The sequence below is a fragment of the Artibeus jamaicensis genome, unplaced genomic scaffold (assembly GCF_021234435.1).
Source record: "Artibeus jamaicensis isolate MK-2021 breed Jamaican fruit bat unplaced genomic scaffold, CSHL_Jam_final scaffold_1964, whole genome shotgun sequence".
NCBI lineage: Eukaryota > Metazoa > Chordata > Mammalia > Chiroptera > Phyllostomidae > Artibeus > Artibeus jamaicensis.
The window spans coordinates 6,190,942-6,335,120 of record NW_026522030.1 but is presented as its reverse complement, the minus strand read 5'-3'; the positions used below and the strand labels follow the sequence as shown (position 1 = coordinate 6,335,120).

The following is a 144,179-nucleotide window of genomic DNA, read 5'->3' as shown; positions in this document are numbered from 1 at the left end:
AGAATACAATTTCCAAATTGAAGAACACAGTAGATAGTTTCAAAAGTAGAATAGATGAGGCGGAGGATCGGATTAGCGAATTGTAGGACAAAGTAGAAAGCATCTCACAGAAAGAGCAAGAAAATGAAAAGAGGCTCAGAAAGAATGAAGAGGGATTAAGAGAAATGCAAGACAATATGAAATGTAATAATATCCAAATAATAGGAACACCAGAAGAAGAAGAACAAGGGATAGAAAATGTATTTAAAAGAGTAATGATAGAAAATTTCCCTAATTTGATGAGAGAAAAAGTCACACAAATCCAGGAATCACAGAGAGTCCCAATCAAGAGGAACCCAAGGAGGCCCACTTCAAGACACATCATCCTCAAAGTGGCAAAATTCCAATACAAAGAGAGAATCTTAAAGGCAGCAAGGGAGAAAAAAGAAGTAACATACAAGGGAGCCCCAATAAGGTTAGCTACTGACTTCTCAATGGAAACACTCCAAGCAAGAAGAGAATGGCAAGAAATATTCCAAGTAATGAGAACTAGAGGCCTATAACCAAGGCTACTTTACCCAACAAGGCTCTCAATCAAGATAGAAGGCCAAATAAAGAGCTCCCAAGACAAAAGAAGTCTAAAAGAATACGCCTCCACCAAACCAGCTCTACAAGAAATACTAAAAGGACTGCTTTAAGGAAAGGAAGGAAAAGAGGGAGACAGAGAGGAACACAGGTACAAAAATGGCAATGAATAAGTACCTATCAATAATAACCTTAAATGTAAATGGATTAAATGCTCCAATCAAAAGACACAGAATAGCTGAACGGATAAGAAAGCATGACCCACACATATGCTGCCTACAAGAGACCCACCTCAGGACAAAAGACCATCACAGACTAAAAGTGAAAGGCTGGAAACAAGTTTTCCAAGCAAACGGACAAGAAAAAAAAGCCGGGGTAGCAATTCTCATATCGGACAAAATAAACTTCAAAAAAAGGGCCATAAAGAGAGACCCAGAAGGTCACTTCATTATACTCAAGGGAAGAATCCACCAAGAAGACATTAACATCGTAAATATATATGCACCAAACATAGGAGCACCCAAATATATTAAGAAAATCTTAGAGGACTTCAAGAAAGATATTGACAGCAACACAATTATAGTAGGGAATTTTAACACCCCACTATCAAAAATGGGCAGATCTTCCAAACAAAATATTAACAAAGATATTGTGGCATTAAACAACACCCCAGATGAAATGGACTTAACTGATATATATATAGAGCCCTTCATCACAAAGAAACTAAATACACATTCTTTTCAAATGCACATGGAACATTTTCAAAGATAGACCACATGATAGGACACAAAATGAGCCTCAAAAAATTCAAGAAAATTGAAATCATACCAAGCATCTTCTCTGACCACAACGGACTGAAATTGGAAACCAACCCCAAAGGAAAAAACCCAAAGCACCCAAAATCATGGAGACTGAATGGTATGCTATTAAACAACGAATGGGTCAAGAATGAAATTAGGGAAGAAATCAAAAAGTTTCTGGAAACAAATGGAAATGATCTCACAACAACCCAAAACTTATGGGACACAGCGAAGGCAGTCCTGAGAGGGAAGTTTATAGCAATACAGGCCTACGTAAAGAAGATAGAAACATTTCAAACAAACAGCCTAACCCTACGTCTGCAAGAACCCGAGGAACAACAACAAAGACAGCCCAGAGCAAGCAGAAGGAAGGAAATAACCAAGATTAGAGCAGAATTAAATGACATAGAAACCAAAAGCACAAGTCTAAGGATCAATGAATCCAGGAGTTGGTTCTTTGAGAAGATAAAATAGACAAGCCTTTAAGTAAGTTCATCAAGGAAAGAAGAGAGAGGACACAAACATAATCAGAAATGAAAGAGGAGAGATTACAACGGACACCACAGAAATAGAAGGGATTGTAAGAAATTACTATGAAGAACTGTATGCCAAGAAATTTGAAAACCTAGGGGAAATTGACACATTTCTAGAAAAATACAATCTTCCAAAACTCAATGAAAAAGAAGCAGAAAATCTAAACACACCAATAACAGCAAAAGAAATTGAAACAGTAATCAAAAAACTCCCATCACACAAAAGCCCTGGACCAGATGGTTTCACAGGAGAATTCTACAAAGCATTTAAGGAAGAGGTAACCCCTATTCTCCACCGACTATTCCAAAAAATCCAGAAGGATGGAAAACTCCCAAATTCTTTTTATGAAGCCTGCATCATCCTCATTCCAAAACCAGATAGAGACACAACAAAGAAAGAAAACTTCAGGGCAATATCGCTGATGAACATAGATGGTAAAATCCTCAACAAAATATTGGCAAATCGCATCCAACAATATATCAAAAAGATCATATACCGTGACCAAGTGGGATTCATCCCAGGGATGCAAGGATGGTTCAATATTCTCAAATCAGTAAATGTAATACATCACATAAACAAAAACAAAGACAAAAACCACATGATCATATCAATAGATGCAGAAAAAGCTTTTGATAAGGTACAACACCCACTCAGCAAAGTGGGAATAGAGGGAGCATTCCTCAATATAATAAAGGCCATATATGAGAGACCTGCAGCCAACATCATACTCAATGGGCAAAAACTAAAAGCTTTTCCACTATGATCGGGAACCAGACAAGGATGTCCACTTTCACCACTTCTATTCAATATAGTATTGGAAGTTTTAGCCACAGCGATCAGGCAAGAAAAGGAAATAGAAGGCATCCAAATAGGAAAGGAGGAAGCAAAATTGTCGCTGTTTGCATCAGATGACATGATAGTGTACATGGAAAATCCTATAGACTCTACCCCAAAACTGCTCAAACTAATTAATGAATTTGGAAAACCAGTGGGTTACAAAGTCAGTATCTGGAAATCAAAGGCATTTTGTATATCAACAATGAATCAGCAGAAGCAGAAATCAAGGAAAAAATCTCATTTGATATAGCAAAAAGAAAAATAAAATATCTGGGAATAAACCTAACTAAGGAGGTAAAAGATCTGTATGCAGAAAACTACACAGCCCTGAAGAAAGAAATCAGGGAAGACACAAACAAATGGAAACATATACCTTGTTCATGGATTGGAAGAGTTAACATCATCAAAATGTCCATACTACCCAAAGCAATATACAGATTCAATGCAGTACCTATTAAAGTACCAATGGCGTATTTCACAGACATAGAACAAACACTTCAAAAATTTATATGGAACCATAAACAACCCCGAATAGCAGCTGATATTTTGAAAAAGAAGAACAAAGTAGGAGGGATCACAATACCTGATATCAAACTGTATTACAAGGCCACTGTAATCAAAACATCCTGGTACTGGCATAAAAACAGGCACATAGACCAATGGAACAGAACAGAGAGCCCAGAAATAAACCCAACTCTCTACAGTCAATTAATATTCGACAAAGGGGGCAGTAACATAAAATAGAGTAAAGATAGCCTCTTCAACAAATGGTTTTGGGAGAACTGGACAGCTATGTGCAAAAAAATGAAACTCGAGCACCAACTTACACCATACACCAAAGTAGATTCAAGGTGGATAAAAGACTTAAATATAAGCCGTGACACCATTAAAGTCCTAGAGGAGAACATCGGCAAGAAAATCTCAGATATTTCACGCAGCAACATTTTTACTGATATGTCCCCTAGAGCAAGGAATATAAAGGAAAGAATAAACAAATGGGATCTCATGAAAATAAAAAGCTTCTGCATGGCTAAAGAAAACAGTATTAAATGAAAAAGACAACCAACTGTATGGGAAAACATATTTGCCAATGATACCTCACAAAAAGGTTTAATCTCCAAAATATACAAAGAACTTACATGACTCCACTCTAAGAAGACAAGCAACCCAATTAAAAAATGGGAAAAGAACTTGAACAGACACTTCTCCAAGGAGGACATACAGAAGATCCAGAGACACATGAAGAAATGCTCAATATCGTTAGCTATCAGAGAGATGCAAATTAAAACCACAATGAGATACCACTTTACACCAATTAGGATGGCTATCATAAACAAAGCAACAAACAACAAATGTTGGAGAGGTTGTGGGGAAAAGGGGACCTTAGTTCACTGTTGGTGGGATTGCAGACTGGTACAACCATTATGGAAAACAGTATGGAATTTTCTCAGAAAAATAAAAATCGACCTGCCTTTTGACCCAGCAGTTCCACTGCTAGGATTATACCCCAAGAATCCTAAAACATCAATTTCAAAGAACCTATGCACCACAATGTTCATAGCAGCACAATTTACAATAGCCAAGAGTTGGAAGCAACCTAGGTGCCCATCAGTAAATGAATGGATCAAAAAACTGTGGTACATATACACAATGGAATTCTATGCTGCAGAGAGAAAGAAGGAGCTACTACCCTTTGCAACAACATGGATGGAACTGGAAAGCATTATGCTGAGTGAAATAGGCCAGGCATTGAAGGACAAATACCATATGATCTCACCTTTGACAGGAAGCTAAAGAATAAAACAAACAAGCAAGCAGAATAAAAACAAAGACACTGAAATAGAGAACAAGTGGGCAGCGACCAGAGGGGAGAGGGAAGGGAATTTAAGGGGGAAAAAGGGGGAGGGATTTTGAGGAACAAGTATGAAAGACACAGGGATGAGGACTGGGGGGGGGGAATGGGAGGGAAGGGAAGACCGGGCGGGGGGGGGGTGGGGTGGGATGGGAGAAATAGATAAAAAAAAAATGTACTTGAAAAGTACCTAAATAAAATTTAATTTAAAAAAAATAAAAAAAAAACAAAGAACCTGTGTACCACAATGTTCATAGCAGCACAATTTACAATAGCCAAGAGTTGGAAGCAACCTAGGTGCCCATCAGTAAATGAATGCATCAAAAAATTGTGGTACATATACACAATGGAATTCTATGCAACAGAGAGAAAGAAGGAGCTACTACCCTTTGCAACAACATGGATGGAACTGGAAAGCATTATGCTGAGTGAAATAGGTCAGGTGTTGAAAGACAAATACCATATGATCTCAACTTTAACAGGAAGCTAAACAACAAAACAAACAAGCAAGCAGAATAAAAACAAAGACACTGAAATAGAGAACAAGTGGACAGTGACCAGAGGGGAGAGGGAAGGGAATTTAAGGGGAAAAAAGGGGAGGGATTTGGAAGAACAAATAGGAAGGGCACAAGGACGAGAACTAAGGCAGGTGGAAATGGGAGGGAGGTGGGGAGTACGGGGCAGGGGGGGCTGGGATGGGAGAAATAGACAAAAAACTGTACTTGAAAAATAACTAAAATAAATAAATAAATAAATAAACAAACAAATAAATAAATAAATAAAATAAAGTCATGTGTTAAATCCCTGCATAAAAGAAAAAGCCTGTAGTATTTTATTCTGAAAAAAAAGAAAGAGTTTAAATGTCTCTTCGATATTAACATGGATTATCAGCCAACACCCAATTTAAATGCTGGGGTTGTTTAGCTCTATGGGATTGTCTAAGGCAGAGTTATAGGCATTTGGGGATCTCCACCTTCTCTTAGAACAATGGGGCCTGGCATAGCACCAGGGGCCGGGCCGGAAGCCCCCAGCCCGGGAGCCTGGTTCCCCCAGGGCTGTGTGGGTGGTAGGTATGCCCATAAAGAGCATTCCTAGGAGGGAATTCCGGAAAGCTTTCGGCAGGTGCCACTACCCCTCATTAACATTTCCTGTGTAGCATGTAAACCACAAATTGGATTTTCCATGGAGGAGTCAGAGGAATGAGGGAGAGCAGCTAGATAAGCACACATCTCCTGTATCAACTATTTACTTACTGTGTGCCCACCATGTTCCAGTAGTGTTGTTTCAAATAATGCCCAGAGAGACACAGTATAGTGTCTATGTGATTGAGCCCATTTACGAGCTCCAAGAGTTTAAATAATTTGGTTCAAGTTACACAGTTCATTAACAGAAGGGCAAGAACTGACAGCCAGCCACATAAACTCCATTGGCCCTTACTCTGTGTGAGTAAGGAGAGACATCTGGGATTTGTAGGTCAGCCACAGCAGTGCTAGGTTTCCTGCTGTACATTCTTTGTATCAAGTGGAAGTGGCAAGAGGGCAGAGGGCAAACAAGGCAAAAAGAAATGAGCAGAGTTTCTGCCTAACTATGTAAAATGCTCGACTATATAAATCATCACAGAAGTGAGTTACTTTTAATATCAGGCACTTCCTAGGGCTAAGTGCTTTCGATTTTTTCCCCTATGCCATTCTCCACACTTTGATTTCAAGAATCAAATCCAAGAATGTCGTAATCCAATGTTAACTGAGTGACACATGCATGAAATTTCATAAAAAGAACTAAATATCCTCGTATCTCTATGTTTTTTTAAAACTATTTTTGGGTGGTGGCTAGGGATGAATTTAGGCAATGACATCTCACTTTGTTTCTTACTTTTGAAATACAAACTGGGGGGAGGGTGTGAAAACAGAGTTTGATAGGGTGAGGAAAAGATTTTTCTCCAGTCCCTCTAATCTGCTCAAAATATGAATCAGGCCACACGTTATTGCTTGCAGACTCACATGCCCACTAGGAAGAAATGCCCTATTTCCTTTATTTTTTATTTTATATTTTTCAGACTTCCGGCACTTTCCCGGATTTCCCATGAACCTTAGCAGCTTACTTGATTCAATGGGGATCATCTGTTCTTTTCTGCATTTGAATCCTGGGGAGAACGGGGCACTCTGAGCATCTGCTTCTTCTCCCTGCTACACGGGGCCCTGTTGCAACTCAGTCCTGTGATTCAGCCCTGTAGAGCCTGGTGATGGTTTTTCCCAAGGACAATAATAATGCTTGCTGGTCCAGGTCCTGGTCCAGGCTGAAAATCATACTCGGTTTCCAGAGTAATTGTTCTCTTCAATTACACCCAGGAGTTTGGATATTTTTGCCCACTTCATTTGGGTGAGGAAAATCAGACACTCCAGTGAATTCTTTCTCTAAAAATGCACCAGATCTTTGATTTCTTTATTCTCTAGGTAAATTCATTACAAGCCTTTTCATAAAGCCAGCAGGTAAGTGATCGAGTAATGTTGACCACCTGTACTTTCACATGTCTTGGCATAGAATTTCTATGCTTCACAATATGGGGTATTTGATAGGCACTTCCTTTTAGGTGGTTTTTTGGGAGGGACTTCTGCACAAACTCCCAGGTAGTAAGAGAAGATGTTGGTAACATGTTTTTATGCTTCATTAAGTCGGGAAGATTTTAGAATTAGGCCGCACTTCCATTCACTAGGTACCCGGCTCTTCCTGCACTGGGCACTCAGACGTGAATGAGGCCAGGCTTTGGGGGTTTCAGAGCTAGTTGGCATTGCCTCCCTAGTCAGTTCTATGCAACTGTTCCCTTCCCCACAAACCAGCTAAGCCTCAGTCACAGGGTGACTCACCAGGATTACACCATGGACTTTCCCACCTCGAGGCCTTTACTGCACAGGTCTCTCGGCTTGTGGTGACCTTCCTCCCTCCAGTGCACGCTGCTCACCCCAAAGCCAAGAAACCTTTGTGGATTTCCATCCTGATCCTTCCTCTGGGCAATTCTAACCCTTCTCCCATGTGTCTGAGGCTGGATCAAGTAGCACATATATCTGTCTCCTCAACTGGACTGGGAGCCCTGTGGGGGCAGAGCCTAAGACTTTTTTATTTCTGTTTTCTCAGATGCCCATCACAGTGATGGGCACTCGGTAGGTGGATTACATCTAAGTTCACCTTTATGTCACAAGCATGCTTGGTCCTCAGAGCACAGAGCTGCCTCCTCTCCTTCTCAAGGGTCTCCTAGTCCCAAAGGCCTGGGTTCTAGAGGGGTCTCAGTGGCCATCCAGATGTGTAGAAGGAGTTCTGGACAGAATATCAGGACACGGATTTTCATCCCTGTCCTCTTGCCTTCCTAGATCGTGATCCACCTCTGGGACCACTTTCCCTTTCTGGGCCTCAGTCTCTGCCTTTTTAATGGGGGCTTGTCCCTCACAGCTCTGAGCAGATAAGGATCTGATGCTATTTGCTCTGCTTTCAGATCAAACCTCCCTTGTGTCTGTCTCAGTCTCTCCTTCCCCTCTGTCCTTCCTCTTAGGTACGTAATAAACCAAGAGTTTACAGTAAAAGCACAGGAAGAGCTGAATGATGTGTTGTCTTTAGGAAAGTACCTGGTCCACCAGGGAGCTAGTGGTGGCCTCAGGAGTTCCGTGCCTCCTGAGCTGTGACTCTTAGGACTTTCATTGTAGACCGAGTAACTCAGCTCTAGCCTCTGATGTGGCTTTGACATGCATGATACACAGTGGTCCTGACTTAGAGCTGTGGGAAGGAACCAAACAGTGGTGCTGGAGGACAGTCAGCAGGTACACTGGGGAAATGGCATAGAACATGAACCTCCATCATCACACCCCACAGATGCCCAGATATTAGGTGAGACTGGTCTCACTTTCTTCTCCACCAAAGCTCTGCTAAAGAGGAAAACAGACAGGCCCTTAGAATCTGTGTGTATCCTGAGAAGCCAGGCAATGTTCTGGAGAAATTCTTGGAGAGAAAATACATAGCTCTCAAATCTTCAGAGCTGTCTGCCCTCTTATAAAGTACTGAGGGATTCCCAATTTGTTCATTCATCTCTCGCTTTTCTTAGTAGAAGTAAAGGTGATTGAGGAACCTGAAAGTATAAAGGTGATTGAGGAACCTGAAAGTACAATCTCAACTAATAGCTTTCATTCATCATTTATTCATGATTTGTGCATTTATGCATTTACTTACTTAGCAAAGATTTGAGGACCTGTGTTATTCAAGGCACTATGCAGGAAATGAAGGATACAATGATTTGGATACATAGATGATAGGTAGATAGATAGATAGATAGATAGATAGATAGATAGATAGATAGATAGATAAGTGGATAGAAATGTGGATATGGATATAGAGATATAGATGTAGCTATAAACATAGGCATAAATATAGTATCTACCGAATCCTTGCAAAACACATAGTCTGGTAATAGATGCAAGGATTATACAAACAGTGGCACAAATAAGTGGGGTAACTGCCCAGAGGGAAAAGCCTGGTGAACCACAAACCTATAAAATGGGGAAGTCTCGATTTTTCCTGGGAGTCAAGAGAGGCTTCCTGCATAGAGTCATTTGAGAGCTAACCTCTAATGAAAGGAGACCACCCTTACTCAAACCCTTACCACAAACACTTATCAAACTAATTGTAATGTGGGTCCAACTGCTTGAGTTTCAATCTGTCTCCCTATGAAGTAAGAGTTTTACGAAGTCATTGAGAACCAGGCTCCTTCCTACTACCCTCCCATCTCCAGCCCTAGAAGACTGCTTTCAGTTTCAGGTCATAGAATTGCTGCTGCTCCTCCAGGCATCCCTACTATGTTTAGGTGCAAAGAAAGGAAGGACAACAGCCAAAAGGGCATGGCCTTTGCCAGGGGTCACCTAGAGCTCCACCCATTGGATTCTGCCTGCATCTCATTGGACGGAACTAGGTTTGAGTCTAGAATCTATTCCCAGTTGAAAGGATGTCTGGGGAAAGGGAGGAGGAGTTTTTAACCTGGGCACTTTGTCTCTTTGAACCAGATCAGAGGAGACTGGGTGGTAAACTAGTTGTGTCTGCTCCAGGTATAGTCGATTTATTTCTTCCTGGTAATTTATATCTTTTCTCTGTGTTTGACAACCCTGAATGAATTTTCTCTCAAAACACACCTCCTGCCATGGGAGATCCTGATGTCCTGCCTCATGAAACCAAAGAATGAAACTTCGGAAATTCGAATCCTGAGCATAAGAGAGAAAGATGGAAAAAGAGTTGGAGTGTACCGATTCCAAGGCATGGACCAAACTACGGTTATTTCCTATTGCCTAGAACTGTGGAACTGCCCAGTTTCTGTTCTTTTCAAACTTGGTTTTCTCATCTTCTCTCGGGTTCAGTGAGTCAAAGCTTCACCTCAGAAGTGCTCTCACCTCCACCCCCCTCCTCCACCCTACCCCACCCCCACCCACAACCCCAACCCCCAGTGCCTGGCTCTTTACTGAACCTCAACCTAGCACTCAGATTGGTGGGCTTTTCTGCTTTAGGTCATTGCTTATATGTCTGTACCTCTCCCCATTCCACCCACTAGGCTGTAAATTTTTTGAGGGTAGGAATGGGTCTAATACATTTTGGGGCCTCTAAGAGCCTAGCATAGTGATTAGCACATGGGGTTTCTTGATATATGTTAGTTTTCTTAAAAAACAAAAACAAAACCAACAAACAAAAAACAGATCCAGCAAGGTACCAGAATATTTACAAAATAGACATTGCAGAAGACAAGAGTCTTGGCCGTGGAGAGATCCCTACCACATCTCCAGAACTTTTGTCCTAATCCTTCTAGCTGGACAGACTTAGTGACTCCTTGTTTATCAATAAGTCCTGGCTCATGGAGCCACCCTCTCCTCTACATGACCATAAATTTTGCTCCCCCTCTTCTTCCTCCTCCTCATCCCTCCGCCTCCTCCCTCTCCCTCCTCCTCTGCCTCCTCCTCTACCTTCAGTGTCATTATCTTCTTATCATCAGTAAAGCATATTGAGCATTTCCTATGTGCCAGGCCTGTTCTGATTGTTATCTATGAGCATAGGCCCTTGCCCAACATAACAGCTAATTCATGGCAGGGGTAGGACTCAAATTCAAGTCAGTTTGGCCCACAATATATGTTCTTGACCCCTCCTTCCCTTCACTAGAGGCGCTGGGGAGATGCCTTTGGCCATACCCCACTTTAAAATCCACCCAATGATTTGCTCTTCTGTTGTTTGTGCAGAGCTGAGCTTCACCCAGACCTGCCTGCATTCCACTTCACATGCCAGAGGTTCTCATGCAACCACCCACATGGCGCACCGAGCATGCGCTGTGCTTTCCTAGCCAGAAGCCTTTGCTATACATACGTCCACCCTACCTGAACTGCCCTGTCCCCACCCACTTGAGGAAATCATATTCTTCATTTAAAACCCATGCCCGATGATAGAGGCACGTGAAACCCTCCTCAATTCAACCCCATTTCAAAGTTTAGCTCTCCTCTAAACCTTCGTATTTTCTTGATGTATAAGGAAGCCCTGGGGTGGGGGGTGGTGAAAGTATGGGGAGACTAAAGCACTGGAAACACACTCAGTCAAATACCCTATTCAGCGCATTACTAGCTTTATGGCAAGCTACTTAGCCATTCTGAGTTTCTTAGTATCTGTAAAAAGGAGGTAATAGTATATACTATGGGAATACAAGACAATTCTCATAAAATGACATATGCCCCTGCCCCCACCCTCACCACCACTTTTGTTACATCTGTAACCCACAGTCTGCAGCGGAGATGCCAGGTAGCCCGCAGGCCTGACTCTATTGTTTATCTTCCAGGGAATAGATCATCTTTAGTGGTTATGGGCATTAAGAAATGACACCATTGGCTGTTATCACTTGTCTTATCTACTAGGGTACTCATTGCCCTCCTGGTAATTTCCTGACCTCCTAAAGTCTCTCCGTCCCCCAGTGCCTGGTGAGCTGTACCCTAGGCATAAATATCTGTCCCTTAAAGAATGGAAATTCTATCTCAGAGTCCTTGTTATTGGCTTATATTGGTAAGTCAGGTAAAGGGCATTACAGACTGTGGGGGTGGGGGGAGGATGTATCCGCATGTGAAAGGAAAGCAACTTGGTTCAAGCTACAGAGCTGCCTCTTATTCATTGTGTGATTCCATCTAGTTTCTGGCCCTCTCTGTCCTCAGTTGCCTGTCCAATGGGATGGTGGGACTCAATCCCCATGCAGCGTTCGTTCCCTTGGATCAACTCTTAGGGTCTGTGAGCCTTGTTTCAGGACGGTCAGCTGGGCTTCAGATGCCCTTTGGTGATGGAGGAGGGAGGGGTGGTGGGTCATCCTGAACTGGAGTGGTCTGAGATGTGTGTGTGTGTGTGGATAGAGGTGGGGGACCAAGAACTCTACGGGGGACTGCTAAGAGGCATGTAACATCTATGTAGGGACAGTCGCTAGGAATTCGGTACCACTAGGAATTTTTTAAAAGATTTTTATTCATTATCTTTGGAGGGGAAAGGAAGGAGAGAGGGAGAGAAATATCAATGTATGGTTGCCTCTCGTGTGTCCCCTGCTGGGAACTGGCCTGCAACCCAGGCATGTGCCCTGATTGGGAATCGAATCGCAATCCTTTGTTTCGCAGGCCCGTGCCCAATCCACTGAGCTACACCAGCCAGGGCACCACTAGGAATTCTGGACGATACTGCAGACATCTCTTAGAGGTAACCTTAAAGGCAAGCAAGCGACATTCACTGAGTGCCTACTGTATACCTATGTGATACTGATAGGAGCTTTACATTTATATTCATATTTTATATGGATATTTGATGTACTCAAATACTTCATCTCAGGGCACAGAATCATTATTGGTCTCAACAGCCTCTCTTGTTTTATTTTAATTTATGAATATTATTTTTCTTTTCTGCACACTCGGTTCCTTTTCCCACCCTCCCCATCATAAGAATATGTGTATATTTTTTAAATGTGTAGCATTCGTGGTGAATGTGTATGCTTTTCATTTACATGTATGATGCTGTGATACATATCTTATTAAGTTTCTTTTTCCTTCACTCAGCATTTTACTTTAAGACTTTATCTGCGTGAGTGGATGTACTTCTGGTTAACGTTTGCAACTGCTACACATCTCAATGTGGAGCCAGCAGGCTGTCATGCTCCATTCTGCTAGGAATGACATGTGTATCGCTTCCAATACCCAGAAACAACGATGCAGGTTTCGTCTGCTGGGGACTCATTGCCTTTCCTCAGTGCTTTTTAAAGGCAGACACTGGCTGCTAATGGGGATGGTTTTAGGTGTGCATAGTGTGACTATTACTAAAATGGAATGATATACTGCTGTATTTGCATCAGGAAGATCCTATCAATTTGGTGCTAGTAAGTCATTTCTAATTCTCTTTGTTCACTGGATTTCCCTTCTTTAGTAGATTTGGAGCAAGCTTCAGGGTGACATATTCACAGGCAGCAACTAGCTAAAATCTAATTGTGCTGGAAATGTAATTAAAATGTAATTTAATCAAATACATGTATTTAATTGGTTCCTTCTATTTTTAATAAGCAACTCTGGTTTTCTACTTAATGAAGTGACATGCATACTTAATAGAACCTAAAATGTTACTGATTATAAAACATTATTATATATTCTAGTAGGACTGAAGTATAATTTTCTAATCAGACCATCATACATCATTGATTGTAAGAAGCTTGTTGCTTTCAAAGATGTTAAAATGTGAACAACTGTTTACCTGCTTTTGTGTCCTTTAACACTAAGGTTATTTGAGTAAAGAAGAGAGTTGTTTAATGAAAAAATAGTAAATAAGTGACAATTTTGGTGTTTAAGTGAACTTGGCAGAAGTGAGGACACTGGAGCAGGAGGAGCTGGAGTTTGGGAAACACAGACTTGCCTCATGTTACCAGCTTTGCAAAGGGCGTGTGCTTATTCCTGTACAGCGGGCAGAGAGAAGTGACCATCCCTAGTCCACAAGGTTACGAGTAAAGTTACACTCAGCAAGTAGGTCAAAAGTCCCCACTTCCAGATGCCAAAAGTCCATAAAACTTGGGATGAGAGTCCAGCCTGGCCTGTCTCCTGCTTATTCTGTCTGAGAGGCTCGAGGAGTGCCCAGTTCCTGTCCTGTTTCCTTCCAATCGTGTGCCTTTTAAAGCATTCATGTCAGCAGCCACCTGCTGACTTGCCTGAGCAGGAATTAATGTTTTCTGCTACCTTTTTCACAATGGCTACATTAGCAAAAATCAAATAATGATGAGTGGCCATTTCTGACATTATGGCACCCACTAAGGGATATAAATTGGGGGCAGAGAATACTCTATTAATAGTTGTAGTAGTAACAGTAATTGCTTTGTTAGTTATAGGCTCTTTCACTTTTATTTTCATTTGACCTTTATCACAATCATATGAGTAGGTATCATCCCCATTTTACAGGTAGAAAACTGACAATGTTATTTTGTCCCAAATCACACAGTTAGGAATTGGTAAGGCTGTAAGTAGATCTATGAATTTGCTTTTTTTAAATGAAACTTTTTTGAGATAATTATAGATTCATTATTATGACAAATGCTCTAGGGAGATGTGAGAGATCTGGCGTGGTCTTCCATCTTGCAAAACATGGAAGCACCAAATCACGACAAGAATGCTGACATCAATACAATCAAGATACGGACCATTTCCGTAGATCTACCCCTGGTGTTGCCTGTTTGCAGTCACACCCCCCTCCATCTCCTGCACCCCACCCCATTCCTGACCCCTGGCTACCTCTAATCTGTTCTCCATTTCTCTAATTTTCTCATTTAAAAGTATTGCATAAGTGGAATTGTATAGTGTTTAACTTTCTGATACTTTTATTTCCTCCCTCCCTCCCTCCCTCCCTCCCTCCCTCCCTCCCTCCCTTCCTTCCTTCCTCCCTGTTAGCTTAATTCTCTGGAGACTCAGGCAAGTTGTTCCATGTATCAGTGGTTATTTCCATTTTATTGCTGAGAAGTGCTCCATGTCATTGAAGGACATCTGTGTTATTCCACATTGGGGCTCTTACAAGTAAAGCTGCTGTGAACAATGAAGTACAAGCTTTTGTGTGAACATAAGTCTTCATTGCTCAGGGTAAATGCCCAAAAGTGTAATTGCTGGGTTCTGTGGTAGCTTCGTGTTTGTTTTTATAAGAGACTGCCAGACTTTTCCAGAGTGACTACTATTTTACAACCCCCACCAGGAGTATATAGGTCACCCAGTTTCTTTGCATCCTCACCAATATTAGATTTTGCCACTAATTTTTACTTCAGCCATTTTGATAGATGTGTAGTTATATATTACTATGGTTTTAATTTGCTTTCCCCTGATGGGTAATGTTACCGAACATCTTTTCATGTATTTGGTTGCCCTCTGTATATTGTCTTCAGTAAAATACTGCTTCATTTTTTTTCTGAATTTCCTTTTGGTTTTCCCCAACATCCTTTCTTTAAGTTGAAATTTGTATTGAGATCATTGTAGTGGACTCACATGAAATTGTAAGCCATAATACAGAGATCAATAATAAAAAGATGAATAGCCCAATTAAAAAGTGTGCAAGCACTTGAATTGACATTTACTTCTCCAAAGAAAACACACAAGTGGCCACTGAGCATATGGAAAGATGTTAGGCCTCAATAGCCATCAGGGAAATGCCAATGAAAACCGCAGTGAGATACCACTGCACTCCCGCTAGAACGGTTATAATTTAAAAAGAGAGATAAGTATTGGAGAGGAAGTGGAGAAATTGGAACCCTCATATACTGCCGGTAGGAATGTGCAATGATGCACCTGCTTTAAAAAACAGCCTGGCATTTCTGCTCTGTTGGTGAGAATGCAGATCGGTGCAGCCACCATGGAAAGCAGTATGGAACTTCTTCAAACAATTAATGATGCAACTGCCTTATGACCTAGCGATTCCACTTTTGGGAATTTATCCAAGAAACCCAAAACAGCAATTTAAAAGAACATATGCACCCTGTGATCACTGCAGCATTATTTGCAATAGCCAAGATTTGGAAGCAGCCCAAGAGTCCATCAGTAGATGAGTGGATAAAGCTGCTATGGTACATTTATGCAATAGAATAGTACTCCGATGTAAAAAAGGAAAAAATACTCTTTGTGACAGCAAGGATGGACCTGGAGAACATTATGCTAGGTGAAATAAACCAGTCAGAGAAAGACAATACCATGTGATTTCACTCATAATGTAGATTCTAATGAATGAACTAAACTAACAAGCAAAAAAGAGACAGACTCATAAATAGCAGGCTGACAGCTCTGGTCGGAGGGCTGTGGGCAGGTGGAGGGATTAAGCAAAATGAAAGAACTCATGGACATGGACAACAGTGTGGTGATTGCGACGGGGAGGGGTGTGGGTGGAGGTGAGAGAGGTGTGTGTGTAAAGGGGATAAATGGTAATGGAAAAAATACAATAAGAACAAACTTAAAAAGCAGCCTTGCAGTTTGGTAACTTAAACATAGCATTACCATATAATTCAGCAAGTTCATTGGTATACATAAACTCAAGAGAATTGAAACCATTTTGCATAATAGCCAAAAAGTGGAGGCAACTCAAATGTCCATCAACTGATGAATAGAGAAATAAAACATGGTGTAAACATAAAATAGAATATTGTTTATCAATGAAAATAAATGAATTAGTGGTACATGCTGGAATAAATGCTAAGTGAAAGAAGTCAGTCATGAAAGACCACCTATTGTATGACTTCATTTATATAAACAACCCAAAACAGGCAAATTTATAGAGACAGAAAGGGGATTAGTGGTAACCTAGGTCTTGGGGTCCTGAGGGAATTTGGGAGTGATTGGTAAAAGATTTGGGGTTTCTTTTATGACATGGGGTTTCTTTAATTGATATGTTCTAAAGTTGTATGATGGATGCGCAGCTCTGTGACTATACTAAAGGCCAATGAATTGCATACTTTACGTGAGTGAATTGTATGGTACGTGAAGCATACCTCAATAAACCTGTTCATAAAAAACAACACAGAGAGATTCTGTTCACCCAGTTTCCCCCAGTGGTAATAATTTGCAAAACTACACTATAATAGAATATCGAGACCAGGATTTTAAGATTGATAGAATGCACTCAAGTTTAGATTTTCCCACACTTACTCATTCTCATTTGCTGTGTATACTTATGTATTTCGCTCTGTATGTTTTATCCCATGTGCAGGTTTGTTTATGCACCACTCTAGTCAAGATACTGAATGGACTATCACTTCTTAAAGCTCTGTTCACCCTGGATTCTGTCTAAGGCAGTGCTCCAGAGACCTTCAGTTTATACTCAGTCAATAACCAAAAGCAAGGTGGCTGCCTACCTTGCCTCCTAAGTTGCCCAGCAGGTAGAGCATCCTGCTCCTTGCTGTCAAGGGCAGAAGTCATACAGGAACATGAATTTTCACCCACACAGGAGGTGCGGAAGGTCAGGATAGTGGGCACCACTCATCTAGATTCTAGAATCACCCACACTTCAGAAAGAGTAGGAAATTATCTTACCAAAAGGAGGAACATGAGTTCTGGAAGGGGGTACGCCTCCGTGTCTCTACTGCCTGCTCTCCCCTCCCACCAGGTTCTGAAGCCCTCTCTCTAACTCCCGGGCCTGGTGGGTGACTCGTCAGCGCTTTCAGAGAGCTAGTATTCATTGGGTTGCCACCAGCAAATGCTCTCAGGAACGGACTGGCAATGATTCATCTGTACTAATCCCTGTGTTTTCATCAACCTTGCCTCTCTGTGCAAGGGGACAGCCCCGCTGGCTCTTCTACAGCATCATCACTTCGGTTTCTCTCTAAATGTTTGTTCAGAAAAAGCCCAGAGTTTGGCCTCAGTTAATTCTGGGCTTCCAGGGGAATTTCCCGTCCTCCTCGGATTCTATGGGTGAAGTCGCGAGAACATTTGTTCCTTACCTGGCTGGGGCAGAAGGAAAATCTGGTTTCATCACAGATTTTTTTTTTTTTAAATCAAAGCCAAACTTACTAGGATCACATCCTTTGGGACAAGAGATATGGGAAGAAGTAGCTGTCATTACTCTGTTTTTCAACTGTCATCCCACTGCCCCCAAATCACTGTTCTTGTCATAACTGACCACAGGCTAGTCCCAGCTTTACCCTCTGCCTGAATCTTACAGCCCAGCCATGGTTAGGCCATCTGAAACCTACCTTGTGCACACCCACCCCATACAACCCCAAATGTGGCCCCTGAACTCTGACTTATTCAAAACGCACCTCTGCAAAACCTCAAACTCCACCACTTACAATCCCAGTTGAACTTTGCATGGTGACTAGTGTGTGGTAGCATCTCTAAAAGTGAATATTATATTGACGGTAATAGTGATACCTTGATTAGTAGAGCTACTTTGTGGGACAAATAGAAGCTCAGAGAAGTGAAAAGACTTGTCCAAGATCACATAGTACAAGCATGATAAACAATTTTTAATAACAAATTTAAATTTATCCCCTTTAGCCATGCTTTTCCTGCAGCCTCCTACCTCCTTCAAGTTCATTATCCCAGAGGAAAGATACTTGACTTCCTAGGTAGGACCATAGCCTTGCAAACTGGGCCATATAGAGAAGAAAAGAATGACCAGCAGGCTTAGACCCGAAGAAGAATTCATGGTGTTGCTCAAGTCTGAAAGGAGTTTGCTGGCAGTTTTCTCTTCTTTAAAGGGAGATCAGTCTTTTCTGTCAGGCCTTCAACTGATTGGATGAGGCCCACCCACATTATGGAGAACAATCTGCTTTACTCAAAGTCTACTGATTTAAATAGTAATCTCATCTAAAAAGCTTTTACAGCAAAATGCAGACATGTATGATCAAATATCTGGGTACCATGCTTAGCCCAATTGGCATACAAATTTAACCATTTCACCAGCCTAGCATTTTATGAAAAGGAGAAGACTGGGAAGGAAGAAAGAGAAGGGACTGAGTCATCCTGTGAAGGCAGTTGACCAAGAAAAGGGAAGTGCTTTAGACAAAAGAAAGAAACATCCAGAACAGAGGGTGGTTACTGCTTTTACTCTTTCTGGTTGGGGAGCTACCCGGCAGGGCTACGTCACAGGATGTCACATTAATGTCAGGGCAGCTATCTCAAAGGAAATGTGGCAGTGTAGCCTCTATGAGGCTGAGGGAGGCTTGGAGGTTTAGCTCTCTCAGGCCGCCCTTGGTTCCTGTGTGCTGTGGATAGCTGGATGCTGGGTGAGGTATTGATTAGAAGGTCCATCATAGCAGGACCAAGGTGGTTCAGTAAAGAAGGCTGCAGAGATTACAAGCCATTTGGGCTGAGGCTGAATGGCTTCACAACAGCCCTCAGAAAGGTTTAGAGGTGGTAGAACTGAGTTAGCCAGAGAGCACTTGGACTTTGCCCAAGCAGAGACAGAGAAAGGGAAAAACTCACTAGACCTCCAGTTTCACCTGTTGCAGACGTCCCTTGAAGGACGGGCAGGTCAGTCTGCAACCAGGTAGATTCGGGTGTTACTTCTGGCATCAACATCTAACTGGTTCTGTGCCTCACACCCTCCAGTGTTTTGCTTCCATTATAAGGTTGCATGAACCACACCCAGGCACCACCTTGGATTGGAGTTGAGGATGGCAAGCAGGAAATCATCTGTTTGGAGGTTGGACCTTTTCTTCTAGAGTGACTGAGACATTCCTAAAGGGTCTATTTAAATTATTGGCTCAAATTAAAGATAAATTACAGAGAATTTAAAGTCCACATTTTATCTACAAATTAGCATGGAGAACTAGATTCGTTAGAGAAAGCAATACGTTTCAGAGCTAATGTGTGATTACATTTGTTCTATTAGGAAGTGGTGAATCCAGGGGGAAAAAAGCAGGCCTCCTTTTCTTCATAGTTTCATACTGACTCCCAGGTAGCGTTGATGTGATTAGCTGGCATGTTTTTTGATTCTCTACCACCACTGGCTAACTCCTACCAGCTTCGACCCCACCCTCTGACCACGAGCTTCGAACATTTGCTCTAAGGTCAACTTAGCCAGTTAACAGAAGGGCATTTTCATCACTCTTTGTGTAACACATTGCTATACTTTTATAATGATAAATTAAAAAACTGAAGAAAGACATTAAGAAGAATATCATATATAATACTACTATCCAAATTAATTTGTCATATTTGTTTCCATTCTTTTTAAATATGAGTGGAATGTTACAGATGAAATTATTGTCCCTTTGCTCATTACCCCTAGGCTTATTTTCTTCCTATCTTCCTCAGAAGCAGCTGGGTTCACAAATTTGATGTGGATTCTTCTAGACCACCTAAAAAAATACTTTTACACACACAAATGCACATCCATGGAAAATACAAATTGTGTGTTTTAAAATCTAATTCAGTGTAACCAACTGTATACATAATTTGATAACTGCAATTTCACTAATGAAACTACATGCTTTAATTTATTTGCTCTCCTTCTGATGGACATTTTATTATTCCTCCTAATTTTTATAGTTATAGCCATCATTTCATTGGTCATCTCTGTGCATGTTTCCATGTGCTTCTAAAAGTGAAGTGTCGGCTTTCTTATATCTGGGTGAGGTTGTTATCATTCTACGGAATCTTTCCACCCAGACACTGAATTCCTTGAGGTCAGGGGCTATGTTTTATTCATTTCCATATTGCCGGTACCTGACACATATCATTGAGATAAGTGAATAGATACATCAATGAATGAAATGCCTTCATTCCTCCCCCTGCTTTCCCAAGCTAGCTTCCTCCCTCGGCCCAGTGTGACGAGAGTCAAGGGAATTTCCTACCACAACTTAAATGCACGTTACCGTCATTATCTTGTTTAATTACCTTGTGGCAAGATTAATTACCACAACTTTCTGAGATATAACATTTTATAAGTGACAGAACGGGGCTTAGAAAGGTGAAGTGAATTCCTGTCATCATACAGTCAGTCAGGAGTAAAAGGGGGGTTTGAGTGCAGGTCTCTGCAAATCCAGAGCCTGTGGCCACTCCACTCTCTCCTGCTACGTCTCAAACAGTAGGATTTGCTAATATACAACAGCCTGGTGTTTTGCCTTCATAAACGTGACATCAGCTTTGATGATCCTCTCCCATTCAATGCCGTCTTCTTTCTCTCAGAGTCTGGGGAAATCACCTTCATTAATTACCCCACAGCTTTGACTGATTAACTGACATCTTTCTCTCTCTTGGGCCTCGAGTCTGTATGTTAGGATCCTGAAGTGTTAGCAGCATGCTTTGTATCAGTGAGTCCAGCCCCATGACTCTAGAGATGGGAAAGCTAGACCAAGGAGCTGAAGAAATGTGCTCAGGGTGTCATAGTGAAGCAGAAGCCAAGCTAATGTCAGTGCCAGGTCAAGGTCACTACCAGGTCTTCTGTGAGCAGGTGTGGTGCCCTCTGATCTGGTTTTGGATTAGCTGATGGGGCTGGTTCTCCTCCAACAAGGAGGAAAGTTGAGTGGTATATGGCTCTGCCATCTCATTGGTGTCAGGGCTAACGAAGAAGGGCAGTGGCAAGACTCATAACAAGAAGGGACATCCCAGAAACCAAGACATGTATGTTCATTGAAGTTCAGCTTGCAAAGCAGCAGAAGGAAGCTCCAAGGGATGCTGATTCTGTTGAACTGATGTCGGAGGAGAAAGCTGCCTTGACTGCAGAGGTACTGTTCTGACCAGGGTTGACTGACTTCTGGAACAGACAACTCCATGTACTTCAGTGGAAAGACGTTAAAAATGAACTGCTTGCTCACATTACCGTCTAGTGCTACCACCGGTGAGTCTGCTCTCTGCTCTCTGGGGTTGTTCAGGGAGTCAGTTTCCTTCTATCTCTGATCTCTTCCTTTCCTAACATGCCTGCAAAGTCAGTATCCAGGCTGGATAGTGAGTCTGTGCTGAGTCAAGGTCAGTCAGGGGCAGAGCTTGGGCTAGAGTAGGCATTCCTGGCTCCACAGCCAGAGGCTGGGATTTCTATGGCACTGTCCTTCCTGCCTCTCGACATCTCTGACCCTGTTTGCTCCTCTCTGAAATGGGAGTCACATGGCCTGCTCTGCTCATCCTCAGCCTCATGACTTCAAGCCCTGGAATATGTTTTATAAGTGGGAATGTGCCCTGTTGACTGCCCACCTTAATCTGGAGTCCTCCCCCTTCAGATCCTGAAGGTAGATGACAAATCTGAGGCATGTTCTTCAGGAATGGAAGGATAGCTGCAATATGACCTCATAGGACATGGTCACTGCTGTTCCGAGGCTCAGGCATAGGAAGCATCTCTCTCCAGATGATGCTGGTGAACCCAGGCTATCGGTGCATTTTGACACCAAGAATTATTTCTTATCCCTGACCCTCCTGAGAGCAACCAGCGAACTCCATCTGCAGGGTCAATTGTTGACCTTGAACTTGAACTTGGGCTGCAGCACCATTGGACCCTGGTAGGGTAGTAGGTTGGCCAGAGCATGAAATTTTGAATCCTGTGACTCTGGATTTGAGTCTTGGTTCTAGTGCTTAGTGGGTTCACTTTCCCCCTCTATAAAATGGGGAGAATGACTTATGTGGTTGTTTTGACAATTAAATGAGCTCATTATGAAAACTGCTTAGCAGATTGAAAATGAGCAGCACTCAGGAAAGCTGCGGTTATTTTCATGCCATATCCAATGTGCTAGAGATGACTTCTGGGCACTTGCATAAGGGTTGAGTCAGAACTTCCCCTGTGGCTTCCCTGGTGGCCCCATTTTGATGAGCAGCCTTTTGCCTCGGTGTCCCTTTTCTGCCCATCCCAATTTCTTCCCTGAATCTTAGCCTGCTTAGCAGAGGCTCAGAGACTTCACATAGCCTCCACATAGTGAGGCCACATCTCCAGCCACCACTGCCTCCCAAACATGAGGGCTGGGTTATCAGCCTACCATCTTGAGCACCTGGGCAGTGAACTCTGAATCTGAAGTTTTCCATGACCTTTCACTGTCCAGCTGGTATTGATACCATGAACTTGATCTTGTGCAGCACTCCTGATTCTCAGTATAGCCACAGTAAGCTTCCTCCACAGCTCATCAGGTCTGAAGCAGAGCCTGAGACAAGGGCTGGGGAGGTGACCCCAGGATGCAGGAGTGAGGGTGTGGGCAGTGGAAGACAGGGAGGAGGAAGGGCCAGTATGTGCTATATGCCAGGTTCCCACTGGGCTCCTGTGGAAAGGCATGGCCAACACACTGCAGGGTTGTCCTGGGGAAGGGGAAGAGCCTGGGACACTCACCAAGGGCTCTTGTCCCTCACTGGTCAAGGGTGCCCAGGGACGTCCCCCTCCCACTTTGAAAATGTCCCTGGGTTAGATCTGAGTGGGCTTCCCAGGTTCAGAAGAAAGCCCCGAGGCAGAGAGGTGGAGAGACTTAGGGTCCTGTGCCAGAAGGAGAATGTGTCCCCTGCAGTGGCACCATCTTCAGGGATGAAGTCTACGGAAGCCAATTTACCCAGGAAGCTGCTTCCCACTTTGGGCTGAGCTGGATTACACGAAAGGTCTAGATCCAAATGCCACCTTCTTAGAGGAGACTTTCCTGATGTCTTATCGGAAGGAGCCTGCCTGTGATTACTCCTGGATGTTTTCTCCCCATGACCCTCCTCTGCAGCTTTGGCTGTGTAGCCTAAGACCTACCAGTCCCTGACTGTGTCTGGATGTCGGGATCTGCTCATATAAGATCCGCACCAGACTTGGGGAGTGGGGTCATTGCAGAACAAGAGGTTCAAATTCCAATACCAATCCAGGGAATGGGTGCCAAAGAAATGCCAAAGCTTTGGGTGGCTACCATGTGTTGGGGTGGAAGGCGGCAGAGTCAGGCACAGCAGGCAAAGTAAGCCACTAGCAGAAGTTAATCAAGCAGCAGGAAGTGGGGGCTTAGGAGGGGACCAGGATGTCCAGTGTGATTGCTGCCGACAAAGTCGGGCTGGCGGGAGGCTCTCTTGGGAGTGGACAAGGTGCACCTCCTGGTCCTGCCTTGGCATTTTCAGGCTCTTCTCTGTATCAGGTTTCTATTTCCTCACTGCAGCCACACTGATGATGTAATTAAAGGTTGGGAGAAGTGAAGATTTTAGTGCATACCTCAATAATGATGCATTTTTACCTGGCTGCCACTCATTCCAAAACTGACAGTGAAGGGATTTTAGGACCTAAAAGGACCTCTCTTTTTTTTGAGTCTTGGCCTAAAGAATAAACAGCCTGCTGTGGATGCTGAGTTCCAGAGATTCTGAAATGAAGACCCACCAGGCAGGACCTTCCATTTCAAACCACAGTTTTTTAAGCCACAGGCGAGAACAGCCACTTCTCCATGAGACCAGCTGAGCAGGACGAGCTTGTCTGAATGCAGTGTGAGTCACCTTCCAGACTGTGGACGGAGCTGGGGCTGCAGGCTTTCCTCTTCACGAGGACCTCACGGTCCCTGTCTCGGGCCCCCATGCATTAGGTGAGGAAGAGCCGGCCCAGGGCTGCGTCCGCCTTGCTGTGAGAGAAAACAGTGTGTGCGCCCCTCCGCCTTATAGGTCTGTTCTCCACGAACCTGGTTACAGCAGTAAATAACCTCTTGGCTTCCGTCGTGTCTACAGTCAGGTTCTGTGGTTCCTGATGGGGAAATTTAACGATGGAAGGAAAATTGGAGTTACTCCTTATCATTAAAATCAGTGTCTGCACGGGGTGGCTGGCTCCGTGGCCAGCATCTGTATTAATTACATGTGTATTAATCACAGCAGTGTATTAATTACATGTACGGCCATCTTCCTGGTTCCCATATGATAGGGCTCTAAATAAAGCATTTCGTTCTCATCCTAATTGCAGTAAATCAAGTGTGTCCTCAACAGTGGGCTTTGGCGTTTCCTGGCCTCCTGTGTAGAGTGGAAACACGCCAATACTTCCGCCATAACGTTCCTGTGAGGGTTCAGTGCGTTTCTACACAGGAAGCCCCAACAGCAGTGCCCGGGATGTGTCTGGAGCTGTTACAGGTGCTTCATGTTGTTATTTTTAGCACCATCACCCCTTTAAAGATGGTGACTCTGAGGGAGGGAAGTCAGTTATTTTCCAAAGTAGGGGAGTCCAAATTGGGAATTGACATGCAATTTCTTGTTTTTAATGTTATGTTATCTTACCTTTCTGTAGAAAGGTTTGCTTTGGTTTATGGATTAAACACGAAAGTAAAATTGAACCAGTGGGATGAAAAAGAGAGCAGAAAATGGTGGGAGGAACTAGAAGGAATGGATTGTGCCACAGACCTGAGCCGTGCTGGCTGGAGAAAGCAGGCCATGAATTTGTCCTCGCGCTCCTTGTGCGGCAGGCAGGGAGAAAACGTATCAGTGACATACATTTTGCTACCTGGTCACAGCATCAAGCACACGTTCATTCGGAGCTATAAGCCCTCCGGGCACAGGAAATGGGGACTGGACGTCATGGGGAGGTGGTGCGGGGTTCCTTGAATCCTCCTTTGAGTACAGTTGTACTGCGTCCACATGTCCAGCTCTACTACTGAAAAGCTGTTGAAGGAGTGACTCCTGTGACTCTGCTAGAAGGTCTGGAGACTTCGCTTTCTGGAGCTGAAATATCAGTAAAGAAATCGTGGTGTGAACCATACAAGACAAATACGAGTGTTGGCTGCCTCTCAGTTGCCAGAGATTGAGTGCAATTTTAGATTCGTTTCCTCCCTCCGTCCCCAGCTCTTCTGTGGAGCGGCTGCTTGAACACAAGCGTTATGAATTCACCTACCTGTGCTTCCCCAAATTAACTGAGAGCATTCATCTTAGTTGTACGTGTCGATCATCCAGGCAAATGTCTACCGGTCATTTACTTTGTGGGAAGCACGGTTTTAGAGAATAGGGAGGGCACATGACTTGGCACCTGCTGTACGCCAAACACCCTCTGGGACACTTTATGTACATTACTGCATTTACTGTAATCATACGCGGTAGCTGTTATTACTTCCAATTTATAGTGGAAACAGCCTGACGCTCAGAGAAGTCCTGTAACTTATTCAAGGCAGCTCCGCGGGTTCTGGAGCAGGGCCAGACCTCAGAACCACCGAGTGGTGGGTTCAATATTTCATGTAGCTTGTTGCTCTCTTCCTTGCCAGGTGCCGCTGATACAGAGTTTGCTAAGAAATGATGCCCCTAACACCCCTAGCGTCTGGTTGGAGAGTCAGTTTCCTGACTCCCTGTCTAGCGGTCTTGTTATAATCAACCTTAGACCTTAGTATTAAAACATGTACTACATGCTGTACATAAAGCCATTTGAATGCCACGTGAATGCTGGGAAATGTTAGATGAAGTGGGAAAACGAATTAAGGGGTGGCTGAGACCGGAGCTGAATGATAACAGTATCTCTCTTTTACACTTGAGATCTTTATAGAGACACTTGCAGCTTCCTGGGGGACGGTTAGAAACTGAAATTTGGTTCCTGTAGCCCAGGAGGCAGTGAGATTCCCTGGCAGTAAGTCACGGTTGGGGCTGCAGATTTCTTTTTCTGTAAGGAGCTCGCTTCGGAGAAACTCATCAAACATACACTTTTCAGGAGGTTTAGGGCTTTGCTAACTTGCCACGCTCCTCCCCAGCGTGCTCCCTGGGGACGGGCTCTGTCTGTGGAGAAGAGCCCTCCACGCATTGATTTCACCTCCGGGTCTCCTCAGGGGCTGACATCCTTCTTAGGAATGACTTCTGTGTTTCGTGGTCTCTTAACTCTTTCATGGTTTGCTTTCGTTGCCTTTGAGTCTCAGGCTGGAGACTGAAGACCTGGAGCAGAAACGTTTGGACACCTCGTTTGAGACAACTAACTGAACCAGAGGTGCCGAGTGAGTCCATCTCAGGGCTGGACGGGGCGTGACAGCGCCGCTGAAACCACCGAGACCCAGGATCCCTCCGCTATCAGGGGCTCACTGCCTCTGCGAGAGCCTGTTCCTGCTTCAGATGATACACGTTCTTTCCTTCCTTGAGTGCAATCTGTCCCCGGGTAGATTTCACCATGGAATCCAAGTTCTTCTTTCTGTCACCTGACAGGATATGCCTTCTCTTTTCCTTCTGTGATAGGCCTTCAGAGATTTTGTTTCTGCTTATCATCCCATTTTATTCTCCCCAGAGAGGTGGTATGTATTTCTGGTCTCACTCTTCTGATTGTCTAAGTGCTCACCCCCTAAGGATAACAAGTATCTTATTGTTATTAAGATATAAAGAAGACATCTGTTATTGAAGACATCTATTAATTGAGTACCCTCCCCCCCTTTTTTACTGTTCTTGGTTGTGACCTTGGCATCTTTCCCAGTAACTTGCAGGCAGTTTTTATAAATTGACTTCTTAACGAAGGAATCCCAACTGGGCAGCTGCTGTGTTTGAGCACTGCGAACCGCGGGGAGACCTGGGGAGGCAGTGTGAATGCAGCAGACTCATCTGTGCCCTTGTGGTATTTGCACCCTGCTCTGGAGCTAACTCTGTGTTGCACTGAATTGCCCTTTGCCACCTAGGAGTTGGGCTTTTGGCTGGAGATAGACGCTTTTCCCAACCCGACTCTGAGGCTCACCTGCAAGAGGTCCAGGCAGAGTGTGGTCCTCAGCCTCCCTTGAGCTGAGTCCGCTGTGTGTCTCCCAACCCGCTTTCATACACATGGGGCCTATTGCACCCTCTCCCCTGCTAACCGCTTAGAGGGCTTTGAGTTCGGGGAAATACAGGGTCCAGCAGGAGTAACTCCCGCCTGTGTGGTTCGCAGGGTAATAATATGGGTGTAATAATTTATAGTTTTAGTTTGAACATTTCACCTACAATGCCATATGGTGTGCTTGAGTATGATATTGTTATGTTTCAGAATGACATGCTTATGATTTTGCAATAAAAGAGTGTGTAATAAAAAAGGGGTGTTACTTGTGCCAGACCCTGACCTACAGAGAGAAGCTGAATCTTCCTCACTGGGGATGCCCCAGCCTCCTTGTTCACTGGGAGGCAGCGGTGCTTTTCAGAGAAGCTCTGGAGCCCACAGCTAGGTGAATCCAATTTAGTGATGTTTCTACCATGCCTGGAAAGGCTCTCTCAGTGTCTCTGTTCCTATCATTTATAGGAACCTTTTTACAATTAGTGCATGTAAATAAAAGGTTTGGCAGGTCGGCTAATCCTGCTCACTTCCCACCAGTCCTTGAGAAATGAGGGTTCTGGGTAGGGTGGGGTAGGGTGGGGTGGCCGGGCCTCTGTCCAGAAGTGGAAGAGACCGTGTGTGTGGAAAGTCCCGGGAGAAGTGATTCTGGCTGGACATATACCATGTTCTGTCTTTCAAATGATTGATGTTTATGGTGTTTTTCCCCTCTGAATGTCCTGCTGGATCTTTTATTTACTTTTAGAAGGAGGGAAGGGGAGGGAGGAAGAGAGGGAGAGAAACATCAATATGTGGTTGCCTCTCACACTCCCCCCACAGGGAACCTGGCCCGCAACCCAGGCCTGTGCCCTGACTGGAAATCAAACCAGCGACCCTTTGGTTTATAGCTCGCTCTCAATCCACTGAGCCACACCAGCTGGGGCCCTTTGCTGTTTCTTTAAATCACACTGTTAGTTTCTGACCTATTGAGATAATGGTGTGGCTGGGCGGGAACTGTTTTTGAATCCATCCTGAGTGCTTGGCAGCTTTGGGAAAATTGTGTCCTCTCCGAGTTTGTTTGTTTCTGCTTACAATGATGATGTGGGAACAGAGCTGACACTGAACACATTACACAGAACATAAAGTGAGGCTAATCAGGACTGCCGGCTTCTTCTCCCAGGTCTGGCCGTGTGGTCAGTGAACATGCCGTGATTGGGAAACCATAGAGCAGGCTCTGTTCTAGGGGCTGGAGACACAGCAGGGACGAAACATGTATAGAGTGCCTGTTGTCATGGGGCGTGATTTCTAGAGAGCATGCCCGTAAGTACGTACACCAGCAGTATATCTGGTGCAAACACATGCGATGGAGGAAAACGAAGACGAGTACTGGGCACAGGGTGTGTGTGTGAGCGTTTGTGCATGTGTGCACGTGTGTGCTTCTGCAGGGTGCTGAGAAGGTGACATTGGGAGGACGCCCGAAGGAAATGAACATGAGCCACGCACGTGTTGGGGGAAAAGCATTCCTGGGGGAGGTCTGCGGTGGGGGAGGGTTTGCCAGGTTTGAAGGACAGCAGACAGGCCAGGGTGCCTAGAGCGTCATGAGACAGGAGTTGAGGTCCCGGAAGTATGAGGTGGCAGATCCCTGAGGGCTTCGAGGCCACTGTAACACCTCGGGCTTGGCTCTAAGCCGGATGGCGAGCTCTGGGGGGTTTCAAGCAGCAGAATGAGATGACTGGACTCAGCATTGCAAGAGGACCACTCTACAACTCTTTGCAAAGATAGACTGACTCTGGGGGGCGAGTGTTGGGACACAGGGCCTTTGACTTTCTTTTCAATGCTTCGCAAGCCCCAGGTGGGTCACCATCTAACCAGGTTTTAGAGGTGAAGAGAAGGTAAAAAACCTAGAGGGCAGTAGGAACTGGCCCCTGTCTCCAGGTACGCCTCACTCTGGGATAGGAAGTTGAGCTGTAGGAAGGGAGAATAGAAGTTTTTTCTCGGAGGGCCCAGGGGCAAGCCAAAAAAAACAGTGTACACAGTAGGAAAGTGTGAGCTTGGCCTCACAACCAACAGCAAGCAAGTTAAAAGCAAATTAGTGGGGAGGTTAATATAATGGGGCCATTGAACATGGCAGAAAAAGGGGGTCGGTGGTCCTTGCCAGGAATCAGAGTGGGGATTGGACACAGGGGCCAGAAACCCTGTCCCTGTCTCCCCCTGGCCCCACATTCCTATCTCCCACCCTAATGCACATTTGTAAGATGTGATAAACCAGAGGGTTTGTGTCTAGAGGAGACAAGAACAGGAGAAGTGGCCTGCCATGCCTTGGACAGAGTCTGAGCCCCTTATGGAGAGAGGGATTTGAGTGGAAGTGAGGGTGTTCCTTGAAAGTGTGAGTCTAGGAGCCCCGTTGACATCGCGTCCACATCAAGGCTTTCTCCAGGAGCTCTGCATTTAGAGCCTCCGTAAAGCCGGGGATGACTGCCATCTGCTGGAAGACTTAGGTATTGCACCCAGACGCTCAGCATTCCAACTTGAGAGAGGCAAACCTGTGTTAGCATTTTTCTTCCGGCCAGGCCCCGTCTATTTTCTCCTTTAAATCATCACACATTCTCTTCAGGGTAGGCCCTCCTCATTCTCATTTTTAGGGGTACTCAGAAAAATTATGCGAGTAGACCAAGATCATTCGGTAATTGTGAAACTTAGGACCCAGGCTCAGCTCTGACTACAAAGAGGATTACTTTGAGAAGTTGTTACCATCGCATCTGCTTGGCAAACTGTAAAGTGCTATGTGGGAGCCGGCACCCGGCAGGTGTTACGTGTGTACCGAGTGAGAGAATGGGTAGAGGGTACATATGCAGATGGTGCTCTTCTGGGCTCTGCGGCTGATGGGCGCAGAAGACCTACGTTTTAGTTCCTGGTCTGGCACGTCAAGGCCAAGCGAACTTGGAAGTCATTTTATTGCTCTGAAACACATTTCTTAACCTGTAACTACAACACACCAGGACAGTGTGGCGGCTAGTTATTTTCATTATGTGTTTGTTTCCTATAATATACTGAAATCTATTTTCCAGTCTTGGGATTGGAGCAATTATCAAGGACAAAACTTTCTCCTGCTTCCTTTCTGAGCTTTCAGTTCATTTTCAGAGCTCACAGGATAGCAAAAAGGACGAGGAGAGTGAGCCCTCTGCTGGCCAGTGAGATATCACACCCTCTCTCATCTGGTTAGGGTGTGCCTTGGAGGATCCCAGCACCCTCTGAGGCCAGGGGACACAGGTGGGGGGAGGTTGCCTTTCTAGTGCGAGAGTGAGCTTTCTGAAGAGCAATGCTATTATGTCTCCCTTGCCTTAAATGTCTTCAGAAATTCTCAGCTGTGCTCCGAGAACACAAAGCCTTCAAGGCAAGGCCCTGCACCCCTTTCAACCTTTGCATCCAGCCACGGCCTCGTCCTCATTCTAACCGTGGTAGCCTCAAGGGAGGCTCCCCTAGTCCTCCCCCCACCTCACCCAAGTCTGAGCAGCGATGCCCTAGTGCTCCAGGACCCTGTGGCCCTCCCCACTCCTGGAGTTAATGGGGCCTTGACTCTAGCTCCCCCAGATCCCTCATTAGTCTGATCTAATTGAAATGGAATCCGTGTCTGGGAAAGATGCGCTGTAGGCATGGAGGGCAGCTCAGGGACAGGGGTGTGGATATGGAGAAGCTCTCTGGGCCCCCCAAGTCCTGTCGTTTTTACCTTCTATCGTCTCTCAGAATCATACACTGCACCTCAGGACACCACGTTTACACAAACCTTTTTCCCTGGGCTCCGGCAGGGGCTTCCATGTAGGCCTCCCCCATCTTGCACCTCCTTGCCCAAATCCGAACTGCCACAAAAACATGGTTAAAAAATAAATAAAAGCAAGATCGTAATACTTCGCTGCTTAAAATTCCTGAGTAGCTTCCTATTACCCTTAGGAAAAGGACCAGAATCCTTATTCTGGACCAAAGGAACTGACCTGCAGGACTGGGTGGCCCTGCTCCTTCTGGACCTCCGGCTCTCCTTCCGTGCAGCTTGGCAGCTTCAGGGCCTGTGGAGGCAGATACTCTGCCCTCTGCCCCTCCTGCCTCCTCCTGCTTAACTCCTCCTTATCGTGCAGATCATGGTTCCAATGCCCTTCCTCGGGGAAGCCTTCTTGGTCCAGTGCCCAATGGATTTTCTCATCATGTCCTGTACTTGCTCCCATAGCACAATCTCAGTTTCCAGTTTGCCATTGGCTTGTCTGATGTGGTGGCTGTTGCCATCCTGTCCCCGGTGTGGAGGCTGCGTAAGGGTGGGGATGTGGTTATTTGTTCACTTAGTGCTGGGCATGTGGGGTGCTCACTGCTGACTTGAAATGGAAAGGAAGTTAAGAACCCTGGGAGGAGAGACCCAATCAGCTCAGCCCACAAGGAGCTCTGGATACTCTGGGTTTGGCAAGGCATGGTGGGAAGGAGAGTGGCTATGGGAGAGGGCAAGCCGAGAAGGGGAGAAGGCAGGATAGATCATAGTCCCAGACAGTGGAGCTGTGTGGTCGATACTGTGAAGGCAGGCAAGCCAGCCTTGTGGACTCCTTGGTTTGCATTCCTCGCTCAAGGCGAAGTAAAAGTCCCTTTGCAGTTATCCAATAGGCAAAGCCTAAATTATGTGCCTACACTCTGGCTTCCCTGGGGAGGAGGAAAGAGTATTTTTCCATTTGTCTTCCATGGTGGGAAGCAGGGTCCTTGCCCAATGGGAGATGCTCCAAAACTAGAAAGGAGTTTGGACACTGGGAAGGCAATAGATGACCAATGTCCGCAGCAGGGAGAGAGGTGTGAATAGACACAGTAAGGCGAGGCGAGCAGGCAGCCTTGTGAGTGTTCTGAGGGTGAGGTACTCACGGGAGTGGGTGCGAGTCGAGGGGCTCTCTTTGCGGCGGTGTGGGCAGGGTGGGGGAGAACCACATGGGCTGGCGTGGTTCCCCAGGTCTAGCAGCAGCTGAGGTACAGAGACCGTCCTGGGCCTGAGGGGCAAGGGCAGAAGTAGTTCTCTGAAACCCGATGGGAGACTTGCGTGGAGATGCTCCATTGACTGGCCTGTATCTCTGTTACGAGGGAAACTGTCAGCCCACCATGATGCCATAGAGATGGAGCTGGAAAATAAGTGCCCTGACTCCTCCCTGCCCCAGGCAGGGAGGTGCATTGATATAATTCACACACGGGGGCCTTGAAGGATGCAATGCAGGGAGAAGGGAGGTGGGCGGATGGGGAGGGGCAAAGAGAAGACCAAACACCCCAGAAATTCATTCTCAATGGAGAGCTACTGCGTGTTTCATGAGGGTTGGGATCAGATGTGGGCTTGGACTTTGAGGGTGGAGTAGAATTTCAGGAGACCTTTCTGGGTGGAGGAGGTCACTTGAATGAAGCCACAGACTCAGTGACTGGACTGGAATGCGTCTGAGATGTGGTGACCTTGCACTTTCGACCAGAACTTCTCAACCAGAGCTTGGGGTGTGTAGGGGGTTTGAAACCAGCTGTAAAGCACAGAATGTCATGGCCTCGGCCTCTTCTGGGGGCACCTACAACCTTCCCAACGCCACAATGAAGGACTCCTGTTTGATGTGACTTCTTAACAAATCAGAATTTGGTTCTTGAGCAGCTTCTGGGGAATACCTTACCAGCTTAGCTGTATCTAACTTTCTGCGGGGAGAGGGACTGGAGTGCAGAGACCTCCAAGGCAGCAGGCAGGAGAGGGTTAAGCTCTCACTGAGGCCTGGGGGTTGCAGGGCACCAGCTTGTTTGGGTTTACGGAGCAAGGGAGTGTTGCTATGGCTGAATTGCAGGCAACAAGCCTTACGATCTGGAACAGCAAATTGTGTATATAACATGACAGTACTTATTAAAGCCTGATAAACTCAGCAGCAAGGGGTCTGGCCAGAGCCATAAATTTCTCTGAGCCTCACTTCTGAGCCATCACATTCCATTTGAATGAGGCCTATCAGCCCAAACCGTTTCATTAACTAAGTCAATTTGCTGAAAGTTCCTAAGGGAATGAACTGGTGATTGCTTTCCCCATCTTCCCAACACCCTTGTTTTAAAAGAGAAACGTATAATGTGTGGTTCTGATTCACAGTCCCTGAGCACAGAGAGATCCGCCGTGCCGGGCAGTGAGCTCCCCCCATTACAGATGTTTCAGGATGGGGCTGGAGGACAACGCTGGCCCTGCCCTTTTCGGGGGCTTCGAGTAGGGGAGAGGGAGACGTTTCTAACAGGTATGCTTTTCAGTTCTAAGACTTGGGGATGGTAGGATCCTGACGAGGGACCAGTTGACCTTCCTCATTCTGCATCCTGTACACTGTCCCCGTGGCCCCCTTTTCCTAGAGAAGGAGAGATTTTTATCAGAGGCCTGGGGGAGAGCAGGGACACTGGGGCCAGAGGACCAGAGTCTAAATCCTAGCTCTAAATCCCAGTACACAGCCACAGACAAGTCACTGTGCTCCTTGGAAACCCGGCCCGTCCTGTATAATGTAATAGTAAGCCCTGGTCGGACAGCTCAGCTGGTTACAGTGTCATCCTGATGTGCCCATGTTGTGGGTTTGATCCCATCAGGGCCCATATAGGAATTGATGAATGAATGAATAAGTGGAACAAAAAAAAATCATGTTTCTCTTCTCTTTCTCCCTTCCCTTCTCTTTTCTAAAATCAACAAATAAAATTTAAAGAGGAATAGTATGATAATGAATGCTTATTAGCACTTAATATATGCCAGGCACTATGCTAAGGGCTTTCTATGGATAATATAATTTATTTTTCACAGAAATACTTTGAAATTAAGAAGTGCGAGCATCCCCACTTTACTGATGAGGAAACTGAGGTACAGGGAGGTTAGGGAATGAGGGGATGGTGGAGCCAGGATTTGAACTCAGGCAGTTCTGCTTCTGGGAATTTTAACTCTTGTATGATAACAATCCTTACCTGGTCTATGTCATAAACTTGTTAGGAGATTACTTTAGAAAATGGGTGTAAAAACATCTTTTAAGCCATAAATGATTAGTCTTGGAAATAGTGAGCAAGAAGCCGAATCCGAAGTTGTAAGCTTTTTCCAAAGTTGTTCAACTTTGCCCAAAAATGTGTTCCCCTCCCTTCCAGCCCATCCTCTCCCCTGTGACCACGCCCCTCCTCACCTTCACGTTCCAGCACGCCCTGTGTTCAAGCGCGCTGGCGTTGGTGGGTTTCAGGCTCAGCAACAAAAGGCAAAACGACAGCTTTGTTTAAAAGTACTTGTGCTTTTATTAAAAAAAATACAATCAGGTACTGTCCACTTGTGTTTTGGAAAGGGAGATGTCTTTAAAAGTCCTTGCTTTCATCATCATTATTATATTAATAACATTAATTACATCCTTAAAATGAAAACGGCATTGCTTTTCTGGGTTCTGCAGTACGAAATGTAGAAAACAGGCATGGCTCCCAATGACACACATCGAATTGTTGCTAACAAAAATAGTGATAATTAATTACACAGCTCTGTGTAAAATACAGCTGGTTCTAAAACAGACTACCACTGCACAGCCCACCCCTCTCCCATTCCCAGAGCCGCCCGCGAGAAGGGAAACCGGAAACTCTTGTGCTGCTGTCCTTGGGACTGATTTGCTGATTCGAACAACAAAACAGAAACCTGCTGGAGCCTGTTGTCTTTGGTGCGAAGGAAGGAATCGCGGAGTGTGGAGGCCAGCGCTCCCACCAGGGGCGCCGATGCTCCATATTCAATGTTAACTCCTGCCAAGTGCCCAGGTGTGGCTTGACGGTTAGATGGGTTGTACTGATACTTTGGTAGAATTCTTGTCTTCCTCTGGGCCCTACACCTCTCTCCCAGTTGTCCCTGAATTTTACGCCCGTTTGCGCCTGCCTTCGAGATTTCGGAAGTTGCTGGGTCTCACCTTCATCTCGGCAAACTGGATTGAATGTTCATGGCCCTTCCAGTGGAACCAGTTAACACCCTGCAAAAAAAGAGAAGACCTCCAGATTGATTTCCGTTAGGCAAGGTGTTCATGGACCATTGCTACTTAGTTGACAGAATGAGTTCTGTTCCAACATGTCTATTGGGTAGTTCACAGCTGTCTCCTGCCTCTGTGTCTATCAATCTGTGCAGTGAAAACTTTCAGAGGGGCTGGCAGGATCTGACTCAGTTATTTTGCTTTAGTCAAAAGTCACTGAGGTGTGGTCTGCCATCTGTAAACCAAGTGGCGGCTGATGAAACGTGCCATCGTTAGGAAAGGTGCTAACGGAATTCAGATCCCGATTGGACCTTAAAGAACTGAGTAGCTACATCCAGGGGAGTTTATAATTCACAAGATTCCTACAAAGTACTTTAACAGGGGTTGGTGTGGAATGGCAGAAAGATCACAGATGTAACACATTTTGAACCCTGGCACATAGTGTTAAATCTTAGTGTTCTTGCTCGAGAGATAAGCAGTCTTGAACAAGTGATCAAACATTTCTGGGCCTCAGTTTCACTATTTTTTTTAAAGGTCTAACAACCTTGAAAGGGTGCTATGAAGATGAAACGAATTTGTGAAGGATCTGTCACAGTGGCTGGAGCAGAGTCAGAGTGAGGACGGGCTCCCGGGCCTCTTTGGTGGCCTTTCGCACGATCTCCTTCTTCTGCCAAAATCGGTTGGGAGGGTGGAACAAGCGGCTTCCTTTTGGCATGTAGCTATTTTATTTTTCAGGGAGACTGTATTACCCTGATGTTGGGGGAAAGGCAGGGAAGGCGATGGGATAATGCACAGAGTGGAAGTGAGGCCAGCAACGTAAGGAGACAGAGGAAACACCTCTGCCTTGCCGGCTTCACCTGGACGGCCTCCCCCGAATCTGCTCTCCTCTGGCACTCAAAGATTTTGCCTGGGAAAAGCTTTCTATTCTGAAATCCACTTGACCCGTGGTTCCCCTCCGGAACTGTGCGAGTTGACTCCTGCTCTTTCTATGACTTCACCCGACCTGCAGTGTCACTGAGGTTCCTCCTCGAGGTGCTGGGAAAAACACAGCATCCACCGGAGGCTCCTGCCTCCCAGTCTCACCCCCAACCAGCTTCCCAAGCCTGGCCCTCGGCCTCACAATCTACTCACCTGACTGTGGTTGTCGTCTCCGTATCTGCCCATTAGGTTGACACGGTGACAGTTCTTATACCAGAAGGCCCCCTTGTAGGACAGAGCACAGTTGGTGATGGCTGAGTCTGTGTCCTTGTCGAAGGTGGAGAAGGACCTGCCGTTGTGGTAGGCCATCGAGTCACCTGGGAGAGAGAAAGCATGCACCTGAGAGATCCCAGCTGGCGTTTCCTGTGGGCTGTGAGGGGCAAAACCGGGGTGGCAACGAAAGGTCCTGGGGTGGGCCGGCCTTGAATAAGGACCCGGATGCAGGATCACATATGGGACTGGATGGGTTATGAGTGTCACCCGCAGATGCGTTTCTGATGGAAGCAGCATCTGATCAGATTCCCGATCAGGAATCTGATTGAATTCCCGATAATCTGGTAGAAAGAGGGCTGTGGGTGGCTTTGGAGGGTCCAGCTTCAAGTCCCATGTCTTCTGTGCCCTAGCTGTGACCTTGCACAAGTCAAGCCTCTTGCTGAACCTCAGTTTTCTCATCTAAAAAATGGAACCTGCATATTGCTTCTATCCACCTCAGGGTTCTGTTGGGACCATATGTGAAGGTGGATGCAGCAAATTAGTTAGGATTGTTGTTATTTTTGTGATTTTTTTGGATTTTTCCATAAAGGAGCTCACTGAGCGATGTAAGAAATCTGCTTTTAAGAATGCTTTCCCCAAATACAAATATTTAGAGCCACACTTAGAACGAAAACCCTTCAGTTATTAAATGTCACCAAATGGCCTGTGTATTACATATTTTTCACAGTGTTTGTGGGACTGGCATTCCCTGATTCTTAGACAAAAAGTCCATTTATAGATAGTGCTTTCTGGGACTCTACTTTGTAATTTAACATACCGAATTTTAGGAACATTTATGTGCCCTTTCTTTCTGTGTACCTCACTCCCCACCCGGTGCATCAAAATATGAAATGCCACGGCTCACAAGCCTGATATTTCGGAGCAAGTTGTCCAGGGGCTCAGATGCCCTTTTAAGCTGCCAAGAGCATGAACAGGGCAGGCAGGAGCTGATGAGATGCTCCCTGTAAGGGCTGCCTTTGTGCAGGGGCACATCACGGCTCATCTGAGGTGGGACCGAGAGACTGGTGAGCAGAGGCTTGCTCATTCCTGCAGCTCTGCCAGTGTCTTTGTCTGCCTTGTAACTAGACCCTTTTTGCCTGAAGCTGTCTCCAGCAAAGAGGTATTTATTGCCAGGTAGTAAACCATCAGAATTCTTTGAGGGATTCCTCAAAGAACAAAAACAGTTTTTGCCCCCAGGTCTTCCTCTTCTCTAAGAGCTCCCTCTCTTCTTTGACTGAGCCTGGCTTTTGGTAAACCCTTATCAGGAGATGTTTTTCCCCATTATGGATGTTTCCTTGGAGGGCCTAGAGAGGTTGGCTATGTCCCGCAGCATCTCTCTCTTCTGTTTTCATGCACAGGACTGAGAGCTGCCCAAAGTGGGCCTGGGGGGCATGGGGTGGGCACACTCTCAGACCTGACCTGCCTTGATACTGGGAACAGCTTCTGCAGCCAGGCTGGTGCCCTGGGCCCACCTGCTATGAGCTGTTTCACCTTGGACAAATTGCCGAGCTTTTCTGAGTCTTGGTTTTCTCCCCTGTGTCTTCCCAGCAGGGTTTTTGTGAGAGGTAAATGGGGGGTAATACATGGGGAATATCTGTGAAAGAGGGTATTACCTACTAGGCCTAAATGCATGTTGTTTCCCTACTTATTTCTCCTCTAAAGTGGAGCCAGAAAACCATGCAAAGGTCATTTCAAGTGAAAGAAATGTTTGAGACCTGAACTAGGTATGGATGAGACAAGGAGCAAAAAGGCTGCTGGAGAGCTAGTGGTCAGGCTGAGTCTGGATGACCACGTGACAGGGATGTCTTAGAAAAGATTCAAGCAGTTGGGTGATGGAGTGGATTGTTGGCACAGACCAGCAACACCACCCACAGTGGGCGGCATCACCAGGGAACCTGGAAGAAATGCCAACTCTCGGTGTGTCAGCACGGCACATTCCCAGGATGCCCTGGGGGGTCATGTGTCACAGTAAACTGAGAAGCACTGGCTCACGTGAGTATTAAGGCCCGAGAGACTGTTTTTTCTATCAGTCTAAAACTTCTATCTAAAAGAGGATAGGAAGACATATTTTTAAGTGGTAGCAGCTACAGATCAGTCCTGGGTATCCTGTGTCCCAACCTCCTCTGTTTCAGTGACCAAAATATCTATCTCCCCAACTGTGTTCAACAGCAGTTCTTCCACATTAGCACCCAGTAGGGATTCACCTATTTGTTGATGCAATCTATGGATGGATTCATGAAGGATGGGATGATGAATGGAGGAATCGGCTGGAAACACGAGCCGGTCCTGTGGTTCCTACCTGCTGTGCCGCTGTATCCCTCCACCTTCAGCTTGTAGCGAGTCTTGGCATCTCCCACGCTGAACCTGTCGTAGACGGCATAGGCTGTCTTCCCCTGGTCCTGCAGGTCCACGCGGAGCTCGTACTGCCCCTGGGACGTTATTTTGTTCAGGTTGTCCAGCCCTGTGGATGACAGGCAGGGGTTGATGCAGAAGCACAAGGACTGAGGCCGCTACTTCTGCTCCACTGTGTCAGAGCGGTGGCTGTGTGCACTAAAGAGACTTGTGTCACACACAGACCCAGGCTGGCTCCTTGCCGGTGTAACATCAGGTGAAACAGATGATGTTTCTGAGCCTCAGGTAAAATCGGGGTGACAAGCTTTGCCCTGCCAACCACCTAGGGTATTGTGAAAATCAAAGGAGGTAAGGTGGAAAAAACTCCTTGTAAACTCTAAAGCTCCTTACAAGTGAAGGACAATGGATGGCAGCAGGATCCACCTTCCCTGCCTAGGCGCAGGTGCACAGGACAGTGCCCTCTGCAGGCAGGTTGTAGGAAAGTGTCAGCTGTGAGGGAGCATGGATGTAATGTTGGCTTGGGAGATTTCAAGTTGCAGCTCAAATGCTTACAGTGTTGGCTTAGATTCATGGGTAAGATGGGGATTTTGTACCTTGAGGGGTGCTTAGAGGTGATGGTTATAAACAGCCCATCTCAGCCCTGGGAGACCAGAACAGAAGCAGTTAATGGTATTGGTAAGGATGAGTCTATAAATGGTTCAGTGAATGACTTAAGGCTAAACTTATTCTTAAGGCCTGGCTGTTGGCTCTCCCTTGGCCAGATTTTTATTTTTAATGATCCAGAGCATTTAAAGTATTTTCCACTGAGGAGCTGGAATTCTGAGTCTACTACCAGAGCTGTCTCCTACTCATCCATTTCTCTCCTATAGGTTGCTGTGGGCTGAGATAGTGACAAGGAGGGGAGACATGGACGTTCGGGTCACAGACATGCAGGGCTGCGTTACCAAGCCAGAATTCTTCTCTGCGGTCCCCAAAGCCAGCAGCATAGGCCTTCCAGTTTCGGTAGAAATCCTCACGCCCGTTTTTGCGTCTCAGGAATACCTGTGAACACAACCAGTGAAGCTGGGTGCATGCGAGCGACTGAAGGAGGGAGAAGGCATCTTTCTGAGAGGAGGAGCACTGGACTGCAGGAAAAGCACCAGTCCTCAGCCCTGTCTGTCACTAGTGTGCCAGGTAACTCTGGGCAGGTCACCTCCCCTCTCTGAGCCTTGGTGTCCTCACTTAAAGAACAGGCACTGAAAACACCACCCAGCTCTGAGTGGTGATGATGTGTCAATGCGGCGGCACAAATGCATCGTCCTGGGGCAGGATGATAGTGGGAGAGACTGCACGTGGGCACCGCATGTGGGTATATGGGCACTCACTGTACCGTGTGCTCAATTCTGTTGCAAACCTAAACTGCTCTAAAAAATAGAGTTTATTTAAGTCTTTGGACAATAGGGTGGGGACTGGCAGAGGGAGTGGGGGGGGAGGGATGGGCAGGACAGGGGAGAGCAACAAGGAAAAAATTGGGGCTGTAATTGAACAACAATTATAAAAAATAAAGCTTACCAATTGCAAAATACTACCCAGATCACATGGTAGAGACTGAAATAATTCACATAAAGCTCTTGGCACACTGCCTGGTAGAGAGCAGGTACTAATTAATACACAGAGTGGGTTTGTGACCACTGTCGTATTTATGCATCACAGAGCTGAGGGTCAGAGGAAGTAGTAAATCACAAGAAAATGATTTTCGTCTGTTTTTTAACCCGTAGCTTCTTTCCCAGTCTTTGGTGTGAGAGCTAACCCCTGAATGTCTCTGTGTGACAGGCACTATCTGACAAAGCCTCATGCACCTGGGGGTCAGAGTGCAGGGAGAGGACCTCTGCCCCTCCCAGCCCACGTGCCCTCTGCCCCCAGGCCCCTTGACTGAGGTTTCAGTGATACTCACGATCCATCCACCCCCATCAGAGGTCATGTCACAGAAGACCTCCAGGGGCTGGGTCTTATCACTGTTCAGATAAATGGTGTAGAGGCCAGAGGTCGTGTCTCCATTCAGCATTGCTTGGGAGCAGTCCCTGGGGAACGGGTACAGGAGTCCAACTGCAGGCGGAGAGGAAAGGTGGCTGTCAGAGTGGGAGGCCTGGGGTGGCGCGGCTATTTGTTGGCTGGATGACTTACCCTCTCTGAGACGTTTTTCCCTTACATGCAAGATGGGGACAGAATCTATTTTGCAAGGGTGCAATGAGGCATAGAGGTTATGGATGTAAGGGACACATCCATCTCAGTCCCTCAGGTGGATGGAAGCCATCAGTGATGGCAGTGGGAGGAAGGCTAAGCCACTGGGATGGGCATGTAGGAGGTCGGCCTTGATCTGCCTGGAGCAACCAGGCAGCACCAGATGAGCACACAGGTACTGGCCAGGATGGCTGGATTCCTAGCACCCTGCGGGTGGCCCACTGTGGATCAGGGCACTCCGTGAGGCTGGATGCATCCCAGTGCCACCAGACACCTCGGAAAACAAAGTCAAGGGTTCCAGTCCTCAACTTGCCCCTTCCTTGCCTTGGGGTGCCAGAGAAGGCATTTAACTATCCTGAGCTTGGGAATCTTAGATGGGGGAACACAAGAATTCCTGGGGAGTCTCCAAGTGCAATAATGTGATGCAAAACATTAAAAACATGATGGATACAGACCATCTTGGGTCTGTGCTTAGCAGGTGACACAGAGAATTGGTGGCCAGAGGAGTTCCTTTTTCTGATCTGACTCCTTACTGGACCACTGTACTTTACCTTCACCTGCAGTTGCAGCATTAGCTATTGTCTCTTTCATAGCCCTAGTCTGAGAGTATCTTTAGGGTACACTCATACTGTTGTGTTCTCACCACCTGGCGTAAGTTCTGTCAGAGGTACATTTGTCCGTGCCCTTCCCTCAGCAGGTGTATGCACAGTGACCAGAGTGAAGTGTGAAGGGCAGGTTCAAGGCTCTCCAAAGACCAACGCCTCCCTTCCCTGGAATGGCTGCTTCCTCTTATTCACCAGTGGAACGCCTTGCATGTCTGCCATCTTCAGAAGACCCCCAGTGGCAGGGTGCAGAGATGGGGCCCTGGTCCTGGAACACCTGAGCCCAAATATGATTCTAACTCATGGTGGAGCCTTGAGCAGGTCACTGAGTGTCTGGGAACCTCTGTTTCCCCACCAAAAACTGGGTATGGTATTCCTGGCTCACCACACCAGCTTGGTGGGAAGACAGGTGTATGATTTTGAATCTGGACAGGCTTTGTAAATGCAGACATCCTAAGAAAAAAGAGAGGGACCCTCAGCTTACAATGAGCCCTGAGAATGGACCACACAATGAGAAAGGATGTCAAATACAATGCAAGGACCCTCACAAAGGTCTTGTGAAGAAGGGATGGTTATTAACCCCATTTTATAGATGGAATAACTGAGGCTTGTAGAATGGCAGCGATTTTCCTGAGCCATGCAGAGCAAATGGTGGAGATTGAGTCCAGATGCTCTCACTACTGACCCTCCCTTCCCTTTTACCATGAGCCCCATTATCCTTTGCACCCACATTCCTTGGGCTTTCAGGTAGTGGCAGGGAATGAATCCTTTTTAGAGGTTGGTAGAAAGGTTTAATGTAGCAGAGAAGGAGAGGAGGGTTGGTTCAGCTCACAAAGTGTGGTCCTGGGGCTGCTTACTTGTGGTGAAGATGGTCTGGACCAGCTTGCTCCTCAGGGGCCCCTGCAGTGCCTGGATCTTTGCTGTGTAGTGAGTGGACGGGCTCAGCTCTGCTAGGCTGTAGGAGGTGGTGTCTGGCCCCAAAATGACTTCCTAAGGGCAGAAGAAAGAATATAATAACTTTTGGCCACATAAATCCTTGGGTACAGATGGTGCATTCATTCATTCAACCATCCATTTATTTATTTTTCTTCCCTTGTACCCCCATGTATTTCTTTATTCAACAGGAATCCACTGGTCCCAATCTGTGCCAGGTTTCATGCTCACTCTTCAGATGTCAGAGATGGGGGAATGCAGCACCAGCTAAGGTCTTGGGCCCCGAAGAGGCAGAGCTAATTAAAATAACGTGAAAAGGCAACAACCTGCCTCGGTCATCCTTGGTTTTTGGGGGGGGTAGTGACAGAAGAGGTAGGATAAGACCAGATGACCAGGGGACTTAAATGCCATGCTATGGAATTTAAAGTTTGTCATTATAAGAAATGGAGATTCCTAAAAGGTTTATGACATGAGCCCAATTTAATCTGGTAGCAAGGTGAATTACACAAAGGACAAAAGGTTTAGACTTTGAGACAGTTATATCAGTGGTCCCTAAATACGGCTCTTTCTCACAGCCCTCTGGAAAGCTTTAAAATAATGCAACGCCTGGGCTCCATCCCAGACTGGATCATAAGGGCTGGAAGTGGGGCCTGACCAGGTGCCTGTTTAAGAAACTCCCCAGATGACCCTGAAGCCCAGTCAGTTTGGGGCTCCCTTCAGTCAGGAGGTGATTACAGTGCTCAGTAGGCAGGGCATGTGAAGACTTGAGCTGACCCAGCACGTCTCTCTTCTAGAACAAAGGCATCCAGGAGAGGCAGATGTGTGCAGCTAACTACCCTTGCAGTCTGTGATTGGTCACTGTGCTGCTGTCCAGAGGTGATCAGTTTCAGTTTGCAGGAAATTCTCTTTCTTTTCAAGTCTTCTTTCTAGCTTCCCATGCCTGTGAAGTCACCTTTTAGCAAACAACCTTGGTGTGTGGGATTGGAATTCAACCTGCACTCCTAGCTAACCAAACACACTAGTGCCCTGTACAATCTGCAGACACGGCCGACTGGGGTTAGGCTGTGATAGCTTAGTATGGAGGCCCCTGGAGGCTTCTCTGCATCCTCATGACTCAGTAGGTGAAGTTATCCTGATTCTTCCAATGGGGGTGGGGTTTCAGAGAAGCTGAGAGACTTGCTCTCACTTTATAATTTATTGGTGGCAGAGAATGGTCCTCCAATGTCCTGTCCCGGACTCTTCTGTCCTACACCGATCTGATTTTCTGGTGACTCACATAAAGCTCGGAACTGGACATGTAGGAAAGTAAACCAGGGTGAGTGCCCATTTGATGTCAGTGACCCAGTGACCTTTGCATGGTCCCCAGGTCTGGCCCTTGGGGAAGGATCAGGTACAGAGCTGGGTTCATTGAGTTACCTGGGGATACAATTACCTACGAGCTCCTTAGGCTGCTGTGCAAAGTCATTTTCTAGGCAACTAGGATAGATTGAAATGAGACTGATGACTTTAGGGGAACACCAAATCCTTGACTGCCTGGCCAGGAAGGACCTTAGAAATTTGTGGGTCCAGTGCACTCATTTTATAGATGTGAGCACTGCCACCCAGAGAATGTAAGGGACTTGCCTCTGTTCACACAGGGAGTTAGTTTGTTGTTATACCAACCCCAAGCAGGGCCATGATGGTAACTAGAAATGTGTGTCCACTTCTGGCTAAGCACGGCAGATCAGACACGCAGTTTATCTCTACTGGCCTCTGATGCCCACTAAAATGAGCGTGAGGGGACATAGAGTGTAAACCCACAAAGCGAGGGACATGGCAGAGGAGACGGCCCCAGGCAGGTGGTGCCAATGGAATCCTGGTAGATGGAAAGTGTGCAGGGGAGTGACAACTGAGGCACAGAATGGAGAATGCGGGGGGCTGAGTTGGCAGAGCCATCAGAAGCTTGATGACGAATGCCCCAGAGCCCAGGGAGTTCAGGAATGGAATGCAGGCAGGGGCAAAGATGCCTTTGGAGGTCAGTGTGGGGCATGGTGAAACAAAAGTTTGTTTAAAAGCTTTAGGTGAGAGAAGGAACCCCCAGCTCTAACAGTCTGCATGATGGTCCTTCCCAGCCCAGAGGGAAGGCTGAGTCCAGCCTCTGGAAAGGCCGAGCCAGGGAAGGGGCTCTGGGTCCAAACCCAGCAGGGTTAGCTGCAGGGGAAGCTGAGGCATCTCACTGAAAACAGAAAGTTTGTGCACAGTGGGGCCCACACTCTTCCTCCAGCTGGGCTCCTGGCAGCCTAGTTTGCAGGAGTTGAAGGGTCCTCCAGGGACACTGAGTTGCTCAAGAGAAAGGGCTTACAGTACTGATACTTGGGAGTCCCCCCCAAAATTGCTGGGTACTTGCCCCATAGTTGACAAGCCCTGTCTGTGTGACTGGAATTCCCAATCAGCTGTTTAATTCTTGGCTCCAGGGCAAAAGGACCAACAGACATTGGGTGGGAGTCTCCAGTGTCAAAGATGGAGAGCTAAACCAAACCAACAGCAGTGAAACAGAAAAGAACTTGGAAGAAACACTATGCAGGTCGTAGAATAAAAAAAACAATAACATACATTCTCAGAGATAAAGAGAAGACGATGCACAAAATGCGAACAATATGCTAGGAACAGATGAATGTGCAGAGAATAAGTAAGAGATCCCGGAAATATAAAGTACGATGACTGGAATTAAAAATTCAGTAACAAGTTTCAGAAGGTTAAGTTGGGAAAATCTCACTTGTGTGAAGGTCTAAGGTTACTTCAAATTAAAAAGTGAAGTAAAAAAGTTCCTGAGTAGAGAAATAAATAGTATGAGCAACTTCTGTCAGCAATGCTCACTGTTCATGTCGTAAGACCACGGTGATACATATTTCAAACATACGACGGAGAGATGCCCTCTGGGAGGTAATATACGAATATGTAGCAAAAATGCAGAAGAAGCCTTTGGACTTTGTTCAACAAAGTGTTAACAGACCAAGAATCCAGCTCCCAAACTGTTCTCAAGTCTTATGAGCAGTGGTTCTTGACCTAGGCTGGCTACCCAAACTGGAGTCTGATGGAAATGAGAGGTGCTGGAGCATATGATTCAGAAGGCATGGCATTCAGTCCCTATTAATTTTTTTCCAGTTTCTCAGTTGCACTAGGATAGAGAAACACACCCAGATAATTCTTCCCAACTTTGAGGGTAACAGAAAGGTTTCAATTAGCAGTGGAGACTTGTTTATATACTTCACGATACCTTTACTGTACCATCCACGGATTCATACACCAATAGGTAACCAGTGACAGATGCGCGGGGGGGTTGCCAGGTGAGGGCAGCAGTTTCCGACTGAACCTCAGTAGCAGTCAAGTCTCTAGGAGCATCGAGGTCTGGAGAAGATAAGACATTCAACAGCAGATAAGTCAGCACACGTAAGACAAAAATCCCTGGCTGGGTATCCGGAGGCCTGGGTCTAAGTCCTTTTCTAACCATCGCCCTATACAACCTTGGATGGAGCCTTCCCCATCTGTAAATGAGGAGGTTGAGCCATGTAATCTCCAAAAACATATGTCCTCTGGGCTCCATCTCACCCTAGGGACCAGGTTTTCCAGAGCCCAACACAGCCTTGATGGGACTTGGACTGGGAGAGAAAGACACAGCTGTGAACGTATCACTGATGTCCCCTGTTCCTAAACAAGAGGACAGATGGATACGATAGTGATGCTCACCCCTACTGAGAGGGCACTTCCTCCATTTCCCTGCTTGCTACAGTTTGTGAAAGGCTCTCAATGTATAAAAACCCAACAGACATTTAGACAAACTTGCCCGAACAACCTTTCTCTTACAATATTTCCCTGCCTAGAACATGGATCGCTAAATACTGGATTGAGGGCCAGTGGGGGCTGGGTTTCTACTTAAAAGTTCTTTTTTTAAAATTGTTTTCTAGTCCACCAGGAGAACAGGTCATCTTAGTTCAAAAGGAAACTGTGTGCTTCTTCAGGTCCAGATTGAGTGGGCACTGGGGAATTTAGCTGATGCTGGACGCCATCACGCTGCATGGATCTGATGAATAAGGAAGCTGGAGAGGGGACGGTTTAAGATAGGGGCTCCTGGTGTCTTTGTACCTGTCGTGAACTTGGTATTGATGGTTGAGCTTTTCTGGGGCCCTTTTTCTGCAAAGATCCTCAGCGTGTACTCCGTGGCCGGCTCGAGGTTGGTCAGCATGTACTCCACCGTGTTCCCGGACACTGTTCTTGTAATTTCTGGCACTGCACATGAAATACAGAGGCAGTTACCTCTGCTAGTCTGAGCCACCAGCAGACTCGGCCAGCAGCACACAGACCTCCTTCTCACAGAGACACTTTCACTGGCCCTGCAGAAAAGCACGTTTCATTTCCTGAAGTGACTCACGCCCCATTCTCTCTTTTGAGCACTCACCTCATGTACAAAGGATTCATCATATGGAGACTGAATTTTTCCAGGCACCAAATCAGAAGAAAGGGGAACTGGGGGTCAGGAGAATTTTCCAGATGGTGCAGACACAGCTGGAGGAGGGGTGCTGTAACATCTTTAAATACTGCCCACACCTAATCTGTCTCAGGGCTTGTAGTCCATCTCCTTTTCACTTACTCATCCTTTTATACTTTGACAAATGCTGTCAAGTCATTAGGCTGGAGGACCACCAACAACTGGGTGACAGACGCACTGGAGCCTGGTTCTGCCTTTGAGACACACTGGGCCAGGTCCAAGGTGGAAACCAAATACCAGTGCCCAAGTGTAAGTGTTCACTCCCTAATCGCTGGTGACCAGCCATCCTGGCTTGCCAGGGACTGAGGAGTTTCTCAGGGTGTGGCACTTTTAGTGCTAAAACAGGGAACGTCCTGGGTGAATTGGAACGAGTTGGCCACCTTACCACATCATCTATGAGCCCCCTCCCCACCTCCAGACCAGGCCCTTTCCTAGGCACCCAAAATTTCCATGATTCCTGTGAGCTATATGCTGATATATTTTAGGTGAGACAATACCATGTTCTCAGATTCAGAAGAGTTTGTACATAGAGAATATTGACAAATTGAAGAATAAAAAGAATAAATGCATACACCTCTCCTCCTCCCCACTCTCTCCCCAGCTCTGTCCTCACAAATAACTCTCTCAGGTGGGTGCCGGGCCTGAGTTCAGATGTTCAGAGGCCCCAGACAGAGATCAGAGCGCCTTGTCCTCCAGTCGCTGAAAGGAAAACCCTACTGAACCATCAAATATAAAACCTGCATATGCTTTGAGATTAATATAGTAACATTTTTTCTAGAGGAGCTCATTACAAACGTATGGCTCATTCATTGGAAAGGAATCTCTCTCCTCTCTCTTATTTGCATTTGAGTTTAATAGAACAGGTGTTTAATTTGCCAACTGAGCATCTTAGCAAAGATGCCTGCAAAGACAAGGAACAATACCTTCTGATTTCTCAGACTTGCTACTGCTGGCCCCTCTGTGGACCCTGAGAAGCCTAGGTTCCCAGCATCACCTGAAGTAGCCCATTTAAGATTAAGCTCCTGAACCCCTTCTTTCTCAGAGGTGAGAGCTGCTTCCTTGAGAGGAAGAGAAGGTGGCTCATGCCGGAAGGTGGAGACCCTCGCAGGAGAGGAGGAACAGGCTACAGATCTTCCCTTTAGTTTTTCTTTAAATGGACGATTGGACTTCCTCGACAAAACCACAATGTGGAAGCTCTTTGACAACAGGCAGAAGCAAACAGGCAGGGCCTCCTTGCCACTCCTGCCCAGGCCCCGCCACACCAGCCCTCATTCCGAGGTGGAAATGGAGAACCACAGGGATGCTGCTGGCCTTCCAGCCTCCCCACACATTTCTGTCATCCTTTACCAACGGTGGCCAGAGATGGGAGAACGAGGAGAGCTTCAGCAAGACAGACATTCCTCATGGTGGGGAGGGTCTTAGATGCAGCCTCACCTTTCTCCCCTGTGTAGGAGATGACGTAACTGTCCACGGGGGCGATGGCCGGCTGCCACATGGCCAGGGCTTCTGAGTCGGTGATGTTAGCTGCCACCAGGCCAGAGGGGCTGTCCAGAGCTGCAAAGAAAGATGGTGATGTGTCAGAGAGATAGGTAATTGTGGGGTAGGACCTCAGACCACAGCTGTCCACCCTGCTCCCGGACTCCTGGATGGGGACACAGTGTCAGCTGCATGGAAGGTTCAGAGTCCTGACCTGGGAGCCAGGATGAGCAGGGTTTGAGTCAGGACTTCTTCCCTGGTTGGCCGGGTTACTTTGGGTCTCTATTTCCCCATCTGTAAAATGGGGATACTCGTTCTGCCTGGTGGAATCCCCAGTGTTGTTCTGATTGTCACATGATATCATAGGTGGAAAGATGCTGTATAAAATGGAAAGGGCTAGCACGTGACAAGGGTTATCATTATAGCTCCTATCACTTTCCCAAGGGAGAGAACTTTAAAAAAACACAGGAAACTTATGGAGTGAAGGCTGTCTGAGGCTTTTCGGGGGTTTGAGTGAGAGCTCTGGTTAGGTGGTTTGTAGAGGACATGGCCCCAGGCTCTGGGGGCTGGGGGCCGGGCTCCGCCTTGGCTTCTCTGCCTGGGGTCTGTGTGGCCTGTGTCATTTCCCTCTGCAAACCTCACTTCCTTCATCTGTCAAAGGGGGGCTGTTGTAAGGATGAACCTGTTGTTGTATGTGATGAGTGCTGGGGACGGTGCTCAATAATGGCGGTGTTATTAATACACCATTCAGGTTGCTCGAAGTCACTGATATGATTTCCCAATGGGATAGGATGGATATTCACAGGGCCCTGGCCTGTTTGACTGACCACTGCTGCTGCCCAACACTGCTTTTTTAGAAACCAAGCTACTTACGGCTATTTTCCCCTTGCATCCCCATTTACCACTTAATTATTTCAGGACAATAGCCCCAGGAGGGTGGAGGGCAGCTGTCGTGAGCTCATTTTGCAGATGACATGCCTGAGTCCCAAGAGAGGCAATGACGGGCCTGACAGTCAGGAGTGGCTGAGTGATTTGGGGGGCCCACATCATCCACTCCAAGTTTCTTCCTGCTTCCTCGTGCCTGCACAGAACCTCCTTTAACTGGTGAGGACACTGGTGCCTTGGGAAGAAAGACATCCAGCTTTTGCTGTCTGCTACCATGGAGAATCCATGAATGAAAAATTTCTATGGGGCAATAAGGGCTTGTGTGGCAGGGAGGACAGGACTCTGGGTTCAGATAGGATGTTTTAATTGCATGTTATAAACTCTTTGAGGCTATTAGGATATTTTTAAAATTTCTGCAAGGCCCATTCTTTGCATCCTTGAATGGATTATACTAGATAATTGCTCATATATCAAAGGATAAATTGTTTAGAGACATGGCTGCCTGAAGAGAAATTTCCCAATTCATTCTTCTTCAGTGCAATTCATTATTTTCCCTTCCTCACTGGGTGCTGTCCAAATCAGGTTATAACAGGAAAACAATCCATTATTTGAGAAGAACACAGAGTTAGACTGACCTCAGCTGAAATTTGTTTCCAGCATTTACTAGTTATAGGGCTCTGGGTATCATTGTTTCCTCTGTAAAATGGGAGTGACAATAGTCATTTTAATGGTTTAAATGTGAAGGGATTAGTGACAGAGCCGGGAATACGGTGGCTGCTCAGTTGAGAGCAGTAACTTTGTAGCTGCTGCTGTACCACGTCTGTGTGAAGCACCTGCTTGAAAGGACCCTCGTGATTTGCTGGCACCCAGCAAATCAGGTGGGGAAGTGAGTGGAGGCTGATTGTACAGTCATCTGATATACAGATAGATGCTTTACCTATATTGTTTCATGTGATTCTTGCAGCAGAGGAAGCAGAATTGTACCCATTTCACAGAGAAGGAAGCTAGAGCCTAAAGACATGAATTGACTGCTCATGTATCTAGAAATGATCAATTCAACCCAGCTCAGTGTGACTCCCCAGCTTGGCCTTTTTCTTCCATGTGGCCCCAGGAAACAGGTCCAGGGTGTTTAAGGCTAAAATTAAGGTTCCCCAGCCCATACGAGGAAGGGGATGGGTTTGAAATGAGGCATGTGATGCTTCAAATCCAGTCCACTTCCCACTAAGATTTTCTAAATGGAAACATTTTCCCAGCTGCTGAGTCACGAGTGACAATACTGAGGCAACAACACCACCTGTGGTGAAGGTTCCAGAGACGGGTTCGCTTTCCTCGAAGCCCTTTGCGGCGATGATGCTGACAAGGTACTCGGATCCAGGTAAGAGTTTCACCAGCCTGGCCTGATTCCTGGTTCCATCCACAGTGACCACTTGAGGTGTACCTGGAACACAGTGAAGCCACGTTGGGGCAGGGGAGCCTCACCCAAACGTACTCACCATTGCCCCAAGCATGGGTGTATCCGATTTGGAGATGACACCGCACCCAGTGCCATTTTCTTGACTTTGCATTTGCTCCTGCCCTCTGGCATAAGAGAAGAGGTGTTACTTTTTGTATAATGTAATTTTCCACCCAGGCAGGTGCCAAAATCCAAGCCAGGAGAGGAAAAAACATGAAGTCACAATGTGTTAAAAATGGCAAATTTCCATTCAGTAGAGAGCTGTCATGTGCAAATTTTATTTATTTTTCTCACAAAGAAAATGGGAAGCTCACCATATGATGCACATGTAACATATTTAACCTGTTGTTTTAGGTTAGGCATATATAGGCTCCCTTATCAGCAGGGATTCTACTTCTTAAGAAGAGAAGATGATCATAATCAAGTCTGTACTCTGACAGTTATTAAAAAGTCCAAAATTTTATATTTCTGAGAATTTGGGGACTGGCGAGGAGCTTGGACATCAGCTGGTCAAACTCCTCACAGAGATGCTACAGTATTCCTCTGAAGAGGTTATCAAGCCTTCTCTCTGTACACACTTCCCCTAACAGGGAGCTCACTCTCTGCCAGAATGTTTTTAGACAGATTTGACTGTGCTTCCTCCCTGGTCATTTTTATTACAGCCCATGTGCTCTGAACTAGAACTCCCAATTCTACTAAGTCACAACTTCCCATCCTTTACTGAGACAGACAGAATTTTGGCACCAAGGGCAAAAGCCTCACATCTATCCAGGTCAAGACCAGCTTTTCAGATGAGCATGCTCAAAGAGAAAGGCCAGTGTATTCCGTCTCTTCTGTCATTGTTCGAACACAATGTCAGGGATCTCCTTCTCACAGATGTTTAAAATTTCAGGGCTGGAAAGGATCTTCATACAATGACCTTCCCATGGTAGTTTCTTCCTAGGACGTCCTAGCACTTCACAATGAAGTCTATCCAGAAGGTCTCCAACATGAAGATGGTTGGGAGGACAGGAATGATCAGGGTCTCTTCACTATTCTACCCAGACCCCCAGACCCTTCCTTTCCTCCCTGTGGCCTCGCCGAGCCCCCTACCTCCAGTGATGGGCACGTAGGTGACCCGGAAGCTCTCCACTTGGGCAGTGGGTGCCATCCAGCTGACAGTAGCTGAGTTTTCAGTGATGTCTGAGAAGATGATTTCCTTTGGGGAGCCCATGGCTGTGGAGGAGAAAACACAGAAGAAACCCAGAAATAGTTAGGTAACTATGTTGCTCATCAAAGATCCTTCTTGGATTCTTTATCCAGGCACATTCAGTCCCTAGTGTGTCTCTGGGCCAAACCTTTGGGATGGAGAATGTGGCAATCTGTGGTCAAGTTACTGCCTTGACGGAAACCGCCAGACTTTCATTCAGGTTCAGGGCCCTGGGCTGTGGAGCTGCAGTTTGGTTTTATTCAAGAAGAATGTTAGCAACTCTGCTGATATTGAAGGAAGTGTGAGTAAGTGGATTCCCAGCTTGAAATACACCTTCCTTTGACTCAGGATTTTTAGCATTTGTTTTCCGAAATCTTGGCTTTCTAGTTCCTTTTATTAAATGATACCAAGACATGATAATGGCATCGTTTTTAGCAATTTATAAGGATTAACTCTGATTTAGAAAACGCTGAGAAGAAGGTATGATTAGCTGTTTGATGGAGGAGTAAACTGAGGCTTGGTTGGTTTTCCAATGAGCATTCTTGTGGTGTGACCTTTCTGGGTCCCAGGACTGGGCACTAGAACTGAGGACAACTCCAGGATCCTGAAAATAATGTTCGCATGGAAACTGACCTCGGCAAACCCATTCCCAGAACTGGATGGTGGTCCAGAGCCAGGGGAGTAACCTTGGGCCCATTGCCAAAGCAAACCCAGAAAGGACATGGGTTCTACCTGTGGAGAAAGCCACGCCCAGGGGTCCGCTCCTGCTACATAAACATCTCCCCCTGCAAACCCAGTGTCCTTTGGCTTTCTCTCTGTATGTTTTGGCGTAGCTTTCTGCCCTCCTTAGCTGACCATGCTTAACCAGAGAATTCAGGAAACAATTTTCAGGTCTCCAGGGACCTCACTTCATCTTTGCCTGCTCCAACCCACGTGGATCATTAAGTTCTGAAACCCACAGACCACTCTGTAGAGGGTGTTTTTTTTCCTCTTCCTTTCTATCTTTTTCTCTCCTCCTACAGCTTTCTCTTGCAACCTGGTAGCCACCCCCAGACTCTGTGGCTGCTTGGGGTTTTGCATTCTGCTGGGAGAGCTTTGGAAACCACAAGGGCTCTGGGGCCTGCAAGAGCTTGAGAGTCCAAATGCCGCAGAGAGCCTGGGCAACGTGGGGCAGGTCCCTTCACTGCTGTGAGCCTCAGTTGCTCCAGCTGTCCAGTCATAAATGGTGCCCCCTTTCAGGAAGGAATGTTCTGAGGATTATCAGAGATAATGGGTATGAAGCCCCACTGCAGACTCTGGCGTGCAGTAGAATTCAGTGAACATGATTCGCCCTCTCTTTCTTTTATTTCCCATGTGACTCTTTCTGCCATGCGCCACCTTGGATTTTGAAGTAGCCCCCAGGAAAGGTCTAGATGAGGCCAGCAGAGGAAAAAAACCCAGCGAGGTAGGTAAACTCAGGCTCTCCTGCAAACTTCATTGATGCAGGTCCTGGTCCATTTTAGAAGGTATACCTTGAGGCCACGGTTGAATTCTCTGAACCCCAGTTTTTTCATCTGAAAAATGGCAGTATTATCAGGGCTATCTTAGCAACCATAGGAATCAGTAGCCTCATCCATCATGCACTCCTGAGTTTACAGGAGCAGTGGAATTTCAGGGTCCGTGTGCATGATAGTTTTGGACTGCAGACCTAGCTAGGTGTGGAAGGCTACTGGTCATGTTAGCATGCCTCCTGTGGCATGAAGAACCTGCTTCACATGGAAAGGAGAACAGCCAAGCGTCTCTGCAGGCTCATTGACCTAGGCCGCCAGACACAATGACACTGTGACACGGTGGTGTGCCGTTTCAAACGCATCTGAACTGGGACTGAACAGAGGGGTTAAAAGGCTGTTTGGCTGGAAAGGCAGATGGGGTGGGAGGGCACATGTTCTGGGAGTCGGGGAAAGGGGCACTGATTACCCCCGCTGGCCTCAGTGGTGCGTGACTGGACTCCCAGTGGGGACAGGTTAGGGAACCTCCAGAAGAGAATGACAAAATCATTTTACTCTGTTGCTAGATTTTGAACTATTTTCTGTCTACTCTGGGGCCCCTCCAGGGGGTCCTCAGAGACATGTCGTCACTGAACTCCCCAGAGGCAAAGGAAGCTCCTGGCAACTCCAGACGTCCCACAGGGGGCCAAGGCTATTATGAAGAAGTGGCTTAGACTATAGAAGGGAAGAGATGCCATTGGAAATGCAGGGAATGATGGATAGGAGGAGGAAAAAAGTCACAAACTAAGTGTCCATCAGTAGGGAAATGGTCAAATTAATGTGTATGCAATTATCTCTGAGATCTATGAATAAGTAAGGAACACACACACACACACACACACACACACACACAACAGTGTATACAATAGAGGGTATGTTAACCACTGTGCCAAAAAAGGGCAGAAGAGAATGTAGAGTTATGACTAATTTTGTCTGTTTGTATAGCATATTTCTGGAATAATACAGAAGGAAGTGGTAAGTAACATTGGCTTCCTCTAGATAGAGCAACTGGGGGGAAGGGACGTAGAATAGAAACTTCACTCTAACCCTTTTGTAATTTTTGAATTTTGAACCAAGTGGACCATTAAAAATAAAATTTATCCTAAATTACCCAATACCATGTTGTTACATTAGGCTGTGTCATATTTTATTAAACGATAAAATTATTAATAGCTAATTTTGTTACAATGGCAAGGGAACTCTGCTAAATACTCTGCATTCATGATCATATGTAAACCCAATGGCTGATCTTTGAGGTAAATTCTATCTGTCAAGTGAGGGGACTGAGGCTCAGGGAGAAAAGGAGACTGGCCCAAAGTCACTCAGCCGGTAAGACATACAGCCCAGATCAGAGTCCAAGGAATCCACCCAGAGACTGCAGGCTAACCACTAGGTACACTGCTTCTAACCACCCCCTCTGCCACCAGGGCCCTTGGGGCTGGCAACTGGCACGCAGGGAGTAAGAGGAAGACATGCAGCAGCTTCATAAGGAAAAAGAAACACGGAGCATCACAGAGAAGGTTTACAATGGTGCAAGGGAAGAGAGGGTGGGGAATGGATGAAAAAACAAAGAGGGCAACTTTATAACGTTGACGGCAGAGTTACCTCTCCTGTTGCCTCTAAGTACCAGAGCACAGGCAGGCAGACACACAACACATACACAACCTCTGTGTGAACTACAAGGCCCCAGAGACAGAAATCAGAGAGAGGACCTTCTAAAAAAGCAAGGTCTATCTTTTTTCTTCTTTCGTTCTTAAAAAATTTTAAAAAAAAACCCAACAACATGATTATTCATTCTCCTCTTGGCTTTGGAACTGCCGAGTCTCTAGAAAAAAAGTCCAACCAAACAAAATCAGTAATTGGAAGTAAACTTTGAAAACCAGTGTTTATAAACCAAGGTCAAAAATCAGGCTCTGTCTGTGATCTGCAGTGGTTTTATGGGTAGCCACAGGGGGAGGCGGCAAGGAGCTGCCGCCCGGGAGAGGGTGTCCCTGTTAATGAGGAACAGGGTTGTTCCCCTCCCTGAATCACTGCCTGGCTCTCAGCATTCCCTCCACATCTACAGATATTGGTTATGATTTCTACAGGTGGCTTTTTGGAGCTTGTTAGGTCCTGAACCTGGACATAATAAAATACCCACCCCTGGACAAAGAAGCTTTGGCTACTGCTATGTTCTATACTTGCCACAGATGGAAAGTATGTACAAGGGTGGGCAAAAGTGCATTTACAGTTGTTTTTACAGCAAATAATACCATAATAAATAAATAATAATAATACAAGAATAACTGTGTTTCATGTACTTGTAACTGTGAACCTACCTTTGCCCCTCTCCCCCGGTATAGTCATTGCTTACCTGTCCTCCAACATGCTTATATTTAATAGTATTAAAATAAGCTGGTGTTTGGGTTCTACCCCAAATCTGGCTGTGTGACCTTTGGCAAAATCACTTGACCTTTTCTGGGCCTCAGCTTCTTTATGCACAAACAGAAGAGGCTGTGCTGCCTCATTTCTCTAGTCCCTTTACCTCTCCCTGTGATTTGATGATTCTCTCCTCTGGCTCCTCTTTGAAGCAGCCGTCTCCAGCTAAGGCTATGTTTGTGTATTTTTCTCAGTTTTGTGAAGAAATTCACCCCACCTGTTGTAGGTCTTTCCTTTTCCTTTTAAAGAGTCATCTTAGTTTTCGTATTATTATTAGCTATGTTGTTAACAATCTTCCTTTATTCTCCTCTAAAGAACTCATATGGGATGAAGTTTTCACTTCTTCTAGTGCCCTTTAGAGTCACTGTAAGTACTGAATAAACTTAGTGAGTGTCAGGAGGAGCAGGCCTTAACCATGCTGGATTCCTCTTTTTCCTTTCTGATCATGGTACTCATTTTTCACACATAGCAGTTTATAAATATTAATTTTTGCATGTGGAGGTACTACTTCTCCATTACCCCTGCATAGTATAATTTAAAGTTTGACCAAAGAACAAGGAAGTGTATCTCTGGATAAACAATGATGAGATAATGGGTAGAAAGAAAAAATCTTTAGAATGAAAAAATGCAATAATTGTAATGATGGAGCTATATTAGTGACAATGATGAATACATATATATATATCTCATTTGCTGAGCCTTCAGTATATGCCAGTCATGCTCTAGGCTTTCCATGAATTATCTCATTTAATCCTCACAATGCTGCTAAATAAATGACATATTACTTTTTTTGCAGAGGCTCAGCCAAGTTGTCCAGTCTCCCTGTCTATAATAGAAAGAGCCAGGATCCGAAGTCTGCACCCAAAGCTCCTGTGAGTTCCTAGCCCTGTGAGAAGAAGACCCCTGAGTAGTGACTTTTCTTCGTTCTCTCCTGTTTTTGTACGGTACCTGTTGTTGCTAGAGCACTGACTGGGTGGGAGCGCCTTCCACTGCTTATTCCATAGAGTTCAATTTCGTATTCGGTGGCCTCTCTGAGACCTGTTATGTCCCTGGTACGTTCGGGGGCAAGGAGGGTTATTTCCAGTGGCTCAGACTGCTTTTTGGTATCTCTGATTTTGAGAACAAAACTGTCGAAGACCCCTTCATCAGCGGTCCAGGACAGACGGAAACCGTCTGGGGTGGCATCTGAAACCAGAAGGTTGTCAACCTCTGGCTCGGCTTCTAGAAGGGGAGAAAAGAGTGGAAGGAGGAAAGACAACATCAATTATCAGCATGTGCAAGCTTCTCTCCAATGGAATATTAATATGCAGTGATGGCCTTATCCTGAGATACCAAAAGTAAATTTATTCAATGTGAAAAAGTCTAGCAGGCCTAGGAGAAGGGAAAGATGATGTTGACACATTTAATACAAACCGAGTGCATATGTGAGTTTTATCTAAAAGCAATTCTATAAATCCACATCTGGACTCAACATTGGCCCTCCCTTGCATTATTAAACAAGTTCAAAGCCAGTAACTTGTTTACATTTGCTCTCTGTCTTCCAGTGGCTGAGTGCCCATTCGCTGCGAGATCTTTCTCTTTTCTTTTTGAAAAAACAAATAAACCAGCATTAACGATCTGTAGAGCTGCCCATGATGATACTGCTGATTATATTTCCCTTGATCATGAGCAAAATGGCTTTTAAAATGATATAAATGTTATGATCTTCTTGCTTTTTTCTTGGAGCTGTTTTACTAAAGAAGGCTCCTACTCTCGACTTGCTTGCTTTTTTTTTTTTAACCATTAGATAAGTGTTAAGATGGTAGAACTGATGCCTGGAACCTCTTGTGCTAAATACTTTGGACTCAAGGTATTATCTTTGATTGCCTGAACTAGACAAAACTCAATGTCACCGTAAATTTATAGCTGTGTTTCCCAAAGTGTTCTCACAGCAAACTATTCCTGTTTAATCTTCTTCTTTAAAAGGTATCCACTGTCCAGTAAATTTGGGAAATACTGCCTGGATAAGTCCATTTTGGAGAGACACATGCATATTAGGGTGTTCTTTAAAGTCCTGTCCTGTGGTCAAGGATCCTTTAAAACTATGTTTAAGTCAGTGTTTCTGAAACTTATTTGAACATGGTACTTCTTCACCACATAGGACCTTTGAATATTCCACAGAAATAACAGTCTCCAGAAAGACTTTGGGAAACACAGAGTTTTTGAATTTTCATGTTGTTAATGCTCTATTTCTCTAGGAATTACTAGTCTTGAGAAAATTATGGATTTAGTCTCTGTTGAAGAATATCCATGATGTTAGTGATACAGTAAGTTGATAATTGGTTTTGCAATGATGAGCCCACCTGGTAAGTTTGTCAAGATTACAGTTGAAACATTGTAAGCTTTTGAAACATACTCATTGGTATATTTCTTCTAAGAAGGCTGAAATGTAGCTGGGGACCAGCCAGGATGAACGCAGGGGAAGGTGATGTGGAGTAAACACACAAGGGCTACAGATAAGACGTGGTGTGATGGATTTGGAACACCAAGTGGCAACATTGTGACCTTGTTTCTGGCGTGGGAGAAGGGGACTGCTCATTAGAGACACAAGACAAGGGAAGACATGGTGGGAGGAGCATAAAAGAACAGGTCACATCTACAGATTAAGTAGGGAACACGGACAAAGATGTTAAAACCATGGTGATATGGTCAATGGATTACATGGTAGGAAACCAGGAAGAGAAGAAAATGGCTCACTTGAACCAAAATACCTGTAACAATCTCAGCCCTCAAGGGCTTCATTTGGTGCCCTTGCGTAGAGCCAGAGACCATAACCTCATAGCCAATGCCGGTTATGAGGCCTCTGAGCTCCAGCTTCCTCTGGGTTCCTGAAAGTGTGAATTCCTGGGGATCCAGCAGCCTCCCTGAATCCACCACCGTGACTAGGAAGCTGTCAAAGGCATTCTCCGATGCCATCCAGGACACTGTGAACCCGTAGGGATTAATGTCGGAAATTGTTAGGTTTTCCAGAAGGGGCAGAGCCTCTGAAAGAAGGGAGGAGTGAAAATAACGCAGGTTAGCAGCACTGACTCTGCTGGGATAGCGTAAGTCTCCACAAACACTGACAGATACCCAGTCGCCCATGAAATGTGTTGTATGCTCAGCAGATTAGTGAGAGTTTATTAGGTGCCAGATGATGGCGTCTTGTGTAAATTTCATAATAAGCCTATGAGATAGATACTATTCACATTATACAGGTAAGAAAACTGAGCTTCAAAGAGATTAACTAACTTTGGCCAAAGTCACAAAGCTAGTGTGTGATAGAGCAAGGCTTTTTAGCAGGGTCTGACTCCAGCGGCTGTGAACTTCTTATAAAATCAGATATTTCTTGTTGGGTTGGGGCCCTTTCTCTCCTTTCCACTGTCTTCTCGTGTTAAAACGAATCAGCTTTCCCCCCTTCCAATACATTTCCTTGTTACTATACTTCATGTGTTTCTACTCCTAGTTTGCATTTTGAATCAGGTTGAGTAGGCAATGAGTGACACATGTTCTCAAGTTGAGAAAAAGGGAGGAAGATTTTCCATGTGTCAGAATTAACAAATTTTGGTTATGGCTGGTAAAGAATACTAAGACTTGCTAATTCTTTTGATATTTATTTTCTTTTCTGGATAAAATGAGGGGATAAAGACACGTTTGGATCTTCTATAAGTTCTGTCATCATCATTTGTTCATTCACTCACCACAACTATATCTCCAGCACTTACTTGTTAGGCACCAAGGGTTCTTTTTACACCTTGGTCTTCTCAAGAGGAGAGAGCTTATAAGAACTGAGCTTCTGTCAGTTCTATCCTCCCCCATCATATGTAAAGAAACATAGAGGTCAGTGACTTGTCCAAGATCACATATCTACTAGGTGGCTAGGCTGAGATCCAACTCAGGTCATCAGACTCCAAGTTCAATGTTCTTTCCACACCCTTAGCCAACATCTAATTAGTCAAGCCCATCAGTGCTGGCTGGTCCAGAGACATAAGCAGGATTAGTGAAGGTCCAAAGTATTCCCTTCTTGCAAAACAAAACAGTAATGGTGAATGTATTTATTTTTTATTGGAGGGGGTAGAAGGGTGGGAATTTCATGGCCAAGGCTGCTTTAGCTGCATCTAGTTTAGAGCATTCTTTTTTCAACACAGCTAAATGGAAACTTTCAAAGAGATAAATGACCATACACTAATGCCCACAGTCTAATCCACAGGATGTAAAGAAAAATGTTTTAAAAAGAAGTGTTCGGTGACTGAATGAACAAGTAAATGGATGTCCTCATCCTCTAAGCAGAGATTTAAGTTTTACTGTGGCTTGGACTTTCTGTCTAAGCTTATGTTGAAACACTTGGTGTTTATTTTGAGACTTTTTTTTTTTTACCATGTAAAGATCTTCCCAGAATCACAACTCTATCAAAGGCAAAGATGAAATCACATGTACTGTGCAAACAGGCTTCCTTGTCTGTAAGACAAGAGTCTCAGATTCTGTTGCTGAGTTTTGTTTAGATAAACGGCGCCTCACTTGAAGAGCTGGCCTTATTGCACCTCCACGCCATCAAAGCAGCGCATTCTGATGAAAAGGAGGGCGTTTGGGCTAATTAGTCAATCAAGGGTTTGTTATTTGTAGTCCCTCATGTTCCCCCCTCCTTTAAAATATGCTTCTTTTAAATGCAGTCTTTTCTCTTTGAATCAAGGATTAACTGTGACAATGCTGTAACTGGATCTGGGCTTCCCAAAACCAGCTCTCCTGCCCTCCTTTTCTTCTCTCTATTCTGTGGGAGGCTCAGCCAGCAGCTACAAGTCCGGGCCTGACAGGCTCTGTGGCTGGCCATTTCTGTCCTCCCTGGCGGTGGGAGTGTCAGGTCATGGCTACCCCATGCCCCACTCAGGAATTGCCATGGTCTGTGTTTGAAGACTGTGTGAATGATTGAATTTACATTAGCTAATGAGACAGAAAATACAACCACTTTTTGATCTCACATTTAAACATACCCAAGATTCTCTCAAAAAATAACAGGACAGTCATTGGCTGCATAGGTCTGTTGATTCTATCTAGGCTCACTGCTAATTTTTAAGCACACCGCTTTCCTCATAGTGTTGGGGGGAAGCAGAAAGGACCCAGAGGTACCTGTCAAATGCCAACTGGATGCTGGGCAGTTAAATTTCATCATATCCACTTAGTTCCTGGGACAAGGCTGCCAGAGGGAGCTATGGGCACCATCTCCTCTTAATAGGGAAATTGGGGTTCAGAGCAGTTAATAACCAGATAAGGTTATGTAACTGAAAAGAATGTGGGAGAGGGTGAGAAACCACTCAGGCCCGGTCTCACAATCCTTGCAGGACATTATGCTGCCTCCAGTACTTACTTGAACTTATTAATGTATCTTATTTACAGCAATTTAGGCCCTAGGAGAGTTCTGATTTAATGTGAAAATCAGATGGCAAAGTCGGTTCTCCTGTTTTTCAGACTAGATATCTGGTAAATCGACACTATTGGCATCCTTTGCCATTCATTTAGGATGATCTCAGGAAAGGAAATAGAAAACCATTTCTTCACATAATTCAAAGAGAAGTTAGAAGTCCAGTTTAAGGAATGGGTAAGGTAAAATTAAGCATGGGACTCTGTGCTATTCTAGGTTGAGCCTTCATTAATCTGTTATAAAGTCAATTTTGAAGAAGTACTTTTTAGAAAAAAAAAAGTACTGGGGCATGTAGTTTATGGACTGACTGACTTACATAGCAGGATTTATGGACAAAATTCCTACTCTAGGTCATTGTGAACTTAGAACTCCCTCTTTAGCCAGACTCTCCAAACTGTGAGTCGGACAGTCTATAAAACTGAGCATAGAAACATGCAAGGTTTATACAACACGTGACCACATTGTGTCAGCTTCCTAAGAGTGGCTGTGGAATTTCACTCTTTGCAGTATTGTCTGCTCTCTCTTCACTTAGAACTTTATATATGGAGTGAAGACTATATTTTGGGTTCAAAATATATTTCTCTTTAGAATGTCTGTCACCTTTTCCCCCTTTTCCCATCTCAGAATTCTAAACAGGCAAAGGAGAACCTTTGAAAGAGTACCTGTCATGACAAAGGCAGTGAGGGGTCTGGTGGGGTCCCCAGCCCCGGTGGTCCCTGTCACACTAACGTCATAGCCAGTGTTCTCCACCAAGCCGGTGATGTGAGCATGCTGTGCGTCTCCTGAGACTGTGAATTGCTGGGGCTCATGCAGCGAATGAGAATCGCTAACATTGATAACAATCTGTGCAAGAGTCCCAGCTTGAATGGTCCATGACACGTTGAAGCTGTCAGAAGTAATATTGCTAAAGATTAGCACGCCCAACTGTGGCTCTGGCTCTGAAGAAGAAGGAACATAGGCAGAGAGAGAGAGAGAGAAAGAGAGAAAGACATTATTAGAGGAAGCAGCGTGGATCTCTCCAGAATGTAGCCATAGAACATGAAAGTATCAATCTCTCCAATTAGTTGCTGAAAGGTAATTGGAGGTAAACCAATTCCATTGCTTTGTCTGCAGGCATAGATTTGCATTCTTTTTAAGCGTAGACATGACCATGTGCTAGTCATGTATGAAGAAGAGTAAACAAGCTATGAGAGCAGCAGGATTAATGCAAAGGGCATTCAGGGTACATTCTCTAAGGTTCACAGTGAGGCCTTAGCTCCATAAGATGTTCAAAGAAAAGACAGCTTCATGTTGAAGCATGTGTGGTAAACATGGAAGACTGTCTCTCACCCTAGAGATTCACAGAGCAGACTAGCATTTTAGAGACTCGGAAATGCTGGTTCCTATAAAGAAACCTATTTAGTTTTATTTAGCCCAGCATTGCATAGATTGATCAATGGATGCCCTATCTGAGGAATATTTTTGAACATCTCAAGGAGTGACTGTGCCACTAAGCACCTTAGAAAATTTACTCTGAGATTTCCATACTTAGTCTTCTTGATATCTATTTGGATTGCACCAATTAAAGGCTAATACCCATATAAAACAAATTCTTGATAGTATTTAGAAACCCAAATGTATATGCATTAGGAAAACCAACATCTCACTGCTGATGCTGTAAATGTGAAAATGGCTTTCATTAAAAAAACACCTGGTGTGTGCACACATGACAGAAAAACTTGAAGTTTGGTGTTGCAGTTTTCTGATTAGGAAATTCACCTATCGGGTAATTTGGAAAGATGGATGGTTCCATGAAAGTTAAATTTCTCTCGTCCCTTGAAGTCTAGACAATTGGTGATGAGAGCAACTTGTTTTTAAAGGGGGGAGGGGGGCTATGCTGCTCCTTTCAATGGAGATGTACAATGTGATCTGGCTTCCCACATGCACATTTGCCAAAAACCACGAACATTAAAGTAAGTTCAACCCAGACTGTATTTTAGAGAGAGGCAAGAGTCCTGGAGGGCTGAGATATGAGGATGAGGATTTGGGGTTGGGAGGAAGCAGACTAATCCACCCCGGGACTCAGGGGTTGTTTTGCGGCAGCTACGGTACTTGCAGGAAGGAAAGGACTCATTTGGATAAACTTCAGCTGGATGATTGCACCGCATAACCCAATGCCATAAAGTCTCTCAGGACAAAAAAGATCTGGCTCAGAAGCAGACTATAGCTCTAAATAATGGCATGGGATTTCCCTACTTAGCAGTCAGTTGGATGGTATAATTTTTAGCCACAGCAGTGGCAAATTACCTCAACCCCACAAAAGGTAAAATCCTCCAAATGAGACTCTGTTTGTCCTGTTGTTGGCTGTGGAAGCAATCTCCTGAGTTAAGGATGCGTGTTAGGGCTCTTTTCATGCTACCAGACAGAAACCAGTGGTGCCGACACATTCACCATGGTGGCTAAGCCCTGGCTACTCAAGGCTGGGCTGACTGTCAGCTCTCTGTCTCCCAAAGGGTGCAACCAAGCTGAAAAGTGAGATGCAAGAAACAACTCGGAAAGAGAATGGTACTTAGTGTTCCATGAAAGCTAGGGACTTTTTTTCTCCTACCACTTCTAGCCTTTGGAAACAATTTCTTGACATGCTGCCTGCTTCCAGGAAAGACAGACATTTTCTCAAAAATGTAATGCTCTGGATATTCACCACATGCACCAAGATTTGGACAAGATGATGGATGAAAGGAAGACTCTAAACCTTTGTGAAAGATTTCAGTGGTTGCCAAAACATGCTTAATAGGGTAACTGTCATAGAAGAGCAGTCTCTTGGTAGGGAATGCAGGCAAATGAAAGTCTCAAGGACCAGATGAGACCACTAGGTCCTCCCATGTGGTTCATGGGGTGCGTTTTAGGGTCTTTTCTGTACATGTTAGTGGCCCACTTTTAAAATCTTTGTGGAGGGGAAGAGAGTGTTGAGCATTCTGACTAAGGAACCCGAACCAGCATGCATACACCTCTTTGAATGTGATGGGGGTAAACTTTGATTAGAAAGACTGCAGGCAGATGATAATGAGAGGAACTGGAAACAATTACTGAAGATCAGATGAAAGGATGGTTTAGAAATTCACCCAAAGCAAGTCAGGATAACACAAACAGAGTAACTCCAGATGTGGATGAGTATTTAGGAAGAAGAGGTTGACACTGAAGTTACTTAATTTGGGGTGAGAGTATTTTTTAAAAACATTTCTAAAGCTCTGATTTGGGTGGCTCTATAAAACTTGAGAGAGATCTGGAGGAACTAAGAGGACAAAAAATAAGGAGTGAGTGAATTTTTGGAATGCTCCTCAAAGGAAGTTGGATGGAGAATGAAGACCCCTTCATGGGAAATACCTGTGGTTGTCTGGACCATCAGGGTCTGAGAGCGCTGCCCGCCCATCAGCCCGTGAAGGTGGGCAGTGTAATTAGAAGAAGCTTTGAGGTTGGTGATGACAGAACCACGAGACGCTGCAGGCACACGGAATGCACCATTGTCTCCTGGAGGTGGTCAGAATTCCTAACCTCTACAAGAAATCTATCAAAGACAGACTCCCGAGCTTTCCATGAGATGGACACACTGTCCCAGGTCACATTTGAGATAGTGAGGTGGCTAAGGAGAGGTTCAGCTACTAAAGCAAGGATAAGAAAAAAAAGGAAGTGTGTCAATTTAAAACACCATCATAAGTTCAAAATCAAAGCACATAAGACTAAATCCATAAAGTTTTAGACTTTACCCTCTGGTAAGGGAACTTGTCCTTTGTTGGAACAGATCTGAGCCATCAGAAACAAATAGATAGGGTTGACTAATTTTCTTCCCTCGGCTTTGTTGTATTTTAAAGTGGCTGAGATGAGAACCAGAGAATGCTGGCCCTCAGACTTCTGTGTGGACTGCCCTGATAATGAAGAATGAAGACAGTCCCTCCCTCAGCCTCGGGTGATGGATATAATAGATAACTTTGCTGCTCCAATGTCCATCCTTTTCTTGAATTCCCCAGAATACGAGAGTGCGAACTGTAAGAAGAAATTCTCTCTTGTTTATTCCATAACTGTTTTTTTTTCAGTTTGTGATGTCTTACTTTATCTGTCAAGAGGAGGCATTGTCCCAAATGTGCTAAGAAGGTCATTTTGAATGGAAAAGGCTCTCGTTTCTAAATCCCTACAGAACATTCCTTTCTGTAGCATGCCACCGAACATCTGCCGTAGGGTGTGTGTCACAGGTACTACACATTTAAAGTGACAGCCATTTATCCTTCTGCTAACCAAGCTCCTTGTTTGAATGTGACTATTTTATTTCTGTGTTTACCATCTAACACTCACTGTCCTGGGGGCAAAACATGTTCTGGTCTTTTCTTTTGAAGGTGGCATTGGAATTGGGGTGTCCTGGGCGGCATGGTTCCCTTCTGCACTCATCTGATGAGGGATGTGCTCTTTTTATTGGTTTCTGAATAATTGAAAACAAAGAAGCACCAACATGATTTCATGAGATCATCAGGATATTTGGGTATTAAGAGGTCAAAGGCACTAGGAAGACAAAAATACTAGGATAACAAAAAATACGACTTTTGAGGCCTCTTTGATTGATGTGATGTCTTTCTAACTCAGGGAGAATGCTCCTTATGGCTTATGGCCTTTTGTTGTTGTTCCTGAAGGGAGGGTTCTTTTCTCTAGATTCTATGTGGCAATCTGGACCAAACTGCACTTAATGCTGCACATGTCCTGGTCAGTGAGAAATCAGGCAAGGGTCTTTGTGGAGATCCACCACCTGGGCCGCTGTTGGAGAAGAGGTATGTAAATAGTGCTGCAGAGGAGTTACTGCACTGGGGCCTTGCTTCGGCGGGCGAGAAGGAGTGGCTTCACCCTGCAAGGAAGACCCTGGAGAGAGAGGGCATTAGAAGTGGGAGGATGCATGTGTACCTGTGGTGGCTGTGATATTGATGGTTTTGGTCCGGATGCTGGGAGCAAGTCCAGAGAGGTAGACAATAAAATCATTACTAGGGCGTAGCCCTGAGATGTGGGCAGTTCGTTTAGCACCAGAGATTCTGTATTGTGTCGTCTCCAATAACCTATTGGAATCAATAATTTCAATGGTAAAGGTCTCGAAGGCTCCATCGGTAGCTGTCCAGGAGAGATTGAAGCTCTCAGAGGTTATGTCAGAAACATTTAAGTTTCCAACTTCAGGTTCTTTGGCTGAAAAAAACAATGGATAGGGGAGAAGAAACAAGTAAACCTGAGTCAATCATTCGGCCGGGTTTAAGGTTGAAGTTGTTAATAGAACTAACTGTAGTTGGGGAGAAAGATCTGGTACCTGAGAGTTATGGCGAAATGAAACAGTGTTATTAATCAGTGCTGCTGAGGGAGGAAGTTTGTTAAAAGAAAAACACAGAAAGGGGGGTACAGCAGTTGGATTGCCCTGCCCAGGAGGTGCCCCACAGGACCAGGCTGGCTGAGACCAGCGAGTGAGAAGACATGCTGAGTGACGGCGGCTGGACTGGCTGTGCCTGATCCAGATGCTTCTGGGAGCCCCGCCTCGAGGACGCTGGCCACCAGTCAAAAGATATGAGTTCTGGCAGCTTCCAGACTCCTGAATTGCACTCAATAGACCAAGATTACTTGGCTTGCTCCTACAGGCATCTTTTGCCTTGAGGGAGCTCCCATCTATTCAAATGAAAACTAAATAATTCTGATGCCAGTACCCTCCCAAGGTGGTACCTGCAGGCTTCTGATTTTGTGACTTGAAAGAAATTGGCAACTTGTCAGTGTAATTCTTGATATTTTCTGTAAACTTCTGACAAGGGCCAGCCATTCTCATATTCTGTTAAAATAGCTTGTCCTCTCTTAACTGCTTTCTCTGTGGGCCAAGAAGGCTAGTATTTGCGTTGCCAACCAGCAGAGCTGAGCCAGGACGAGGCAGTCAAGTGCCCCCGTTCAGCCAAGAAGTGACATTTTGCCTTGGAGATGGTCCTACCCAAGCTTTTCTGAGCAACAGGAAGAATACATGCAGAGGACAGGCAGAAGCAGGGTTTGAAAAGCTAATACCATCTCTCTCTCACTCTGGCAAGGAAAGAGAAAGCCTTCCTGTCCCAACGGATTCAGTGAAATGCAGATCAGATGGGATTATGGCCCTTCCTCCCCTCATACTGACGCATCAGAAGCAAGAATGTTGCTATTAGTAAAATGGAAAAAAAAAAACCCATAAAACTACTAAGAACACCCAAACCATAAGATCTGCAGGAAAGATCAGAAGTGGAGGGTGATTTCCCTGTCTTCTGAGAAGGGATGGTTTGTGGATTTGAGATGGAATGAGCCCCAACTACATCCAGAACAGCCTCAGGGGCACTTGTGAGGCATTCGGGGTCCCCATTCATTCAGCGGTTGCCTGTGCAGTATGTTTATCTTAGTGTGAGGTACTGAAATGATTGAAGCTAAAAAGTGGAGCTATGTTTTTGGTAGAACCAGCTAGGACATATAGGTTTGCATGAAAGTTTAGTTGCAATAATTACCTAAATATGGGGTAGGCATATGCAGAACCAAACAATACATCCTCTATTGATCTTCAAGCCAATGGTGGCCCCTAGGAAGATGGACAATGGCAGACAGCGCTGCAAGGCTGCTCTCTTTTGCAGTCTCCCAGGGAAACACCAAATGCCTTGTCCCTCTGCAGAGGGATGAGTAAATTACAAGTTACTGTCCTGGGTCTGAGCTGGGAATGTGCCATCCAAAGGCCACCATGCCAGGGAGCAACTCGCAATTAAAAGAGCAAAACGGGCATTGGATCTCTGGCATTCACAGCCCGGGACATTCCTTGCTTCAAATGCTGCTGCATGTACTTCTGTTAATGAATGGCTTTTTCTTTGGTACCCTCTCCAGTCATAATTGTGTGATATTGTTTTCCCTCCCTTGTTTCTCTAGCTATTTGCTAATCTGGTGTTCTAACAATGACTCAGTAACTGAGAGAATTGCCCAGCAGAGAGTAATTCAGTTGCCTTATTTTACTCCGTGCATTTTAAAGAAACATTTGAATTAAAGCTTTTTTTTTAAATGCAAGAATGACAGTGCTCCTACCCCTGAGGTGTTCAGGATAGAAAAGTGCCATTTCCAACCAGCAGAAAGACTTCCTGAAGTAAACAATCTGTGCTCCACCAGCACTTACACAGGGGAAGGGTTGGCTTTCAGTTCTATCCGAGTGCTAGAAAGGAGAATTAAAACTTTCAGGCCGTCTTCTAAAACAGAAAGGCATCATTCCTTAGAGATGAGAGATGGAGTTGTAGAATTAGGCAGATAAAGTCTGGGAGAGGCTGGATGCTGAAGCTCAGAAAAGGTAACACCTGTACTGCTCATTCTTGAGATGGCAAAGGCATCGGGACCAAGGCACAGCCCACAGGGAGGTCCTGACCATGCACAGCCAGCAGCTATCGGGCACATGGAAAAATTCAGACCTGGAGAGAAGCTGACTCCCTGATTTCTTGGAGAGAAAGCAGGGACCTGGGGGGAGGGCATCTATGTGGGGAGGAAGGTACCTGTGGAGGCCTCAGCAGAGAGCACTGGTGTTCTATAGCCCCGGATCACCCCGTAGATGGTGACTCTATAAGGGGTGGCGGCCTTGAGGCCCGGGATGTCCACAGCCCGCAGGCTGCCAGGCACTGTGAGGTTCTGAGCTGCCTCCACTTTGTTGGCCTCCTGCACCTGAATGACAAAGTGCTCATAGGCCTGGTCAGCTGTAGTCCAGTTGAGTTTGAGGCCATCCCAGCCAACCTCAGTCACGGCTAAGTCTCCCAGCAGGGGAAGCTCCTCTGAAGAAGGACAGAGAGGTATTTGTCAGTTCTGTAAACCAAACATGAAGAAACCAAACGTCCCACAGCCCAGTGAAGAGAGAAAGGGGTGAGAGAATTGCGTGTGTGTGTGTGGTCATTCTTGGTCTCTGGGTATTTCCAAATAGAACTGTGGTGCCTGGCCACGGCTTTTTGTTTCATGGGTTGAAAATCTGTACTGCCCGTCCCTGAGATGACAATGCCACCTGGACCATTGCACAACTGACCTCTTTGTCTCTGAGCAGGCACAGCCAGAGCTTAAAGGACAATTGGAAAAGGTGGGACTCTGGGTTGGGCTAAAGGAGGTAGGACTGGTTAGCAGTGCAGGCTTTGGAGGCAGCTGGGCCTCAGTTGGAATTCCAGCACTGATGTTTGCTAGCTGCGTAATCGTGGCATGTCACCGACTCATCTCTGAGCCTCACTTTTCCCACCTTTAAAAGGAGCTGACTGTACCATTTCGTTGGATTATGTGATGATTAACTGATGCTAATTTATCAACCTCTGAGCATCCTACCTGACACATACCGAGTGCCTGGTAAGTAAGTGACAGCCTAACAAACACATTGTTGTTTTGATGTAACTGCACGGGAACTTTGTTTCTTTATTGTGACTTTTTCCTTAATTCAAGCCAGCTTTACCCTGTCTAATAGCACTATGACTCATTTGCCTTTTGACCAATCTTCCTCCTCTGCACATACTGCCCATTCAGTCCCTTCTCCTTCAGCCCTCAGGACAGTTAGGTTCTGGTCAGCGTCAGACTTCCTTAAAGAACAAAGCCTCAGGTTTGTTGATCAGGAGAACAGTGTTTCTGCTCAAGATAACATCTTGACCTCGGTTTTGTGTCAGCTCCAGACCCGTGAAGGTGGAACAGCCCTACTGCCCACATCCTTTTGAAGTCAGACAGAACAACGCCACAGCTGACATCAGCACCCAACGCACTGATCACCTACTCCCTACCCGGGCCCTGAGCAATCAGTAGAGCCCACAGCCCTGATTCCCTTAGTCACTATGATTGATGATCCCCCTGCATAATCCATCCCCCACAAGCCATGGGGAGCCCGGTTTTAGAGCATTAGCTCATAGACTCTGTGTTGTTTCCTTAAATAAACCTTGACTTTCTTTGCTGAAACCCCCCATTTGCGTCCCAATGGGCTTAGACACACACAGGCAAACAGCTCCCTTCAGGTTGGTTAACAGTGTTTCCCGTTGCAAATTCTTGGTTATATTGGAGAGAATTCCTTGCTTCATTCCATTAGTTGACCTTGAAGAGATCATCTCCTTGCTGGCCACGTGCTATCTGATGGGGTTTATAAAGCTTCAGGTTTGGACAAGTCTGGTCTTTTCTCTCTGGACTTTTCTCAACTTTCATTGATGAGAGGGTCTGTACTGGATTCTTAGACCAGTTCTTTCACTTCCACTGTCTTCTGCTAGTACTTTGTGTCTGAATGAAGAATGTCTGCAGCACTAAGCAAGGCCTTTTGTGGGAAGTAAGGGCCCGCTCTAACTTCAAAGTGATTATTGTTTGGCAAATGGTGCAGAGTGGAAACTGCTATTTATTTTTCTACAATGTATGAAAGGAATTTAATGTAGTTATCATTGCTTATTTAGAAAGTTTAGATTTAAATATGAAAAAAAGCCCCTGCTTTTCAAGGTTAAATGAATTCTCTCAGTCTCTCTTTTTTAAGTGGAAGTGGCTGTGGATTCCAAGTTAGAAATGAAAATAACTGCAGGAATTTTACTGTGAGAGTCTGAGCAAACTTGTCCATTTAGAGGGACTGTTTTCAGTCTGTGTTCCACATAGACCTGGTATCTTTTTGGAAGAACTGAGTTGGGGCCCTGGGTCTGGGGCCGGGTCTACCCCCAGCCTTCCTTCCTAGCTCACCAAGACCTAGGAAGAAAGCTGGTCATTTAATTGTCACAAATGGGGTTCCTTGTAAAATTTGATGCACAAAGGAGTTCTGCAGCTAAAAGCAAAAGTTCACAAACTACAGATGTAGACCATTAGCATCCTGCACCCACATTACATAGGTCTCAAAGGCCCCTTTCACATTTGTTTGGTTTGAAGCTACTCTAGGAAACATAGGACAGGGACACCCTGGCCAGCTTGGGGGGCTGTAACGTCACCTTTCTTGTTACTGGAATTGCATGCAGTTTGTAACAAAGACTAAATATATGTGTTATATGTGCCTAAGAAAAACAGTTTTTAAAATTAGATTATTTGGTTGGTGTTAGCAAAACAGACTGTGTAGTCTAGAAAAAATCATGAGTTGAAGGCTCAGCATAAAAACCTTCCTAGCAAATATCTAGCCCATTTTCCCATAGCTCCTTTGAAAGCAGTTTCTAGAAACCTCGTGACCAGTATGGAGTTTTTGGTAACAGATGGAGCAGCATATTTTCAGGGGACAGATTGAGACGAATTGTTTCTCCTTCCCCAAAACATGGGAGTCAATGTGGTTGTCCTTTTGGGGAAATGTTCCTGCCCTGAGTGGCTGTTAGAGAAGAGAGAGACTTGGTAATTTTAGGAGATGACTAGATCATTTCCAAGGTTGTTCTGTGGAGACCTGACTATAAGCTGGATGACTGAGGCCATGGACAATCGGAGTTCTCTAGAAAGTTCTGACCTTATTCTTGTACCACAGCCCTATTATTTATGCCGCTTTTATTATGATATGTTGCTGTATGACAAATTGAGGTATAGGCTGGTTAATATTTATTAGAGGATGTGCACTTTGCTTAGCACTTTCGTGATCTCATTTACTGCTCCTGACAGTGTTCTGCAGTAGAGGGCTTATCTCCAATTAAAAGGTGAGGAAAGCAGGCTCAGAGATGGGAAATGATCCCCCTCCCCCGATTATTTAACCAGTGAGGTGGAATTCCAACCCAGACCTTCCTGAGTTACAGCTTATGTCTACGCTGCCTCTCAACGACACCGAGACAGGCTTTACCACATGGGGAGTTTTCTCTGTTGCAAAGATAGGCTGGCTCAGTCACAGTTCCGGTCAGACAGGAGGGTCATATACCTGTGGTGACCTCCACACCAAGGGGTCGAGTGCTGCGGTCCCCGACCTCGCCATGCAGGGTGATTGTGTAAGGGGTACCAGCCCTGAGGCCTGGGATTTCCACGGAGCTCAGGCTACCAGGAACGGTGAGACTGTGAACTTCTTTGGCCTGGCCAGCCTCCTGGATCTCAATGACAAACTGCTCATAGATCCCATCTGGGGTGGTCCAGTGCAGTCTGAGCGCATCCCAGCTAACCTCAGTCACTGTGAGGTTTCCCAGGTCTGGAACCTCTTCTGCATAAGGACATAGAGTTGCTGAGTTACTAGAAAAGCCTGTTGCACAGTGGATGGCATTTTGGCGAGGGTTCGGATGAACTGTCCACAGAGTGTTGGTGACAGACGCATAATGTCTTTACAGCAGCTGTTGAGCACACTCGAAAAGCCGGCACTAAAGCCAGGGTTTTTCTCTTCAGGCATTGGGGATAAAAGAGAGTTCTAGGAATTGTTCACAATATCTATTTTTGACATACCAATGGGGCTTTGGGGAGTCTTTTGGTAATGTTCTTAAAATGAGCTCAAACTTTTTTCTACTCATAAATTGTGCTTTCCAACTTCTTAAATATTATCACTGAAACTTGCTTTGAAAGAAAAGTCACCTCTCACTTTTGTAAAGGAAAAGTAGGTGGAATTTCCCATGGGACAGGCTACCATGCTACAGCTCGGACTTGGCCATATAAGGAATATGATACTCCGGCAGAAGCAGGGGTGATTCACAGGTTTTCCCCATGGTAGTAGGGGCTGAACCCAGTTTAGAGCAGGGAAGAGCTGTGATCTCTCCTGAGCAGAGACAATGGGAGGAAGCAAATTAACGAGTTAGTTTAGAATACCTGTCAAGACTTCAACAGAGAGAGGGGTTGTGCTGAAGTCCTGAGTGACCCCCCGGATGGTGATGCTGTAATGAGCGGCTGCTCTGAGCCCAGGCAGGTCCACGGACCTCAGCCCTCCAGGGACCGTGAGGTTCTGGACTGCCTCTCCTGAGCCAGTCTCCTGCACCTGAATAAAAAACTGCTCATAGGCTCCTTCCGGAGCACTCCAGTTGAGCTTGAGGGTGTTCCAGCCCACCTCAGACACGGTGACCTCTCCCAAACTGGGAATTTCCCCTGGAGAAGGACAAAGAACCAGTTTAATAATCAAATCACACAAGATCCAGGGGCTCTGTAACACAAGAACAGGCATTATATGACTTAAAAAAGAAGAGACTTTCTTTAGATAAAAGTGTATCATGCAGCTCCCCAAATTTGTGAGTGAAATAGAGCAAAGGGGGTAAGGTGTAGGAAAAGATTTGTTATCTTATTTCATTAAAGAATAGCCCTAACCTCCAGTATATAAGGAAATTAACTTTTTCCTTTTAAATAAAATGCCTTAATGCCCCTGAGAAGGGGGCAGCATGTCTGTGAAGCTGATGGTCCTTGCCTTTGGGGCTGAGAGTGGAACCCCCAGGCTGGACTCTGTGGAACTCCAAAGGGTGTTGTCCACACCAGAGTCAGTGTGGCAGTTGCCCCTGGAGCCGTGGCTCCCATTCTTACACACCATTGCGCTATAACCTGGGGCAGAACAAGTCCATTCAAAAGCAAGTTGCAGCCAATTATCCTTGGGCAGTGTCCTGTTGGAAAAAACAGAAGCTATAGACAGAAAGGTAAGAGGTACCTGTGGAGGTCTCAGCAGAGAGCACTGGTGTTCTATAGCCCCGGATCACCCCGTAGATGGTGACTCTGTAAGGGGTGGCGGCCTTGAGGCCCGGGATGTCCACAGCCCGCAGGCTGCCGGGCACTGTGAGGTTCTGAGCTGCCTCCACCTTGTTGGCCTCCTGCACCTGAATGACAAAGTGCTCATAGGCCTGGTCAGCTGTGGTCCAGTTGAGTTTGAGGCCATCCCAGCCAATCTCTGTCACAGTGAGGTTTTCCAGTTCAGGGGTATGGTCTGAATAATGACAGAGATGGGGTCAGTTAAACCATGCCTCAAAATGCTTGCTTCATGGGAACCCCAAAATGGCACCCTGGCTGCCAGTGCCGAAAGGCCACAGGGGCCTGAGTGCTGTGTGTCACCGACTGTGTCCCCCGATCATGTCCCCGAAAGGTGCTGTTGCGAATAAACAACAGAAACATCAATGTAATACTTATTTTGCCTTGTTGCATATTCAGGCTTGTCTTTGGGAAATGGTATTTTCCTGTTGACCTGTGGTCTGTGTTATTACTGCTCTTTTATTCCTTTATTTCTTCAGTTACTCCTTGGATTCTTGGTCTGAGCTGTCCAGCCTTCTGTATTTTTAGAAAATTGGCTCCTCTTAGATGTCCTGCCTTTTCATGCTTCCTTCATCTCCTCTATATTATTGTCTCTTTGTGTTGGAATTTTTGTCAGTTTCCGGGGTTCAGATTGGTTTACATAAACCACTTCAGGAAGCTGAGAAATCAATTAATACAGTACAAGTAAGGCTGAACTGAGCAAGGCGGGGTGTCTGTAGAAGACCATCCCCTTTCTGGACAGAAAGACTGAGGCCCTAGGAGAAATGGTTAAAATGGGATGTGCCCTGTGTTCCAGGAAGTGCAGCTCAACTCTCTTGTCTGAATGTATACAATTCAGAGTTACAATGTGCCCAGGGCTGCGCTTATAGAGACTTTGCTTGACCTAGGAAGAAAGGACTTTCTCTAGAAATGGATCTTGTAAACCACAGAGTAAGAACTGCTTTGAGTTCATTAAAAAGATATTTTCCCTCCTCTATCTATGCCTTACACTGTTCAATAATTTTAAATGAGCTCTGTGTCCATTAAGGCAGGCTTCTAACTTGAAAATCTGAGTTTGCAATTGGATTGAAGATATCCTTTCATAGAGGAAAATGTTTCTTTTCAAGAATATATTGAATTCAGACTTTTCCAAATTCTTGGTTGGGACTGTTCTTTCTAATTGTTTAATATTGGCACAGCATACACTCCTTCAAATGTTGTTTGATCTAGAACAGGGGTCTGCAAACTATGATCTGAGGGTCCAATCTGGTCTGCTGCCTATTTCAGTAACGAGTACACTGATAATAGTTTTCATATTTTTAAGTGGTTGAGGAAAAACCCAAAGAAGAATAAATACTTCAAAACGTATGAAAATATATGGAATTCAGGTTTTATTGGAATGTAGTCATGCCTGTTCATTTATGTCTTGTTGATGGCTGCTCAAACCATCCTTAAATGCACTAGCCTCCAGACATAACAATTGTGTCATTGACCTTGGGATTTCAGCACAAACACACTCAGGAGCATGCTCTTTACAATAACCTAGCAGTCCTCTTGCATAAAGACATGGGACACATCTAACCTCACCAAACTCTTAAAAAATTGATCCAATGGCTCATAAACTCTCCTTCTTATTCCATTTTCTTCTTTTTTTCTCCTCCTCCTTTCAAAACTGCTGGTCCACAACTTACTTGACATTAATGATTCCTCCTGTATGTGAATTAAGTCACTCTTTCCTCTAACTTTTAAAGCTCTCTCTCTAATTCTGACGTAAAACATTCTTTTTCCCATGGATGAAATTTCAGGTACCAGGCTCTAAGAGATATGAGAGTGACCTAATTGGGCAGGGAGGAGGGGGTTACAGATTATCTATTAAACTGTGGCAGGGAAGATGGATGGAGCGAGGAGAGGAGACCCACAGGGACAATGTCTCTTCCTGTTGAGAGCCGTCTTTTCTCCTTGAATCAGTGTTGTATATGCCACTCACACTGCATTATGCCATGCTCCCCTCCCCCACACCCTGCTTCATCTGCTCATGCAGTGGAGAGTAATTTCACCTAACGTTATGTTTCTCGGTGAATATTAATAATCATGGTAAGGGCACTTCCACCAAAATTCCTAGCTGTTCTTCCATCTTTTTGTCTTTTGAATAGGGAGGTCTGTGAATCAAGAAAGATTATACTTTCAAGTTTAAAATCAAGTTTCTCCTCAGTGAATGATGCTGCGACTGTTTCTACGACAGTGCCCTTGGTGTCCCACCCAAACCTTTTCACCAAACCAGTGCTAGTCAGATAAGTATTCATTTGTCAATGAATAAAACCACAGATACATTAAAGGAAGAGGGATAAGAATAAGAAAAAGAGAGATACCGATATTAATAAAAATTCAGCAGACAAGAGCTGAGGTGGGGACCAAGAGGTCCCCATAGTAACTGCTGACTCTACACTTCATCATGGGGGCTCACTGCCCAGGAAGCCCAGTGTTTCTGTTGTATAGTGCTACGCTCAATTTCCTGGCATTTCTTTATGAAAAGGCTGTTGTCTTTTCCTTCCAGCTGTGCACTGGCATCTACCCTCTAAACAATGTCAGTGGGCCTGGGAAATCAGAATTTCGAAATCCCATTTCTGAGCTGATGGTGGGTTGACCAGCTGACCTGAAGGAATTTTCGGCTGTGCCAACTTTAAATCTTTAGATTCCCAACATCTTGTAGAGGATAAAGTGGTAAGTAGTTTGCTGCCTTAAAATATGCCTTTTGGGGAAATTTATTATTTTAAGCTGGTTATTTTTAAGAAACAAAACACTCAAGAAGAAGCTTTGACCTTTTCCCTAGCTGCTTAAACAACTGAGTCCCTACACGCTCATAAAGTGCATGCCTTGTGCTTGCCTGTGTCTGAGCCCTGCCTCAGATAGAGGCAGAGTCCTCACATTTTGGTTGGCAGTAGGAGCCAGTCAATAGATAAATAAACCAATTACTGGATAATATCAGGCCAGGTAAGTGTCAAGAGGAAACCTGGAATGCATAGAGGGGTAAATCAGGATGGGGGCACCATTTATATCAGTGGCCAGAAAAGTCTCATGTGTTGATATAACACATGAGCTGAATGCAATGAGGAAGATGCCATGGGAAGAACTAAGAGAACAGTGGTAGCTAGGCAGCAAGAAGAGCATGTGTAAAGGCCCTAAGGTAGGAGCAGGCTTGGCACACTTAAGGAACAGTGAGAAGGCTGAGGTAACAATAGGGAAATGAATAAGGGGACGAATGGTGGGAACTGGGTCAGAGAGATGGGAAGGGCCAGAGTCTGCTGGGTCGTGCAGCCTGTGGTAGGGTCTTTGGATCCTATTGCATGTGTGAGTGGCAGCTAGGTTATGCATACTTTTAATTTGGTGCCACATCAAGGAAAAGGTTTGCACTTTGGCTCAATTCCACAGCGAGAGCCCTGGAATTCCCTGGGAAAAATGCTTTGGGGGAGCCAATTCCACAGCTTCTGTGGAAAACCCACAGACAATGAGCAGCACTTTGCAGACTTCTGCTTTTAAGAATCTAGCGATGCAGAACTGGGAGTCCCTTTCTTCTGAGGTTTGAACCTGTAGTCCTTTGACATTTCAGGACTCAGAACCACATAACGCATCTACCCAAGAACTCCCACTTTTCCTGTTTCTTTTTCCTTCCCACATGCTTATGCAGGCCAACAGCCCGGACTACCATTTCTTTACATATTCCACAACACAGTCCTGTTTGCCTCTCTGTGTCTGTCCAAAAGCTGACTCCCCTTTTAGGCCTGATTCTCAAAGGCATTCTGTGCTCCTGCTGCACGCTCTGCCTCCCGCTTACAGCAAGTGGAGTGTCCTGTTTTCTGTTTATTAGATCATGACTTCCTCAGAGCACAAACCTGTCTTAATTGCTCTAGCGTCCCCAGAACTTAGCACAGAGCACACCTGTAGTATATTGTTGGCTGGTAGTAAATGTAAGAGACTTGGGAAGACAGAATTCAGAAGAAGGAAAGAAATGTCCACCTCACTTTTAATAAAATAAAATAATTCTATGCAGAAAGCAATAGAGAGATATTATGGAGACAATGGGTAAAGAACCCATAAAAGGGACTATGTACCTTTTTTTTCTTCTGTAATGAAGGATGTCTTTACATAGCTACCATGATTTCTGTGAAACAGTGTTAAGGAGTCATGCCTGGGAGATGAAATCATAAGCCTCTGGGGTGCCAAACTAGACTTGCAGTCAGAGACAAAGTAGTCTCAGCCTGTCCTTCACTTGGATGCTTTCATCTCTCTGAGCCGCTGAGGCCTGGGCTTCCCCACTGGAGGTAGGAGATAATGTGGCTACAGGGTAATATGATTAAATGGAGCTAGGAAACTCTCTATGATTCAGCATATGTCAAACTCAGGGGAAAACAGAGAGAGAAGAGAAAGAGGAAGAGATGAGGAGAAGGAAGAAGAGGAGGAGGAGGAATTTCTTATTTTTGTTTTTCTGGTTCTTTGTTTCTGATTCCTTGATACCTTATAACAAGCTGAAATATTCACCTCTTTACCATGAATTCAATCCTTCCTGGTTTTATTCTGCCCCTCCCTCATCTGTGGTTAAGCTTCCTTTCCATAGGATCCTTGATGGTCATCTCAGAGCTGGGAGGGAAGCAGCCATGCACAATCCATAGAATAGACCACCAGAGCTCACTTTAGGCTTTCTGAAGATGCTGCTTTTTGCCTGCCAAATAGTCCTTCTCCCTCTTTCTCTTTCTTATAAACAGCCACATTTTCATGTGGGCAGCAACATGCTCAGCCAGAAGCCTACCTTTCTTATATCTCAGAATGGCTGATAAAATGTGAAGTCATTGGTGAGGTTTCCAGAAAGACTCGTCTAGTAGCTCCTTCTTTTTTTTTCCTCCTGTATGCTGCCTAGAACACAGATGTGAAGGCTCTACTGCAGCAGCCATATTGCGACATGGAGGTGACTTTGAGAATGGGTGCCAAGAATGGAGAAACACAGAGAGAAGGGGCTGGAGTCACTGATAATTTGAAACTATCCCTGAATCACCGAACCTCAGATTTACTTTATGAGAGAGGAAGCCAACTTTTGCTTAAGTGACTATTATTTGAGATTTATATAATATGCTGGTGAAGGTACTTGTGAGTCTTTGGAAAAGACTCAGAAGCATTTCCAAACTTGTCCATTACACCCTCTTTTCTGTTTATGGAGAGTCAGCTGGAGTAACATCTCTGCCATGACACTTTCTCTCATGGCTCCTGATTCTTCTAATCACCCCCTTTCCTTGATTGAGTTCCATCTCGCATTCTGAATGTCTGGCCTTCCCTGAGGTCCGTGAGCAGGACCATGGGAGCCAGCATGACAATGTCAAGTACGTGACCCACTTGTCCCTCAAATATCAGCACAGTACAATGTATTCAGTGGGTTCTCAAGAAAGAATTAAATTGAAACTACAGACTATTATTTGTCAAACCCTGAAGAATTAACATTTTCCAATTATACATCTTTTATATATGGGGGCCAAAATTATATGTGCATATTTTTCATATATGAAGAACTGATTTATGTATGTATGTATGTATTTTTCATTTTTGACACTTAGGAAGTGTGGCAGCAGGTACAAAGTATGGAATTATTGGGCCAGAAGGGACACTGGAGGCCAGATTAACCATCATGGGACAATGAAATTCCCTCTTAATGACTAAGAGAAAAGAGAAAATGAGAAGGGTAGTTTGGAAGGCTCCAAGGACTGTGTGTAAATTTGCGGTAACCTTAGAGGAAAGCAAAAGACCTGGAACAGAAACATTTAATGAAAAACAATTAAAAAAATGATTACCAATGTCACGGTCATCTTGAAAAGAAATAAAATGAAATGTAAATTAATTGTTAGGCTAAGGGGGGCAGGGGACAACAATTTAAAAGACTCTGCACAGTATACAAAATAAAATGAAAAAAAAAGAACCAAAAACAAGCAGAAATCCCGATGCTTTCAGTTTTCCTAGGGAGAAGTAGTTAAAAATGACTATTGATTACCCAGCAAGGGAACTTTGCCTAGTCAGTGGACTAAAGGAAAAGATAAGTGAGTGGCTCTTTCAAAGGGGCTTTGTGAGTAGAGAGAGTGGCAGGACTTCCCATCTGTTGTTTGTGTGTGAAGACGGCCTAGCAGCTGGGTCTGCCAACCCTTCAATCAACAGAGTGTCTGTTCAGGTGCTCAGGGGCTGACCTCACCTGTGGATGCCTTTAGCCGCGCGGGTTTGCTCCTATGCCTGCCCTTCTCTGCTCTCAGGAGGATGGCATATTCCTGCCCAGGTTCCAGGCCTCTCAGGACATAGGAGGTGGTGTCTCTGGGAAGCTGCACCTCCATTGGCTGGCCTGAGGCAAGGCTGTAGTTGAGGCGGTAATGGTCAAACTTGGCCAGTGGTGACTTCCAGATCAGGGTCAGGGTGGTCTCCGTCGCTTCAGAAACCCGCAGGTCCTTGGGTGCATCCATATCTGGGAGGAAGACACAGAAATGAACCCCTTTCAGGCTGAGAGGCAGGCTGCTTTGGGACTGAAAGTCAGCTGGCTCTGGGCTGCAGCCCCAAGTCCTCCAGTGAACCGGCCGGGTGGCTTCAGGAGACTCACCTAACTAGGTCTCAGCTTTTGCCTTTGTAAATGCCGCTGTACATTACCTCACCAGATTTACGGAAGACTGAAAAGAATGTAGTGGTACATCCATATCACGAAATGCTGCTCAATTAAGAGCATTTGTGAGGGACTGGCTGTTGATACAAAAACAACTCGGATGGATCTCAAGAGAATTATGCTGAGTGAAAGTCAATCTCAAAAGGTTGCCTACCATATGATTTCTTTTATGTAGCATTCTTGAAATGACATTATAGAGACAGAGAACAGATCAGTGATTGCCAAGGGTTAGGGACGGGGAGGGAGGGGTCGTGGCTATGAAAAAGGAAGAGAGATCCCAACAGTGGAACGATTCCAGGGCGTGACTGTAGCGGGGCATTCAACAATCCACATGTGATAAAACTGCATAGAAGTTCATACACGCTCACAGGTGAGTGTGTGTAAAACTGGTGACATCTGAATATATCAACGTCAGTTTCGTGGTTGTGATATTGTGGGTTTTTTTTTTTAAATGTTAGAGTTTTTTTTAAAGATTTTATTTATTTATCTTTAGAGAGAGGGAGAAAAAGAGGGAGAGAAACATCAATGTGTAGTTGCCTCTTGTGTACCCCTCAACTGGGGACCTGGCCTGAAACCCAGGCATGTGCCCTAGGCTGGGAATCGAACCGGTGACCCTTTGGTTAACAGGCCAGCACTCAATCCACTGAGCTACACCAGCGAGGTGATATTGTTTTATAATTAAACAGTGGTTATCATTGGGAGAAACTGGGGGAGGGGCTTAGGGGGTCTCTATTATTTCACAGCACGTGAATCTACAATTACCTTAAAATAAAACAATCAAAAAGAATATGTAAGTGCTCAGCATTGGCGCCTGCTTAATGAGGAAGCTCAGTGAGGCATGAGTTATTTCCCCCTTGCGCTCCAGCCTCCCTTTTCTTCACAATATTTAGGGGTATGTCAGGAGGAGGCTGGCAGAGAGATAGAGAGGAAAGTGTTTTCTTTTTCGCAAGTTTTCCAGAAAAAAAAAAAAAAAAACCTTGAAGAAAGAAGCAATGCCTTCAAATCAGGTAGCTCTTCACTATCCTTACCCAGAAGTCAGAGCCTCAGGATGTAATGGGTAAGAGCAAGTTCTGACTTAACCTAGGCTCCTGCCACTTAAGATTGGTACGACCAGGGTACATAATATAACTTAGGGGTATTCTAACAGAAACTCTACAGATGTGTTTGCATGAGTCGATGGCATTTAAAAAAAACATGGAATGAGTTACAAACTTTAAAAAGTTCGTAGATTTCTTATAAAGTCTGGTTGCAATTTTTCCTAAAAAGAAACCCGCTGCTCTGTTTCCTGAGAGAGCAGCGTCAGCATCGTTCGGGTGTGCTGTGCTCACGTTACTTTAGAGTTAGACATCTGGGCTAGATGATCCTAGGGGTTTCTTTCTCATTGGAGCGTCTACTGTTTCTTTTAAAGCAGATTTTCCGCCACTGGAGCCCCGTGTCTGTTAGTGCCACCCCAGGGGGGAGGGGTGCAGTGGGAATCCAGGTGTGCCTCACCTGTGGCTGCGTTGATGGTGGCTGGATTGCTTTCTGCGTCCCCCTTCACAGCAGACACACCAATCCCATATTCGGTTCCTGGCCTCAGGCCTAAGAGAGAACATACAGGTTGAAATTCTGCTTCAATTTGGAAAGACTTTCAGAGGATCATACAAATGCACCCCCTCCCCCGGAGGCTATGATTTTTCAGTGTTTGGAACACTCTCAAGACTAACCGACATCCCGGGGAGAGGAATTGCTGGGAACTGTACCATGTTCTCTCACTGGAGGGTTGCCCCATGGGGCCGTGTCCCGGGACTGGCTGGGCCTGCGATGTGGAGCTCACCTGTGAGTGTGGTCTTGGTTGTGGCTTGTTGGCTCCTTGGGACTTCGACCTCAGCGTGGTCACCTCCAGAGATGGGTGCGTACTTAATTCTGTAGCTGTCAATAGCCGCCTTGCCATTCCTCCATTCCAGGGTGATGCTGCTGTCAGTCTGAGCCACACGGCGGAGGTTCCTGGGAGCATCCAGCCCTGTGCGGGAGAGGGAGGGACATCTGTATTGAAAACACCAGGTTCCAGGAGAGTGGGAGTCTTGCAATTCAAGCTGAGACATGAAAGGTTCTCACCATTGGAGAAAAAAGGGCCCACATACCTGTCTCAATAGCTGATGCACAAGCCAAACAAATGTGACATATTTTGTACCTTTCCCCATTATTAATATAAGTGATACTTTAGTCACTTGTGCTTTCCTCAGATTTTGTGCTTAAAAAAACTACACAGAAACAAATTTGAAATTAGTTCTGTGAGTGTAAGAACTGATCTGTTGAGTTCATCAGTGCATTTCTAATAACTCATATAGTGCTTTCTGAGCTCTGAAAAAATATGTACCGAATGACTGATCGACACTTTGGAACATTAAAAAGGACGCCATAGGCTAAGAGGTTAGGAGGCATCTTTGTCATTCATGTTTTCCATATATTATATTATTAAAAATTGTATTTAAAATTTTTTTACTAGAACTTTTATCTGAGAATGTCAGACCAGCACCTTCTATGCATGCAAATATATGTGTATACACATATATGTATATATTGTACATATGTGTATATAACGTGTGTGTGTGTGTATTGCTATGAAAGGTTACTTTGGCTATTTTTTCTCTGAAAAATTAATCAGTCAACCAGTACAATATTTGAAAATAAAATGTAAAGGAAAGAAAATTCCCTTTCTACTTTCTTGCTGTAAAAGGAGTTGGGAAGACGCCCCGGTGCAGAGGGGGATGGATGTGTCCTTACCTGTTGTGAAGGTCTCTTTGGCCGGGTTGCTGGCCATGTCGACCCTGCGGGAGGTGAGGGTCACCTCGTACTCGGTGTCAGGCTTCAGGTTCCCGATGGAGTACTGGGTCTCGTCGGCCGTGAGGTCAATGGTGGTGCGGTCACCAGGCACATCTTTGATCCCATAAGAGAGCTCGAGGCCATCGATCTCGGCCAGGGGCCTGAACCAGGTGACCAGGGCTGTGGTGTCTGTGACATCTCTCACCTCCATCTGGCTGGGAGCATCCAAGCCTGTGACCAGCAGAGGACAGAGCTGTTTTAGAGACCAAGGGGGCTGTGCCAGGGCTGAGCAAATAGGCAGCCGTCCCCACCCACCTCTGTACAGTCAGGTGTAATATTGATCACTCGACCTTACTGTCTCTTCTGAGCCTCCATTTCCTGTTTGACAGGCTGTAAGTATGACAGCGACCTGGTAGGGTTGGTTTTTTTCAAAGTAAAGGAGACAATGCTCACAAAGCATCCGGCAGGGGGTCTGGGACACAGCAGCCACGTCATAGGTGGTCGTTAGTATTATCATCACTGTTTCGTAAGTTGAAGAAACAAGCTTAGGGGCTACTTCACTTAAAAAACATCGACTTAGTTTCTTCTGCTTTTTTAACTAGGCAACACTCTGGATGGTCGATAACTTCTCCATTAGAATTATGGCACCAGAAGGTGAGGCAATGACGGTCTCACCAGCATATGAAAAGTTGTTTTTGATGGAAAGGATTCAGGAAGGAAAGTTGTGGTTGCCTGTCCTTGTCTCCTCTGCGTGGCCTTCCTCCTGCCCTGGTCCTTACCTCCTGCTCTGACCGCCCTTTGGTTCTGGAGCTCCAACAGCAGGCTGCTCAGCGCTCTGAGAGCCAGGCCTGCGGTTTCTCCCCTCCCGGCCTCCACACTGGCTGTTCCTCAGCTTCTGCTTCCCACAATGGTTTGTCCTCCATCTAAAAATCTCCTACTCACCCTTCAGAATCCCATTTATAGGTCATTTCCTAATGAGAAGCCTTAATTGACCCCGTTACAATCAGGCAAACAGATATTCCCTCCCCCAAGGGTAAAAAGCTTCAGTTAATCAGGGTGATTAAGTTCTAGAGATTTGCCGTACAGTATTGTACCTGTAGTTAACAATACTGTATTGTATACTTAAAAACTTGTCCAGAGGGCAAATCTCATACTAAATGTTCTTACCACAATGAAAAGAAAGAAAATTTTAATAGTGTAATTTTCTTTCTGTTTGCAAGAGATTTCTATACAGTTTATTCAAAGTGTACTTATTATTCAATTTAGATAGGGTCATTCATTCATTCAGACAAAGGGTCTTTGATTTTTCTTAATCCCCAGCATAGAGTCAGGCTCTGTCATTTATGTCTCGAGTCTATTTTTTTGAATTACACAAACAATTTCAGTGCAAACACTAAAACATTCTAGGCATTCGGTAAATACCTAAAATGAAGACTTGTTAGGCATTCAGTCAATGTTTCCTTCTTTCTTCATTTTTAAAAGTCGTTAAGTTTGTGTTTTCAGTGTTGGTTGAGGAAACAATAGCGAATGAAAGGAGCTTGGTTTTATAAGGGGAATGAGAAGAAGGAATTATTCATAGCTGACTGTGAGAAACCTACCATCTATTTTCTTTAATTCCAGTTGTTGATATCTCACTGTCAGCTCACAGATAATGAGCCCATAAAATGCACAATGAAAATGACGCTATAATTCAATGCTGAAGCTGCCTCTCCCATGTTCTTACAGGGGCCAGCAAGCACCCTCACCATACCTACTATCTACCTTAGCAGCTCTTTTATTAAAGGAGTTGGGCTTCAGCCAAGAACACTGATCTCTCCCTAGATTTGGGATGCTGGAAGAAAGGAGACCAGCATTGCCCTGTGCTTATCATGTGCCCAGCACAGTGCTTTGTTATTTACGTCTTAACTCTCATGACAACTCCACAAGTAGGATGTGATAAACCCATTGTCCAGATGGTGGGTCAGAGGTTTATAGAAGTGAAACTGCTCAAGGTCATAGTCAGTGCTGAACCTGGAATTCAAACTCAGGACTGTTTGGTCCTCCCAAGCTTCTTCTCCTGTAAATGTGGAGGCCTCTCAAAAAAATTAACGTGCCAAAAATGGTTGTAATACAACCTCTATAAAGACCAGAGGGAAAGAGTAAAAGATGTTTTGGCACCCAAACTTTAAGGTTCTTTAAACAAAAGAAATCGTCCAGGTAGCAGCAAAGTGAACGGGTTAATATCTGCCTCTTGGTGTTGATATTTATGTGATTATGGAACATCAAACGTTCGGATGTTTGTCCTGCAGTGAGATGAAAATAAAGCAGCCAGTCCCCATGTTTGGATTACAAAGAAAAGGGCTGAGGAGAGAAAGGTCTTTTGTATCCTCAGTGTATCTTCTCTATAGTAAATAAGCATTTGCTTGATCTTTTTTATGCCTTTTCTGATGATCTAATGATTTTTTCCTGTTGGTGCCTGCCTTCTACCTACCACAGAGGGACGTTGTCAGGATGATGGAAATACTTGTTTATAAAGGAGCCGATTCCATGAATTGGCTCTGAGCTAGATGAAGTATGCAAGTATTTAAATGCAAGAGATTCTTTCTTGTCATTAGCCAACAGCAGTCTGCTGGTGGAAAGATTCAACTTTCCAACAACACCCTGCCAAGAAGAGTCAATCCCTTAAGCAGGTGGTACATGTTATTTTAAAAAAGATAAACAGGTTTTATCAAATGGCAATGAAAAATAATTTTATTTATTTATTCATTTATTTATTAAAACTTTGCTTTCTGGTAGAACAACTCCAAATTCAGATCCCCTCCCCCCCATCAAATGTTCTAGCAGTGCCAAATCCTATTCTACCCCCAGGAAGTTCTGACATGGTTAGGATTGAGATTTTACTTAGATTCCTGTTGAAGACATGGAGTCAACATTCTACATAAACCCGAGCCTAGTCAATGCTGGTGGTAATGGGGTTCATGTAGTAAAATGAGACCCTGGCTTCAAATGGTGGTCCTGACAGCACCGCCCATGCGGTATTGATTAAATTAATTTAATTTCTCTAAGTCTCAGTTACCACTCTTGAAAAATAATACCATTGAAATTTGCCCTACCTTTTTTTACAGGTTTGGTGTGAATATTAAATAAATTAGATGATGTGGTAGATTGTGTGCAGTGGTCTCAGTTTTCCTGTATCCTGGCCACTTTGCAAGACCATGTTGAAGCTCCACTCCTCAAGAGATGGACCCGTTTTCCTACCCTTTACACCTGGACTGGCCTTGAGACTCGCTCTGACAGAAGTCATGCCAGTTTTCAACCTGGTTAGCCACTGTAAGAGCAGGGCCAGGGTAGCATCCTGGAGGCTGAGGAGCCAGTGGAGCAGAAAGGCATCACCCTGGATGAAGCCATCCTGGATCCACCAGCCCCCAGCCCACACAGATGCATCAGTGAGCTCAGTCAAGAACACAAAAACTGTCCAGTTAAGCCCAACCACAATCATCACTGGGTAGCATTATTGTTTTAAGCCACTAAGATCTTGGCTTGTTTTTTTCATAGCAAAAGCTAATTGATACAGGTACTAGGAAGAGGGCATGTTATTAACCAGGAACCCTATGAGTTACTATCATCTTTATCATGGTGTCGGTGATATTTAAGGCGGTACTCACGGGTGGTCGTCACCTTCTTCAGGCCTGGGCCCCGAGTATTGTTTTTCACGATGTGCAGAGATATCTCATATTCCTGTCCAGGAGCCAGGCCTGTTTGCCGGTATGTGGTCTCTGGCCTTCTCAGACTTTTGGTGATCTCTTCCTCATCTTCTTTATTCTGAAAGGTAGAGGTCCCCTGGTAAGACCTATGAAAGGTGCCAGCCTCTTCACTTACACAATTCATTCACTTCACATTCATTCATTCCTCTTTTATTCTTCCGTCTATCTACTAAGCACTTACTTATCAGTTTGGTAGGTGCTCAGTATACAAAAATGATAAAGACATTTCTCAAGTGTGTTTCCCTCATAAACTTCCTGGCTGACCCCTTTGACACTCAAGTCGAGTGACAGAATGTGAGAGCCAAAGCAGTTCTGGAGCCACAGGCTTACTCTCTCTTCTGATAGAATAAGAAGCCAGCATCACAGAAGTCGGGTGATTGTCCCATAGTCCCATAGCTAGTTAGTGGCAGGGCCTGGGCTTGAACTCAGGAACCCACTACCCTGCTTCACATGTACTTTAGGCCCAGAGGCATTTTGAGACAGGGACCATTTCCTCTCTTTTTTGCCTCTGAGTAGAGATTTTCAAGACTATGAGAAATAATTGAAACTTAGAGATTAACATCTCTTTGTCTAGGCCACGGGTGGCAAACACAAGGCCTGTGGGCCAAATCTGGCCCTCCACCTTGTTTTATCTGGCCTGGCACCTAGTTTCTACCTGGGGCAGTGTCAAGCTCCTTGCCCCTAGTTAAGGAGTAGTTACATTTATATAGTCTAAAATTGCATTCAGCCCTTTGAAGGCAACCTTGAGGCTGATGTGGCCCCCAGTGAAAATGAGTTTGATGCCCCTGGTCTAGGCTCTCAGCCCTAAGTGTTATGCTTACTGACTTTTAAAAGTCACTCAAAATGTATATGCAAACACACAAGGGCCAATTACAGCCTTGTCCCTCACCAAAGGCCAAGGAACTAAAGTCGATATAGGAGTTTGCAGTGGCCTTTGACCACCTTTTAGATTTTCGCATGCTTTGTGCTCCCTACCATATTCCGGAAGATGATCTCCCACGTTTCAAAAGCAATGTCCAGAGGATCCCACTCCACTTCCACCGATGTCTCCTTGATGGACTTGAATTTGAGGCCTTCAGGTGCAGGCAAGTCTGTCAGGGAGAGCACACAGAGGAGGTGAGGATGGCAAGGTGCCTGGTAGGGGTGGCACAGCCCCGCTCCACTGAACCCAAGGGTGGTGTCTGCCACGGTCAAGGGCTGACCATCCGAGCTGGAGTCTATTCAAGGGCTCTTCTGGGATGCTGTCTACTGTGAGGCAGTATGAGAGGAGTATTAGGACAAACTATATGATTAATTTTGGGCAATTTCATATGGTTAAACCTAATATGTGCCCATCTATGAAAATGTGTAATATAAACTCCTGTGTTTGGAATCAGACAGACTTGGGCTAGAATTTAAGTTCTTCAGTTACAAATTTTGTGTACTTGGGCAAATTGCACAAAATGCCCCAAGCTTCAGTTTCTTCACTTGAGAGAAGGAGGTAAGCATGCCTGCTCCTTGGGAATATACTGGGGGCTGAGTGGTATATTACGTGTAGACTGATGGGCATATCCCTGGCATGGGGCATGAGTTTAACATGACAGCCACTGTTAACAAAAAAGGACCACTTTCTAGCCCAACTTGCTTTTCAGGTATGAAGAAAATTATACTGATGTTAGACTCTTAAAGGAAAAATTTGAACCTTGTGTTTCCACTGTTAAAATATGTATATAGACAGTGAGCTGCATAGGAATGTAGTAGTAGAATCTAGCATTTAAGAGTATAAATCTGCAACCAGACTGCCAGGGTTCAAACCCCATCTCTGCCACTTATTAACTGTGTGATTTGAGATGAGATAATCACAGAATCTCAGTTTCCTCATCTGTAAAATGGCTTAACAATAGCTCTTATCTTACAGGGTTATTGTGACTTAAATGAGTTAGCATATGGGGAGTTTCTTTAAGAAAATATTCAGTGGGCTTCACTGGATTCCAGGGCCTTAATTGATGTAACTATGAAAGGACAGCTGTGGCGTTTTGGGGGCAAAGGCAAGGCGGTGACTCATGGGAACAGCTATGCACTGGGCCAGGGGAGCAATGGAGGCCGTCAAGGGCGGTTCTGCTCACTCACAAGTGGCCACCCTGGCACTGACGGGAATGCTCTTCTTGTTCTCCAGGATGGCGAACACTCGGATAAAGTACTCGACGCCAGGCTCCAACTCCCGGATCGTGGCGGACGTCTGGTCCCCAGGGACCCGGAACTGCATTTCCAGGCCGTCCTCGTGGGTGGGTGTGTACATAACCAGGTACTCTGTGACCCGCATCTCATTCTCCCAGGCAAGGTTTACAGTCTCTTCTGTCACTTCCGTCACAATGAGGTCTTTGGGAGGGGACACTGATGGGAATAAGAAAGGGCAGCTGGGGTCAGTAATGTACCCTGTAAATTCTCGCCTCCACTGGCCGTCCAAAGAGGCCTGAAATCTAGCTTCCATCTCCTAAAATGCAGAACTCATAAAGGAACGACCGCTGTGACCCATCTTTAAAAGCTTGGGTGGCCATCCACTGCCATCAGGCTGAAGGTCCAGGCCTCAAGGGTTCTTCGTGACCTGTCTTCTCTGACTTCTCCGTTCCCTGGACCCTGGTTCAGATTCAGGCCATCTGTGTGGGAAGGGGCAGCCTGACCTTACCGCTCTGCTCTGCACTTCAAGCCTGGGAGGGTGTTTTGGGCTCCCCTGGCCCAACTTTTTCACTTTCTAGATGTGATTGAGTTAGTGGGACCTGCCCAGCTTAGCACATCTCACCAAATTTGGACTCCCATCTCCCTGCCAGCCCGGGGTTCCTCCCACCTGGTCTTCTCTGCCTTGGCCACATAAACACAGAGCCAGGCATTCATTCTTATCTACCATTAGTTTTCATCAAGGTAGCGATTCTCCATTATGACAATCATAATACGGGTGGGTGAGGGAAGTACAAAGAAGGTCCTCATTAAGCATAAACACGTTACTCTTCCCTGTGTTTTCACTCAAGCAATGTTTACTGTGCAGTTACTGCGGACTGTGCCTTGTGCTAACTGCAGGGGTAGTGCTCCTTTAAGGAGCTCGCCGTTCTTGGGATCAAAGACAGCACAGGAAAGATGAATTAAGAGACGGGCCTGCCTCATAAATGGTCAGCATTCAGTCTTTAGCTGGGCATGCATGTAAAACAATTTGTTTTATATAATCTCATTGCCCATTTAATTTAGCTGAATTTTTACTTCCCGCCAAATGGAGGGATCTAGTTTATTACTGGTTCAATGTCAGTGGGAAGTAGGAAAGGAGGTTGATGCTTAGTACAAGGGAGGTTATCATTTCATCTACTTCATGCTGGCTATTAGGTGTCAAACTCAGTGCAGATGAGTCAGGCAGACTCAGATGTCAGCTCTATGATGTATTCGCTGTGTGTGTTTGAGATAATACCATGACCTCTCTCACACTCTTAGACAAATAGGTAGCCCTGTAAGAGTTGAATAACCAGAGCCCCTTCAAAGAGTCTGTGTGCATGTGTTTTAATGTAACACTTAGTTCTCCAACACATACCAGATGTCGTGGCCTTATTTTGCTAGTGTGAGCCCTGGTACTCACCCTCCGAGCAGTCTTCCCCAGTGTAGCCCTCGTTGCAGATGCAGCGGCCTGCCACACACTGTCCCAAGTTACTGCAGTCTTTGGGGCAGGAGCGCTGCCCACAGTCAGGGCCCGTGAAGCCCTCGTGGCAGACGCACTGGCCGTCCACACAGCGGCCCCGACCGTGGCAGTCACTGGGACACCGTTGCTCCTTGCAGTCTTTGCCCATGAAGCCTTCATGGCACACACACTGCCCGTTCACGCAGCGGCCCTGGCCGTGGCAGTCGCTGGGACAGGAGAGTTCCGCACAGTCGCGGCCCGTGAAGCCGTCCTCACACACGCACTGCCCCTCCACACAGCGGCCCCGGTGGCTGCAGTCCTTGGGGCACCGCAGATCCCGGCAGTCCTCCCCCGTGTAGCCGTCGTCACAGACACACATGCCATTCACGCAACGGCCGTGTTGGTGACAGTCGTTGGGACAGCTCATTTCACTGCAGTCGTAGCCCTGGAAGCCTTGCTCGCAGGTGCACTTCCCCTCGATGCAGCGGCCCCGGCTGTTGCAGTCGTTGGGGCACCGCAGCTGGCGACAGTCCTCCCCGGTGTAGCCCTCGTCGCACACACACTGCCCATTGACACAGTGGCCGTGGCTGCTACAGCCGTTGGGGCACTGGAACTCACTGCAGTCAGCTCCTGTGAAGCCATCATCACACTCACACTGTCCGTTGGTGCAGCGGCCGTGGTGGTGACAGTCGGCAGGACACCTCTTCTCGCTGCAGTCCACGCCGGCGAAGCCCTCGTGGCACACACACTGCCCCGCCTCACACCGGCCCTGGCCGTGGCAGGCCTGTGGGCAGGTGAGCTGGCCACAGTCCTCCCCTGTGAAGCCTTCCTCACAGTAGCAGGTGCCGTTGACGCAGCGGCCCCGGTCGAAACAGTCATTGGGGCAGATCAGCTCACTGCAGTCCTCACCGGTGAAGCCCTCGTCGCACACACACTCATTCTCCACGCAGCGCCCACGGTTGAAGCAGTTGTTGAGGCACAGGGGCTCGTTGCAGTCATCGCCGGCAAAGCCGTCCTGGCACACACACCGGCCGTCCACACACCTGCCGTGCTCCTTGCTGCAGGGCACCGGGCAAACCTCCCGGCTGCAGTCAGCGCCGGTGTAGCCTTCGAAACAGATGCAGACCCCATTCGTGCACTTGCCCTGGTCATTGCAGTCGCTGGGGCAGGCCAGCTGGCTGCAGTCTTCTCCGGTGAAGCCCTCATCGCAGACGCACTGCCCGTCGAGACACTGGCCTTGTAGGTGGCAGTTGCCTGGACATTCAGGCTCAGAGCAGTTGGGGCCTTTCCAGCCAGGTTCACAAACACAGCCACATCCTTCGGTGCTGAAGTTCCCGTGGCCGCTGCAGAAGGGCCTGGTGTCCAGGCGGCCTGCAAGGAAGAGAGTAGAGGCTCTCAGCCCAATGTCTCAGTTTCTACCCGTGAAACCCAGAATCAAATTCAGCCAGAGCACGGTTGCACCCTTGGGCCCCATCAGGCTTGAGAACTAGGAGCTTAGTGTATGAAATCAGATGGTAGGAATTCTTAACTTGAACTCTCTGAAATCTGTAGACTTACATGCAAAGACAGTGTGTACTTAGGTCTGTAGGTGTGTGTGTGTGTGTGTGTTTGTCTGTTTCCGCCCCTGGGGACAGAATCCATAGTTGCCATCACATTTTCACATAGCCACACGTCTGCAAGCAGTTATGGGCCACCACCTTGTGGAATATGTTATGCAGGGCTCTGTTGCTACTCTGGTGTCCGACCAAGGTCAGGCATATAGGAGACGTCCAAGAGATCATTGTTGAACTGAACCCAGCTCTGATTCTTTGACTCAACCTCTGTGCTGCTTTTGGGAGGAGCTGTGGGCTCTTTCAGGAGCTCAGTTTCCTCATGGGTCTAATGGAACCAACAGAGCACTGCCCTGGGGGGTCAAGGTTCACCGGGGACATCAGGAGCTGACTGTTGTGCTCCTCACAATGTTCTCTTGATGGTTTTTGGGGGTTGACTCACATTGTCACATGGGTTCACGTGACCAAAACTTTCTAATTTTCCGTAACTGAAATGAGACAGTTAAGCTGAGGCTTTCTAATTCTGTCAGCGCAACTTGCAATTTGGCTCCGCCCCCACAAAACTCATTAGGCTCTATCTCTTTTTCCCTCTCTTTCCCCGGAGGCTGTAGTGGTGAGTCTGAGGAGTGGTCAGCGCTGATGTGCCTTCAGCTCTTTAAAGTCTGTGTGCTATTTCAGCTCCACTCGCAGGAGTCACTGGCGTGATCTCTGAGGAACCCAAGGAGGAGCAATAAAACTCACTCCATTTTCTCTGTACATAAATACAGCTGCATTAATATGTTTTATCCCCTTCCTGACAGCAGGCAGGGAGGGAATTTTTTTGGAGAAAGTTTATTTGAAAAGTGAGAACCTACACCTGTGCTGTGTAGTATGGTGGCCGTGGGACCCATGTGGCTATTCAGCCATTGAACTCTGGCTGATCTGCTCTGAGATGTGCTGGAAGTGTCCGACATGTTCCAATTCCGAAGGCTTAGCATAAAAGAATGTTACATATCCTTTCATCGTTTTTATATGGATTACAGGCTGAAACACGGATATTTTAGTTCTGTTGGGTGAAATAAAATAGATGCTTCAAATTATCCTTATCTGTTTCTTTTTTCGTTTTTTTAACTTGGTTACTGGAAAATCTACGGTTACATAGATGGCTCCCGTTATATTTCCATTGAGTAGCACTTCACTAGGCAATTATTTCCACCCACTTTTTAAGAATTCATTCTATTGTACAGCTCTCATCTATTTTGCCAGGGAGTTGAGAGGTGGAAGACAACCTAATCTGTGCATAAAGAAAAAAAAATTTTTTTGCCTTAGAATCCCAGAGCTGTCTTTAGTATTCTCCACTTACGATGATTAGGTCTACTCTTAAAATAATTTGTTCTAGTAATTTATGGTGATTTTTTTCTGAGTAGTATAAATAGAGATTTTCATCTCTGATTTAAAGCTCTTGAAGCTCCTGCAGTTTTGTCAACTTCAGGGAGTGGGGATGAGGACGATTCCAAAGTGGCAACATTTCTTTGTGAGGAATTCAGACAGGCAGTACCGGAAGACTGGGAGTGCGGGCGGCACACAGGCATGTTCCAAGCTCCAGTCTCTTATTACCCTTGGGGTCAGCTGGATAACTGCTCTGAGTCTCAGTTCTTACATCTGCAGAATGGGGCTATTCCACCTCATCCTAAAGGGTTGGAGGGAGGATTAAATTAGGTAATGAATTACAGTGCCGTGTACATAGAAGGGGCTCAGCCGCCGTGGTGATCATCCTCATTGCTGCCACTCAGCTAGGACATTTATTCAAACTCCCAGGCTTTGTACTGCTGTGGGAAGCAGCACGCACTTGTAACAGCATCAGGGTGTGAAACACTGTGGTTGAAGTCCTGACTTGGCCACTTACAAGTCAGACCCTTGAGGTATCCCATCCTACTTCTGGGTCTTAGTTTCCTATGTGTACAGTGGGGTAATGGGGCTATTTCAGTACCTTTCAGAGTATGGCCTTTGGGTCAGGAACTTCATAATGTGTATATAAGTTTTGATGTACAGAATGTATACATTTCATGGTCCAATAAGTTTTAGAAACTAGTAATTAAAGTAACATAGGTTTTTTTGAAGCAGGACTTCAGAGACCTGTAAATTCCCCTGAGAAACTTTTGTCACCAAGAGTGGAATAGAGATGGTTACATTCTCTACTTTATTTGCCCATAACATCTCTTTGTAATGGACACCTTGTGGGGCTAGTTTGCCCAGGAAGCCACTGTGAAAACAACGGCTAGTGTAGATCCCACCATGCTCATCATTCCTCCCATTATTGCAGCGAGGGGCTGGGCCCATCCCTAGCTTGTACCTTCAGCAGACTGGAGGCAGCAGCCTGCTCCCATGGTGCACTGCTCCCGCAGGGAAGACACCAGGTTCTCCAGCTCCTCCAGTCTGCTCAGGAGCTCCTTGATGTCGGGAGCAGCAGCACACCCACAGGCCTGGCGGGGGATGTTGATGCGGTGGGTGAAGACGATCTGGTTCTCCTTGTCCAGCGTGTGCTCCTGGAAGCTTTCCCTGGGCTCTGGCGGTGGGACCAGCTCTTTCTCGCCACTGGCTGATTCTAGATCCACAGAGCACTGGGCCCCTACAGGCAGCTTGATGTTGTAGATGTGGTTAAACACCACAGGCTGGTTTTCCTCCGGCAGGGTGATGTTCACCCCACTCTGTCGCTTGTGCCGAATGACTCTCTTAAGGACCCCTCCATCAGCTGTGAGGGTGAGAAAAGCTAGGCAGATGCCCGCCAAGAGCCGAGTCACAGCCCCCATGGTGGAGGTGGGTTTGGCTGGATGGTGCTCGGGTTCTAGGGTCCTAGGGTGTCTCCCTGTCAGGTAGAGATGGGGACTTGGAAGCAGAGAGTTGAATCTAAATCAGTTGTTCCTGATCTTCTTGAAGGAATTCTCTTCTACAAGTAAAGAAAGAAAAACAACAAGGGTGTTAATATTTTCTGCTAATTGACTCTAATGACTATCTGCAATTGTAAGTGAGTTTTTACTTTGTGTCTGTTCTATTCGAAGCTCTCTTGGCATTCATTCAGTAGTCACTGTAGTGCTGATACGCCAGAGTCTCTAAAAGAGTAAAGGGGATCAGATGCAAAGGGAGGTTGGAGGAGACCTGCTAATGTGAGGTGGTTCTTACTCTGCTGAGTTGCCTTACTCATGTGTGTTATGGCTCTTCACCAGTGGGGGCAATCAGGCAACAGAGGACAGGGGGATTGTCAAAAGAGGTTGAGAAGTTATTGGGCAACAATAGGAAGACAAGGTTAAACTTTATATAATATTGATTAAAATGTGCCTTGGATGCATATGAGAATGATCTATACATGGTGTGATGTCATTTATGGTCCTCTTTTACTAGCAAATAGAGCTGGGTGTAGTTCAAGAAAATGATTGAAGGCTATTTGTTTTTTCACAAGTTGACATTTCCCTTTGCCCATGTCTATTATTAGTCTTGAACACTCTAAGTTACTTATTTATGTCAATTAGATGTGGTATTTGGATTCCTAATCCTGTGAAAGGTTTCACAACTTTTGTTTTTCCCAATGATAAAATGCATCCTAATGGTAAAATGTGTCGACATGATCCCAAATGATCATCTCTTCCATGGTGACAGAAAGTCACAGCAAAACCCAGACAGGGATGGTGGCAGAGGAAATAGAATCAAAAGCATTTCTGTTGGACTGAGCAGGGAACTGGGGACTTAGCAAGCACTGGTTGTGCAGAGAATCAGGAACTTCCTGTCCAGACTACATCCTACTTATATTCATATTTGGTACTTCACCAGCTATCATATAATATCTACTTAGGGCCCCTACTCCCTGCTTAGAACAGAAACAATAACAAAATAAAACACAGACAAAAAAGGAACAAAAAACTTCTTCCAAGTATGCTTTTTAATTCAAATCACGGTAGTGTTTTTAAGTAAGAATTGGTGGATCTGTGACGTAGGCAAGCCCAGTGAATAAAAATTATCATGAAGAGGAGAACTTAGTAATTTTTCTTCTCCCGAACCAGCGTGGTCCATCTTATTTGTTTAGTGGACAAATATTTGTTGATCGCCTACTCTATTGCAACTGCTTGAGCTCTCTTTGCCTTCCACAAAGCCCTTCCTTTCTTTCCACCCTCTTCCCATCAATTCTTAGCTTTTTTTTTTTTTTTTTATGAGAAAGAGCCATGGGCCAGTTTGAAATGCTTTTGGACTTTTAGCCAACACTTTTGTGTGTTGCTAAATGACTTAAATTTCCATTTAAAAAGCCATTAGAGTTGCTGGTTGGGACTCTAAGGCAATGAGCCTAGAGTAATAATGATCAGAGCATGGGCTGAATGAGGATTTTTCACTGTGCATGTCAGAGATGGGCATCGGCACAGCCAAGTGCTACATTGTCTGGAGGAAGGAAATGGGATTCTCGAGGGCTGTGTATTTCCTATTGACTCATGGTGGGCTGAGCTATGTTTTTGTACTTGGGGAAAAGCCCCATTATATCTTCAGTGTGGTAGAAAATGCCTCAGCTTTGGAATTAGACAAAACTGGGTTTAAATGCCACTCACTAGCTCTGTCACTTGGGGCAAGCTATTTATCCTCTCTAGACCATGACTTCCTTTGTCAAGTGAGGGTCAAAATTCTTCACGAGGGAATTATAGATTAGTGCAGCATGTAAGGACCGTAGTAGACACACGTTAAGATGTAGCTGCAAGTTTGTTGCACTTCTAGGAACAAAACCTGGCCTAGGTCTAGGCCCATAGCCTTCTTTTGCTTGAGACTGACCTCCTCATTGAATCTAGAACAAAGGAACTGCAGAAATCACTAAAGGATGGTGAAGTAAATCTTTTGAAGATAAATGTACTAGAACTGGACATATTTACACTAGAGAGGTAAAAGATAGGGTACAAATAGTAACCTTTAAAAATGTCATATGCAGACAAGTGGCTGATTAATGAATGTCCCCTTTGAAGACAGATCTAGGGAAATTGCTGTAGATTGAACTTTGTGATATTTAGGTCAGACATGAAGGATCATGTTCTGGCAGTAAGGCGTTTAAAATTTCAGAATGAACAACTTAAATTCTACAGAGGCTCTTTTAAAAGCCCAGAAGATTCTTATCTTTATGCGAAATGATCAGGCAATGGAAGTCTAGACTTCAGGGAAGTCTAGAAAATATCTTGTAGGAGGAAGGATTGTGGACCTGTGCATGTTCATCCAACGGTTGAAAAAGCCAAGATTGAGAGGGACAGGGTTACCATGCCTAAACCCTGCAGAAGCAGGAGCGGGCTTGTCCCTGTGGCCCCAAAGGACAGAACAAGCAGTGTAGAAGAGAGTTAGTTACAATGAGACAAATTTCAGCACAGCAGGAGAAGTATTTTTCTAGTTAGAAGTATCCAGTTGAAAGGGCTTCCTTGAGAGTGTAGCAAGCTCCAATCCAAGGTGCTGGAATAGTGGTGAAGAAATACAGTAGTGTTGAAGAGCACAGGTTTTGCAAACAGACCCTTGGTTTTGAGTTACTGTTCAAGCACTTCCTCTTCCTTGAGTGAGGCAGTATCTGCACCTCACAGGACTGTTGTGAGAAGTATGTAGATAACATGTGCAATGGGAATGGTTGCAGTCTTTTGGCAGCAGCAAGAGCTCAATAAAGAGAAGATTTGTAGTAAAAAATATGGACTTCACTTAATACATTTTCCAGGATTTTCTTTCTTCTAACTCTTGAAACTTCTTTGGCTTATTTAAATCTGGGTTCTTTTTTTTTTTTTAAAGCAAGGATAAAGTTATGTAGTGAAGCAGAGACTTCTCTCTCTCAGAATTCCTAGTAAATATACCCTGGGAGATTCTCCCTTCCTTTCCCTTCCTTTCCTTTCCCTTCCCTTCCCTTCCCCACCCCCATCCTCTTCCTCCTCCTCCTTCTTCTCTCTCTCTCTCTCTCTCTCTACCTATATACCTATCCTTTATAGTGAGATTACAGATTAAAGGATCAGATGAGTCAATATTTGCAAAGGAGGCAGCAGGAAGAGATAAAACTTTTGGATGGGCTCAATTCTTCGATTATTGGGGTCACATATTCAGGACAAAGTGTCTATTTCTAAGCCATGTGTGTTGCCTTGATCTGTATCCTGTCTCAGCATATTGCTGCTAAATGCAGAAAAATAAACATGACGACCAGACTGCACTTTCTATCTTTATTGAAAGAAATTTTTTAGAGCCAAATTAACTGCTGTGAATTGTTTCTGTGAAACTTTAGGTGTATCCTTTCCTATGAACTACTCAAAACATGATTAATCTGGAGGGAAAAAAATTACCATAAAAATTTCCCCATGAGAGAGGGCTTAAGAAGAGGTAGAAAACTTTGAATTTGTTGCTCTAGAGTTGTGCTGTCCAATATGGTTAGCCACCAGGCACAAGTGGTTATTAAAATTATAATGAATTAAAATTAAATACAATTAAAAATTCCATCCTCAAGTGTACTACCCACATTTCAAGTACTTAATAGGGGCATGACTAGTCTCTATAATATCAGACAGTGCAGGCAAAAAATATTTCCATTATTGCAGAAGTTCTGTTGAGCACAACGGGTTTAGACAGCTGCTGGGTCACGCTAAGCCCATGGTACAAATGAGGAAACTGAGGCTCAGAGAGGTCAAAGTGAGTCTCTAAGAAAGTTACAACATTATTGTCTAATGAAAAATGGGTGAGTACCTCAGAGAGAGGTGCCAGGAGACTAGGAAGTCCTTTTCAGTAACTCACCTACACACCAGCAAGTATGTATATGCACTATAATTTTCACAGCTGACATGTTCAAACATATCCAGATACAAGTGGGATATAGTCTTTATGGCTGTTGTGCTCAAATCTGAAGGAACTCCACCTTGTCCCAGGTCAGCATCCTTTTCCCACATCCTACCCTAGGGATGAAAAAGTTTTTCTCTTTTTTTCTCTCTCTATATACCTTAAAGCCTCTAGATCTTCAGGAGATTCATCTCAAATCAAACCCCAAATAAGCTGCTCTAGAAACCACTTCAGCTGCACCTAATAACATCTTGCCCTGCTCTGCCTCTCCCTTCTCTTGGGAGCTGATAGAGTTTATAAAAGATAACTCATGACTCTTCTTCCTGGTGACCCTGCATGACTTTGCTCTAGAGTTTTCATTTTTATTTATTTAAAAAAATTTTTATTGTTTTTTAAACATTTTTTAATTGTTGTTCATGTACAGTTTTCTGCCTTTTCCTCCACCCCTCCCCACCACCCTAGTCTTCCCCCCCTCCCCTGTTTCCACCCCCCTTGTTATTTTCCACGTGTCCTTTATAGTAGTTTCTGCAAACCCTTCACCGTTTTCCCCTATAATCCCCTCCCCACTCCCCTTTGGTCACTGTCACCAGAGTTTTTAAAGGAACTCAGTCCTATAGAAGTCTAAACAATTTTGAGGATGAGCAGCTGATGTGGAAGAAATAGACGTGTGTTAGAATCCAGCTCTTCCATTTAGTAGCTGCTACCTGTGGACATTCTCTTTCCCCTTCTGAGTTTCACTTGCCTCATCTCATACATGGTTATACATATGAGGTCTGTCCAGAAGGTATCTAGTCATGTACTATGAAAAACAGAGACATTTATTGAAGAAGACACAAGATAGAAGAAACATTGTATATAGGACAATGATGCCTCAGTCCCTTTCAAAGTAGGCACCTTGGGACCTCACACAGTTCTCCCAGTGTCTCTTCTACTATTCAAAACACTTTGCAAAATTCTTTGTCAGAATTAGCACCAGCTGCCCCATCATATTTTCCTGAATCTCATTGATGGTCTGAAATCTCTTCCTTTTCAAAGGTGATTTTAGTTTTTGGAAAAGCCAGAGGTCACAGGGTGCCAAATCTGGGCTGTAGGGGGACTTAGTCGCCTGGGTGATTTGATGTTTCACCAAAAAACTCTGCATGAGAGGTAATGTACCAGTGGGTGCATTGTCATGATGAAGCTGCCAATCACCAGTTGTCCATAGCTGTGGCTGTGTTCATCACATTCATCTCTCCACTGACAAAGAACATCGAGGTAGTACTCCTTATTAATTGTGTGGCCTGGAGGGGTGTACTCATGATAGACAACACCTTCCCAATCAAGAAACACAGTTAACATGGTCTTGATCTTGCTGTGACTTTGTCACACTTTATTTGAATGTGGAGAACCAGGTGATTCTATTGGGATGACTGGGCCTTTGTTTCTGGATCATAGCTGTAGACCCATGATTCATCTCTGGTTATGAACTTCCCGAGGAAACCTTGTTCATTGGTATTGGTTTGAATCGAGTCATTAGCAATGGCAACAAGATGTTTCTTCTGCTCTGGTAACAGAAGCTGTATAATGAATTTTGCCTGCACACATTTTATGCCAAGATCCTGTGTCAAAATCTCAGATACAGTAGTTTTTGGAATCCCTAGATCAGCTTCTAGTTTTCAAACCATCAGTCACCTATTTTGTTGATTGCAGCCCATACACATTCAACCTTCTTAGGTGTTGCAGGCCTTCCAGAACATGCATCACTTACAACAGATTCTCAACCCTCTTTGAGACATTTGTGCCACATGTTCATTTTGCTGCACTCACTGCATTGTGCCTGAAAGCCTTCTGAATTATCCCGGTAGTTGAGCATGGAGGAATGTTCAAGCCTAACACAAAATTTGATGCAGATCCGTTGCTCTATTCTCAGTCATTTTGAATGCAATGGCCACACAGTACACATGCTCACTCAACAGCATCTACCACCCCCACTGACTGGTACAGTGAAGTCACTGTTGTTCACGCATGTGCATGCAGTCCACTCTCCTTGGCTGCCAGGTTACATCGATGTCACACAAATTTATTGTTATATTAACAATGGCTGGACTTTTTCCAGACAGACATCATATGTCCAGTTCCTAGTTTTGTGGGAGGATGGGATAAAATGAGAAGATGTATGTTAACCTACTAACACAGTGCCTGATACGCAATAGCTGCTTAATATATGGTAGCTAATGATAATAAAATCAATAATAACAACACTGGTCAATCAGAGAATAGATAAAAAAGGAAACTTTGCATATGGAAGGGATGGAATAATCAGGGAGTTACACCATGACTACAACAGTAATATAATAGGTAACAAAAGGGACTGACTGACCTAAGCCTAGTAGTTCAAAGTGCAGGGAGGCTACTTTCTTTTGAGATGCTCAAGAAAGACACCTTGAAAGAGATAGACCTTCAGGATGGGTGAATTTCTAAAACATAGATACGACTGTAGTAGGGGGTATAATTGGAAGCCTATGGAAGTCTAGTAAGAGGAAACCACAAGAGTAAAGGCAATGGAGTTGAAATACATCGGAAGAGGATAACAATATTAACAACAGCTTTTTGTGGCTGTCTGACATAGGCAAAGGTCAGACAGCATTATGGAACACTACTCGGGTGTAAAATACATTGAGGGGAGCAGAAGGGAGAGGGCACATCAGTCAGGAGAGCCATAGTGAGGAGTCCATGAAGGGTTAATGTGAGGAGCTGGTCCTGAGCCTGTAAGCACAACTGTTTCTCTAAGGCTACATGTCTAACTGCTCACAGTGTCACCTGTTGAAAAAAATATAGACTTCTGTATTTAGTCCTTTGGTTTCCAAATACCTGGCACACTTACAGTGCTTATTTTCTATAACCCCCCCTCCCAGACAACTAACTATATAAAATCGATGGTCCTAAAGGCTTTTTTTTGGGGGGGATGTATATAGAGGGTAGTGAAGTATTAGGATTTCATTGCTGATGAAAGATAAAAATTAGTTCTTTAGTATTAAATGCTGCCAATATAGGCTGATTCTCCAGATTTGGGCATTATAGATTTTTATTCAGAACATTACACTGAGTTACTTCATTCAACAGGGAGACCATAGTCAGTAGCATGGCAACCATGTCTCAGGGGCTTTTTGGTTAATACTTTTATATTCTAAGATGTCTTTTGGCTTGTTATCAAGTTTTTAATGCCCCCCCCCCAGTAGATCTGTTTTGGTAGCTAATTTTATAGAAGCAGCATGGAATAAACTAAGGGTTATTTTTGGGCGCCTCACCACAGGACAAAGACCATTGCTGGCTGAAGGAGTCAACAATCTTTGGATTGTTTTTTTAGTCATAGCTGGAGAATAAACAATTTCATTTTTAGATAAAGATAAAACTTCCAACAGGCTAGAATCATATTTCAGAATTAGTTACTGGTAACTTCATTTTTAATAGCTCAAAGAGTATATTTATCTTGTTGATTTGGGCACATGCATAAAATATCCTCAGTTTGGGGGAACAAGGAAGATTCTCACTGTTTAGCAATTCTGATGAATTTCTCTCCACATCATTTTGGCAATGCATGAGACAGTTCACACGAAGAGGATTTCTTTATGCACAGTCAGTTAAGCAAGGAGCTGCTTACACGGGCATTCTTAAAGGTTCTAGGAATTCCTCACCCCCTGTCCTTCCCAACATTCATAAATTCCTCCTTGGAATGTGTCAGGAAGAGAGAGGAGCCAGGAAAGAGCCTTAAGTGTGGACTTTTTTCCAAGGACATCTGATCTTTATAGTTGACTGAGTCCAGCACAATCTGTGTCTTAAAAGAATTGAGAAAACTCTGATTGCCAAACCCAAACCCTTCCAAGCCCTAGGTGTTTGAATCCCAGCACTGAAAATCATTTATCTGTTGATGTAGCATGGTGGTTGGTTTAACGGCTGCCCAGTTAGGCTGCTAGTGGAGCCAACAGTCTTCTCAGAGGCCTGACAATGAATTTATTAAAAAAATCATTTATTCTTGCATTCAACAGAGATCAGTTGAATGAGTGCTAAGACCAGGCTCTGAGGTGTATTTGTTCTCAGTGAGTCCAGTAAATGAAACAGACATGTGAACAGATATTTACAGGGAAGAATGATAAATGCTACACTGGAAAAATATCCAAGAATATTCTATGCAGTGTTTGAGAATATCTGCCCTGGAGTCAGTCAAACACTATCAGATCCTGGTTCTGCCATTTGCTATTGGTTGAACTGCCCTTTTTGTAGGTCAAAAAGTTTGCATAGGGGCAATTTCATATGGCTCAGTCTAGAAGCTATGTAACATTGCCTCCCTGAGCCTCAATATTTTATATCTGTAAAATGGCAACACTAACATCAATCCCACAGTAAAGTTCTTTCAACTGCAAGTGAGAGAAAATGAGATTATCCATGGAAATATTTAGGACAGTGCCTAATTGGAGGGAGAACTCAGTAACTGGTATGTACTGTTACTGTGTGAGGAGCTGTGCCTTTTGTTTGGAGGACAGTGAAGGCTAGTCCCTGAAGGATGAGGAATTTCTGAGGCAACTTTGGGGAATCCCTAAAGACCAGGGATACCCTGAAATCCTTAGGAGAGGAAGGAGGCTACGGCCACAGTCCTAGTTTCCTCTAGCCTATTTGTTCTAATTCAGTAGCAAGAAAATCCAGCCCAGGAGCCTGGGGTGGAGCTCTTTTCCGGGAGGTTAGACCCGGGCCAAGCAGCAGCGCTGCTCCTGGGATGGCTGTCCGTGCCGCTCGGCCGGCCAGGGCTTTCTCTAGAACAGGCTGCCTGTGGTTTAATCTTTCAAGACATTGCTCCTGACGGGAAACGTCTGGCTCAGATTTTCAGCACTTTCCACAGACACAGACAGACATCAGATCATACAGTAGAATCAAAGTCAGACTGGAGCAGGGCTTAGAAGCAACTCTAGGAGGTCACTGACCCCAGACATGGCAGATCTGGGGCACCCCCACACATGCTTGCAGGGCATGTGGCAGGTGTTTCTGACCCATACCAACAGGCTTCTGTGGAGCCCCACTTTAGAAGTGGTATGAGTACATCGCTCCAGGCAGCCACACCCAGTTCAGCAGAGAGTACACGCTGTGCAAAAGCAGAAGTGAAACACCCAGAGAGGCCACCAGCTAATTAGTGATGAAGCTGATATTAAACCCATAGACCCTGCCTCTCAATCAAGAAATTTGATTGAAGTTTATCTCTTTTCCCACGCCAGTGAGAAAGCTTCAAAATTAAGTGCATGTGAAAGGCTTCTAATCATTCTTAGTCTGAGGTCAATTTAAGGGTCCCCAGAGAGAAATATGAGCAATGGGATTTCGGAGAACATCTGTGTCAAGAGATTTCCAGATTTCTTGGTCCTGTAACATTTCTTCAATGTTCCATCTGTCACCCATCTGTTCATCTACCTAACTATCCATCATTTCAGTACATATTTATTAAATACTTACCATGTGCCAAGCCCCATGTTAGGTATGAGGGACACAACAATAAAGATTGGCATGTTCTCTATAAGCATAAAACTTACAGTTTTTTCTTGAAAGCTCACAAAATCAAATTGTTTTTAAGTCCACATATTTTGGATTTAATATGTGTGGTATTCTTAAGGGTCACTGCAGATTGAGAACATGGTACATGCTCTGAAGCCAGGAACAAGAGTTAAAATGTTAAGATTCTTTTAAGAGCTACTTGCGTTTAGTTACTGTGTGCTGCGTGATATGTTGGGTGCTGGAGAGATGAGGCCAGTGAGGACCTGTTGTCTAATTCCAGAAATCTCAGAAACTAGAACATACAGAAGCAAGTTTGAGCAACACTCAGTGCTGGTCTGAATGACCAGAGTCTATGCTATACACTATAAATGTTCAACTTCAAATTTTTACAAAAATGATACATGGCAGTATCTTTATTCTAATTCTACAGATGAGAAAACTGGGACATAGAATAATTAAGTACCTTGTGCAAGTTCAGATATCTATTAAATATGGAGTTGAGATTTAAACACAGGTCCATCTGAGTGCAAAATAAGTGCTCTGAATCATCATGTTATAGAGCCTTCAGTGATGGAGGACCAAGAAAAGGAGTTATTGTTCAAGACCAGACCCAAGCTCTGTCTATATAACTTCCAATCACCTGCTCAACAGAGAATACAACAATACCTGGAATTAGAGCCCTAAGGTGCCTGTATCCCGTGGGTGCTATAGAGAGAAAGCATGCTGTCTGACACCTTAGACATACTGTTACATTTCAGTTATTGGGAGAGGGTTCCAGATGCCTAGAAGACTTCTAAGAAGCCCTTTTTGCTATCTCTCATTGGACAGATCTATCTGTCCTTCATGATAAAGCTAAAAATAATCTATTAGAAGTTTTTTTCAGGTTCCTCTTTTGAATTCTCTGATTATTTGATCTTGTATTTATATCATATGTCATTCTAAAAATGATTTGGGTGGGCTTTATTATGGATGTATATCTTTCTCTTTTAGAGCAAGAAGCAAATTGTATCTTGTATTTATGTTAGACTGTAAGCAGTTAGTGTTAGTCCTTATATAGTTGGAGCACATACAGTTAGACTATTTGTAGATTGTAAACTATACAAAGGCATGAACTATATCTGAGTCATTTATCTCTCAATACCCAACACCAAGCCTGTGTCCAGAACATAGTAAATTCACAATACCCTGATATTGAATAAAATAAAGCTGAACATATTTCTTGATTTGAACTCATATATAGCAGGTGCTCATATTTGTAAAATGAATGAATGAATACATACTTTTAGTTTCCTGTTGACCTTAATAATAATTAGTTCTTCTGTGATTTCTTTTAAAGCAAGATACATCAAGGAATTCATCATAGCCACACTCCTGGAATTAGTTCATTTTTTAAATCCTTACCCAAGGACCTTATTTTCATTGCTCTTAGAAAAAGAGGAAGGGAGGGAGGGAAGGAGGGAGAAAGGGAGAGATAGATAGATAGATAGATAGATAGATGATAGATAGATAGATAGAGAAACATTGGTATGAGAGAGGAGTATTGATTGGTTGCCTCCTGTATGCTCCCTGAATGGGGATTGAACTCACAATTTAGGTATGGGGCTTGACTGAGGTTTGAACCTGCAACGTTTCAATTCGGTTTATGGGATGATGTTCCAATCAACTGACTACCCAGGGCTTGGGATTAGTTCTTTTTCACTCCTTTGGTGATTTGGTGACTATGTGTTATATGCCAGACATCACACTAAACATAGGGGTTATGAAAGTAGTCAAGACAGACCAGGCTCCTTACCATGAAATTCTAGTCAATATCCCAGGGGTTCTTGAGCCCTGAGTTATGGTTCTGACAATTACTCAGGTGACCTTGGGCAAGTCGCATCTATTCCTCTGTAAAATAAGCAAGTATGTGTGGCTCCAATTCTAGCATTGCTTTGGTTCTAACTACCTACCGTCCATTACTAATTCAGCAATATTTCTGCCCAACCAATTTCGGATTTTATTTTAGATCCAAGTCCAATGGTCAATACTAAGTACAAAACCCCCCAAATAATGAGTGTTTCTTTCTCAGTTGTTTGGGTTATGCATTGGCAGTGATTTATGGCTTCCTCTTTCCCATCTCCCCAAAAGAAGTTTCATTACTACCAACCAAATTAAGCCCGCAAGTCTTAATCCATGAAATGTTCCATCCAGACACAATACTGAGATTCATATTAGTGGTTTAGTGTACCTAAGAAAAGCTCAGATGGAATATGACTAGTTCCATTGATACATTCAGACCACAAAACTGCCCTGGTATGGTCTGGTTTTAATTTTTGAAATAAAAATTCTGCAGAGCACTTGCTTTTCCTCATCTATTTCTTGCCTAGACAGAAAAGAAAATAAAAAGTGGTCTGACCAAGTGGCATCAATATAGGTTCCTGAATTATTCTGGAAAAATGTTTCAAAAATAGATTTTACTTCATTTCCCAATGGAACAAAAGGCCTCCTCTGTTTTGGCCTTCATCCAGAATTGTAAGAAATCTAGTCAGCTCTTTCACAAGTATTAGAAAATGGGTTCTTGAGCTCTTTTGCCAAGCTTAAAACACTAAACAGATTTATCTAGGTAGGACAGGTTAAATAGACCCATAACTCTAGAGATTTTCTGAAGATGGCTCTGTGACAAGTGGCCTTTTAAGCTGTTATCAGTTGCCCAATGCCAAAGATGCAGTCCTGAAAAGACTTTGAAAAGCCATGAAGAGGCACTGCGATGAGAGAGAAAAGAACACAGCTTTTAGAGTCTGGAAGACGTGAGATTAAATTCTGTTTACCTGCCTGGGACAAAGTCCTGTAACTTTTCTGAACTATGGCTTCTTCACCTGTAAAAGAGAGATCTTTCCAGGGTTGTTGGAAACAGCGAATGGGATAATGGATTATGAAAGCTTGGGATATTAATAACACATGCTAACTAAATGTTAGTGTCTACTTTCCTTTTCACTCTTTTCCCTTCCTGTCCTCCCTTATGAGGAAGCTTCGCAACATTGAATATATATTTTATAATAGATGATAATATTGTTTAACCAATAACATGTATTAGTTAAGAGGTTAGATTGGTTTGGGAAGGCAATTAAGTTTTAGTTTATGTGTTAACTTCAGTCAGCTGATGAGGCTCCTAGAGCTGTGTTGAAAAAGATTCTTTGTCCATGTTTGAACTCCAGTGGGGGAAATTGCTGTGATGGATTAGCAATGTCTGCCATGGGTACAGAAAGGGGGGCTGTTGATGTATATGCCAAATATTCAGCATAGCAAAAGATAGCTTTGGCAATCTTTTCCATCTCAATGTGCTGATATTTCAATGAGTGGAATGCTGCTTGACTGAGGCCTTTGTCAGAGGGAGCTAGATGGAATCATTGACAATTATAAAGGCCTGTATGAATCAAGTTTAATAAAGTTTGATGCCTTTTGATAAAAGTTGACTCCCAAAATGAAAATATGCTTCTAAGCATGAAACTGGACTTTCTGGAAAAACTAAGACTACTCCAGTAATTGATTTGTATGATCCCAGGCAAGGCAGACATACTTTTATCATCTCCTTTTTTCTTTCTCAAAATGAGGCCATTTGAACGCTACAGTAATAACTAACATTGATTGAACACACTTGTGCCAGGAACTGCTTTTTTGGGTCTAATGTGGATTATCTCATTGAATCCACTCCAAGACCGTGGAGGGAGCTTCCTTTATTTTCCTGGTTTACAGATCAGGAACCTGAGGCTCATACAGCTCAAGGTCATACATTTGGAAAGGGGGAGCAGGAATTGAATTCTGGTGGACTGATTCATGAGTCAGAGACCCCATTCCTTCCCATCAGCCTTGCTGCTGTCCTTTAATGATGTTAAAGGGTGGTTTTGTGTGACCAAGTTAGAACTAACTTCAAAAGGACCCAGTGGTCAGGGTCCAGAATAAATATTACCCATGAAAGACCATTATGACTTACAAAGAGAGCAGGAAGAGCTGCATCTAAGCCTGAAATACAGAGATATTTCTAACTCTTGACTTTGATTTAATTTAGCTGTTTAAGTGGCATTTTCTAAAGTGTAATCTACAACCTGCTGACAGGTATTAATGCAAGGGAAAAACGTTTCCTAATTAAACATTCTTGGCAACTGCTATTTTAAAGCCAAATACTCTTTGAAACCAAACAAATTACACAGCTTTTGGGGTTTTCCAGGGTTTTTTTAAAGTGTTTGTGTTCATTGGAAATATCCAAGAAAGGGGAATTTATAGAGTGTTTCCCGGACTTACTTGATTATTTTGTGTCTGAAGTATGTTGCAGGATTAGGTTTGATAGCACACAATGGAGAACAACTCTTAGATTCTTTGTCTTTTCATCTCCTAATACAGGGTGGGGCAAAGGCAGGTTTATAGTTTTTCATACAGAAAATAATACAATAATTAATAAATAGTGATACAAAATAACTGTAGTTTGCATACTTACAACTGTAAACCTACTTTTGCTTTACCCGATATATTAGACAGGAGTGATGATATACCTATGCGTGGTCTGTGGCTAAGTGCAAGGCTTCAGGATGGAGGCTCTCTGGCAATTTAAACTAAGAACGAGGTAAACAGTTTAACATTTATCCTGTGCCTGACACTTTACAAATGCTATTTTGTAAATTTTGGGTTACCAAAATTATGAAGCAAAATTCATTGTTTAATTTAAAGAAATAAGCCAGGTGGTGAAAGACAAATACCATATGATCTCACCTTTAACAGGAACCTAATCAACAAAATAAACAAACAAGCACACTGAAATCGAGAACAGGCTGACAGTGACCAGAGGGGAGAGGGGAGGGAATTTCAGGGGAAAAGGGTGACAGGTTTGTAGGAACAATTATAAAGGACAAATGGACAATAACAGGGGGGCAGGGTGGAAATGAGAGGGAAGTGGGAAGGGCTCGGGGGGTTGGGCTGGGGTGGGGGGAAAAGGCAGAAAATTGTACCTGAACAACAATAAAAAAAGGAAAAAAAAGAACTAACATTTATACAATAAATATCAGAGGGAAATATAACATCATTGATGTATTTAGAGTTGTTAGATTCCTCAAATGAGACCTCTTGGAAGAATAGTGTTGGGGAGCTGAGGTGCACATGAGTATTTTATTTACATTTGTAATTTGAGGGGAGGCACAAAGCCAAACGTACTGTATGTATGAGCAAATCTTTAAAGTCCCTGGAAATAGCTAAGTCTCCTTGCATCTGGCCTGGAGAGAAAGATGAAGTAAGAAGTAGCAGACAGAGGATCTTAACCATCTTTTATTCCTAGAAAATTGTATCTTATGTACTATCTATGTACTATGTACTACTCAAGTACCATCTATCATGTATGTTTTATGTACTATCTGCAAAACACCAATGGCTCCCAAAAAGTTAGTCAAGGCATGATAGCATTTCTGAGGGGCCAGACATTACAGCTTCTATTTTTGAGAGAATGAATTTACAAGAACAAATAAACAAGATCCAAGATGGCATTAGAGTAGGTGGAAGCTACACTAAACTCCTTCCAGGAACAAACAGGAATTAAAACTAAATAGAAAAATCATCCTGAACAACCTGCTGAAGACTAGCTGGGGAGAAGCCCTACAACCAAGGACCTTACAGAAGAAGCCACACCATCACATTTAGACTGGTAGGGAGTGTAGAGGCATGAAAGGGCCGGCTAGGCTCCCATGGGTGGCAGCTGAAGTTCCAGAGGTACATTTCAGCAGCCTGGGCGGGGGGGGGGGGGAAGGCCAAGAAATGTGGGGTCTAAACACCAAGCCAGGATCCTCAGTGCGAAGCACAAGAATTGGGAGAGGAACCCACAAAACAACTGGTTGTGGAAAACAGCAGGGTTTCTCTCCACCAGGGAGAGATGGCTAGAGAGGCAGATACCCTTTTAAAGAGTCAATGCACAAAATTGTGTTTGCAATCACTCCTCTGGGCTCCAGTGGAGGGAGGGCAGGGTAAAACAGAGCCACCTAGGGAAAGTCTAGGGTTGGTGGCCCAGGGGAGAGAGCTGAAGGGGTCAGTGGCCAGGATCCCTGTGCTGAGTCATTACCCATACTGCAGAAGACATCTATCTTGGGCAGAGCCTTCCCCTCCATGCTTCATCAGTCTGGGGGGAAGCAATAGCCCAACCATCAGGAATCCCTCTCATCCCACTCTGTGAAGCTTAAGCCATTCTGAGGGGTACAGCCAGAGGCTCTTTTAGTGATAAAGCCTAACAGATAACCTACAGGCAGAGGTAGATCTCTGGGAGTTTTGAGACTTTTGTTGAACCTCCATCAGTCCTGGTACAGGCAAAAGACAGCTTTGGTGCAATGCTTGGTTCTTTAAGAATGCACCCCAACTAAGCAGAGGGAGCCACAAACTGTGGATTGCTAATAGTTCCAAACAGGTTTTCCAGGGCCAGTTACAGGCAGTGTCTGACATAGGTCTGAACCAGAGTCTTTGCGGATCTTCCCAATACATAGAAACAAACACAAAGGGGCAACCAAACTGGGAAGACAAAGACATGGGCTCCAAATGAAAGAATAAGATAATTCTCTGGAAGAAGAGCTAAGTGAAATGGGGGCAAGTAATAATCAGATATAGAGTTTAAAATTATGACAAGAATGCTCAATAGCATGAAAAAAAAGACATAGAAAGCATAAGAAGGATCAGGCAAATAAAGAATGCAATATCTGAAAAAATACACTGGAAGGTATAAACAATGGGTTAGATGAAGCAGAGAATAGAGTGCAATTTGGAAGACAAGGTAGAAAAAACAGCCAATTAGAGCAGCAAAAAGAAAAATGAATTAAAAAAAAGTGAGACTATTTTGAGGGACCTTTGGGATAATATGAAGTGTAAAAATAACTGCATCATAGATAGATCATAGGGATACCAGAAGGAGAAGGAGAAGAGAGAACAAGGGATTGAGAACCCATTTGTAAAAATAATGATCGAAAACTTTTCTTACCTGGTGAAGTAAACACACAAGTCCAGGAAGCACAGACACCCAGAAAAGATGGACTCAAAGAGGCCCACACCAAGACACATCATAATTAAAATGGGAAAGCCTAAACATAAAGATAAAATCTTAAAAGCCACAAGAGAAAAGCAGTTAGTTACCTACAAGGGAGCTCCTACAAGACTGTCATCTGATATCTCGACAGAAACATTTTAGGCTAGAAGTGATTGGCAGTGCGGGGCTGCAGCTGGCCAGCAAGACTGTTGCAGCAGCTGGTAGAGCATGTGGTTCCACATTTGTGCACAGATGGACCAGGCAAGGCAAAAGGGGAGCAAGATGGACCATGCAACCCAGGGCCCCAGTGCAGGGAAATGAGGTTTCAAACCTGATTGAGGGTACCTGTGGGGGTTGGGCAGCATTGGGAAAGACTCCCAGGAAAAACTCATTGGAGATACCAACAGGGTGCTAGAACATATACAAGCCAACCACCCAGGAATCAGCACCAGAAGGACCCAATTTGCTTATGGGAAGTGGGGGAAGTGGCTGAAATCTGGCAGAGAGCAGAGCAAGCACCATTGTTCCCTCTCGGACCCCTTTCCCACATACAGTGTCACAACACAGCCACATGGGTTACCCTGCCATGGTGAACACCTAAGGCTCCACCCCTCACTACGTAATAGGAGTGTAAAGACAAAAAAAAAAAATGGCCCAAACAAAAGAACAGGTCAAAGCTCCAGAAAAAATACAGCTAAGTGATGAAGAGGTAGCCAGCTTATTATATGTGCAGTTCAAAACACTGGTGATCAGGATACTCACAGACTTGGTTGAATTTGGTCTCAAATTAGATGAAAAAATGAAGGCTACACTAAATGAAATAAAGAAAAAATGTACAGGGAATCAGTAGTGATGGGAAAGAAAATGGGACTCAAATCAATGGTGTGGACCAGAAGGAAGAAAGAAACATCCAATCAGAAAAGAATGAAGAAACAAGAATTCAAAAAAAATGAGGACAGGCTAAGGAACCTCCAGGACATCTTTAAATGTTCCAACATCTGAATTATAGGGGTACCAGAAGGAGAAGAGGAAGAACAACAAGTGAAAAACTTATTTGAACAAATAATAAAGGAGAACTTCCCCAATCTGGCAAAGGAAATAGACTTCCAGGAAGTCTAGGAAGCTGAGAGAGTTCCAAAGACGTTGGACCCAAGAAGGAACACATCAAGGCACATCATAATTACATTAGCCAAGATTAAGATGAAGGAGAGAATCCTAGAAGCAGCAAGAGATAATAAGGCAGTCACCTACAAAGGAGTTCCCATCAGACTGTCAGCTGATTTCTCAAAAGAGACCTTGCAGGCAAGAAGGGGCTGGAAAGAAGTATTCCAAGTTATGAAAGGCAAGGACCTACATCCAAGATTGCTCTATCCAGTAAAGACTTCATTTAGAGTAGAAGAGCAGATAAAGTTTTTTTCAGGTAAGGTCAAGTTAAAGGAGTTCATCATCACCAAGCCCTTATTATATGAAATATTGGAATTTATCTAAGAAAAAGAAGATAAAAAATATGTACAGTAAAATGACAGCAAACTCACAATCATTAACAAAAACACCTAAAACAAAACAAAAACGAACTAAGCAGACAACTAGAACAGGAACAGAACCACAGATGTGGAGATCACATGGAGGGTTATCAACAGGGGAGTGGGAGGGGGAGAGAGAGGGAAAAGGTAGAGAGAATAAGCAGCATGGATGGTAGGTAGAAAATAGACAGGGGGAGGGTAAGAATAGTATGGGAAATGTAGAAGCCAAAGAATTTATACGTATGACACGTGAACATGAACTAAAGGTGGGGAATGTGGGTGGGAGAGGGTGTGTAGGGTGGAAGGGAGTGAAGGGGGGGAAATGGGACAACTGTAATAACACAATCAATAAAATGTATTTTTTTAAAAAAAGTAAAAACAGTAAAGGGATGGAAAAAGATATTTCATGAAATTGGAAAGGAAAAAAAGGTGAGATATAAATACTTATATCCAGCAAAATAGACTTTAAAACCAAGGCTATAATAAGGGACAAAGGACACTGCATAGATAAAGGCAACAATGTAACAGAAGGATATAACCCTATGCACTTCACACAGGAATACCTAAATATGTAAAGCAAATCTTGATGGACATAAAGGGAGAGATCGACAGAAATATGCTTGTAGTAGGGAATTTTAACACCCCATAGACTTCAATGGATAGATCTTCCAGACAGAAATCAACAAGGAAACAGAGGCCTTAAATGACACTCTAGATCAGCGGCGTCCAAACTTTTGACATCTTTGGGCCACGCTGGAAGAAAAAGAGTTGTCTTGGGCCACGTATTAAATGTACTGTGACATAGAATCACAAAAAAAAAATCTCATAATATTTTAAGTAAATATTTGACTTTATGTTGGGCTGCATTCATAGCCATCCTGAGCTGCATGCAGCCTATGGGCCATAGGTTGGACACCTCTGCTCTAGATCAAAAGGATTTAATTGATACCTTCAGAGTATTTCATCTCAAAGCAGCAGAATTACATTCTTTTCAAGTGCACGTGGAATGTTTTCCATGATAGACCACATGTTAGGACACAAAACAAGTCTCAATAAATTTACGAAGATTAAAATCATATCAAGCATCTTCTTTGACCATGAACATAGCTATGAAACTAAAAATCAATCACAAGAAGAAAACTGAAAAATACAAACAGACTTGGAAGCTAAATAACATTATTAAACAATGAGTGGGTTAGCAATGTGACTAAGGAAGAATCAAAAGATACCTTGAAACAAATGAAAATGAGAAGAAACTACTTGAAATCTTTGGAACACAGTGAAGGCAGTTCTAAGAGGGAAATTCATAGCATTACAGGCCTATCTCAAGAAACTAGAAAAAGATCAAATAAACAATCTAACTTTACACTTAAAGGAACTTGAAAAAGAACAACAAACAAAGCCCAAAGTGACAAACCTTTAACTAGACTTATCAAAAAAAAAGTAGAGAAGATCCAAATTTAAAAAAACAGAAACAAAGGAGGAGAAGTAACAATGGACACCAAAGAAATATGAAGGATTACAAGAAAATATTACAAACAACTATATGCCAACAAATTGGACAATCCAGACAAAATGAATTAGTTCCTAGAAACACACAATTTTCTAAAACTAAATCAAGAAGAATCAGAGAATCAGAGAGAAAGATTACACCTAGTGAAATTGAAGCAGTAATTAGAAAAATTACAACACACAAAGCACCGATCAATGGCTTCACAGGTACTTGAATTTTACCAAATATTTCAAGAAGAACTAACATCCCTCCTTCTCAAACTTTTCCAAAAAGTTCAAGAGGAAGGAAGATCCCCAAGCTCATTTTACAAGGTCAGCATTATCCTAATTATAAAACCAGATAAAGATACTACAAAAAAAGAAAATTATAGGTGAATAGCTCTAATGAACATAAATGCTAAAACTTTCAATAAAATATTAGCAAACCAAATACAGAAATGCATCAAAAAGATCATATACTATTATCAAGTGGAATTTATTCCAGTGATGCAGTGTTAACATAGTATTTGTAAATCAATGAATGTGATACAGCACATAAATGAAATGAAGGGTAAAAACCAAATGATCATATGAACAGATGCAGAAATGGCATTTGATGAAATCCAGCACCCATTTATGATAAAAGCTCTCAGAAAAGTGGCAATAGAGGGAGCATACCTAAATGTAATAAAGTCCATTTATGACATACTCACTGCAAGCATTGTACTCAATGGGCAAAAACTACAAGGGTTCCCTTTAAGATCAGGAACAAGACAGGTTGTCTACTTTGACTTTTCTTAATCAACATAGTTCTGGAAGTCCTGGCCAAAACAATCAGACAAGAAGTAGAAACAAAAGGCTTCCAAATTGGAAAGGAAGAAGTAAAACTGTCATTATTCACAGATGATATGATACTGTACATAGAAAACCCTAAAGATTCCAAGATTCTAGTAAAACCCTAAAGATTCTAGTGCCAAGAAAGTACTAAAACAGATAAATAAATTCAGTAAAGTAGCAGGATACACAATTAAAATACAGAAATCACTTGCATTTTTATATGCCAATAATGACCCATCAGAAAGAAAAATTAAGAAAACAATCCAATTCACATTTGCTTCAAAAAGAAAAAAATACTTAGGAATAATTGAACCAAGAATATAAAAGACATGTAACTGGAAAATTATGACATTATAGACAGAAACTGAAGAAGATACAAATAAGTAGATGCATATAACATGGATAGGGAGAATTAACATCATTAAAATGTCCATACTACCCAAAGCAGTCTATAGACTCAGTGCAATTTCTATCAATATACCAATGATATGTTTCACGGAATTAGACCAAATATTCCAAAAATTTATGTGGAACCACAAAAGACCCCAAATAGCAATGGCAATCTTGATAAAAAAGAACAAAGTTGAAGCCAGGTGTTGAAAGACAAATACCATATGATCTCACCTTTTAACAGGAAGCTAAACAACAAAACAAACAAGCAAGCAAAATAAAAACAAAGACACTGAAATAGAGAACAGGGGGACAACAACCAGAGGGGAGAGGGGAGGGAATTTCAGGGGAAAAAGGGAGGGATTTAGAGGAACAAGTGTAAAGGACACATGGACAACAGCTAAGGGGGGTAGAAATGGGAGGGAGTTGGGGAGCACGGGGTGGGGAGCTGGGAAAGGAGTAAAAGGCAGAAAACTGTACTTGAAAAATAATTAAATTTAAAAAAAAAGAAAGAAAACAAAGTTAGAGGAATCATGCTACCTAATATTAAACTATACTATAAGGCAGGGGTATCAATCTCATTTTCACTGGGCACCAGATCAGCCTCATGGTTGCTTTCAAAGGGCCAAATGAAATTTCAACTCCTTAACTGTTAGGGAGTAGTTACATTTATACAGTCCTAAAATTATTTTGGCCTTTTGAAGGCAACCATGAGGCTGACGTGGCCCCCAGTGAAAATGAATTCGACACTCTTGCTATAAGGTCATAGTAATCAAAACAGTATGGTACTGGCATAAAAACAGACATACAGATCAATGGAACAGAATAGAAAGCCCAGAAATAAATCCACACCTTTATAGTCAATTAACATTTGACAGAGGAGGCAAGCACATACAATGGGCTAAAGATAGTTTATTCAATAAACAGTGTTGGGAATATTGGACAGGTACATGCAGAAAAATGAAACTAGACAACCTTCTTATGCCTCACACAAGAATAAATTTAAAATGGATTGAAGACTTAAATGTTAGACCTGAAACCATAAAAATCCTAGAAGAAAACATAGGCACTAAAATCTCAGACATTACTTGTAGCATCTTTTTTCTGATATATCTCTTCAGGCAATGAGAAAAGAAAAATAAACAAATGAGGCTATATCAAACTAAAAACTTTTTGCACTACAAAGGAAACCATCAACAAAATTTTTAAAAATCCCCCTAAATGGGAGAATGTATTTACTGATACATGTGGTAAGGGTTAATATAAAAAATTTGTAAAGAACTTATAAAACTGAACACCAACAACACCAAATAGTTTGGTCAAAAATGGGCAAAGGACTTGAATAGATATTTCTCCAAAGAGGATATACAGATGGCCAATAGACATGTGAAAAGATGATCAATGTCATTAATCATCAAAGAAATGTAAATTAAAACCAAATGAGATATCATCTCACACATGTCAGAATGGCTATCAGCAATAAATCAATAAAAAACAAGTGCTGATGAGGATGTTGAGAATCCTTTTGCACTATTGGTGGGAATGCAGATTGGTGTAGCCACTGTGGAAAGCAGCATGCAGTTACCTCAAAAAATTAAGAATGGAGCTGCCTTATGACCCAGCACTTCTGGGAATATATCTAAAGAAACCTGAAACGCTACTTCAAAAGAAAATATGCACTGTACATTCATTGCAGCATTATTTACAATAGCCAAGATTTGGAAGTAGCCTAAGTGTCCATCAGTGGACGAGTGGATAAAACAACTCAGGTACATTTACACAATGGAATACTACTCAGCAATAGAAAAGAAGAAAATTTTACCCTTTGTAACAGTATGGAAGGGACTGGAGAACATTGTGTAAGTGAAATAAGCCAGTCAGAGAAAGACAAATATCATATGATTTCACTCATAGGTAGAATCTAATGAACAAACTGAACTAACAAGCAAGATATAGACAGACTCATAGATAGAGAGGCTGACAGCTCTTGGGGGTGGGTTGTGGGGTGGAAGGATTGAGCAAAAAAGTAAAAGAACTCGTGGACACAGACAACAGTGTGGTGATTGCAGAAGTGAGAACAGTGGATGGAGGTGGGCAAGAGTATAAGGGGGATAAATGGTAATGGAAAAATACAATAAAAATAAACTATTAAAAAGAAGAATAAATGAACAAATAAATCAGGAAAGGGAGAAAACCCCTTCGAGACAGTTTCATTCCATTTAGCATATGGCAGAAAATCAAGAAATTTGGCCCGAGGGAGATAGTGAGGGGCAAAGTGGGATGAATCACACAAATGAATGCTTCTAGCATTTTTTTATGCTTCCTTCAGGTATATAGTTTGGCACGTTTTTGGAGGAGGACTTATGAGAAGAGTACTTCTATTTCAATTTCTTTATATGTATAAGTATAATAATACCCAACTTGCTAGGTTCTGGTGATTGAAAATTATGTATATAAATTCAGTATACTGACTGGCAGGAGTCAGCAGACTTTTTTTAAGTGACCAGATAGCAAATATTAGATTTCAGTCAGATGCTCTCTGTCACAACTCAACTTTCCTATTGTAGAGGAAGTACACATAGACATGGCATAAATGAATAAGGCTGTGTTCCAATAAAACTTTACTTACAAAAGTAGGCCACTACACATTACATGGTGACCTTTGTTGGGCTATAGTAGTTAATAAATGACAAGTATTGAGTATAAAACCAAATATAGATTGAACTAGACAAAAATGAAAGTGATCTTTTGTTAGAGCCTACTATATACCTGTTTTGTGCCAAGGCTTACACTAGATGTTTTTGTTATACATGCCATCATCTATCTCGTCATTTGTCATGGTGACCTGGTGAGATAGGTATTATTATACCTAGTTAGAAGTTAAATTGATACTCAGGGAGGATCAGTAACTGGCCTAAGAGGCAGAGCCAGCTTTTGGACTTTTAACTACTACACTGGCTTGACTCATCAAGCAACTTCTTGCAGTTTATAAAGATGAAAACTTAAATCAGCACTGCTTGGTAACAGGAGAGATTAGAACCCTAGCAGACCCCTTCACCTTTCATTTTCTATACCTTCAGCAGCAATGTGGTAGCTATCCACATGTAAGCACTGAAATGTTTGACCTCTGTCTTCCTCCCAGAGGCTCTGGCAGGAGCTCAAGTTTTATACACTTCCCCTTTGGAGAAGGCTTTAGCCAAGGTGTACTGTTTGCAAGTGCTTATTAGCTTCTAGGAAGATGTTGGCAAGTTTCTTTTGGCCTGAGGTGGGGTTCCAGAATCTCCTGAGGCCTGGCTGTACTCATTGATCAACTTAGCCAAAAAGTGATGTTAGTTAGGGTGACAGCCTGCTTGTCTCTTCCTCTAGAGCTGGGGTTTCCTGCTCTGGGCATGCCTGTTTTGGCCCAAATGGTTTGTTTGGCTTATTACAGTAGGTCTAGATGAGGAAGAACAAATTTACAGTACTTTTAAAATCTACAAAGCCTTGTGCTCTGGTGCAGAATTTACCAGACTATATCCCAAGATATTAGGTACATGTCCTGTGGGAAAGGTTATTTACAGCCAAAAAAGTTAGGGGATGCTGCACAAAACAAAGCCAAATAGATTAACTGCTATGGGATATCACAGATCATGAACTCTTCTACCCTAAATCTCCCATTGGCTTCTAATCACACTCAGGATAAAATCCTAATTCCTACCTACTGCCTACAGAGTTCATTTCCTCATTTCACTCAGATCTCTGCTCAAGTGTCACCTCAATGTACTACCCTGTCTCAAAGAGGCCCCCCACACCACCAGTACTGCCCACTCCCTTACCATATTTTATATTTCTTCTTAGCAAATATCTACCTGTAATTGTACTATGACGTTATTTGATTCCTTTTTATTGTCTGTCTCCTTCCACCCTAATGTAAGCTCCACAAATACAAAGACTTTACATATCTTGTTTTCTACTGTATACCTTAGAACATAGGGACATACTGAATGGACACAGGAAGTATGAAATTCCAGAATAGGACACAGTGTCAGGTATTCCTCAAACCCTTTTGGTCACAGAACACTTTTCGAGGTGTGTCTCATGAGAGTGCTCCACAGGGTGCACTTTTGGGAACTGCCTGTTTAATGGAGTTTTATTACAAAGAACCATTTCAACAACTGGTAACAATGGTAGTTCAACATTCATAGCGAGTGCCAGTTTGTGTGCTGAGCAGTGCACTTACATTACATCATTTAATATGCATTATAACCTTAGAAAGTAGGTGCTACTATTTTTCCTTTCATACAGATGAGAAAAATGGGACTTATTAGAGAAGTTCAGTAGCTTGGACAAAATCAGATAACAAGCAGACAGCAAGCTTTGGAACATAGAACTTTCTAATGCTAAAGCCATACTTTCAGTTATATCCAGTCATTCCTCTGGGCTGTTAATTTCTCCATGTCCTACAATAGGGAAATCTTTGTCTGCATTCCTTTTTTTGAGCCCTTTCCTTCCTTCCACTAGTTGTAGACAGATCCTCCTTATAAAGTCCAGATTTTTCTATCTCTTGTGACTCAGCCTCAAATCCCCAGACAGGCCTCCTCTGTCCTTGGTACTGGTTTTCCAAACTCCCAAGTAGTGCTTGCTTTGATTCTGGGGGTCACCTCTGAAAGCAAAGACATTCCTTGAAGTTTGTATCCTGAGATGGTTTCCTGTCCCTAGACTGTGCTGGCTTCCTCCTGTCATGTATTGTGACATCAGTCTGCACAGTTGAGAGCTTGGAGGGCAAAGAAAGCATGAAAACAACCTCACTGTCTGGGTTTTCCAAACACACTCTGGTGAGGAAGGGGAAGTCCAAATCTGGGAAACAGCAAGGACTGCTGTCTGTGGTTGAAAATTAATTTTACTCCAGTTGTACTCAATTACAGATAAAGTGGATACAGAATTCTCATTCCAAGAACATTAGTGGCAAGAGGCATTAACTTATGAGTGAACAGGCAATTCCAGAATGACATAGTAATGATAGAGAAATACATGGGGTGGAATGAGGTGACAGGAAAGGGTCATCTCACCTACCTGGAGAAAGTGAATTCTGAGCTGAATTTTAAAAGGTGATTATGAGTAGGTAAAAAGCATAGGGAAGGGCATTCTAGGAAAGAGGGAATAGCACTTGGCACACAAAGCATGAAATGGTTGGTTGGTATAGAGAGCATGAATTATAGCTGAAGTATAAGGTCTGTTTGGAGACCAGGAGCCAGATCATGGAAAACACTAAACACCAGGGTGATAATTTGAATTTTTCCTGTGGCCAGAAGAGAACCATTTGAAAATCTTTAGGTTCCGGAGCAATGTGCCATCTACAATCTAAGGCTGGTGGATGGAGGCCAGTGGGGACACTGTTGCAGTGGTCCATCTGTGAGATGCCACAGCCTGAATGGGGTGATGATGGTGGGGATGAGGAGGCAGGGATTTAGTTGTCAAGACAGAGGAGTCCAAAAGATCTGGTGTATGGTAAGTTAGTAAAAAATGTGGAGAGGGAGATGGAGTTAATCCTAGATTTCAGTCTTCATCATATCTGCTAAGAGAGGAATAGGTTAGGGAGAAGCACAATGGATCAGTTTCAGTTTTGGTCACTTTGCATGTCATGCCTTTGAATGAAATACATTTGAAGCCCTTGCCTTGGAAGATTGTACCCTGGGGTGATATTCAAAAGGAATCGTGGTTCCCTAATGAGCTATAACATTTAATACAAAACACCTGGTTTCCCCTTAGAAATGAATGGGAAGATTAAGTAAGACACCATTTTCCTTAGTGGCCTCCATATTATTGATTGCTTGCAATAGAAGTGCAGGTGTGTTGGATGAATTTGACATTGATGAGTTGACAGAAAATAGTGACATTGGAGTGTTGGAAGCAGTGGCAGGCAAACTCTGAGATGGTTCCCAATGATAAGCTTCTTGCTTTGCAAATTCCATGTAATTTTCTCCTTGAGTGTGGGATGATGTAAGGTAATGGCATGTCACTTGCACTATTAGGCTACACAATATTGTGATGTCTGTCTTGCTTGCAGGCCCTCTTGCTCCCTTGCTGGCTTTGATAAAGCAAGTGTCAATGGGGAAGAGGCCCATGTGGAAGGAAGTGGCGGTGGCCTTGGGCCCACAGCCAGCAAGGAACGGAGGTGCTCAGTCCAACAGTCCTGAAGGAACTGAATCCGGCCAACAGGCACATGAGTGAGCTTGGAAGCTAATCCTTCCCCACTTGAACCTTCAGATAAGACCTCAATCCTGGCCAATCCTGTGTTTGTAGCCGCCTAAGAGACCATTAGGTAGAGAGGCCACCTGAGCAGTGCTTGGAATCCTCACCTACAGAAACTGTAACACAATCAATGTGTGTGGTCGGAAGCCACTGCATTTTGTGGTATTTTGTTACACAGAAGCAGATAACTAATACAGAGGACTCCTCAGCTCAGTATGTGCCAAAGCTATTCAAAGGATAAAACTCTGTTAGTGTTTCCTTTTTAAACAATTTATTAATTCTGACACTTTTTATATTGTCTCTGTCTTCTAAGGGCAAGAGTCAAAACACCTAGGACTCAACCCTGACCCTGCTGCCAACTAGCAAGAAATCTGAGACGTCAACTTTTTGTAAGTCTCAGTTTTACCATCCTTAAAATAAAGGGAGTTAAAGTAGGCCACCAATTTACAAAACTTTCTTTTTTGTTGTTACAGAACTCTTTTATTAAATGACATTTCATGAGGAAGTTCAGTGTACAACAGAGATCAAAGTAGAGGTGTTTTAGCTGAAATGAGGTCAAGCCTCCCCACCTCCTGATGGCAGCCCTGAAATCACCTCTGAGGAGTCTTTTAAACCCAGTGGTCAAGCCCCTGGCTTAGAGATTACTGATGAGCCCTTTTGGTTTCAATATTCTGTGCATTTTAGGGGGATTTTTTTTGAAAAAACAACCTATGTGTAAGTTAGATCAGTGATTTTCAACCAGTGTGCTGGAATTTTTGGAACATGCGACACCTGACTGTTGAGTCAGGGGCACTGACCTCTTCTCCTTCAGATTAAAAAAACGATGATGGGCAACACAATAATAGCCATCTAGTGTGAGTGAATCCAATTATACCTGTTTTTGTCAGGTTGGCAAAAATATATATTTTTGGCGTGCCACAGAATTTTAGTAATTAGTTTATGTGTTCCATGAACTGAATGAGGTTGAAAATCGCTGAGTTAGATCACTGTTCTGTGACAGCACTGTATCGGGCTACCTCTGTGTGACCATCCCAGGTCCCAGTGGGAAAACACCTCAGAGAGCAGGTCACTTCCCTCTGGGGAAGCACTGCAGGTGTGTCTGCCCACCTGACTTCCTGAGTCAGGTGGGCTCCCTCTGTTGCATCAAAGCTCCTCGTCCCTGGGTGAAATGCCACGGCTTCCTTGTCTGGAAGCACTCGCGTGTGTCAGTGCTAATGCTGTTGCTGAAATTTTGTATCTTGGTGCCTGCATTCTGGCTGGCAGGGAGTCCACTGTTGCTCTGGGCTCCCTTGTCTGGGCGGTGGTGTGTTGCTTCTGCAGGGAGGTGACGTGTGTCCATGCGGCACTGCACGCTCAGCCGAGTTCCCCAGTGCTCAGCTATGAGCCAGGATTTCCCTATGCTGCATTTGTAGGCTGAGTTTTGAACAAAAATATACTGACTTGCACTCAAACTCACTCTCCGCCATCTATCTTTCTCACCACCAAGTATGGTTTTATCTCTGAACCCATCGTGGGGGGTGAAATTTGAGCTCCTATTCTTCCAAAGTATCCCTTTACCTAAAGTCCACCGTAGGCGAGTCTTTTATTTGTGTTAAGTATTTGCTCTCAGTACCAAACTGCCCTTTAATAATGTAAATGCTTTTTTTCTAGCAAGTCTTCTGCTGTTTCTAACCCCTTTTTATCAACTAAAAAATGGGAATCATCCCTGAGTGCTGAGTGGCATAGTGGGGGAAAAAAAGCACAATTTGGGGAGTCGGGTCTGGGGAAGAACCCCAGTCTACCACTTTCTACTTTGTGCAGTTGATAGCATTTCCAGGTCTCAGTTCACTTAGTGTAAAATAATACATAGTTGCTGAGAGAATCTGGGAGTGAAACACAGAAAAGTTACTTTATACATTCATAAATTTATGAGTATCCTACTTTTTAACACTTATTTGGCACATGCATATGCTTCATAAATCATAGAACACAGTTAGGAAGCAAAGCGGTGCTGTGCTATTATTGCTCCATTTCCTTGGGGACAGGAGAGCTGTTCTTCAACAATACCCTCCCCAGGGCCTGATACCTGCCTGCAGGTGGCTGGGCTTTGGGGATAAAAAGCTTCAGTAGACATAGTTCCTGCCTCACTGAGGTACTTGACCTCAAAGGCATACAATCAGGTGGAGGGGGAGCCCATCATCAATTTTGATGCAAGAAGGTCAGTAGGGGAAGCGGAGAAGTCTGTGGGAACCAGGAAATGGGGGTGTACGCCAGCCAGCAGGGCATGCAGCTTCACTAAGGCAGCATGTGCTTATGCATGAACCTGTGTGCTCCGGGTCTCAGGGTGGTAGGCGGGATGAGTCGTGGGTCAGGCTCCATTCTCCTCCAGCTCAGAGCTCAGAAGAGGAAACATATGACACTAGAAATCACACACTATTTAATTAGTTTTTGCTACAAGTGAAATCTGAAGGAGCAAGTTGCAGATCGCAATGGTGGCAACCCCGCAGAAGAGAATGCTAGGGTCTGTAAGACAAGCCTTTGACTCTTTGTTAGCTGTGCTGTGTCCAGCCCTCTCTGGTGTCTGTCAGAGGGTGAATAGAATTATGGTTCTGAGCACGACTTGCTTTACCATACTAGTTATAAACACTTGCTTGGGATTTGGAACTGGCTCTGAGTTCAGGCTCCAGCCAGAAATATCTGTGTGGTGTCGGGGAAGCTGCTTAAACTTTCACAGCCTTAGGTTCCCCATGTTTAAATAGAGAGGGGCGATCATACTTGTGGAAACAATTGTGGGTGATTAAATGGCATAGTGTGTGTAGATTACTCAATAAATATTAGCTGTTATGATCATTCCTCCTAGATGAACTTTTTCATTCATATAGAAGTCATTCATATAGAAGTTAGTAGCAGCCAACTCACCTCCTCCAGGGTAAGAGTTCATCAGTGGTTAATTCAGAAGCAAAGCAATCTACTCAGAACTTACGAAATATTTCTGGCTCTTGATGCAGTGTTTGGAGAGGGTTAAAGGGCCAGCCAAAGCTAATTACGTTACTATGGCTGCATAATTAAGGACCTATGAATTTCAGGAAATTTCAAAAATTTGAGCTAACTTGGCATGAAATAATTATTTGTAATTTTCACTAACAAATAGACTAAAAATAGACATGGAAGGGATTTTCCATTTATAATCTACTTTCAACATGAGCATTTTCCTTCTATTCACTGATGCAGGGCCAAAGGAAGTAATTAAGTGCTGAAGTAGGTTGGTGCTGGAGTTAAGGAGAGGCCAGCAGTATGAGATAGGGGAGAAAAACAAAAATAATTTCTAGGCTTAATGGCATAACTTGGAAAACGAAAGAAGTCTGGTCACCAAGGTTATAATCAGGTAGGAATACAGATTTTTCTCCTAGGTGAGGCCACTGCTGTTTTTGCCTGGGGTGAAATTATTGCCTGGAGTTTGAGAGAGGGGTGTTCCTCCTTGGAGAGGAGACATCATCTAATGTTTTCCACGAGTTGAAGGTGTTCGTCTCCTCCTGGCTGGAGTTTAGATTCGAGGGATTCCCTGTAATCTTCTCAAAGTGGGAAGTGATTGAATCATAACCCTTATCTCTGAGGCTACAAGAGAATTTGTGGCTCAGAGCCTATAACCATTTCCCGATGGTCCCAGGGTTTACTGCCCCAAGTCTGCACACCAGTTAGCCCCTTTAAAACCAGGTGTGCAGTTCACCTGGCTTTCAGAGAGCGTTCAGGTACAGGGACAGCCCTGCTTTCCCAGTCAGCTCCCACCTGTAGACATGGCGATGTGGGTGCCAACTTTTCTGTGATGAAAATCAGCAGTAGTGACCTCGTCGCCACCTCTTGTGTCATTCTTCTCTCTCTCTCGGGGCCGAAATGTGAACTTTTCTGTTTCCAGGCAGACAAGTGCCCTACATGAGTTGACCTTTTCTGAGCACCCTGAAAAATGATATATGCCGGGCTATTCTGTAAAATCAATAGACAGCAATGCTGGTCGGGGGCTTCTCTACTGTCTCAGCCAATTACTGAGAGACAGACATTGTTTAAGGCTCTGTAAGAGGTAAGCCCCAGCTGACTCCAGGAGACAGGCAGCACAGTGGAAAGAATGGGAGAGTTTTAGTCAGAAGCTCTGGGTTCAAAGCCAACTCTGCTCCTCACTTACGGAAAACCCTCAGATGAGTCACTTAACTTCCTTGAGCCTCGTTTCTTTTTGGTCATAAAATGGAGCTAGTCATTCATAACTTACAGTGTTAGAGTATGAATTGTGAAAAGCCATAGGCAAACCTTTCTATCACACATGCAATACGTAACCCTCATTATTAACTAGTTTGATGTACCACCACAAAGGGAATGAGTGTTAAGAGTCAACTAAATGTTTGTTACCTACTTTGGCTCTTCAGCATGGAGGGACATGTGTTTTAAGCTGGCTGGATATTTTTTCCCTATGAGAAAGCATGGCAGTGTGTCTATAGAAACCCAAGGGGAAGGGGGGATAAGTGTTCTGAGTTCTTTGTGAGCATTAGAAAGGGTAGGATTAAGAGGGATGTGTTTTTCATTCTGTCAGCTTGAATTCCCTTTCCAAATTCCATTCTGGTTATATGATCAGGCTACCGCTGTATTTATGGGTGGCCACAGTCTGGCTAGAGGGGCAGATTTAGTTGGAAAGGAAGTTTATTCCTTCTAAAGGTAGTTCAAGAAACAGCCGCATTCAGCAGGTACGTGGTGAAATATGCTTCTGATTTGGGGATCAGGGGGACATAGGTCTGAAAACTGGCTTCATCCCTCTGAAACTCAAGAAAATTCATTTTCTTTGCTTTTCAAGCTATGTCTTTGTCTAATTAGGTATAGTCCCTTTCTCAGAGACATGTGGCTATTTAGTGAGATTATATACGCAAAGGGCCTATATGTTAGAGAATAGGGTTTTCATTGTTATCTTTATAATGATAACAATAGGGTTTTGGCTATTGTCATCATTAAGTTAATTAAAATTATCACCCTTCATTTACCATTTTAAACTTCCCACATATATTCCTGTCGACTGTATTATTTGGGACATTTCTCTGACTTTCATTAGAGGTGAGGATTTGGAGGGGCGTGGGTCCTCATCAAATGCAGAACTGCACCCTAAAATCGCACTGCCTGACTTCATGATATTTAACTATGTTTGGTGAGTTCAAGACTCTGTGGAAATGTTCCGGAGGCTGGGGAGTTGTATGGCGAGTTTTTGATCTCCCACCCCCATTTCAACCCAATTAGCCTATATTTACCTGTCATATATTGGGGTTTTGCCCTCAATTTCATTTCACAGATATTTTCATTGCTAAAAGGGGTTGGAAACCACCATCTTAGAACATTATCTGGTCTTGGACAAGTCCTAGTAAACTGATAAGCAATAGCACCAAGAGAAGCTTCCAATTTATTGAGCTCTTACTACCTGCCAGGTACTGTGCCAACATTTTGCCATATTATCTCATCTGAGTGTCACAGAGCTATACAAAATTAAAATTGCCACTCTCTTAAGTGGATGACAAAGCTGAGGGCTAAAATGTCAGTAACTTCTTGGGGGTTAGGGAGACAGTGGGAAATAAGACAGGAAAACAAGGCTTTTCAAATGCAGCATAAGAAAAACTTTAGCAACTCTTAAGTTTGGTAGCATCCCTTTCGATCTTTATCCAATTCAGACTGTTTGAGAAAATGGGAGAATATACACAGTGTGTACCCTCGTCTTCTCCCAAACACTGTCACCTTCCTGCAACTCACAGGGTCAGCGCACACTCACTCACATCTACCCCAAAAGGGCTCGCACACACCCTGTGCTAGCAAACTTCCTGCAGGTTTCTCTAGCCCTGAATGAACCTCTCCCCTGTTCTGTGCTGGGCTTGTCCTGTTGCAGAAAAAGGCAGAAAGCTGGCTGGGGTGGGCAGCAGGTTGCAGTTCTAAAGCACATAGAGAAAAGCACCATGAACAGTGAGGGAGTGATCCACAATAACTGAGAAAGAAGTATTCATTCTTCAAGTGGGATGCTCAGTCCTGCTGTCCCCTCTGGATGGAAAGCATTTCGAAAGAGGCACCCCTCCCCCTCTGGCAGCATTGTACATCACAGCTGACAGCTTTAGAATCTGCAGATGCCCAAACCCCAAACCTCATGCATTCTGGAATCAGAACCCGGCATTCACATCCAGCCCCAGGCATCTCCCTTCTCTCCCAACTTGTGCCAACACAACTGCCTGCTTGCAACATAAAGCCAAGACTCTGACCTGCCAGCCTGGTGAGACACCTCAGACCTGGCAAGATAAAATAACAGGGAGTGGGAGCAGGTGGGCGAGGATCATACAAGAAATGATTGGAGGTTGGCTGAGTGCCCCTCTTTACTTCCAAGGCGATAGCAGTTTTTGGCAGTGCCAACAATGATCCACACTTTCAGTTTTGAGCAATCACTCATTTTCTCTTAATAAAAAGACAGCAGAAGTTACTGTGCCCATTTAGGAGAAGTGGAAACTGAGGCTCAAAAAGGTTTTATGCATTTTCATCAGGGTCACAGGTTTGGTGGTTGGGGTGGGGATATTGAAGGGATTCCCAGCTTCAAAACCTGAACCCTTAGCCCCCTACAGCACCAGGAGGGAGAGGAACCCCTGTGTTTCTTCCATAGCCAGCCAGGGGATTTAGAATTCCCATCCCCAGGAGAATTGGATTCTCAGGGCTTTCTGTGATGCAAGGGAGAGGTGATTCTTGAAAGATATGGGATCCTGCTGGTTGTAAGCACTCCAGACATGTCAGGGTACCCAGTTCAAGTATCAGCAAATTAGGAGATGTCCTCGGGGAGTCCCCCACCCTTCAGAAAAGAAGCTGGTATCCCGCACTCTGGCCTTGCAGCCTGCAGTTATTCACCTGAGCCTAGGAGTCACCCTGTGGCTCCTGTCCCCAGCCCTCATCCCTGTCCATGTCTGACCTCGGGGTGGATGCTGTGAAATGAGGGGGTAGATACAACACTGAAAACTATAAGGCAAGGGCTCTCTAGATGTAAACTTTTATTGTCCGCTCCAGGACAATCCTCTCTGTCAGTCTCCTCCATCCCACCCAGAGTGAGGCTCTGAGCAAGCTTCCACGTCAAAAACCCTGTTTCCTTAACCCTCGCAAAAAAGATTCACAGGTGAAATCAGCCAGGCAGGGAGTGAAGTGAATGTTACTATTTTTCCTCTGAAGAGCAGCACAGATAAAACCTTTTTTCGTTGTTTTTACAGAAAAGTTCCTTCCATGTGTAACTATTCACAGAACTAGAACAAACAGACAAAAGTCTACAAGACTGGAAGGGAGCAAAGAGAAAACAGTCCAGGTACACCCAGATCCCAGCGGGCGCAGATAAAGTAAAAGTTTTGTGCGTATGAAAATGCAACCCATTTGGTACTAGGACGGTGAACAGTATGTCATAACGATCTCTGGTGATCGAGGTGAAACGAACTTACCTTTCCGGAGTTGGAAAAGACCTAGATCCTTGAATGAACCAGCTCCATGGAATCAGTACCTGGAAGTGAGCAGCAGCCGCGGGACTCCCAGGTGCGCTGCCCCCCCAGAGACACGCCACCCCAGGCTGTCTGTGCGCGGAGGAGGGGCGGTGTGTGTGTCTGTGCGGGAGAGCGTCGGACAGTAGGCAGGCTGTGGCCAGTGCAGCCAGCTTTGGCTGGCTTATATAGTGAGCTCCTTCCTCTGTAATGGGACGCCTCGCCTCCAGACATCCTTTCCCACTTTTTCAGTTGGCGAATTAAAGGAACAGCCCTCCCAGCGGAGGAACACGGTTAGCTCATGAAAGACTCTCTCACTGCCTGCTCTCTTCCAGGAAAAGAACCCATTTGCATACAATTTATGGCGAAAGTAGGAATTCCCGCTCCCCTCCCTCCTGCTCCCGACTCAGAACAGCTGTTAGTGATGTGTGATTTTTTTTGCTTTGCTCCCCAAACGGATTTTTCTAATTATGAGACAGAAGCCCAGGGAGGGAGCGGGAGCAGGATCAGGGGGGCTGGCTCTGCACCTCGGCAGCCTGGAAACGTGACCGGGGCTCGCCTGGGCTCTGGGCAGCAGCTGCTCAGTGGCACCTCTGAGAAAGCAAATGAGTTCCTGGAAAGAGGAGATAAAGCCCTTCAAAAGCCTGGGGAGTTTTGGGTTTCTCTGGACCAGCAGACAGATAACCCAGGCTTAGTTCTCAGCAGGTGGGGACAGTGTGGGGGGCACAGATTGGTCCCTCTCGTCTCCTGTGGGAGACAGCCCTCCATGCCCAGCTGCCTGGAGGCTGCTTTGTCCTAGCTCCCAGTGTCCTGGGGGGGAAGCAGCTTTTCGATGTTGTTTGTACCCCGTGTCTGGTCCAGTCTTCTAAGCTGCCTCTCCTGGGGGAAGTTCTCAGAGGTTTGTTCTCAGTGCTGAAAGGTGTCCAACACACACACACACACACACACACAGTAATGCTAGGGGAGGAAAATTTTCTCTCCACCCTGGTTTTTTCTGCCGGGTTTAAGAATTAAATTGAATTTTGTATGTATGGGGGTTCGAGTCCTACACATGGTCAGGCCGTGGGGAGTCTACGCCATTCTGAACCAAGGAGAAGGGCCAGGAGCGGGGTTTCAGACGGGAGGGAAGGAAGTGACACGGAGATGAAAATACAAATATTTGCTGGGGCACACAGAGACAATGGGACCCAGAGGGAGCTTCGTCTCCAAGCCCTGCCCCCACGGTCTTCGGTCTTCGTACATATCTCTGGTGACAGTGCTCATCCTGGGTCAGGTCCTTTAAATTCTTTTAGGCAATGAAGGGGGGCGGGTAAAAAAAAAGCCCTCCCAGAGTCTTTTGTTTCTTAAAAATAATCAGCCAAAAATATTCCTTGTGCCACAGAGACATATTTTGGGTGGCAAAATCCACTTCCCCCCAGTAACAACTTAACCTCGGAGATACAAGCGGCACCTTTGCTGCCTGCCGTGGATGGCTCCCAGGCTGAGTCCCCCGTGAGTCGGGTGTTTAGCCTGCGTGGAGTATCCTCAGGGCACACACAGGTGTTTGACGGGGTGGGGAAGAAGCGTGGGCACAGCACCCATGCTTGAGCTTGTCACAGCACATAGTAGTCTTGTGACAGTGGAGGGAAATGAGGCATCGTGGGACCTGTAGCTGCTGGGGGGCCCTCCTTTGTTAGGTCTGTGGTAGGTGCTGTACAAGGTGCCTTATTGACACTGTTTTGTGACATCCTCCCAACCACCATAGAGGCACCAGGCTGTGGACCCTTTTCACAGACGAAGACACTGAGGTTCAGAGAAGTAATGTAACTCTGCTAAGAGAATGCCTCTGGATAGCAGTCAGATTGTAACACTGGGCTCCTTAATTTTTATAAAGATGTTATTTTTAGAGAGAGGGGAAGGGGGAGAAAGGGAGGGAGGGAAACATCAACTGGTTGCCTCTTACAAGCCCCTGACTAGGGACTGGTCTGCAAACAGGCATGTGCCCTGCCCAGGAATGGAACCAGTGACCTTTCGGTTCATAGGCCAGTGCTCAGTCCACTGAGGCACACCAGCCAGGGCTGGGCTCCCTAATTCTTATTGTTACACATCAATGCCAAGGAACTCAGTAGGCTGATATTTAAATGATGTTTTATGCCCTATTAGATTATAACACGGCTTGTATAAAAATATAAAGATATGTCTTTGATCCACAGAGCAAATTCAGAGATCTTTCAGTTAGCCACCTATTTTAAATGCTGAATGATACTATCTCTATGCCTGTGATTTTTAGATGCTGTGGACCTCAGTTTCCCCATCTGAAAAAACTGGGAAACAATTATCTCTGTGGCGGTGCTGGTGGTATTCTAGGGTTATCTGCTGAAGTGACCATCCCAGACTGCAAGAAAGCCCATAAATAGTCATGTCATAAAAAGAGCTCATTTGAACTTTTGAACCATTTTGGCTAATTCAAATGCTATTTGTTTTGGAAGTTTTTAATTCTGTGTTTTAGCCAAAACATATTGCAGTAGCACAAGGCTGTGTCTTTTAACCAGTAGTGAATGCCTGTCGACTTTCCAGTGTCTAGCAAGCTGATCGCCTGGGTTAGGGAATAAAACCCTGGAATAGTACATAGAGGTTCAAGATGGCAGTGGAATAGGTAGAAGCTACACTACCCTCTTCCCAAGACCAACTGGAATTACAACTAAATTATAGAGGAATCATCCTGAATAATCATCTGAAGCCTAGCTGGAAAGCAGTGTTATAACTGAGGACTTACAGAAGAGGTGTGTGAGGGCTACAGGGCTGCCTGGGTTCCCACTAGGGTGGCAGCTGAAGTCCCAGAGGGATATTTCACTGGCTGGGGCTGGGGGGATCCCCCTGAGAAGTATGGGGTCTAAGTCCCAAGCTGGGCACCCTAGCTTGAGTACTGGAACTGGGAAAGGAACCCACATACCATCCAGTGGTGAAAAGCAATGGGATTTCTGTCCATCAGGGAGCAATGGTTAGAGATGCAGACACCTTCTTAAAGAGAAAATGCACAAATTTCATTCATGGCCACTCCCCTGGGCTCTGATGGAGGGAAGGCAGAGTGACCCTGGAGGGAGGATGGATGTGGAGAACATTATGCTAAGTGAAATGAGACAGTGGAAGAAAGATAGATACTATGATTTCACTCATATGTGGAATCTAATGAACAAACTGAACTAACAAGCAAAATAGACACAGACTCATAAATAGAGAGCAGGCTGACTCATAAATAGAGAGCAGGCTGACAGCTCTTTGGCGGGGTTGGGGGATCAAGTAAAAAAAAAAGACTCATGGACAGGGACAGCAGTGTGGTGATTGTGGGGGGAGGGGGGCTGGGTGGAGGTGGAAGAGGGTATAAGAAGGGTAAATGATAATGGAAAAAACATAATAAAATAAATTATTGGGAATAGCATATAAACTGCATCACATGGCACATAGATTACCTTTATACATAGTATACAATGAATATATACTTATAACTATGTATGCTTTGAATGAGGTGAGAAGCATGTTGGACAATTTGTGTGGTAACATCTGGGGATGTCCCATCCTGGACCCTGCACCCCTGTAGTCTTCCACAATCACTGATGGCGGCCTACTGCATGGTCTTAGTCAATCACAGGGAAAACAAAGCCAGGTACGACCAGGCCCCCAAGGCAGGAAACAGGCCAATAGAACAAACAAACAAGAATATTGCTAAGCATTAACTATTATAAAAGTATATTTCAATAAAGTACATAACAGATGACTAGCTCTATTTAGGTATCTTTAAAAGAGGCCACTTACAAAGAGAGTTTTCTCCAAAACCTCTGTGGAGTCTTAAGTCCTACTTTTTGGGTTTTGAGTAAGGGATCCCAGATAAGGACCTGTTTCCATCCATCCCTGGACCTTTTGCAGCCTCTGTCCCAGGAGAATGGGTCTGCAGCCACCTTGTGTTCTGTGGTACCTGAACCTTTGCTAATGCTGTACTCTACCTAGAATCCTCACCTCCACCTCTGCCTTATCATCCAACTCTGATCTGGCCTCACCATGGAGCTTCTCAGATTTCTCCCGCAAGGAACACTTCCATGCACTACAACATTTTGTAACTCTTGTGGGACATTCATTGCCTCTAGATGGTATAATTGTCTATGTGTGTCTAGTTTTTCCTCCTCCACTCTAGGCTTCCAGAGGAGAGTGACCACACTCCCTCTGTCTGTGCCTAGCACAGAGTCTTGGGCATTATAAAGGCTCAATACATGTTTATTGAATGAATGAATGAAGTGACAGAGGAAGAGAAGAATGTTTGACACGATGTGCTTTATAATTAAATTCTTTCCTTTTACCCACAGAACATAAAAAGGCATTTAGATTATTGCACCCAACACATCCATTGCACAGATGAGAAAAGGGGGCCCATAGAGGTAACTTACCCAAAGCCACCATGGCTGCTTTCCATGTAGATGGTCACCACAGTTAGAACTGAGCAAGCCAATCATACTAGACATTACAGTGAAGGATATTTATGAGATTAATACCCATTCATCCTCCTCTTTGGCAGAGGCCACATGTCTTGGCTTCGATCTCTTACTTTGCATCCTTCTTAGTATTGTAAGGGCATTGTTTCCACGTAAGAGAGCAGAGTAAATGACTGTAAACACCACCTCTGCACGGAGTTTCCAGCCAAAGGCTGATTTTGTTGTTGCTTGTTTACGATCCTCATTCACAGGTTGCTGGTGGAGGCTGTGGTTTGGAGGCCAGAGGGAGTGTTGGGGTTCACCTCAGGTGAGATCATTTCCATTTCCTTGAAGGTCTATTAGAAGTCATACATTTTTTTCACAAGATAGATCAGTCAGTGAGTGGAATGTCCTCCAGGACTTGCACTAGCTGAGGAAGCTGAGTGTCTATTTCTTTGAGAAGTCTGTAATTCACTTTCCTCAGGACCCCTTGCTTCCCACCTCTGCTTACCTACTCCCTTACTGTTTCCAGCCTCCTCCTCCTCTTCTTCTTGGAACTCATCTAGTGTTAACCTCCACCCAAAAGTCCCACATGACTCTATCTTGGCCAGAAATTTCTCCCAAAGCAGTGAAGGAGCTCTGGTCCAACACAATGGGCTATCATCCAATCAGATGCATTTTTTAGAATGAAGGTTCCCCCAGTCTTTCTTCAGTGCTCTTTTTCTCCATCTCTTCCCACTTTTCCTTCGACAGAAACAAAAACAAAAACAATAAAAACAACCCTCAAAGAGGACAGTGACCATTGAATAAAGATACAGGAGAGCTTCCCTGTCTGGTGGAATAGAGCAAATCAGCTGTGTAATCAACCAATAGTCAGGTTTTCTGGTCAGCATGGCAGATTGGAAAGAGCTTTGGTTTCAAGTTGGGTTGAGTCCTGATGCTGAATCACTGGACTGTGTGACTTCAATCAAATCATTCCCTTCCCTGGCTCTCAGTGTCCTGGTTACCAAATGAGCAATCTGTAAGGATCTTAGCAACTTAAACATTTTAAGTAAAAAATTTAAAGAAGTAATTTAGAGGCCTCTGAGGCTTTGCACCTTCAATATTCTGTCTTTAAAATAACCCTCACCCCAATTCATCCACATGGCTGATTTCTATATTGTTTTTCAAGATTTACTTCAGAGTAGTTCCAAGAAAGTTTCCATGACCTTACATGCAGAGGGAAGGGCCTCTCCTCCATGCTTATCCAGACTTTCACTTTTTAAAAATCGTCACCCTAGGATTTGTTTTTTTGTTGATTTTAGAGAGAGAGGACAGGAGAGAGAGAGAAACATCAATGTGAGAGACAGAATCATTTGGTTCTACAACCTAGGTATGTGCCCTAACCAGGGATTGAACCTGCAACCTTTTGGTTTATGGAATGGTGCTCCATCCAACTGAGCTACCGGGCCAGGGTACCAGATTTTCATTTTGTATAAACTGTTTATCTCATTAGACCATGAGCACTTTGAGGGTAGGCACCTTTTTATCTGCTTCTTCACATGCCACTTGTTAATTATTTTGAGTATCGTTTCTGCATATCATGGATTTTAGAATGGCCTACATCTATGGTAGGCAAACAATAAAACTTTCTTGAAATTTTTTATTAGTTGACTAGAGCATTTATCATTATCACTGATTTATGCATCTACTTCCCCAATGGGACCATGAGTGCTCCTTGAGGACAAGAGCTGTACTTTCCATCCCAAAGCACTGGGAAGTCAATTAGTGTTCCCATGAAATTACTGACTGACCAACTGCTTGGCTGAATGATGGAAATGGTGAAAAAGGCATAAGATAGACACAAGTAGTTTTGGGTTTAATCCGCTTGACTATTTACAAAGTGAATTACCTTGAGAAAATCATGTCCCTTCTCTGAAACTCAGATTTCTCATGAATGAAACAGATAAAAATCCCTACCTCCAGTATCACTGAGAGTTGGTATAAGACCAAATGAGAGTTGGAAGAGAAAGTGCTCAGCAAACTTGATGCCCTCTGAAGATTTTAAAATAATAAATTGTGATTTCTTCCCTAAATCTCAGCTGAAAGCTCACACTTTGCATAGCCATCCTGTGCTTATGAAAGCATTGGAATCCCAGCTTCTATGTAAAGTATTTCTGGTCTCTGCAGGGATAACAGGGGAGAAAAGGAAGTTTAAGCCACCTGGCTGTCTTGTCTGCTAACACTTTCTAAAGACTGCTTCTTATCTGTCAAGGCCAAGGGAAGAAGGGGAGTTCAAAAGAGTAGCATTGGCCAATGATACGTGAGAAGGTTTGGAGCTATGTGTTTCTCACAGAGGACTGAGAAAGCGGTTTGGTCATATTTACTGGTCTGCAGTGACGAATACGAGTGAGTTAAAGCACCTTGGGCTCAATGCAGGTCAGAGAGGGAACACATAGCTTTGAAGCCAATGCAGATTGGATTTCTTTGACTGATTTGCCACAGCTGAGCTAGATACTTGTGAGGCAGTATAATTTATCCTTTTCCTGATTTCTCTCCTTGGTTTTTCTTAGATTTCTTTTGTGAACAATGACAGATGACAGTGGCTCACATTAAGTAGTTTGCATGAGCCCATTGGGCAAACACTATCTATACCATATATTATTCCCATTTTTAAGACAGAGGTGGTGAGACATGAAGAGACTAAGTAAATTGTCCTAGACATACGATTAATAAAAGGTGGCAAGAGCATCCAAAGCCGCATTGTAGACTCCAGACCCTACTTCCTTTTATGGCGGGTACTTCCTTATGTATTTAATTCAATAATGATCTGAAGACAAAGGTGGCATTTTGGGATTCAGAGAGACTACACTGAATGAATATGGAGTTTGTGCATAAATGTCTACTGAGGCAAGAAACGCTTCGGTTCTGCTTCTTGGGGCAGTACGTCTGCAGGGCCGTGTCTGTCTGTCCTAACACTGGAACTGTGAAGCTGTCTGGCCTAGGTATGGTTTTCATTCTAATTCAACCACTAACTAGTTAGGAAAAGGATTGGGACCTTTGGCAAATGACTTAACTTCTCCGTTATAGGTCTTCATTTCTAAAATGGGTGCAATAAATAATTAGTACTTCCTGGAATCCTTCTTGGGATGAAAGAAAATACATTTAGTTAAATGATTATACTTGCCATATCTAAGTAATCTCAAAATGGTGGTCACTTATTTTGCTCTGGGCATTTATTTTCTCATCTTTAAATAGTGGAAAAGAGAAAATCTTAGATATGTTACAGAAATATCCTCACTAAAATAAGAAGGGTTAGTAAACGTGCATAAACAGATAACAAATATATAGCTCTTTTTGTTACCAGTCACGAGATTCACAGGTCGAGGGAACTGAGTGTACTGATTACTGTATTTAATCAAACATCCTTCATAAATCTCCTCCCCTCCATCCTGGTATGCACACGATGTCCCTCCCCTTCACCTCCAAAGTATGATCTCATTGAAATGCATGTTTTCCTAAAGGGCTGCTTAGCGTTGAGAGATTATTTATCTGGAAGAAATTGTAGTAACTTCCATTGAAAAGTGGAAGTGCATTTGCCTGTTCATTCAATAGCAGGCTCTCAGGGCCCTATTCTCCCACTGTTTTCCAAGTCTTTACATATTCTGTTTCTTCAAGTGATGCTAGAAATTTCTCTCCTGTTCAGAGTCAGGTTGATTGTACCACTTGCTACAGACCTAGAGCCTCCCCCAGCAGGGCCTAGAGATTGACTGGTATCACAGAGGCATCAGGATCACTTTGCTCCTTGGAAAGTGGCCCTGGAGTGGCCTTGGTTCTGACTGGGCAGGCTTACCTCTGCCCCTTCCCTACCCACAGCCTTCCAAAAGCAGGGTGGCAAATATAATACCTATATTTGCTAATGACATTACAAAGCATGAATATTATTGTAGCCCTCACACCTTAGGCTATGCCTGTATTACAGGTGAGGAAACTGAGATGAGGAGAGGTCAAGAGACTTGCATAAAGTCACATAACCAGTGCATGGTTTGACAGAAAGTCTCCACATGTCAAATACTGGGCTCTTTGGCTTCCACTAAAGAAACCACTTATAAGGGTTGTTATTTTATTGGTGTTATGGGGTACAATGGTATAAAAAAAGAAACCCATAATTTGAATTAGACAGACTTGGGTTTAATTACAGCAATGCTATTTATGAGTTTGTGAAATGTTTCAAATTCCTTCTGTATAATGAAAGTGAGCATATTCACTTCATAGAGTTGACAGGACTGTGGTAGCCTGAATGATAACTCTCCCTAACCCCACACACAACTAGCCATATCCCAATTTCTCAGAATCTATGAATACCTTATATGTCAAAAGAGACTTTTCAAATGTGATAAGTTAAGAACTGTGACATGAGGAGATCATCTTAGGTACAATCACAAGTGACCTTATCAGAGGGAGCAGAGGGAGATTTCACTGCAGAAGAGGAGAGGGCACTGGGATTAGGGAACAGAGATTGAAGTGATGTGGCCACAAGCCAAGGAATGCTGGCAGTTAATAGAAGCTGAAAGAGGCAAAGAGCAAATTCTCCCCTGGAGTCTTCAGGGTGGAATGGCCTAGTACTAGACAACTTGACTTTAACCCAATAAAACTCATTTCAGATTTTGCCTTTTGGAACTGTAAGAGAATAATTTTCTATGGTTTTAAGCCCCTGAGTTTGTGGTAATTTGTTACAGGAAAACTAATACAAGAAAAAAATGGGATGATGTCTTTGTCTTGTGTAAAACAGGGCCATAAAATAATTTTATCTCATTAGATTTCCAAATACCTTCTTGTTGCAGTTTCTTTAATATGACTTCAGGTTTGCTGGAAGACATGGAATGAATGGGAAATTAGAGGGAGCTGCAACCTCCACCATTTGCCTGACAGTTCGGAAGTGGCCTCTTGGTGTGGGAGCTTCACAGTGTTGAGTGATGCAGCCCAGAGAGAGAGAGTAAGACTGGACTTCAGCATTACATCCTTATCATGCCGCAGTCAGCCTGACCGTAATAAGTGTCAGGCTTATCTGGGTAGCTGCTCATCTATAACTCTGAGGATTCATCCACAGCCCACTTTGTCAAGTGAAAGGAGCTAATTGATCATCACGTTCAAGTGAGAGATGAGAAAAGGAGGCTCAGAGCAGTTGCCTGCTTTGCCCACACACTGAAAATCGTGGCCAGCTGAGGCCAAACTGCAGCCCTGTTTATTCTTGGAACAATGTGTCACATGGAGGAAGCAACTTGTCTAGATTTCTGTAAGACCCACAGAATCAGAGGAGTTTGCTGCTTAGAAAATCCACGCAGATTTAAGTTCTACTTAGATAGAACAGACATGAAAAGGTGACAGAGAAGAGTAAGCAGACACACACCAGGCTCCCCACTCCCTCACTGCTTCTGTGCAAGATCCACAAGTCCCGTCTCTCTTTTCAGCTTTCTTTTGGTTTCCTTTTGCTCTCTGATCTCATCAGATGGAGCTGTGGGATCTGGGGACCAAAGAAGCCTCATAGTGAGCTGCCAAGCAAGTCTTCAGACACTGTCTCAGAGAAGGGCCTCTGTAGGGGAAGTTCAAAAGCTTTCTGAATTCTTTGGAACACCTGCCCAGGCTAGGACTGGACTCAACTTGCACTTGAATGGTATATGGGGAGTACTGTCAGTATAGATGCATGACTCATTGTTTGAGGCACATGACAGGTGATTTCCCCCCCACCCTGTGGAAATACTTTATAAGGAAATGACGGTGAAGTCTTGATAATCCCTGTGGACAGGAGGGGGTAGGGGCCAGGATGAATCAGTGAGACAGCTGCATTGTAGAAGACCATCTGTGGGGTGCTCACTTTGAAACACATTCTGCCAGTAATTCCTGTAAGCTAGTATACTATTGCCAATGAGAGATCTTCCAGGAGCCTGGTTTAATGAGCAGAAATGAGCAGGAAATGATTGATTTTAAAAGAAGTGGAAGTACTGTAGCTCTTTAGCATGTTGTAATTTTGTTTGCACAGTTAACCTAATAGGTGATTAATATGAAATTGCTGATAACTGACTACAGTTGACCTACAAAAATGGCAATTACATATTAATTCAACTTAGTACATTCCACCCACTATCATTGAAGCTGTGACAAAGATAAACTCCAGACCAAACCCTGGCTACATATAAAGCAGCTTCACTCACTGTCACTCTTGCAATGGAAAGACTGGCCAGGTTGGTGTGAGGGAGGGTCTCTGTGAAGGTCAGTAAGGTAGCCCAGTCCCGTAGTTCTGGGAACTGTGGTTGAACAATGGATCCTCTTCTCTCTTCTGTGGGTATTCTGCTGATATTAAGCTATGTGTGAATCTAGGTATATCAAGAAGATACCCACTAAGGAGATGTCATCAACTGATATTGACTATCTTAGTGCAGACTGAGGCTCAGAGAGAGACAGAGAGGTAAACAGGAAGCATGGGTAAAGAGATGGTGCTCTCGAGTCCACATCTGGCCAAGCGGCTGCTTTCTAAAGGGCCCTTCACAGAGGAGAGATTCATTTCTGCCACTGGGGGTCTCCTATAAATGGTGATTGCTAATGTTCATTGAGCATTTACTGTGTATTGGATACCAAACTTAGAACACTATACATACTAACTTCATTTAACCTTCATAGCAAACCTATGGATAGATACTATTGATATCAGTACTTTCCATAGAACCCTGGTATCATTTGTGGATTAGAACCCAGACCCCTTTTCATTTTGTGCAGAATCCTCTTCACTATGTTTTCTGGAAAATCACATTGTACCACTTTGCTTTCCTTGTTTAACAAAGGGGGTGGTGAGCAAGGAAAAGGGCATGGTAATACTTTCACCGACTAACTCACTCAACAGTTTATTCATTTCTTCATTCCATAAATATGGGTAGGATACACAGATACTGCCCTAGCAGATGCTGGAAACACAGCAGCATCTTACTAGCATTGTTACGGCTGGCATATGGTAAGCACTCTATAGATACGTGGTTCTGTGAGTGGTTGAACCTAATCATCTTTCAAGTACAAGCTCAGATATGAAAAATCCGGTTCACAATTTTTCTTTTTATAAGCAGCCAATTCAATTCAATTCAGAATTATGGATTGTCCATGCTTGTCTGGAGCAGTAAAAATAACAACCGTCATCTTTTGTTCCCGGTTGTTAAAAGTCATGCGAGCAGAATTGGCGGCAAGTAGGTGCTAAAGCCTAGATCCGATGGGTTGGAAGACATCAGGGTGGCAATTTTGGCCAAGTTCTCATTTGGTCCATGCATGCGCTCCAAGGCATCATGTCTTTACAAATATTTATTGGACTCAGACTTTCATCACACCTTGGGTATAGGTAATGGGACCAAATCACAGGGATTAAAAGATGATTTATCAGCTCAGAAGGAGTTTATAGCCCCATAGGGGAGATAGACACAAAAGCAGGCAATTGCAAAGCAATGTGATATGTGCTGTAGTAAAAGTCACTGTGAGAGAGGACAATGTGATAGGGATACAGAGAGATAGAGAGTCTAATTTTTCCATTGCTTGACTACTTCCAATGTCAGGAAACTCATTATCTTAGAAGAAAATGCTGTGGGGGGGGGGATAGTCACTCAGCGTATTTTAAATGAGTATCTACTGTGCGCCAAGTGCTATGTCAAGCTATGTCAGGCAATGAATGACAGAGATGCAGTCTCCAGTCTCATAGGACTTTCAGACTCATGGGTGAGACATCCCATAATGCATAAGTAAATGCATAAATACACAAATAAGCATACATTACAAACAGGGATGAGTGGGATGGAAGAAGCGCTGTGTGGCTATGAGACAGTCTGCATTGGTTCCTACTACCTGGGGAGTATTTACCTCTCCATTTTGCAGAAGGGATAGCTGAAGCTCTCAACTGCAAAGTGCTTTGCTGAAAGCCACAGAGCTCGCAAGTGTCAGAGCTGGGATTAGAATCCGGGACCATCCGATGTCAAATGCATGCTTTTGACTCCAAGTTCTCACTGAGGACCCTCATAGTATTCCAATCACCCTATTCAGGGACAGGTGATTAGAAATGCAATCATTAAAACATAGTCTTTCTCTCCAGCGTACTATTTACTTGAGAAGCCTTTAACACTTCTCACCAACTTAGAGGTTAATTGTGTACTTTCTCATGTTAGTTTATAAATGTGAGTCAATTTTGTTTAACTAATAGCACAGAAAGTCTAACCTTCTACACAAATCCCCCCACCTTCTGTCTAGGCTGTTGTTGAAGGTAGTCTCATTAAATAGTCATTGGTTTCAATCATAGACTTTGACATTTTTATGATGTTTCATATGAACTCCAAAATAATGGACTAAGATAACCCAGTAGCTCTGAGTTTGGACTTGAACTTGTGTAGACCTGGGTTAAAATCCCAGCCCAGTTACTTATGAGCTGTGTGCCCCTGAGCACGACTCTTTGACTCCGTAATCCTCAGTGTCTTCATCTGTGAAACAGGGATTTGGAACACCTACGTTCAGGTCTGTTAGGAGTTAGTGGTATAAAGCACTTAGTACCGTGCCTAGGACATAGAAAGTGCCACATAGTGCCAGTTGGTAGTGATTATTACTTCGAGATTTTCCTCTTAATTGAACAAATGTCATCCAAACGATCAGACAAACTACATTTCCAGCCTTTGCTTCATTTCTCCAACTAGATAAGGAGTTGGAGACTTAATGTATTTTATTCCACCCTGAATTATCTCCCCTGCTTATAATAAAAGGGGGTTTCATTCACTTTACTTGGGATTTATGCCAGTGGTTCTCAGTGCGGGAGGGGAAGTGATTTTGCTACCCAGGGGGATTTGGAAATGACGAGAATCAATTTGGCCGTTGCAGCTTGGTAGGGGAGAAGGTGCTACTGGTAACTAGCAGGGAAAGAGAGGCCAGGGGTGCTGTAGAATAAATACCCTGTAGTGCACAGGACAGCTCCCATAACAAAAGATTATCCAGCACGAATATGTCAGTAGTGCTGAGACTAAGAAGCCCTGGTTTACATCTTCTAGCAGTACACGTACATGTACATACATGCACATGCATGCATACCACACACATGCCTGCACACATGTATTGCCCTATTCCCTGCCATGTGGAGGGAGCAGTGTGGGTAGACATGAGCTTGGGTGAGCTCCAGGATGATGTCATGCTGGGGGAGACCCACACAGGTCTGCGGTGAGACACATTACATGTGGGGGATCTCACCATTTCCGTGCAGACCATCACCTCGCCATCCCCTCTGCCTCATATCCTGCTCTAGTACCTCCAGGGAATACAGGGAAACCTCACAGCAGATGGGGTTTCGCTTAGTCACATTCTCTGTGGTCAGATCCAGTTACACAGACAGCAGCTCTGGCTCTGAGGGACCCGCAGTTGCCTGGTGCTCTCTGGGCTGGCCTTTCACCTTCCAGAACCCAAACCATCTCAGGACAGGCCAGGAGAGGGGTTCATTTGCAGTTCTAAGAAAGATGATAAATAGAAAACATCCGAAAGGATGTTGGTATCTTCTTTTGAGGGCAGGGACTTGATGTTTTTGTTTGTGTATTTCTTGTACTTATCATGTCAAGTGGTAAGTATTCGGTAATTTAAAAAAAAAGAAACATATAAATGATAGAAATCTTGAGGGTGTTTGTAATATTCATATGAAAGAGTAAGACTAGGTACTAATTACTGAATGATTATATTATTAAAGTAGTGTGTTGTGTATTTAACAAGTATATTATTAAAGTGGTGTGGTATATGTTTAACAAGAATTATTTCAGTAACTCTAAAACAGTGATATGTAGATTAGCATCTGCACCTGACAGCTGACATAATGGAGGGTGAGCAAAGCTGGATCACCCAAGGGCAAGAGATGCTAAGTGGCAAAGCCAGGATTCTAACCCATGTCTCACTTTCTTTGAGGTCTGGGTCTTTTCCGCTAATCTAGATGCCTCTCACCAGAGATGAGAGAGTTAATCTTTT

General features: G+C 44.2%; 1 protein-coding gene across 8 annotated transcripts; it reads right to left on the bottom strand.

The window, feature by feature from the left end:
* Positions 1-34,464: 34,464 nt before the first annotated feature.
* On the bottom strand, positions 34,465-129,974 carry TNC (tenascin C). 8 transcript variants are annotated; one of them, XM_053656478.1, is made up of 29 exons: positions 129,706-129,974; positions 94,776-95,369; positions 90,855-92,264; positions 89,366-89,629; positions 88,232-88,347; positions 87,158-87,314; positions 83,475-83,744; positions 82,525-82,710; positions 82,200-82,289; positions 80,253-80,516; positions 73,953-74,225; positions 73,133-73,405; positions 72,267-72,539; positions 68,956-69,228; positions 66,353-66,625; positions 62,092-62,367; positions 58,746-59,018; positions 56,944-57,216; positions 51,955-52,077; positions 50,704-50,847; positions 48,483-48,602; positions 46,646-46,789; positions 45,780-45,910; positions 42,448-42,580; positions 40,702-40,853; positions 39,713-39,809; positions 38,716-38,877; positions 36,318-36,481; positions 34,465-35,189 (listed from the first exon to the last, which is right to left on the bottom strand). In XM_053656478.1, exons 2-29 carry the CDS (start codon positions 95,230-95,232, stop codon positions 35,079-35,081), a joined length of 6,882 nt encoding a protein of 2,293 aa, XP_053512453.1. In that variant the 5' UTR covers positions 95,233-95,369; positions 129,706-129,974; the 3' UTR covers positions 34,465-35,078. The 8 variants fall into 8 exon arrangements, with proteins under 8 accessions (XP_053512453.1, XP_053512454.1, XP_053512455.1 ...); XM_053656479.1 differs by lacking the exon at positions 129,706-129,974 and adding an exon at positions 100,394-100,435; XM_053656480.1 differs by lacking the exon at positions 62,092-62,367 and having other exon boundaries at positions 129,706-129,973.
* Between the last annotated feature and the right edge of the window lie 14,205 nt (positions 129,975-144,179).

What these genes read in the sequence shown, in the direction of transcription:
- TNC (XM_053656478.1), bottom strand. Translation starts at nt 95,232, where the DNA reads ATGGGGGCTGTGACTCGGCTCTTGGCGGGCATCTGCCTAGCTTTTCTC. An exon ending in CTACGTGCCCATCACTGGAG is followed by an intron (nt 50,848 to 51,954) that starts GTAGGGGGCTCG and finishes ACTGTGTTCCAG; the next exon opens with GTACACCTCAAGTGGTCACT. An exon ending in CTCCTACACAGGGGAGAAAG is followed by an intron (nt 46,790 to 48,482) that starts GTGAGGCTGCAT and finishes TTTCATGTGCAG; the next exon opens with TGCCAGAAATTACAAGAACA.